General features: G+C 45.3%; 3 protein-coding genes across 8 annotated transcripts; 2 read left to right on the forward strand and 1 right to left on the reverse strand.

Annotated features, from left to right (window-relative positions):
• The first annotated feature begins 5,899 nt into the window (after nt 1-5,899).
• WASF2 (WASP family member 2) lies at nt 5,900-102,091 on the forward strand. Of its 4 annotated transcripts, XM_066269962.1 has the most exons (10): nt 5,900-6,088; nt 38,980-39,097; nt 77,240-77,412; nt 87,282-87,416; nt 87,934-88,087; nt 90,550-90,667; nt 91,684-91,814; nt 93,888-94,040; nt 96,609-97,120; nt 98,109-102,091. In XM_066269962.1, exons 3-10 carry the CDS (start codon nt 77,283-77,285, stop codon nt 98,264-98,266), a joined length of 1,491 nt encoding a protein of 496 aa, XP_066126059.1. In that variant the 5' UTR covers nt 5,900-6,088; nt 38,980-39,097; nt 77,240-77,282; the 3' UTR covers nt 98,267-102,091. The 4 variants fall into 4 exon arrangements, with proteins under 4 accessions (XP_066126059.1, XP_066126057.1, XP_066126061.1 ...); XM_066269960.1 differs by lacking the exon at nt 38,980-39,097; XM_066269964.1 differs by lacking the exons at nt 5,900-6,088; nt 38,980-39,097 and adding an exon at nt 13,696-13,802.
• A 9,182-nt stretch (nt 102,092-111,273) lies between these two features.
• On the reverse strand, nt 111,274-112,263 carry GPR3 (G protein-coupled receptor 3). Its single transcript, XM_066265115.1, has one exon. The coding sequence runs from the start codon at nt 112,261-112,263 to the stop codon at nt 111,274-111,276; it is 990 nt and encodes a 329-aa protein (XP_066121212.1).
• A 7,928-nt stretch (nt 112,264-120,191) lies between these two features.
• On the forward strand, nt 120,192-124,214 carry CD164L2 (CD164 molecule like 2). Of its 3 annotated transcripts, none has more exons than XM_066265117.1 (6): nt 120,192-120,336; nt 120,782-120,949; nt 121,046-121,117; nt 121,655-121,699; nt 123,197-123,341; nt 123,891-124,214. In XM_066265117.1, exons 1-6 carry the CDS (start codon nt 120,249-120,251, stop codon nt 123,895-123,897), a joined length of 525 nt encoding a protein of 174 aa, XP_066121214.1. In that variant the 5' UTR covers nt 120,192-120,248; the 3' UTR covers nt 123,898-124,214. The 3 variants fall into 3 exon arrangements, with proteins under 3 accessions (XP_066121214.1, XP_066121213.1, XP_066121215.1); XM_066265116.1 differs by lacking the exon at nt 123,891-124,214 and adding an exon at nt 123,618-123,692; XM_066265118.1 differs by lacking the exon at nt 123,891-124,214 and having other exon boundaries at nt 123,197-123,345.
• Nucleotides 124,215-127,414: the final 3,200 nt, after the last annotated feature.

The raw sequence follows: 127,414 nt of genomic DNA on the forward strand, positions 1-127,414 counted from the left end.
TTCAATTCAAGATTGTTTACTATGTGCCAATCACTGTGCTAAGTGCTTATGTTTATTATCTCATTTAATCTTTACAGCTTTGGGAAATAGAAACAATTATGATCTCTATTTTATAAATTAGTAAACTGAGGCTCAGATAGGTGAAGTCACTTGCCCAAGGTTATATGCTAGGAAGTGGTATAATTATGATTTAACCCCAGCTTGCCTGGCTTCAAAGTCTTCTGTGACAATTAAGGTCAGATGACAGCTTGCCCACTAGACTATGGCATTAGTTCTCTTCCAAATGTATGTATCTGCTGAATCTGTTGCCTCAGTCTCATGTTGGAAAGACCAAGCACCATTTTATGGAGTGCCCTCTATGTGCCAGAATGCCTTATATACATTTCCACATTGAATCCTCGCTCCCACCCTATATGACCCCCTATTTTTTTATTTTATTTTTTTATTTATTCATTTTAGAGAGGAGAGGGAGAGAAAGAGAGAGAGAGAGAAAGAGAGAGAGAGAGAGAGAGAGGAGAGACAGAGAGAGAGAAGGGGGGAGGAGCTGGAAGCATCAACTCCCATATGTGCCTTGACCAGGCAAGACCAGGGTTTCGAACTGGCGACCTCAGCATTTCCAGGTCGACGCTTTATCAGACCCCCTATTTTTTAAAAAAGATTTTATTTACTCATTTTAGAGAGAGGAAAGAGAGCCCTGGCCAGTTGGCTCAGCGGTAGAGCGTCGGCCTGGCGTGTGGGGGACCGGGGTTCGATTCCCGGCCAGGGCACATAGGAGAAGCGCCCATTTGCTTCTCCACCTCCCGCCTCCTTCCTCTCTGTCTCTCTCTTCCCCTCCCGCAGCCAAGGCTCCATTGGAGCAAAGATGGCCCGGGCGCTGGGGATGGCTCCTTGGCCTCTGCCCCAGCGATGCCCCGGAGGGGCAGAGCATCGCCCCCTGGTGGGCAGAGCGTAGCCCCTGGTGGGCGTGCCAGGTGGATCCGGGTCGGGCGCATGCGGGAGTCTGTCTGACTGTCTCTCCCCGTTTCCAGCTTCAGAAAAATACAAAGAGAGAGAGAGAGAGAGAGAGAGAGAGGAAAGAGAGAGAAAAATGTGGGGAGAAGAGTGGGAAGCATCAACTCATAGTTGTTTCCATTTCCTGTATGTGCCTAGACGAGACCAGACAAGCCCAGAGTTTCAAACTGGCGACCTCAGCATTCCAGGTCGATGCTTTCCTTATCCACTGCACCACCACAGGTCAGGCATGACCTCCTATCTTTATCCCCATTTTTCAGAAGCGTAGCTGAGGTACAGAGAGTTGTGGTGACTGCTCAAGGTTACATAGTTCAAGATAAGATGGCAGAGCCAAGATTTAAATCCAGATGGGTTGGCTTCAGAGCTCATATTCTTTCAGGCACTATCAGAAGTACAGAGACCCTTGGAGAATAGCCCCACTTTCAAAGCCAGCTTCCCTCTCTGTAACACCTAATTTATTTAGGCCCCAGTGAGCTTTGCCTTCCCTCCCCACTGCCACTATTTCTATTGGCCTAGAAACCTTCCACACCCTTGCCCTTGGCCTGGAACGCTTCTCTCAACTACCTACTGCCTAGTTAACCTCCACTCATCAACTCACCAGAGATATCACCTCATCAGGAAGCTTCCTCTGACCCCACCCCATCCCCTGACATTCAGTCTCATAAACACAGTGTACTTTGCCTTCTTGTTTCTTATCACAGTTTCTAACTGTATTTTGATTCATCTGATCATTTGTTTAACAACTTACTTCCTCACCAAACTCTAAGCTCCATGAGGGTCTGAGTCTGTTTTGCTCACCATTATAGCTGCGTCCTTGGAATGCTGCCTTACACATGGTCTGTGCTTAATAATTTATTTTTTATTTTTATTTTTTTCTGAAGTTGGAAACGGGGAGGCAGTCAGACAGACTCTCGCATACGCCCGACCGGGATCCACCCAGCATGCCCACCAGGGGGCGATGCTTTGCCCATCTGGGGCGTCGCTCTGTTGCAACCAGAGCCATTCTAGCGCCTGAAGCAGAGGCCATGGAACCATCCTCAGCGCCCGGGCCAACTTTGCTCCAATGGAGCCTTGGCTGCGGGAGGGCAAGAGAGAGGCAGAGAGGAAGGAGAGGGGGAGGGGTGGAGAAGCAGATGGGCGCTTCTCCTGTGTGCCCTGGCTGGGAATTGAACCCGGGACTCCTGCACACCAGGCCGACGCTCTACCACTTAGCCAACCAGCCAGGGCTGTGCTTAATAATTTTTTATTGAATAATTGAATTCATGAATGAATAGTTACTAGTCACTTTACACACGACTCATTAATTCCACTTCCACAATAAACTCAATGAATCCTCACAACTGTCCTGTTGTATCCATTTTATTTATTTTTACTTATTTATTTTTGTCCCTATTTTAGAGAAGACTTAGATGAGACTCAGAGAGCTAGAAAGTGGTGGAGCTTGGATTCAATCTCAGGTCAGTTTAACCCCAAAGCCACTGACCTCTTCATAGCACCCGCTGCCTCCAAGCACCCAATGGCCACAGACAGGATTTAAATAGTAATTGGTTGTCAGACCATATGTCCCAGTTTGAGCTGGGAGGTCATGACCCAGCCAGCACTGGGGCCATGGACACTACCTACTTGGTGTTTCCACCCTTATAAAATCTTAGGCTGGCCCTAGCCAAATAACTTGGTTCCTTAGAGCATCATCCTGAAGCGCAGGGGTTGCCAGTTCGATTCCTGGTCAGGGCACATACCGGAACAGCTCAAAGTTTCTCTCTCTCTCTCTCTCTCCTTCCTCTCTCTGAAATCAATAAATAAAAAATAAAATAGCCTGACCAGGCAGTGGCACAGTGGATAGAGTGTCGGACTGGGATGCGGAGGACCCAGGTTCGAGACCCCGAGGTCGCCAGCTTGAGCATGGGCTCATCTTTTTTTTTTTTTAAAGCTTAGTTTTTTTGTTGTTGCTTTTTGTTTTATTTATTTATTTATTCATTTTTTAGAGAGGAGAGGGAGAGACAGAGAGAGAGAAGGAGGGGAGGAGCTGGAAGCATCAACTCCCATATGTGCCTTGACCAGGCAAGCCCAGGGTTTCGAATCGGCGACCTCAGCATTTCCAGGTCGACGCTTTATCCACTGCACCACCACAGGTCAGGCCTGGGCTCATCTGGTTTGAGCAAAGCTCACCAGCTTGGACCCAAGGTCACTGGCTCAAGCAAGGGGTTACTCGGTCTGCTGAAGGCCCATGGTCAAGGCACATATGAGAGAGCAATCAATGAGCAACTAAGGTGTTGCAACGCGCAACAAAAAACTAATGATTGATGCTTCTCATCTCTCTCCGTTCCTGTCTGTCTGTCCCTATCTATCCGTCTCTCTGACTCTCTGTGTCTGTAAAAAAAAAAAAAAAGCTTTAGACTATTTCCCCTCCCATTCCCTCTTGACTTCCTTTTTATTCAGAGAAGGAAAACGACCGGAAATTACAGCCAAGGCAGCCCTTCTGGGAATAATCCTTCAGTGAAAAGAGCCCTGTTCTAAGCTCAGAGAGACCTGGATTTAAGTCCTGACATGGAAGTTGCCTTGCTGAGGGCCCACAATGGCGTTATTGCCCTTTTTGAAGCTTCTGTATCCTCCTTTGGGATTTTATCTGGTTGCTGACCCACCTGTCATCCCTTACTCACTTCCTGATTCTTAGGATACCAGAAACAGCTCAGGCATACACCCAGAGAGTAACTTTTCCCCTGAAACCTTAATGATTACAATAGCTGGAGGGTGGCCAGAGAGATGGGACCTGGCACCCTCAAGACCCTTCCTGGACTGCTAAGGGGTTTGGGGAGGGAAGTCTTTCTGAGGGGACACCAGGCCTGGAGGGGAGACATATAGGAATTGCAAGCCAAAAGATACAGGTTTGAGTCCCAGGGTTGTTTTAAATTCCCTGGGTGACCTAGGGTTAGTCATGAGGTTTTCAGTTTTCTCTTCCATAAAACAAGAACAGTATTTGCCTCGAACAGTATCTGCCTCACACGGTTGCTCTAGAGCAGTGGTCCCCAACCTTTATTGGGCCACGGACCGGTTTAGTGTCAGAAAATATTTTCACTGACTGGCCTTTAGGGTGGGACAGATAAATGTATCACGTGACCAAGACAAGCGTCAAGAGTGAGTCTTAGGCCCTGGCCGGTTGGCTCAGCGGTAGAGCGTCGGCCTGGCGCGCGGGGGACCCGGGTTTGATTCCCGGCCAGGGCACAGAGGAGAAGCGCCCATTTGCTTCTCCACCCCCCCCCTCTCCTTCCTCTCTGTCTCTCTCTTCCCCTCCCGCACCCAAGGCTTCATTGGAGCAAAGATGGCCCGGGCACTGGAGATGGCTCCTTGGCCTCTGCCCCAGGCGCTAGAGTGGCTCTGGTTGCGGCAGAGTGACGCCCAGGAGGGCAGAGCATCGCCCCCTGGTGGGCAGAGCATCGCCCCTGGTGGGCGTGCCGGTTGGATTCCGGTCGGGCGCATGCGGGAGTCTGTCTGACTGTCTCTCCCTGTTTCCAGCTTCAGAAAAAAAAAAAAAAAAAAAAAAAAAAAAAAAAAAGAGTGAGTCTTAGATGGATGTAACAGAGGGAATCTGGTCATTTTTTAAAAATAAAACATCGTTCAGCCTGACCAGGCGGTGGCGCAGTGGATAGAGTGTAGGACTGGGATGCGTTAGACCTAGGTTCGAGACCTTGAGTTCGCCAGCTTGAGCATGAGCTCATCTGGTTTGAGCAAAAGCTCACTGGCTTGGACCCAAGGCTGCTGGCTCGAGCAAGGGGTTACTCAGGTCTGCTGAAGGCCCGCGGTTAAGGCACAGTGAGAAAGCAATCAATGAACAACTAAGGTGTCGCAACGAAAAACTGATGATTGATGCTTCTCATCTCTCTCCGTTCCTGTCTGTCTGTCCCTGTCTATCCCTCTCTCTGACTCTCTCTCTGTCCCTGTAAAAAAATAAAATAAAATAAAAAATAAATAAAAAACTGTAAAAAAAATAAAATAAAACACCGTTCAGACTTAAATATAAAAAAACGGAAATAATGTAAGTTATTTATTCTTTCTCTGCGGACCAGTACCAAATGGCCCACGGACTGGTACTGGTCCATGACCCGGGGGTTGGGGACCACTGCTCTAGAGAACTAAATGAGGTATCTTTGCTAACTTGTGAATATTACATTGATAACCAGCTACATCCTTTTATAATCAACAAGATGCACATATACCCATTCATTCATGAATCTTCATCAAACACTCCAAGACTTGAGGAAGACAGGACTACTATTTAAGAAGGACAAACTAAGATCCAGATAAATTCAGGGAGTAGTCTTCAGTTGCACAATGAGGTGGGGCTGAACCAGGGTCCAGAACACCTGACCCTGGCCTTTCAGAACCACCTCCCATTCCCAGGACCCAGGCTTCGTTGCATATTGGATACTTTAGCAGCGGGTTCGAGCCCGTGACTCACTCTCTCCACCCTTTCGGCCGGGCGGAGACCCGGAGGGAAGGGACAAAAAAACTATTCGCAACTTTAGGGGTGCCCACGGAAAAGTTCATGAGTCTGGCCCTTCTCCTCCATCAAAAAAACTGGTTCTTTTAACTCTGAGAAAAAGAACTCGCTTTTCAATACACTTTGTATGAGTTTTTATACTTTTTTAGGTGAACTTTCCTACTTCGAATTTAGGAATTGATTTAGTTTAATTTCTACCCCTACTTCACTTGGTTTGACCCCCCGCTGTTTACTCCGATTGCGGAAGTAACTCGGGTGGAGCTCCGGGGACAGTACCCTTGAGTACGTTTTTTGCGTAGCTATTTAACTGGCATTCCACTCAGGCCAATGAAATGCCCGAAAGCCCGAGGCGGGTGGAGCAGAGAACCAATCAGGACCATTGGCGGGGTGTGGCTGCGTCCCAGGGCGGGGAATCGCGTAATGGCGGACACGGGCCGGTTGAGCGCGGCTGGGGGCGTAGCGCACTGAGTGGGGTCCGGCAGTGTGGCAGCCTGCGAGGTGGCACGCGTGGCCAGACTCCGGGCGGAGAAGGGCGGCCAGAGGGCCGGTCTGTCGCTGACGGCGATTGCGCGAGACCAGGTGAGCAACAAGTCCCCGCGGGCGGGCCCTGCGGTCAGGCGCTGGGCCGGGCCGGGTCGGGCCGCCCCTCCTGAGCCGTGCAGGGTCCTGCGGGAGTGTGGGCCTCGCCTTCTCCCACGTACCGGCAGCAGCCTGGTGATCGGTCTGCTCGGGTTGGCGTCTTATTTTTCATTCCCTTGCTCAGGGAGTAGATGTCCTGGAGACCCCCTCGGAGACTGGGGGGCGGGGGGCACGAGTCTGTGAGGTTTCGAAAGTGCCCTAACTTGACCTAGCTGTGCCACCAGCTCGCTGTTTGACCTTGAGCAAATCATTTCCCTCTCTGGGCCTCACTTTCATCATTTGTAAAGCAGAGGCTTTGCAGGCAGTTAGACATATACAGGAGTTGTATCCCAGATGTTGTCTGAAGTCTTGGGCAAGTTTTCCCGCAGGCGGAGCCTCAGTTTCCATCTCTGGTTCATGAAGGAATTGATTTGTTCTTTGAGACCCCTGGTCTGCTAAGTGCCAAGTGGAGGTTGGGACTGTGTATATGCGTGTGTACCTCCATGTGCATACCTATGTGTACAAGACACTACTGCAGTAAGGAGGAGGTATATCTATGTGTTCGCGATGGTACTGCAGAATAAGGAAAGTTGGCTAAAGGGGCTCTTCCACGAAGGCTTTGGATGAACCCCAGACTATGATGGAGTGATGTCTTGGACCTCCAGAATCCTAGAGCCTCTGACATGGGAAAGTTTTATATAGTTCTCTGTAAAATCAGAAGAGGAAGGAGTCTTTGGAATCTCTTGGGGCTATGATTGAAATTGAGGCCCAGAAGAATTCAGGAGAATTAGGAGGAGGAAGGAGAACATTTTTGGCGCGCCTACTATGCACCAGACCTCGTTTAGGCATATGTTATTTAATTTTTACAGCTGTCCTTGAGAATTTGCACACAAAGAAACTAAGTTAAGGAGTTAGGTAAATTAGCTCAAGGTCACCCAATAAGGTGCAGGTGTAGAGCTTACCAAGGGTAAGGTGTTTTCCTTTGATACTCACTGGGCAAGGGGGGGAAGTCTCTGTCCACTTAAAAGAACTTTGCTTTGTTACAAATCAGGGGAGAGGTCCGGTCCCAGACGCTCTGGTAAGGTAGGCTGGGTCTAGATCTCCCCAATGGTCAGTCTGTGAGTTGGAAAGGACTATTTCTAAGTTGTAAAAGTCCCTTTCAAGTGTGTTAGAACTTGAGAGCTCGGTTTAAATCCTGACTGGTTGGTCTGTAGAAGAAAGTTCACCAACTATTGGTGCATAGACTTGACACTTGGTTCAGAGTGCTGCCAGCCCAGTATTTTTTTCTCCTTTCTATGAAGGCCAAATTTTCTTGGGATGGAAGAAATTTCTCATTTGTTAGTTCAAATTTCTTTGGATTCCAAGAGTAAAAAGTTCAATAGCCTGCCTTTGATTAAGCATCTTTCTTTCTTTGTGCTCCCTGTTACCTAACATCTAGCTGAGTCAAAATTGTGGACCTGGATTGGTAGGTAGTTGGGTAATTATAAATTGCAGCCCTTAATTTTTCCAAACCTCAGACTTTTGGTTAATCAAAGTGGTAGGACTGTCTGTGTATTGTTCTCATATGTCAATGGTAGGGAAGAAAATTAGAAGAGGAAGTTGCTGAGAAAGAGGGCGTTTCTTAGCAGTGAAGCCAATATATATTTCTTTGTTTGAAATTCTAAAACCAGAAAGCAGCAACTGAAGGAGGAAGGAAGGAAAGAACTGTGAAACTCTTCTTTCCGTTCAGATATATTTAAGAGCTGTCCCTGTTGCTGATCCTGTCCCAGGCTCTGCTTTCACAGAAAAAGTCAGTTGTGATTTGTTCAATGTTCAGAAATTATAATCTGGAATAAAATAAAACAATTTTAAGTCTTAAACCGTCTGAGATAAAGCTTTAAGGAAATTAGGACATTTTACTGGGTGTGTTACTAATCAGTGGATGATTCTTTTTTTCAACATAATTAATTGCAGTCTTTGAGTCTGTTTTATTTTTTTGGGTTTTATTTTTTAAGTTTATTGATTTAAGAGAGAGAGAGAAGAGAAAGAAACATTGATTTGTTGTTCCACTTATTTATGCATGCATTGGTTGATTTTTGTATGTGCCCTGACCAGGGATCAAACCTGCAACCAGGCCCTGGCCGGTTAGCTCAGTGGTAGAGCGTCGGCCTGGTGTGCAGGAGTCCCAGGTTCGATTCTTGGCCAGGGCACACAGGAGAAGCACCCATCTGCTTCTCCACCCCTCCCCCTCTCCTTCCTCTCTCTCTCTCTCTCTTCCCCTCCTGCAGCCAAGGCTCCATTGGAGCAAAGTTGGCCCGGGTGCTGAGGATGGCTCCATGGCCTCTGCCTCAGGCACTAGAATGGCTCTGGTTGCAACAGAGTGATGCCCCAGATGGGCAGAGGATCGCCCCTGGTAGGCGTGCCGGCTGGATCCTGGTCGGGCACATGCAGGAGTTTGTCTGACTGCCTCCCCATTTCCAACTTCAGAAAAAAAAAACACAAAACCCCTGCAACCTTGGCATATGGAAACAGTGATTTAATCACCTGAGCTCCTGGTTGGGGCTTAAATTAGCACATTTTAACCTAAGAGGAATTGATCTAGGTATTGGATGATGCAAATGTCACCATCACTTGAAAAACAAGTGTTATGTTTTTGACATTTGTTAAGTCTTTTTAATACCTTATTTTATAGGATTGTGTGTTGTGAATAGTTGTTAAGACATTGATTTATTGCATGTGAAGATCTACTTTTATTCTCAGTATTGGTTATATTTTCTGTATGAGATTTATGGTAGTTTTAATTAATATACCAATTTACAGTACTTTGTGGCCAGAAAAAAAGTTGTTCTTGGAGCTTCAGGTTTTTCTGAATTTTGAATTTTTTGGATTTTAGATACAGAATATGGTACATGTACTCTGATTATGTAACATTCCAGAGAGGTCTGGGGCAGTACCTTGTAATCAAACACATTACTGTAGTAAAATGTCAAAATATTCATACCAACTGGGATAAATAAATACTATAAATAGCCTTGTATCATTTCATGTTGGATTTTGCTACCAAATGAATAATGAAAAACTTGTTTATTGCAGCCTTTTGGATTTTGGAGTTGAAGTTAAGGGATTGTGGACCTCTGTGGATAAAACTTACATGATGACAAGAACAGTTACAAGGAAAAACTTTGTAAACCAAGCCAATTTTAAAGTCATGCATCATAAAAACAATATTACATAGAATTATTCATGCATCATAAAAACAATATTACATGTACTTATTTTGTTGTTTCTTTCAGAAAATCATCTTACTCTAATTAATATGTGCCAGTGTGCATTTTACCTTAAGTACCAAATTTACCTTTTAATGTCCTCATTGGTCCCTGTTTTATTTTTTATTTATTTTAATTTTATTTATTGAGTTAGAGAGATGAAAACAGGAGAGAAACATCAATTTGTTCTACTTACTTATGTATACATTGGATGATTGTTTTTGTTTTATTTTACTTTTTACTTTTCCGTTGATTTGAGAGAGAGGCAGAGGAAGGGAGAAAGAGAGGTGGGGGAAGGACGAGAGAGAAGCATCAACTCAACTTGTTATTCTACTTAGTTTCATTTAATTGTGCATTTATTGGCTGCTTCTCTGGAACCCACAACCTTGGCATGCAGGGACAATGCTCTATGTCCACTGAGCAACCTGGCCAAGGCCATTGGTTGGTTCTTTTTCCTTTTTCTTTTATTGATTTGTGAGAGAGAGAAAGAAACAGTGATCTGTTCCTGTATGTGCCCTGACTGGTGCTTGAACCTGCAACCTTTACCTGTTCGGACGACCCTCTAAACAACTAAGCTATCTGGCTAGGGCCATTGATAGCTTCTTGTATGTGCCCCAGTCCGGGATCAGACCTGCAACCTTGGCAATCAGGATAGCACTCTCTCCAACTGAACTGCCAGGTTAGGGCATTGTTCACTGTTTTAGATGTTTGACTGATACCCTATACCCCTCTTTTTTTTTAAATTTTATTTTTATTTTATTTATTCATTTTAGAAAGTAGAGAGAGAGAGAGAGAGAGAGAGAAGAGAGGGAGAGACAGAGAGAAGGGGGAGGAGCAGGAAGCATCAACTCCCATATGTGCCTTGACCAGGCAAGCCCAGGGTTTTGAACTGGCAACCTCAGCATTTCCAGGTCAACGCTTTATCCACTGTGCCACCACAGGTCAGGCTATACCCCTTTTTTATAAAAAGTAATTTATAGTGTCTTGCTCTCCTCTCTGTATAGCAGTTAAGAGACTTGTACCTTTTTCTGTATAATTCAGAGAAAGACTTAATCAGGTGAGGATCTGTAGATTCATATATGCAGAATTTAAAGCCTAGATTCCCTTCAGGGTAGTGTTTAGTATAATTTATTGCTGCTAGATGAGATTTATGTCAAAAACTTTTTATTTTTAATGTATGAAGGCCTGACCTGTGGTGGCGCAGTGGATAAAGCGTCGACCTGGAAATGCTGAGGTCGCCGGTTCGAAACCCTGGGCTTGCCTGGTCAAGGCACATATGGGAGCTGGTGCTTCCTGCTCCTCCCCCCTTCTCTCTCTCTGTCTCTCTTCTCTCTCTCTCCCTCTGTCTCTCCTTCTCCTCTCTAAAATGAATAAAAAAAAAAAAAATGTATGAAGCCTCCACAATTTGCAACTCTTGGAAAGGAGTTTACTAAAACATGTTTAATTTAGAGTATTTTTATCTTGAGCATATGCTCTATGAGAAACTTGAGTTTATTAGCTTTATGAATTCGGGTAGTTTCTTTAAATGACCAAGGACCTCTAAGAGAAAATTTTCAAAAACTCAGTCTATTCTTTACTTTTCTTGAACATCATAGACTGAGGTGACTGATATTGTTGGAGGTTAAAGAATTATTTCTAAGATTTTAAAAATTTTATTCATTTTAGAGAGGAGAGAGAGGGAGAGAGAAAGAGAAGGGGAGAGGAGCAGGAAACATCAACTCCTATATGTGCCTTGACCAGTCAAGCTCAGGGTTTCGAACTGGTGACCTCAGTGTTCCAGGTCGATGCTTTATCCACATGTGCCACCACATGTCAGGGTGAATTATTTCTTTCTAAGAGAAGCTCCATGACAGCATGAATTTGAGAGATTCTGGACTTCAGGATACCACATAGCCACATGATTTGAGGACCTCAATTTACTCTTCTACTTGAGGTGTCTCCACAGTTCCTGGGAACAGTACTGTCACTGTCTAGAAGAGAAGGGTATTGGAAAAGTGTAGGTAGAATCAGTGTATGATTACTAGACTAGGGAATAGGAGCAATTCTTACCCAAATTACTTCAGTTTCTTCTGTTTCATTGTTTAAAATTGTTTATTTATTATTTTTATTTATTTTTTTTGTGTGTGACAGAGTCAGAGAGAGGGACAGATAGGGACAGACAGGAAGGGAGGGAGTTGAGAAACATCAATTCTTCGTTGCAGCCTCTTAGTTGTTCATTGATTACTTTCTCGTATGTGCCTTGATGGGGGGGGAGCTACAGCAGACCGAGTGATCCCTTGCTTGAGCCAGCGACCTTGGGCTCAAGCTGGTGAGCTCGCTCAAACCAGATGAGCCTGCGCTCAAGCTAGCGACCTTGGGGTCTTGAACCTGGGTCTTCCGCATCCTAGTCCGACGCTCTAGCTACTGTGCCACCACTTGGTCAGGCTATTTATTTATTTATTTATTTATTTTTAGTAAAGATTTTATTTATTCATTATAGAGAGGGAGGAGAGAGAGAGAGAGAAGGGGGGAGGAGCAGAAACCATCAACTCCCATATGTGCCTTGACCAGGCAAGCCCAGGGTTTTGAACCGGTAACCTCAGCGTTTCCAGGTTGACACTTTATCCACTGCGCCACCACAGGTCAGGTCAGGCTATTTATTTTTTTAAGTGAGAGGGAAGATAGTTAAGACAGACTCCTGCATGCGCCCTGACTGGGATCCCCCCAGCAACCCTAGTCTGGAGCTAATGCTGTAATCAACTGAGCCATCCTCAGTGCCCAGGGCCAACATTCGAGTCAGTGGAGCCATTGGCTGTGAGAGGAGAAGAGAGGGAAAAGAGAGAATCAGGGGAGAGTGAAGGGAAGAGAAGCAGATGGTCGCTTCTCATGTGTGCCCTGACCCGGGATCGAACCTGAGATGTCTGCACACCAGGCTGATGCTCTGTCCACTGAGCAAACTTGCCATGGTCAGTTTCTTCTATTTCATAAGCACAGATAATATTGTAAAAGGGTTACACATTAGTGGACTAACATTCTATTCCAGATCTGTTGTGATTGTGGATAAGTTCTTCAAGACAGGAACTGTGGCCTGATCAGGCGGTGGCACAGTGGATAGAGTGTTGGGCTGGGATGTGGAGGACCTGAGTTCGAAACCCCGAGGTCGCCAGCTTGAGCATGGGTTCATCTGGTTTGAGCAAAAGTTCACCAGCTTGGACCCAAGGTCGCTGGCTTGAGCAAGGGATTACTCAGTGTGCTGAAGGCCTGCGGTCAAGGCACATATGAGAAAGCAATCAGTGAACAACTAAGGTGTCACAACGAAAAACTAATGACTGATGCTTCTCATCTCTCTCTGTTCCTGTCTGTCTGTCCCTGTCTATCCTTCTTTCTGACTCTTCCTCTCTGTAAAAAAAAAAAAAAAAAAAGACAGGAACTGTGCCTTATACTTTATTTGTATTCTGTAATGCCTAAAGGCCAGGGCACCAAACTTTTCTTGCATCAGAATTTACCATTTAAAGCCTGTCCTGTAGTGGCACAATGGATAAAGCATTGACATGGAATGCTGAGGTTGCAGGTTTGAAACCCTGGGCTTGCCTGGTCTAGGCACATTGGGAGTTGATGCTTCCTGCTCCTTCCTCCCTTCTCTTTCTCCTCTAAAATGAATAAAAAAAAAGAAAAAGAATTTACCATTTAAAAATATTCAGCCGGCCTGACTTATGGTGGCACAGTGGATCAAGCGTCGACCTGGAACTCTGAGGTTGCCAGTTCGAAACCCTACGCTGCCTGGTCAAGGCATATATGGGAGTTGATGCTTCCTGCCCCCCCCTTTCTCTCTTTTCTAAAATGAATAAGTAAATAAAAAATAATTAAAAAAAATAAAAATATTCAGCCATCGCTGGGTAGTTCAGTTGGTTAGAACATTGGCCAGTGTGCCAAGGTTACATGTTTGATCCCCTGTCGGGGCACATACAAGAATCAACCAAAGAATGCATAGATAAGTAGAACGACAAATTGATGTCTCTCTCGTTCTCTCTCTCAAATCAATTAAAAATTTTTTCTTCTAAAAAAAATAAAAATAATCATATCTGGCCTGGGAGCTCTTTTTTCTTTTTTAAACTCATTTTAGAGAGGAGAGAGAGAGAGAGAGAGAAAAGGGGGGGACCAGGAAGCATCAGCTCCCACATGTGCCTTGACCAGGCAAGGCCAGGGTTTCAAACCAGTGACTTCAGAATTCCAGGTTGATGATTTTTTTTTTTTTTAAGGAGATGGTTTTTTTTTTTTAATTTTTTATTTATTTATTCATCTTACAGAGGAGAGGGAGAGACAGAGAGAGAGAAGCGGGGAGGAGCTGGAAGCATCAACTCCCATATGTGCCTTGACCAGGCAAGCCCAGGGTTTCGAACCGGCGACCTCAGCATTTCCAGGTCGACGCTTTATCCACTGCACCACCACAGGTCAGGCCAGGTTGATGATTTATTCGCTGCACCACCACAGGTCAGGCTGGCTTGAGAGCTTTGATGTCAGTGTACAATCAGGGTTGAGGACCACTGACCTAAGAATATTGTGGGTGCTCAATAAATACATATTGATTAATTTACTGTTGGTCCTGGCATCAATTGGATAGGATAGAAGAAGCCCCAGATTTTTTCTTAAAGTAAAATAGCTTTCCAAGATATCAACACATCAAACAGTTGGCAGGTATTAACTCATAGTTCATTGCTAGCTACTTGGCTAGCATTACCATGCTAATTTTGTGACCTAGCAAGATAAATTAGTCTATGTCAACAGGCAACTCAGAGTTTTGTTGCCTTTTGGTTTTGTTGGCCTTACTAACATCTATTAGGGTGACAATTGCTAAATTGGGAATATTATAATTTGACTGGGTCTTCAATACATAACACAGTGCTTGGAATATAATTGATATTCCATAGCTTTTTGTTTACTGAAGAAATGAATGGCTCTTTGTTTGGAAAGAGGCTTGTAAGTTATGAAATAAGATTCCTCCTACTCATCCTTCAGAACTGAACTAAGATATCATCTATTCCATGAAGCATATTGGGGAAAAGTTGAGTGGCTACCTTGTATTTTTTTCTCCTTCCTTAATGCATGTATCAGATTATTAAATGTGATAGCAGACAAATTACAAAACTCTTTCCCCTACCTGGCTGTGAGCTCTTTAAGGGCCAAACTGTATTGGTTTATTTTGATTTTTAATTAATTTATTTATTCATTTTAGAGAGGAGAGGGAGGGAGAGAGAGAGAGAGGAGACACAGAGAGAGAGAAAGGGGGGAGGAGCTGGAAGCATCAACTCCCATATGTGCCTTGACCAGGCAAGACCAGAGTTTCGAACCGGCTACCTCAGCATTTCGACGCTTTACTCACTATGCCACCACAGGTCAGGCTGTATTGGTTTATTTTGTATGATTGGTGTTCAGCCTACAACTTAAATGATGTAATAGATGCTAACTTAAGGCCTCTCTCTTCGCTTTTCTTCTTTTTTTTTAAATTTATTTTTTTTAATTTTTAAATTTTTTTTACAGAGACAGAGTCAGAGAGAGGGATAGATAGGGACAGACAAGAACTGAGAGAGATGAGAAGCATCAATCATCAGTTTTTCCTTGCGACACCTCAGTTGTTCATTGATTGCTTTCTCATATGTGCTTTGACCGTGGGCGTTCAGCAGACCGAGTAACCCCTTGCTCAAGCCAACGACCTTGAGTCCAAGCTGCTGAGCTTTGCTCAAACCAGATGAGCCCGCGTTCAAGCTGGCAACCTCAGGGTCTCGAACCTGGGTCCTCCGCATCACAGTTCAATGCTCTATCCACTGCACTACAGCCTGGTCATGCTTCGCTTTTCTTCTTTGTTGGTTTTTTTTTTTTTGGTATTTTTCTGAAGTTGGAAACGGGGAGGCAGTCAGACTGACTCCCGCATGCGCCCGACCGGGATCCACTCGCCATGCCCACCAGGGGGCGATGCTCTGCCTATCCGGGGCGTTGCTCTGTTGCAACGAGCCATTCTAGCGCCTGAGGCAGAGGCCATGGAGCCATCCTCAGCACCTGGGCCAACTTTGCTCCAATGGAGCCCTGGCTGTGGGAGGGGAAGAGAGAGACAGAGAGGAAGGAGAGGGGAGGGGTGGAGAAGCAGATGGGCGCTTCTCCTGTGTGCTCTGGCCGGGAATCGAACCCAGGACTCCTGCATGCCAGGCTGACACTCTACCACTGAGCCAACCGGCCAGGGCTTTCGCTTTTCTTCTTGTAGGCTTCTCTTCCGATCATGGTCTTTGCAGTTCAGATCAGCAAACATTTATTACTGTGAGTGATAGGTCTTTCTTGGACCTTGAGGAATTACTGACATATTGGACCGGATGATTCTGTAATTATGGAAGACTTTTCTGTACACTGTAGCATGTTTAGCAGTATTCCTGAATCGACCCACTACCTGTAACAACCAAAAATGTCTCCAGATATTGTCAAATGTCCCCTGGAAGGCAAAATTACTCCCTCTTTAGGACTACCGAATCAAGGGCTGGGGGTGGTCTATAGTCGTAGAAGGAAGTGAGTATAAATATCCTCTAGTGTACATGCCTCATATTCCTTCTTTGTGGTTATGTAGTCTCTTGTCTCTGACTTTGGATAAAAATAAAAATGAAGGAAATCAGGAAGTGACAACCTTAAAATAGCCCCATTATTTTTATTCTGTTCATATTTTATTTTGTTTAAATACATTAGAGTAGTACAGATAGCTGAATTATTTATGCAGCCAGATTTCTTTGTGTAACAAGTTTCTACCACTGATTAGATGGAATAAAGAATTACTAGAATATTACTACCTTGCATAAAAGATTTTTCCAGAAAAGCTCATAGCTGAAAAGTTTAATATTTAAAGAAGAACCAGCATTGGTTTTATAGAGAACTTGCCAGCACTTGTCAATATTCTTTGCTAAAATTTGAATTTCCTGGCTAAAATATATCTTTTGATGTCCCTGAACAGACACTTTGTACTGTAAAGAACACGTTTTTTTATTTAAAAATTTTTTTTTTCCAGAGACAGAGAGAGGGATAGACAGGGACAGACAGACAGGAACGGAGAGAGATGAGAAGCATCAATCATTAGTTTTTCATTGCGCATTGCAACACCTTAATTGTTCACTGATTGCCTTCTCATATGTGCCTTGACCGCGGGCCTTCAGCAGACCGAGTAACCCCTTGCTCGAGCCAGCAACCTTGGGTCCAAGCTGGTGAGCCTGCTCAAACCAGATGAGCCCGTGCTCAAGCTGGCGACCTTGGGGTCTCAAACCTGGGTCTTCCGGAGAACAATGTTTTTATAAGTTCAGTATTTTTTGTGATAGGTAGATTGGTCGAGGCAGCCATCCTTTGTCCCTTTGGACATTCACAAAGTGATGACAAGTTAGTAGTAATGTTTGGGGACTTTACTCTCCTTTGGCCAACCCTCCACAAATAACATAATCATTCATGTCTTGGTAACCATTAAAGTGAAGTTGAATGAGTGTTCTCCCCCATTCATAACCCTTAGAAGTTATGAATGGTACTCTAGAGAATTCAAATGTATAGTTATGAATGGTAACTCAGAATAGTTACCATGTATGCAAATGAAACATTCTTCTGAAATTAGAAACCAAACAGAATTGAATTAGAAAGGAGAAGAATAGAAACAAGAATTATTGAATGCTTGCAGAGGAAATAACGTTCAGATATAGAAGTATCTCAGAAAAATTTGCTCTTCGTCATGATTTTCACACACTAATAAAAAGTTTGAAATCAATAAGAGTAGCTATTCAACTTTGCCTGTGATGTACAGTGTGTCCGTAAAGTCGTGGTGCACTTTTGACCGGTCACAGGAAAGCAACAAAAGACGATAGAAATGTGAAATCTGCACCAAATAAAAGGAAAACCCTCCCAGTTTCTGTGGGATGATGTGGCAGCATGTGCGCATGCGCAGATGATGTAACACCGTGTATACAGCAGAGCAGCCCACGGCCATGCCAGTCGAGATGTGGATGGTACAGAGGAAAGTTTAGTGTGTTCTGTGGCTCGCTAAATTCGAATCCGTGACCAAAGTGCAATGTGAATATCGGCACATTTATAATGAAGCGCCACCACATAGGAATAACTTTACTCGGTGGGATAAGCAGTTGAAGGAAACCGGCAGTTTGGTGGAGAAACCCCATTCTGGTAGGCCATCGGTCAGTGACAAGTCTGTAGAGGCTATAGGCAGGGGTCCCCAAACTACGGGCCCGCGGGCCACATGCGGCCCCCTGAGGCTATTTATCCGGTCCCTGCTGCACTTCCGGAAGGGGCACCTCTTTCATTGGTGGTCAATGAAAGGAGCACATTGACCATCTCATTAGCCAAAAGCAGGCCCATAGCTCCCATTGAAATACTGGTCAGTTTCTTGATTTAAATTTACTTGTTTTTTATTTTAAATATTGTATTAGTTCCCGTTTTGTTTTTTTACTTTAAAATAAGATATGTGCAGTGTGCATAGGGATTTGTTCATAGTTTTTTTTATAGTCCGGCCCTCCAACGGTCTGAGGGACAGTGAACTGGCCCCCTGTGTAAAAAGTTTGGGGACCCCTGCTATACGGGATAGCTACCTAAGGAGCCCTAAAAAATCTGTGCGTGCTCCCACATCGAACTGCACTGAATAGGTATGAAACTGGGAGAGTTTTCCTTTTATTTGGTGCAGATTTCACATTTCTATTGTCTTTTGTTGCTTTCCTGTGACTGGTCAAAAGTGCACCATGACTTTAAGGACACACTGTATTTTTCAAGCTGTTTTCTTTTTTGGTAAAATATAGATAAGTCTGAGACATATACTCTTAGTTGTAAGATTAATTCCAGTTAAACAGAATTACCGGTAAGTTTCTTAGTTTTAGAGTATAGAAGGCGTTTTAGAAATAAGCAGTGGTTCATTCTAGTTCAAATTTGAGTGTATATGCACACATATATAGCTTACACACATATAAATCACAGTGACATTTAAACTTTATAATTGACATAGTAAAGTTACAAGAGCAATTCTTTTACTCTCAAGCATTTAGAATTGAAACCTTTTTCACCCCTGATAATGCCATTATTCTAGCAAGTACTCAATCTAAAAACTTTCTCTCAAATTGTATGTGTAAAAGAAGGTCTTATGTCATACCCATTGATGTTCTCTATTTACAGTTGAGAACTGTAAGTAAATTTCCCTTTGTAAGGATGTTGATAGTTTTTTTTAAAGATTTTTAGAAAGATTTTTCCATTGATTTGAGAAAGAGAGAGAGAGAAAGGCCATTTAGTTGTTCCATTTAGTTGTATACCCATTGATTGCTTCTTTTTTTTTTTTTGTATTTTTCTGAAGCTGGAAACGGGGAGAGACAGTTAGACAGACTCCCGCATGCGCCCGACCGGGATCCACCCGGCACGCCCACCAGGGGGCGAAGCTCTGCCTACCAGGGGGCGATGCTCTGCCCCTCTGGGGCGTTGCTCCTCTGTGACCAGAGCCACTCCAGCGCCTGGGGCAGAGGCCAAGGAGCCATCCCCAGTGCCCAGGCCATCTCTGCTCCAATGGAACCTCGCTGCGGGAGGGGAAGAGAGAGACAGAGAGGAAGAAGAGGGGGAGGGGTGGAGAAGCAGATGGGTTCTTCTCCTGTGTGCCCTGGCCGGGAATCGAACCCGAGACTTCTGCATGCCAGACTGACGCTCTACCACTGAGCCAACCGGCCAGGGCCTGATTGCTTCTTATATATGCTCTGATCAGGGATCAGACCCACTTCTGGGTCAATGCTTTATCCACTTAGCCACCCAGCCAGGGCAGAATACTGGTAGTTTTTAAGGAATAGTATTTCTAATGCCAAAGGTATCTGTCAAATTATGAGAAATATAAGACCAACTTTGCTCCCTTCTTTATTTTTAAAGCTTCTTCAGTACTCATTGGGTGATAATTTGCAAAGCACAGTGCTCCCACTTTGATCTGTACCATTACAGTCAGTCCTCAGTACTTGAGATAAATTTTATTATGTCAGTGGCTATGTTTTATAGATAAACAAGCTTAGAGAGGTTAAATAACTTCTTTAAAGTCACTCAACTAATAATGGATTTGAGATTGAAACCTGTCTTTTTTTTTTTTTTTTTAAGAGAGATATAGGAAGGGAGAAAGATGAGAAGTATCAACATGTAGTTGCATCACTTTAGTTGTTCACTGATTGCTTCTTATATGTGCCTTGATGGGGCGAGGGTGGGGGAATGGCGCTCAAGCTGAGCCAGTGACCCCTTGTTCAAGCCAGACCTTGGGCTCAAGCCAGCGACCTTGGGATCATTTCCGTGATCCCACGCTCAAGTCAGCATCCTCATGCTCAAGCTGATGAGTCTGCATTCTAGCCAGTTGAGCCCATGCTCAAGCCAAAAACCTCAGGGTTTTGAACCTGGGACCTCAGCGTCCCAGGTCTATGCTTTATTTACTGCTCCACCACCTGGTCAGGCTTTGCCTTTTCTAATAACATCCTAGGTTTATTTGTTTTGTTTGTTTGTATTTTTTTTAAGATTTTATTTATTGATTTGAGAGAGAGCAGAGAGAGAGAGAGAAAAAGGAGGTAGGGGAGGAACAGGAAGCATCAACTCATAGATAGTTTTTTTCTTATATGAGTCTTGACCCAGCAAGCTTAGGGTTTCAAACTGACAACCTCAGCGTTCTAAGTCGACGCTTTACCCACTGCACCACCACAGGTCAGGCCTAGATTTATGTGTTTTTAAAATCTCTTTGGAATTACAAAAGTAATGTACGTTCACTATAACAATTACCCAACCAGAAGTGAATAAAGAATGAAAGTTTCCTCGGATTTATTTTTATCTTTATCTTTTTACAATTACAAAAATAATGCCTGACCTTGGTGGCGCAGTGGAAAAAGTGTCAACCTGGGATGCTGGCGTCCCTGGTTTAAAACCCCGGCCTAGTCAAGACAAATATGAGAGTTGATGCTTGCTGCTCCTCCCCTGCCTTCTCTCTTTCTCTCTCCAAAATAAAAATAATGAGTGGTTTTTTGGTTTGTTTTTTTTTGTATTTTTCTGAAGTTGGAAACGGGGAGGTAGTCAGACTCCCGCATGCGCCTGACCAGGATCCACCTGGCATGCCCACCAGGGGGCGATGCTCTGCCCATCTGGGACATTGCTCTGTTGCAACCAGAGCCATTCTAGCACCTGAGGCAGAGGCCACAGAGCCATTCTCAGCGCCCTGGCCAACTTTGCTCCAATGGAGCCTTGGCTGCGGGAGGGGAAGAGAGAGACAGAGAGGAAGGAGAGGGGGAGGGGTGGAGAAGCAGATAGGTGCCTCTCCTGTGTGCCCTGGCCGGGAATTGAACCCGGGACTCCTGCACGCCAGGCTAACGCTCTACTACTGAGCCAGCCGGCCAGGGCTGGTCTTTGTTTTTTTAAAATTTATTTTTATTTTATTTATTCATTTTAGAAAGGAGAGAGAGGAGAGAGAGACAGAGAGAGAGAAGGGGGGGGGAGGAGCAGGAAGCATCAACTCCCATATGTGCCTTGACCAGGCAAGCCCAGGGTTTCGAACCAGCGACCTCAGCATTTCCAGGTCGACACTTTATCCACTGCGCCACCACAGGTCAGGCCTGGTCTTTGTTTTTTAAAACAATTGCCATAGTAAAAAATATAAAGCAGCCCTGGCCAATAGTTCAGTCGGTTAGAGCAGTGGTCCCCAACCCCTGGCCCACGGACCGGTACTGGTCCGTGGGTCATTTGGTACCGGTCCACAGAGAAAGAATAAATAACTTACATTATTTCCGTTTTATTTATATTTAAGTCTGAACGATGTTTTTTGTTTTTTTGTTTTTGTTTATTTTTTTTTTCATTTTTCTGAAGCTGGAAACAGGGAGAGACAGTCAGACAGACTCCCGCATGCGCCCGACCGGGATCCACCCGGCACGCCCACCAGGGGCGGTGCTCTGCCCCCCAGGGGGCGATGCTCTGCCCATCCTGGGCGTCGCCATGTTGCGACCAGAGCCACTCTAGCGCCTGAGGCAGAGGCCACAGAGCCATGCCCAGCGCCCGGGCCATCTCTGCTCCAATGGAGCCTTGGCTGCGGGAGGGGAAGAGAGAGACAGAGAGGAAAGCGCGGCGGAGGGGTGGAGAAGCAAATGGGCGCTTCTCCTGTGTGCCCTGGCCGGGAATCGAACCCGGGTCCTCCGCACGCTAGGCCGACGCTCTACCGCTGAGCCAACCGGCCAGGGCACGATGTTTTATTTTGAAAGAATGACCAGATTCCCTCTGTTACATCCGTCTAAGACTCACTCTTGACGCTTGTCTCTGTCATGTGATACATTTATCCGTCCTACCCTAAAAGCCGGTCCGTGAAAATATTTTCTGACATTAAACCAGTCTGTGACCCAGAAAAGGTTGGGGACCACTGGGTTAGAGTATCTTTCCAGTACAGCTAGTGCTCGACTTACGATTGGTTCCGAGAGATTAGTCATAACACGATTTGGTCGTAAGTTGAATAGGCTATATGTACAGTACTGTGAAATGATGTTATAAAAATCTTTAAGTCATATTTTATCATAATTTTCTTTCATTATTGTTATATATCATAATTTTTTGTTCATTTTATGCCATTTGTATCATCTCTACACCATTTTGTTTCTTATTTTTACATTCGTCCGGTTTAAGTAAAACACTGCATTACCAGTACAACTGGTTTAATATTTGCAAAGACAATTTCCTTTTGGTAGACATCTTGGGAGGGTTTTGATGAAAAATATACAAGACACAAAACACAAAATGCTGTACCAAGTCTGGGATAACAGTTGAAATGGTGCACGCGGAGATGGTAGTGCTGCCGGAACCTAGTCGTGTGCACTGTCGTACGCCCAGCTGGGCAATGCTTGCACTGCCAGACGCGGAGCAGTTGTGGCTAGCGATTATGGTCATAAAGTCGAATGGTCGTAAGTTGCGTAGGTTATAAGTCGATCAATATTTGTACACCAAGATTGCAGATTTGATCCGCAGTCAAGGCATGTACAAGAATCAACCAAAGAATACATAAATATCGATAAGTGGAACAACAAATTGATGTTCCTGTGTCTCTCCCTCTTTCTAAAAGCAACTAAAATTAAAATAAACAACAACAACAACAAAGCAGCAAATAAGAACCACCCATAATCCCACCAGTTAGCATTTTGATATATTTTCCTTTCTCTGAACTTCACCACAGTTGAAACCATAGCTTAGGGATTTTAAGGCTTCCTTTCTTATATTAGGTTTGTCACATCCTCATTAACCAGTTTTTGTTATTTCAATGTTCATGCTTGTGGCCACCATAAATCTGAGTGACTGGCAGTGACCTTGGTTGGGTTGGACTCGTCAGGCAACATTTTTGAATACTCAGCTGTGCACTTCTTCATTACTGACCTCATTCTTGTATATGCAGTACCCAGTATTTCTTCCAGAGTAGGAGGCAGTATGGTTCTGAGGTTATGAGTGGAGGGATTCTGAAGTTCCTCCTCTGTCTGGGTTCAAATGTTGGCTTCTCTCCTCACCAGCTTAGTATATACCCTTAGGCAATGACTCTTAACCTTTGCATTCTCATCTGTAAAATGGGGACTTGCCTCAATTTTACTATAAAATATAGAGCATATCTCAAAGGGTATTGGAAGGATTAAATAGCATCATTATTTGTCCAGTGCTCAATAAAACTTAGCAATTGTCGTTATAAATTAAGAAAAGGCATATTTAATCCCATAAAATTTTGGTCTGTCTGGCTCAGAATTTTACTGCTTTGGGGGAAAGGGATAAGATTGTCAAGGTCAAAATTTAGGGCCATGTTGCCCAAAATTTATAATTTGTTTTAGGAATTTCTTATGGAATTGTTACTCTTGGATTTATCTAGATATCATTGAATTATTTTTTTTAATATTCTGTACTCCCTATATTATGAGTAATAAGTTTTAGTACTTTATTGGATTGGGTAGTATGTTATTACTTTTTAAAAATATATTTATTTTATTTTTAATTAAAAAATTTTAAAAAGATTTTATTTATTTATTTTTTACAGAGTCAGAGAGAGGGACAGATAGGGACAGAGACAGGAACGGAGAGATATGAGAAGCATCAATCATCAGTTTTTTGTTGTGACACCTTAGTTGTTCATTGATTGCTTTCTCATGTGTGCCTTGACTGTGGGCTTTCAGCAGACCCCCTTGCTCAAGCCAGTGACCTTGGGGCCTCGAACCTGGGTCCTTTCGCATCTCAGTCTGACGCTCTATCCACTGCGTCACCGCCTGGGCAGGCTAAAAAAACTTTTTTTAAGTGAGAGGAGGGGAGATAGTGAGATAGACTTCTGTGTGCCCACCAGCCGGGATCCCCCAGGGCCAATGCTCAAATCAACCGAGCTATTTTTACTGAGGCTGATGTGCTCGGACCAACTGAGCCATCCTCAGTGCCCAGCCGACACTTGAACTAGTCAAGCCACTGGCTGCGGGAGGGAGAGAGAAGCAGATTGTCTCTTCTCTTGTGTACCCTGACTGGGAATCGAACCTGGCATGTCTATGCACCCGACTGACTGAGTGAACAGCCTAGGGCCAATTTTTTAAAATTATTAATTAATTAATTTATTTATTTCAGAGACAGAGTGAGTCAGAGAGAGGGATAGACAGACAGGAACGGAGAGAGATGAGAAGCATCAATCATTAGTTTTTCATTGCGCGTTGCAACACCTTAGTTGTTCATTGATTGCTTTCTCATATGTGCCTTGACCACGGGCCTTCAGCAGACCGAGCAACCCCTTGCTGGAGCCAGCAACCTTGGGTTCAAGCTGGTGGGCTTTTGCTCAAACCAGATGAGCCTGCACTCAAGCTGGCGACCTCGGGGTCTCGAACCTGGGTCCTCTGCATCCTAGTCTGACGCTCTATCCACTGCGCCACCGCCTGGTTAGGCAGCCTAGGGCCAATTTTTAATTTAATTTATTTTATTTTTTTTAGAGAGTGAGAGAGTGACAGGAAGAGTAAGACGCATCAGCTCATAGTTGTCTTCACTTTAGTTGTGCATTGATTGCTTCTCATACATACCTTGACTAGGGCTGAGCCAGCATCCCCTTGTTCAAACCAGTGACCTTTGGGCTCAAACTGACAAGCTTTTGGGATCATGTGGATGATTCCCCCACTAAAGCCAGTGACCCCGCACCGATGAACTTGATCTCAGAGCTGGAGACCCTATTGTTCTGGGTCAGTGCTTTATCCACTGCACGACCACTGGTCAGGCGTTTATTTACACACACACACACACACACACACACGTATATGTATGTATATGTGTGTATATGTGTATTTATATATTTTAAATTTATTTAGAGAGGAAGGGGAGAGGGAGAGACAGAAACATCTGTCTTTTTTTTTTTTAATAAGATTTTACTTATTGATTTTAGAGAGAGAAGAGAGAGAGAAAAGCAGGGGGTGGAAAGGAATGGGAAGCATCAACTCGTAGTTACTACTTTTTTTTCCCTTTTTTTAAGAAATAGTATCTTTTTAAAAATTATTTTTATTTATTTATTCATTTTAGAGGAGAGAGAGAGATTGAGAGAGAGAGAGAGAGAAGGGGGAGGAGCAGGAAGCTTCAACTCCCATATGTGCCTTGACCAGGCAAGCCCAGGGTTTTGAACCAACAACCTCAGCATTCCAGGTCAACGCTTTATCCACTGCGCCACCACAGGTCAGGCTCGTAGTTACTTCTTATACGTGCCTTGACTGGGCAAGCCTAGGGTTTTGTACCTGCAGCCTCAGCATTCTAGGTCTACGCTTTATCCATCGTGCCACCACAGGTCAGGCTGGACGTGCCCTGACCGGAGATTGAATTGACAACCTTTGTATATTGGGGCCATGTTAAGCTCTCTGGCCACAGTTAAACTGTTACTTTTTTTATTTTTTTTATTTTACAGAGACAGAGAGTGAGTCAGAGAGAGGGATAGACAGGGACAGACAGACAGGAATGGAGAGAGATGAGAAGCATCAATCGTTAGTTTTTCGTTGCGCGTTGCAACACCTTAGTTGTTCATTGATTGCTTTCTCATATGTGCCTTGACCATGGGCCTTCAGCAGACCGAATAGTGGGCTTTCACTCAAACCAGATGAACCTGTGCTCAAGTTGGTGACCTCAGGGTCTTGAACCTGGGTCCTCTGCATCCCAGTCCGACACTCTATCCACTGCGCCACCGCCTGGTCAGGCTAAACTATTACTTTTTATTGGTTCTAATAAAAGTAATAGCTGCTAGGTAGTAAGAATATACTATGTGCCAAGCAGTGTGTGTATCTCCATCCTAATACCAATCCTTCAGATGAGTCAGATGAGAATAGTGAGGCTCAAGGAAAGTCAGTAATGTGCCCATGGTCACACAGTTAAGCCTACTGGGACTAGAATTCAAAACCAAGCTCCCTCCCTTCTTTTTTTCTTTTTTTTAAAAAATTTAATTTCTTTAAAATTTATTGACTGATTTTTTTTTTTTTTTTTTTTTTTTTACAGAGACAGAGAGAGGGATAGATAGGGACAGACAGACAGGAACAGAGAGAGATGAGAAGCATCAATTATCAGTTTTTGGTTTTGTTTTTTTTTTATTAATTTTAATTTATTGTGTTTTCATAGGTTCTAGTGTCCCACTTTTTTATTATTATTTATTTTACAGAGACAGAGAGAGTCAGAGAGAGGGATAGACAGGGACAGACAGGAACGAAGAGAGATGAGAAGCATCAATCATCAGTTTTTCGTTGTGCTTTGCGACACCTTAGTTGTTCATTGATTGCTTTCTCATATGTGCCTTGACCATGGGCCTTCAGCAGACTGAGTAACCCCTTGCTGGAGCCAGCAACCTTGGGTCCAATCTGGTGAGCTTTTTTGTTCAAACCAGATGATCCCGCGCTCAAGCTGGTGACCTCGGGATCTCGAACCTGGGTCCTTCCGCATCCCAGTCCGACGCTCTATCCACTGTGCCACCGCCTGGTCAGGCAATTATCAGTTTTTCATTGTGGCTCCTTAATTGTTCATTGATTGCTTTCTCTTATGTGCCTTGACCGCGGGCCTTCAGCAGACCGAGTAACCCCTTGCTCGAGCCAGCAACCTTGGGTCCAAGCTGGTGAGCCTTACTCAAACCAGATGAGCCCGTGCTCAAGCTGGCGACCTCGGAGTCTCAAACCTGGGTCCTCGGCATCCCAGTCTGACTCTCTATCCACTGTGCCACCTCCTGGTCAGGCGACTGATTTTTTTTTTTTCTGTATTCTTCTGAAGCTGGAAAAGGGGAGAGACAGTCAGACAGACTCCCGCATGCGCCCGACCGTGATCCACCAGGCACGCCCACCAGGGGGCGACGCTCTGCCCACCAGGGGGCATCTCTCTGTTGCCACCAGAGCCACTCTAGCGCCTGGAGCAGAGGTCAAGGAGCCATCCCCAGCACCCGGGCCATCTTTGCTCCAGTGGAGCCTCGGCTGCGGGAGGGGAAGAGAGAGACAGAGAGGAAGGAGAGGGGGAGGGGTGGAGAAGCAGATGGGCGCCTCTCCTGTGTGCCCTGGCCGGGAATCGAACCCGGGACTTCTGCACGCCAGGCCGACACTCTACCACTGAGCCAACCGGCCAGGGCCTGACTGATTTTTTTTTAAAGAGAGGCAGAGAGAGGAAGGGAGAGAGAGGGAGAGAAAGAAAAGCATTTATTTGTTGTTCCATTTATGTAGTTGTCCATTCATTGGTTGTTTCCTGTGTGTGCCCTGACTGGGAATTGAACTCACAACCTTGGTGTTGGGAGTTGACGTTTTTAACTGAGTAACCAACCAGGGCTTTTCTTTCTTTTTTCTTTTTTTTCTCTTCTCTTTCTTTCTCTCTCTCTCTCTCTCTCTCTCTTTCTCTTTTTCTTCTCTTTCTCTCCCTCCCTCCCTCCCTCCCTTTTCTTTCTTTGATGTAAAACTCCTATCTTTCTGTTAAAAAATTTTAAAATATACTTTGTTTCTTTAGACTTCCGGTTTATAAATCCTAATATTTGTTACGGTCTATGTTTACTATTTCACACTCTTTTCGTTTCATATTAAAGTGTCCTTTATATATCTATATCTCTATTTAAAAAACTGTATGCCTGCAGAAACTTCTGTCCTTTGGATCTTTTTGGATACCTTTCTAGGTCTTCTCTATTTTACCTTTCTTTTGTACTAGGATGACCACCACTGCACATTCTATTCTAGGTACAGGTACACTTTGGTTTGTACAAGGGCAGGATAATGTGTTCTGTGTTTCCAAAGCTTTCATAATAATAGCCAGCATTTTGTTGCCTTTTTGTAGCTGTATTCAGGGTAAGTCCAGGGACGCGGAAACCCTTTTCTTATATTGAAACAGGTAGCTTTAGAACTCATCATCTGATAATTATAGTTTGGACTATTTTTTCCATTGGCATTACCTTATTTTTGTCCACATGGAAGCTATTTTTCACATTTCTCAACATGCAACTTTGTACCATCATACTTCTAGCTATAGCTGTAGAGTTATCTGCAAACAGATTTCATTGGATATTGTTTTTCTAGATAATTTCTAAAAATGTTCCTTGTGATGGGTTTCATTCAGCATCAATCCCTGGGGGACCCCTTTGTTTATACATCTTGATCCAGAGAAGGGACTGTATCAGAACTCTCTTGTTACTGTTTCTAAATGAAATCTCTGGGGGTAACATTAGTCTTCTTAAGTCATATTTATTTGCTGTTTTATTTTTGTTTGTTTTTTGTATTTTTCTGAAGCTGGAAACCGGGAAGCAGTCAGACAGACTCCGGCATGCGCCTGATTGGGATCCACCCGGCACGCCCACCAGGGGGCGATGCTCTGCCGCGACCAGAGCCACTCTAGCGCCTGGGGCAGAGGCCAAGGTGCCATCCCCAGCGCCCGGGCCATCTTTTTGCTCCAATGGACCCTCGGTTGCAGGAGGGGAAGAGAGAGACAGAGAGGAAGGAGAGGGAGAGGGGTGGAGAAGCAGATGGGCGCTTCTCCTGTGTGCCCTGGCCGGGAATCGAACCCGAGACTCCTGCACACCAGGCCGACGCTCTACCACTGAGCCAACCGGCCAGGGCCTATTTGCTGTTTTTAGCAATAAAACAGCAAATAGCCTTTGGAAGAGATTTTTATTGTTGTTTGGTTTTTTTCTGTTTAATTCACATTATATCATTTATCCTTCACTTCAGGTGTGCATATGTTTTACCTGAAGACTCGTAAACAGTAGGTTCTCTGTAAGGCTTTGTCATACTAAATGATCCATAATGGGGTAATGCCCAGTATTGAATTTTTAGTTTAACATTCAACAAATTTATTGAGTACCTGCTATGTGCCAAATACAAGGAATAGAACTCAGTGACTATGAGAAAGCAGGGTGCCTGTTCTCATGTACTTTATATGGTGGGTTATGAAGAGAATAAAATTGTGTGCTATAATAAAGAGTAATGGAAGAACTTAGATTAAGATAGTCAGGAAGGGCTTCTTGGAGAAAGTGACAAACCGAAACTGAAGAATGAATATGAACCAGCCAAAGAAAGAGATGAGGAAAGAAACTTCCAAAGTTTAAGGAATTCTTAAGGGCAGAGGTATTCAGAGCTTTGTGATACTGATAGGAGTTCTTTTTTAAGTAAATAGGAAGTTTTAAAAAGTTTTTTTTTAATTGATATGTTTGGAGTTACTTATTTTTTTTAAAATTTGTTTTAGAGAGAGAGACAGGCAGGCAAGGAGGGGTGGAGGGAGAGATGAGAATCATCATCTTGTAGTTATGGCACTTTAGTTGTTCGTTGATTGCTTTTCATATGTGCCTTGATGGGGGTGGGGTGGGGGCTCCAGCTGAGCCAGTGACCCCATGCTCAAGCCATTGACCTTTGGGTTCAAGTCAGCAACCATGAGATCGTGTCCATGGTTCTTCGCTCAAGCCGGTAACCCAGTGGGCAAGCTGGTGAGCTTGTGCTCAAGCCTGATGAACTTGTGCTCAAGCTGGATGAGCCCACACTGAAGCCAGTGACCTCCGGGTTTTGAATCTGGGACCTCATTGTCCCAGGACGTTCTATTCACTGTGCTATCACCGGTCAGGCTGTGCTTGGAGTTTTTTAAAAAAATCTTTTTTTTGCCTGACCACGCGGTGGCGCAGTGGATAGAGCATCGGGCTGGGATGCGGAGGACCCAGGTTCAAGACCCTGAGGTCGCCAGCTTGAGCATGGGCTCATCTGGTTTGAGCAAAAGCTTACCAGCTTGGACCCAAGGGCACTGGCTTGAGCAAGGGGTTACTTGGTCTGCTGAAGGCCTGCAGTCAAGACATATATATGAGAAAGCAATCAGTGAACAACTAAGGTGTCAAAATGGAAAACTGATAATTGATGCTTCTCATCTCTCTCCGTTCCTATCTGTCTCTATCTATCCCTCTCTCTGACTCTCTGTCCCTGTATAAAAAAAAACCCCAAAAAACCCAAACTTTTTTATTTTTTAATTTTAAAAATTTTTTATACTTTTCTTAAGTGAGAAGCAGAGAGGCAGAGAGACTCCTGCATGTGCCCTACCGGGATCCACCCAGTGTGCTCACTTTGGGGCGATGCTCTGCCCATTTGGGCCATTGCTTCATTGCAACTAGAGCCATTCTCAGTGTCCGGGCCAACTTGGCTCCAATGGAGCCTTGGCTGCGGCAGGAGGTGGGGGGGGGGGGGGAGGAGATAGAGAGAAAGGAGAGGGAGAAGGGTGGAGGAACAGATGGGTGCTTCTCCTGTGTGCCCTGACCGGGAATCGATTCTGGGACATCCACATGCTGGGCCAACACTCTACCACTGAGCCAACCGGCCAGGGCCTAAAAAAAATTGTAAATCCACTATTTCAAGCAAATATAAAAGTAAAGAAAAATGGTATAATGAATCCCGATTTATTTATATTCTAACTTCAACAATTATTAACTCATGGCCAGTCTTTTTTCTCCTAGTACCCTTTTATCATCCCCTATTATTTTTTCAATAGTTAATGTAATTTTTATTTATTTCTATATTTTCCAGCTTTTCAAGATATACTTGACAAAAATCTTATATATATAAGATGTACTGCATGATAGTTTGACACACACACACTGTAACATGATTACCACAATCAAGAGAATTAACACATTCATCACCTCAGGTAGTTCCATTAATAATGTAACTTTTATTTAAAATCATCTGACCTGTAGCCCTGGCCAGATAGCTCAGTTGCTTGAGTATCCTTCCAATGTGCAAACATTTTGGGTTCAATCCTCAGTCAGGGCACATATTGGAACTAAGATCAATGTTTTTGTTTCTCTCTTCCTTCCTCTCTTTCTAAAATAAACAAATTTTAAAAATTATCTGACTTATAGAACTCTAGCTCTTTAAGTACTTCAACTAACAGTGCTTTTACCTTATTTTTACAGCAGTTTTATTGAGAAATTGATATATAATAAAACACATATTTAAAATGTAAACTTTAGTAAGTTTTGATATACCCATATACCAGTAAAACCACCACCATAGTCAAGATAATGAATGTATCCATCACCCCTAAATGTTTTCTTCTGCCCCTTTGTAATCACTATTCCTTCTCCACTGCCTGCCTCCCCAGTCCATAGGCAACTACTGATCTGCCTTCTATTATGATAAATTAGTTTGTATCTTCTAGAATTTTATATAAATGGAATCATACAGTATGTACTCATTGAGGACATACTGGTGTATTTTATTCAGGATAATTATTTTGAGATTATCCATGCTGTTGCAGGTCTCAATCGTTGCCAAGTAATAATCCATTATAGGAATATACTGATTTGTTTATCCATTCACCTGTTGGTGTTCCTTTGGATTGTTTTCAGTTTGGAGCTACTATAAATAAAGCTACTGTGAACATTTGTGTACAAGTCTTTGTATGGGCATTTCTTTTTTATTTTTATTTTTTTTATTTTTTTTGTATTTTTCTGAAGCTGGAAACGGGGAGGCAGTCAGACAGACTCCCACATGCACCCGACTGGGATCCACCCGGCACGCCCACCAAGGGGCGATGCTCTGCCCATCCAGGGCGTCACTCTGTCGCGACTAGAGCCACTCTAGCGCCTGGGGCAGAGGCCAAGGAGCCATCCCCAGCACCCGGGCCATCTTTGCTCCAATGGAGCCTTGGCTGCCGGAGGGGAAGAGAGAGACAGAGAGGAAGGAGAGGGGGAGGGGTGGAGAAGCAGATGGGCACTTCTCCTGTGTGCCCTGGCCAGGAATGGAACCCAGGACCTCTGCACGCCAGGCCGACGCTTTACCGCTGAGCCAACCGGCCAGGGCCTCTTTTTTATTTTTAAAATTGACATATAATTGATAGGCCAAGTAAATTCACCCATTTAAAATGTGTAGTTCAGTGTTTTCTAGTATATTTGCAAGGTTGTGCAACAACCATCATTACTGTTTAATTCCAGAACATTTATATCATCCCAGAAAGAAACCCCATACCTATTAGTAGTCACTTCCCATTCCCTGCTCCCTCCTGGCCCTAGATAACCATTCATCTACTCTCTGTGTCTGTGGATTTGCATATGACATTTCATAAAAATTCAGTCATATCATATGTGGTCTGTTGTGATTGGCTTCTTTTACTTAGCATAGCATTTTCAAAGTTTATCTATATTGAAGCATGTGTCACTACTCCATTCCTTTTTATGGCTAAATACTATTCCAATGTATGTATGGATGTACTACATGTATTTCATCAGTTGGTGGACATTTGGGTTGTTGTGACTTTTTGGCTTGATGAATAACTGCTATAAATATATATATATATATATATATATATATATATATTTTTTTTTTTTTTTTCCTGAAGCTGGAAACGGGGAGAGACAGTCAGACGGACTCCCGCATGCTCCCGACCGGGATCCACCCGGCACGCCCACCAGAGGCCACGCTCTGCCCACCAAGGGGCGATGCTCTGCCCCTCCAGGGGGTCGCTCTGCCGAGACCAGAGCCACTCTAGCGCCTGGGGCAGAGGCCAAGGAGCCATCCTCAGCGCCCGGGCCATCTTTGCTCCAATGGAGCCTCAGCTGCGGGAGGGGAAGAGAGAGACAGAGAGGAAGGAGGGGTGGGGGTGGAGAAGCAAATGGGCGCTTCTCCTATGTGCCCTGGCCGGGAATCGAACCCGGGTCCCCCGCACGCCAGGCCGACGCTCTACCGCTGAGCCAACCGGCCAGGGCCTATAAATATTCATGTATACATTTTTAGTGTGGACATATGTTTTCAGTTCTCATGAATATATACCTATGAGTGGATTTGCTAATTCCTATAGCACTGTGTTTGAGGAACTGCCTGTTTTCCAAAGTGGCTGCATCATTTTACATTTCTACCAGCAGTATATAATCCAGTTTTTCCACATTCTCACCAGTATGTCTTATCTTTTTAATCTAGTTGTCCTGGTGGGTTTGAAGTGATATCTTATGTTTTGATTTGTGTTTCTCTAATGACTAATGATGTTGAGCATCTTTTCATGTGTTTGTTAACTATTTATGTATCTTCTTTGGAGACTATTACAATGCTTTAGCTATTCTTAAATTGTGTTATTTGTCCTTTTATTATGAAGTTGTAATAATTCTTTACATATTCTGGATATATTATTGAATATGGTATGCAAATATTTTGTCCCATTTCTGTGGGTTGTCTTTCTACTTTCGTGATTGTGCCCTTTAAAAGACAAGTTTTTAATTTTGATAAAGTACAATTTATCTTTTTTTCTTTGGTTGATTATACTTTTAAGTATCATATCTAAAAAACTATTGCCTAATCTACTATTGTAAAGATTTACACTTAGTTTTGTACAATATTTTTAGACCTTTGATCTACTTTGAGTTAATTTTTGTGTGTTTTATTAGGTAGAGGTCCAACTTTCATTTGCATGTGGGTATCCAGATTTCCCAACACCATTTCTTGAAAACACAATTCATTCCACATTAAATTTTCTTGACATCTTTAAGATCAGTTGACCATAAATGTATGGGTTTGTTTCTAGATTCTTCATTCTATTCCATTGATCTAAATGTCTATTGTTATGCCAGTACCACACAGTCTTTTTTTTTTTTTTTTTTACTAATTTTTAGAGAGGAAAGAGAGTAAGAGAGAGAGAGAGAGAGAGAGAGAGAGAGAGAAGGGGGAGGGAGGAGCAGGAAGCATCAACTCCCATATGTGCCTTGACCAGGCAAGCCCAGGGTTTTGAACCAGCGACCTCAGCATTCCAGGTCGATGCTTTATCCACTGCGCCACCACAGGTCAGGTCCACACAGTCTTGATTACTGTAGCTGTGTTGTAAAATTTGAAACAAAAAAGGGTGAGTCCTTTGACTTTGTTCCTTTTCAGTATTGTTTTGATTGTGCGGAGTTCCTTGTACTTCCAAATGAAATTAGGCTCTGCTTGTCAATTTCTGCAAAAAATCCGCTTTAGCTGGGATTTTTTTTTTTTTACAGAGACAGAGAGAGAGAGTCAGAGAGAGGGATAGACAGGGACAGACAGACAGGAATGGAGAGAGATGAGAAGCATCAATCATTAGTTTTTCGTTGCGACACCTTAATTTTATTGATTGCTTTCTCATATGTGCCTTACCCATGGGGCTACAGCAACCCGAGTAACCCCTTGCTCTAGCCAGTGACCTTGGGTCCAAGCTGGTGAGCTTAGCTCAAACCAGATAAGCCCACGCTCAAGCTGGGGACCTTGGGGTCTCGAACTTGGGTCCTCTGCATCCCAGTCCGATGCTCTATCCACTGCGCCACTGCCTGGTCAGGCCTAGCTGGGATTTTGATAGGGATTTCATTGAAGATGTACATTAATTTGGAAAGTATTGCCATATTAACAATATTGAGTCTTTTAATATATTAATATGAGATATCTTTTCATTTAGTTAAGTCTTCAAATTTTTCTGTTTTGTGGTTTTTAGTGCACAAGTCTTTATGTTAAATTTATTCCTAAGTATTTTTTGATGTGATAGTAAATGAAATTATTTTCTTAACTTTATTTTTGAATTGTTACTTGCTCTTTTATAGAAATACAATTGCTTTTTGTATATTGATTTTGTATTCTGTTACTTTGATTCTAACAATTTTTTTGTGTGGATTTATTAGCATTTTTTCTTTTAAACTTTGTCTATTGATTTTAGAGAGAGAGAGAGACAGACAGACAGAAACATTGATCTGTTCATGTATGTGCCCTGAATGGGGATCAAACCTGCAACCTTCACGTTTCAGGACCAGGCCGAGCTATCTGGCCAGGGCTACTCTTTCATCTCTTTAACGACAACCTCTCTCTCTCTCTCTCTCTCTCTCTCTCTCTCTCTCTATATATATATATATATATATATATATATATATATATATATATATTTCCACCTCTGAACCCAGTCCCAAAATTAAAAAAATAAGATAATTTAAAACTTATTTATTACAGTTGACATACGTAGTCCCAGAATTCTTATGGATTTCACCACCTAGATACCCTTTTTGCATCTCCAGCTTTGCATGGACTGTTGCTTTTGGGAACTAATAGTCAGATTGATACAGCTTGTCTCCTCCTTGCTTGGAAGACATGTTAGCAGGTTTTATGGATGGATTTTATACCTTTTATACAGGTTTTAATGATGGAACCTTTGCTTTTCTAAGAAACATGCTTAGCATACTTGGGCAGCATTTTTCTCACCTTGGCTTCCTTATAGGTTAAAATGTGAAAGTTGCCTGACCTGTGCAGTGGATAAACCTGGAACACTGCGGTCACTGGTTCAAAACCCTGGGATTGCCTGGTCAAGCACATACGTGAAGTAACTAATACGAGTTGTTGCTTCCTGCTCCTTTCCTTTCTTTCTCTCTCTCTCTAAAATAAATCAGTAGATAAAATCTTTTTTTAAAAAATGTGAAGGTTAAGCTTATCTTTTGCCCACCCCCCTCTTCCATGACTTGCTACCCTTTATGATGACTCACATATTTGTATTTATTCATTCCTTAGTCAGGATTGGAATAGGACTGTCAACATACCAATCATTGGTCCCACTAGTTTCCCAGTGTATTCAGATGTAAGGCTTTAGTTTCTGTTGACTTCCCTGAATACCTACCTGCTCTGTTCATATGAAGCCACTCTCAGGTCCCTCCTTGTCTTTTTCTCCTAGTACTCCAGTTTAGATCCTTTGTTATCTTTTGCCTTGACGGTTGTCCTTACTTCCAGTCTCCTTTTCCAGCTCCATTCTGTTCTTTGCTTAAGTAAGGTGTATAGTATCTTCCTAAATATTCTATAATTTATGGCTCTACTTGTGTGAATTTTTTCATTTAATGACTAAAGAACAGCTCAGCCTGATCTTTAAGATTCTGTGATCTGGCCCTACTTGTCTTTCCAGCCCTGCTTCCCACTTCTTTTGCAATACTATACTCATCTTTGTTCCCCAGAAGATCTCATTATGTTTTCTGCTTACACTGTGAGTACAACTATGAGTTGGTGCTTCTCATTCTCTCTCCTCCCTTGGAAGCAATCAGTGCACTACTAAAGTGAAAGCAACTATGAGTTGATGCTTCTTACTCTCTCTCTCCCTTCCTGTCTCACTCTCTCTCTCAAAAAACAAATCCCAGATGCCATATCATTTACATTGTAACTAATTTATATAGCTCTAAAAGTTAAGTAGCCTTTAAATAAATAAACATGAAGAGTAGTACTTCATCAAATATCCAGGTAATGTTCAAATTTCCACAGTTGCTTTCTCTTTCTCCCTGTCTCCCTTGTCTTTGTCTCCATTTACTGTATTTCCCCATGTATAAGATGCACCCTTTTTTGAAAAATTTGGGATCTAAAAACTGGGTGCATCTTATATAGTGGTTGTAGATGTTTTTCACTTGCATTTCCCATTTTTTTCGTGCAGATGAGGAATTGTATGAATTTTATGATGAATAAAACTTGAGTTCAATAACTTTATGGAATACTTGTTTTTTCTTCAAATTTCTGGCTCCAAAGTTAAGGTGCATCTTATACATGGGCAAATATGGTATCTTTTAACATTTCATTTATTCAAATCAGGTTCCAAAAAAGGTCCATACATTGATTTGGCTCCAAATTGTCTTTTAGTCTCTAGGTTTTCTCGCCTCTTTCCCCCCCTGTATTTTGTTGTTGTTGAAGAAAGCAAGTTCTATATTTTTCTCATTCTGGATTTTGCTAATTGAATTTCTGTGATTCATTTATGTACATCTATACCTTGTATTCCCTGTAAACTGGTTGTTAGAAATAAAGCAGCATTGTCTAATAGAAATTTTCAAGCCTCAAATGAAATTAAAATTTTCTGGTAGGCACATTAAAAGGTAAGAAGAAACAGGTGAAATTCATTTCAATAATATTTTTATTAACCTAATAGTTGCAAACTTATTTCAACATATAATTGATATAAAATTATTTAAATCATTTTTTAAAAAGAAGCAGACCTTTTTATTTTTATTTTTTAATTTTAATTTTTTTGTGACAGAGAGAGGGACAGATAGGGACAGACAGACAGGAAGGAAGAGAGATGAGAAGAAGCATCAGTTCTTCATTGTGACACCTTAGTCGTTCATTGATTGCTTTCTCATATGTGCCTTGACGGGGGGTGGGGGGTGGCTACCGCAGAGCGGGTGACCCTTTGCTCAAGCCGGTGACCCTGCGCTCAAGCTGACTGAGCCCACGCTCAAGCTGGTGACCTCAGGGTTTCTAACCTGGGTCCTCTGCGTCCCAGTCCGACGCTCTATCCACCATGCCACTGCCTGGTCATGCAAATTATTTAAATCTTAAAAAAAAGGTTATTTATTGCCTGGCCAGATAGCTTGGTTGGTTTGCCCCTAAGTGCAGAGGTTGCTGGTTTGATCCCCAGTCAGGGCACATACAAGATTAGATTGATGTTCCTATCTCTCCCTCTCTCTTCCTTCCTCTCTCAAAAAAATCAATAAAAGTAATAAAAAGAAATAAATTAAAAACCCTACTATTTATTTTTATATTTCTGTGCATGTAATACTTAAACATTTTTTTTTAATTTTTTTTTCATTTTTCTGAAGCTTGGAAACAGGGAGAGACAGTCAGACAGACTCCCGCATGCGCCCGACCGGGATCCACCCGGCACGCCCACCAGGGGCGATGCTCTGCCCACCAGGGGGCGATGCTCTGCCCATCCTGGGCGTCGCCATGTTGCGACCAGAGCCACTCTAGCGCCTGAGGCAGAGGCCACAGAGCCATCCCCAGCGCCCGGGCCATCTTTGCTCCAATGGAGCCCTGGCTGCAGGAGGGGAAGAGAGAGACAGAGAGGAAAGCGCGGCGGAGGGGTGGAGAAGCAAATGGGTTCTTCTCCTGTGTGCCCTGGCCGGGAATCGAACCCGGGTCCTCCGCACGCTAGGTACTTAAACATTTTTAAATACAACCATAAACAATCTTGGATGATGCAGAAGATGATGGGCCTGTTGGAGAGAATGGGACTGGTGTTAAGAGTCAGGGTTTTATTCTGCTGCTGGAGTCAGTTCCTTGAGGTAGACATCAAGGGAGGTTTGTACAGAGCTTTTCCTTTTCTCATCATAAATGGCCCTGTAGCATCTCAGGCCTTCGGTAACTGCATGGTAAACTTTGGTGAAGCTCTCTGTATCAAGATCTTGCTTCTTTAACTTTGCATTTCTGCTTCAATGAAAGGAGAAATATCATCTCACTCTTCTGTAGAAAACTTTTCTGGTACTGGAGTTTCTAGATTCCTGTTTTCATCTGCTACTCTAGTTCCATGAGATCTTCATTGAATAGTTCTTTGCTGTAGGAGTTGAATAACTCTATGATGTCATTTTCACTGATATCCAACTGCAGTTGATTACTAGTAGGCTTCATGGTGCTCCGTTCCTAAGTACGAGTTGTACATTAAGTCTAATGTTTGTAAGTCGGGGACTTACTGTGCATATCAATTCAGATGAACCACATTTCAGCGATTCAATACATGTTGGACAGCACAACTCTAGAGGCTTGACCTGAATAGGTTCCAGCTTTGGCAATACTACTTTAGAAGCAGTGGTTTAATTCTTCCATCAGGAGGCTTATAATGTCCAGGTGTCTCTTTTTGTGTGTGAGTGCTCATGGATAACGATTATCTAGATTTTTTATTTCATTAGCTGTTTGCAAAATGATGATATTCTAAATCTATCATTCTTTCTTCATTTATTAGCTGACATCAAAAAAAGAAAAACTTTCCAATAACTGTTTGGTTACCTTGAGGTTTTATTTGTGTAGGAAAGGCAGGATAAATACTTGATTTTTCCCTTTTTCCTTTATTTACAAATTTTCATTTTATTTTATTTTAGTAGAGAGAGAGAAAGAGAGAGAGAGAGAAAGAGAGGGGATAAGTGGGACACATCTACTCCTAGTAGTTGCTTTCTGTATGTGCCTTGACTGGGCAAGGCCAGGGTTTTGAACTGGTGACTTCAGCATTCCAGGTTGACGCTTTATTCACTGTGCCACCACAGTTCAGGCACAGATTTATTTTTTCTTTTTTCCTTCCTTCCTTCCTTCCTTCCTTCCTTCCTTCCTTCCTTCCTTCCTTCCTTCCTTCCATTCTTTCATTCTTTCATTCTTTCATTCTTTCATTCTTTCATTTTAGAGAAGAGAGAAAGACAGAGAAGGGAAAGAGATGGGTGGAGGAGCAGGAAGCATCAACTCCCATATGTGCCTTGACCAGACAAGCCCAGGGATTTGAACCAGCGACCTCAGTGTTTCAGGTCAGTGCTTTATCCACTGCTCCACCACAGGCCAGGAAAATTATTTTTATTTATTTATTTATTCATTTTAGAGGAGAGAGAGACAGAGAGAGAGAGAGAAGGTGGGGAGGAGCAGGAAGCACCAACTCCTGTATGTACCTTGACCGGGCAAGCCCAGGGTTTTGAACCGGCGACCTCAGCATTCCAGGTCAAGGTTTGATCCACTGTGCCATCACAGGTCAGGCTACAGATTTTCAAAATAAGTTGTTTCTGACAAACTCCAAAGGTTTTTATTTTAAAGCATTATTGTGAATTTATGGGTTTTAACATATTTATTATGTTTTAATCCAATGAAGTTATTCTTAATGATGTTCAGTTTATTCCATCTTGGACCAATGGGAGCCTCTTCAGGTTGGCTCCTGATTCCTTTTGACATAGCTGTAGTGGCCTTTGATAGTGTTTCTTTTTTTTTTTTTAAATGTTTCTTGCTTTCTATTATAAGATGTTCCAGATTCTTCTTGTACCTTTCCTTCCCTTTAGCCAAAAATTTATGGATTCTTTTAGTGAGATACCGTATTTAGAGACCACATTGTTATTGGCTTTTTCATTTGATAAATGAGGAAACTGGAGGCTAGAGAAGTAGAATGATTTTTTAAAAAAATTTATTGATTGATTTGAGAGAGATATGGTGGGGAGAGGAGCAGGAAGCATCAACTCATAGGTAGTTGCTTCTTGCATGTGCCTTGACTGGGCTAGCCCAGGGTTTCAAACTGGTGACCTCAGCATTGCATTCCAGGCCAGTGCTTTATCCACTGTGCCACCACAGGCCAGGCAGAAGTAGAGTGATTTAACCAAGGTCACACAGGTTTAGCAGCATAATATGGCCTAGAACCATAGCCGGGCTGTTAGCTCTGTGCCATTGCTATTTTGTCTTGACACCTTTACCTAGCTTCTAGGAGAGGTTGTTAACTGCATTAGTGCTTCGACTCTAGGCCATCAGAAGATAGGTTTTGTGGGTCATCATTGGAGGTACAATCAGACCTCATTAATTTGGGCTAATTGGGGTAAATCCTAGTGAGAGTGTTGTATGTTGTTTTTCTTTAGGTGCAGCTGTTACTTTGAGTCATACAGTAGCTGAAACTAGGCTAATAGTGTTATCAGGTTATTTTGTTAGGTAGAGGTCCTTGTACCTGGTTTAATGAATAGCTGAGAATGATGTGCAATTTAACTTTAATTGTATGTAAATTAGACTCCTGAAATGCTTAAAAACAACTCATTAAACATTTCTCCAGGCAATCTTATTTACAGTGTTTTCTTGGCTAGTCTTTATTAGAGTACAGAGGTAAATTTTAGCTGAGGTCTGTATTTATCTCAAGTTTCAAATGTGTGGAGTTTGTATTAATACACTTGATCTTAGCCAAGAGGCCAAGAAGCGATGGAGTTTGTATTAAGAAAGTGTTGCCATGAAGTTCAGAGTATTTTAGAGAGAATGTCTGAGGAAGTACAGGTCAGGCAACTCTTTCCATTTAAAAGTAAGCTGAGAATCCTGAGTGGCATTAGCTTTCAAAAATTTTGTTCTTTATCTCAAAAGTAGTTTCACACCTGGCCTGTGGTGGCACAGTGGATAAAGCGTGACCTGGAATGCTGAGGTTGCCAGTTCAAAATCCTGGCTTGCCTGGGTCAAGGCACAACAAGCAACAAGCAAGCAATGAACAACTAAAGTGAAGCAACTATGAGTTGATACTTCGTACTCCCAACCCCCTTTCCCACTCCCCACCCCCTTTCCTCTCTGTAAAATCAATAAATAAAATCTTTAAAAAAATGTTTCATCTTAGGGCCTCACTCAGAGATAACTGTGTATTGAGGAACACAGGTTCCAGGATGTGAGGGTTGACTGTGTCTATTGGCTCTGTGGCCCAAAGTAAGTCACTTCACCTCCCTGAGCCTCGATTTATTCATCTATAATAAGGTAATTAAAATTGGGAGCGGTAGCCTTACCCGGCAGTGGCGCAGTGGCTAGAGCGTCAGACTGGGATGCCGAGGACCCAGGTTCAAAACCCCAAGCACGGGCTCATCTGGTTTCAGCAAAAGCTCACCAGTTTGGACCCAAAGGTCGCTGGCTCAAGCAAGGGGTTACTCAGTCTGCTGAAGGCCTACGGTCAAGACACATATGAGAAAGCAATCAATGAACAACTAAGGTGTCGCAACGAAAAACTAATGATTGATGCTTCTCATCTCTCTCCATTCCTGTCTGTCCCTATCTATCCCTCTCTGACTCTCTCTGTCTCTGTTAAAAAAAAAAAAAAAAATCGGGAGCGGTAATACATGTTCCTTTTACCTCATAGACTTCTGTGAGATTCACATCAGCTTATTAATCAAATGATATAGTAGATACTTATTAAATTAATGAGAGATGACATGAAAGTGCTTTTTTAACTAGAAGCTTTGTATGACCCTAAGCATTATTAGAATAATATAGTTTAGTGCACTAATACATACTAATGATCAGAAGCATGAAGGCAGAAGGAGGAGATCTAAGATGTCTGTCCAGAACTTCAGAGCCATTTTACTGCAGAGGCATCTGGTCCTCACACCTCAGGAGCCTCTGACAGCATTGCGATGTTAGAACACTGTACAACTGCTGATGTGAAGACCCTGAGTTACCAGGAAAAGGTTAAATTATGATTAGTAGATGCACAATATATTTTACAGATATTTTTATAAAATGGATTTAAAAAGTATAGTATCTGAAGAGTTATTTCCATTATCTGATAATTCTACCTTATATAGAGTCTGTCATTCCCTAAAAGCAGCTAACACCTGCACTAAATGCCAGCAAATTCTCTCTATATATTTACTTCTCTATTTCTCACAATATCCCATGAGGTACGTACTGTTATTAATCTCCATTTTACAGATGGGGAAACTGATACACAAAGATTAAGAAACCGCACAATTCTGGATTGAGATTCTGGATTGAGGGGGGAAATATTCTATAAAGCAGTGGTCCCCAGCCCACGGACCGGTCCGTGGGCCATTTGATACCGGTCCACAGAGAAAGAATAAATAACTTACATTATTTCCGTTTTATTTATATTTAAGTCTGAACGATGTTTTATTTTTAAAAAATGACCAGATTCCCTCTGTTACATCCGTCTAAGACTCACTCTTGACACTTGTCTCGGTCATGTGATACATTTATCCATCCCACCCTAAAGGCTGGTCCATGAAAATATTTTCTGACATTAAACCGGTCTGTGGCCCAAAAATGTTTGGGGACCACTGCTATAAACAGTGTTATCAGGAGGATGGTAGAATTTAGATAAGGACTTTGTTAGATTATATTGTTATATTGTTTCATTGTTAAAATTATTTTTTTTTTAAATTATTTTTATTTATTCATTTTAGAGAAGAGAGAGAGAGAGAGAAGGGGGGGGAGAAGCAGGAAGCATTGACTCCATATGTGCCTTGGCTGGGCAAGCCCAGGGCCTTGAACTGGTGACCTCAGCGTTCCAGGTCAATGCTTGATCCAGTGTGCCACCACAGGTCAGGCCATTGTTAAAATTCTTAATGTGATAATTATACCATAGTTTGTTCATAAGAGTTAACTTTGACTCCTTGAATTATTTATAGATGGGACACCATGTCAGCAACCATATCAAATGGTTAAAAAATTAGAAGTGTGTGTGTATAAAGCAGCGGTTCTCAACCTGTGGGTCACGACCCACAGGTTGAGAACCGCTGGTATAAAGTAAGTAAATGTGGTGAAATGTTCATTGGTGAACCTAGGTGAAGAGCATAGGGGAGTTCTCTACTATTCTTACAACTTTTCTCCACGTTTAGAATTATTTCAAAATAAAAAGTAACAATAAAATATTTCCTGAGGTCACACTGCTAAAAAGTTTATATAGCAGGGCTGAGATTTGAACTCAGGCCATTTGGTTCCAGAAGCCATGTTCTTAATTACAGAGCTATTCTGTTGTTTCTAGATATGATGCTAGAGAAATGAGGTAAACCTATATTGAATGTTAAATAATTGGAACTATGAGTGGATTCTGAACATTGAGCTGTTTTAGCAGCTCTGCCTTTTAGTTCTTCAAGGATAAGGTGTTCATATAATTTATTGTGTAAACCAGTTCACTTTTAAGAGTAATAATTACTCTGGGACAGTTGTAAACCAGGACAGATGGACATTCTAAAAGCATACTTCTTGGTAGAGCTCAGTTTTAACAAATATGATAAGACATGATAATTGCTTTATTATAATTTAATTTTGTATATCATGGATTCTTGTTTACACAATACAGACACTTTTTTTCTCCTGCCAACAGCAAACCTTCACCTGATGCATTTTTATATTTTCTTCTCTCGATTTTGTTAATTCTTTTGCTTCCTTCCAGACCACTTGGGAAATACTCTTTGTCAAACTCCATTTCCTCCAAGTTTGAAATACACCAACAGGAATTTCTATAACACTTGTCCAGTTTTAAAAAATATTGTATTTAAAACCATAAATCGCCTGACCTGTGGTGGCGCAGTGGATAAAGCATTGACCTAGAATGCTGAGGTCACTGGTTCGAAACCTTGGGCTTGCCTGGTCAAGGCACATACGGGAGTTGATGCTTCCTGCTCCTCCCCCTTTCTCTCTCTCCTCTCTTAAAAATGAATTAAAAAAAAAACACACCAAAAATCCCCAAGTGTCTTTATTTTTATTTATTTTTTTGTATTTTTCTGAAGCTGGAAACGGGGAGAGACGGTCAGACAGACTCCCGCATGTGCCTGACTGGGATCCACCGGGCACGCCCACCGGGGGCGATGCTCTGCCCACGAAGGGGCGATGCTCTGCCCCTCTGGGGCATCGCTCTTTTGCGACCAGAGCCACTCTAGTGCCTGGGGCAGAGGCCAAGGAGCCATCCCCAGCGCCCAGGCCATCTTTGCTCCAATGGAGCCTTGGCTGCGGGAGGGGAAGAGAGAGACAGAGAGGAAGGGGGGGATGGGGAAGCAAATGGGTGCTTCTCCTATGTGCCCTGGCCGGGAATCGAACCCGGGTCCCCCGCACACCAGGCCGACGCTCTACCGCTGAGCCAACCAGCCAGGGCCTTTTTTTTTTTAATTTTTTTAAAAGTTTTATTTGTTCACTTTAGAGAGGAGAGAGAAAGGGAGAGAGAGAGGAGAGAGAGAGGAGAGAGAGAAGGTGGGGAGGAGCTGGAAGCATCAACTCCCATATGTGCCTTGACCAGGCAAGCCCAGCCCAAATGTCTTTATTAACATGATTTCTACAAGCAGATCTGGTAAAATGCATCTATTACCAGATTGGCAGAAAAGTATTCCTATTGTTAACTTCCTACAAACATTTAGGAAAACCTTATTGTATGTTAGCTGGAGGCTGTTGATGTTAGTTAAAAATGGTTATACCAGTTTAGACTGAAAGGCGGGTGTGCTGTCTCACTGATCTATTGCCCAGGCAGTGTCCATTGCCATTCTTCTAATTGTACTTATTTATAATAATACTCTCCTGGAGCTGTGTCCAGTTAAAAATGTTGACCTTCACTGATAGAGGAAAAGTATTTTTTGGTCAGTCTTTAAAAAAGCTTTCAAAATTATTCTAGTACAGTTTGCTCTGGATTTTTTTTTTTTTTTTTTTTTAGAGAGGAATGAGAGAGACAGAGAGAGAGAAGGGAGGAGGAGCTGGAAGCATCAACTCCCATATGTGCCTTGACCAGGCAAGCCCAGGATTTCGAACCGGCGACCTCAGCATTTCCAGGTCGACGCTTTATCCTGTGCGCCACCACAGGTCAGGTGCTCTGGATTTTTAAAGATCAGACTACCCCTTTGCTTCTTCCTCATACAGAATGTATTTAACCAAGTACACAATCCACTAGGACAGGAGTGGAAGGTACAGGGCAAGGACACTGGAATTTAAATCAGAGTTTTCCTTCCAGTTAGCCACTATGGTATCAAGGTTTGGGGAGGGAATGGCATAACTTGTTATTGTTTTTTTTTTAATCATTAAAATGACTTTTTTTTTTTTTAATTTAAGCGAGAGAGATAGACAGGAAGGGAGAGAAATGTGAAGCATCAACTCACAGGTGCTGCACCTTAGTTGATCATTGATTGCTTTCTCATAAGTGCCTTGACAGGGGGGTGGGCTCCAACCGAGCCACTGATCCCTTTCTCAAGCCAGCAACCTTGGGCTGAAGCCAAAGACCTTGGGCTTAACCCAGCAACCATGGGGTAATGTCTGTGATCTCATGCTCAAGTTGGTGACCCCACAGTCAAGCTGGTGAGTCTGTGCTCAAGCTGGATGAGCCTGCGCTCAAGTCGGCGACCTCGGGGTTTCAAACCTGGGTCCTCTTCGTCCCAGGCCAACGCTATCTCCACTCTACCACTTGGTCAGGCTAAAATGACTTCTTTTCCCTTTAAACCATGAAATAATGCTTTTATAATAACAATAGTCTTAATAATAATTACAATAATTGCTATAGCCAAATATATTTTTTATACCTAATTTGATGAAGGGAGTGGTCTCTGAAACTAATATTTACTTATTCTTTTTTTTTTTAAGGGAGAGATTGAGAGAGAGATGAGAAGCATCAACTTGTAGTTGCGGCACTTTAGTTGTTAATTGATTGCTTCTCATACGTGCTTTGACATGGGCAGGGGAGGGGGATTCCAGCTGAGCCAGTGACCCCTCGCTCTAGCCAGTGACCATGGGATCATGTCGATAACTCCACACTCAAGCCAGTGATCCCACACTCAAGCCAATGACCTTAGGGTTTCAAACTTGGGAACTCAGAGTCCCAGGTTGATGCTCCATCCATCGCGCTACCACCAGTCAGACTATTTACTTAATTTTAGAAAGCATTTATTTATTTATTTTTATTTTTTTTTACAGAGACAGAGAGAGTCAGAGAGGGATAGACCGGGGAGAGAGATGAGAAGCATCAATCATCAGGTTTTTGTTTGTTTGTTTGTTTGTGTGTTTTGTATTTTTCTGAAGTTGGAAACGGGGAGGCAGTCAGACAGACTCCTGCATGCGCCCGACCGTCCACCCAGCACGCCCACCAGGGGGTGATGCTCTGCCCATCTGGGGCGTTGCTCTGTTGCAACCAGAGCCGTTCTAGCGCCTGAAACAGAGGCCAAGGAGCCATCCCCAGCGCCCGGGCCATCTTTGCTCCAATGGAGCCTTGGCTGCGGGAGGGGAAGAGAGAGACAGAGAGGAAGGAGAGGGGGAGGGGTGGAGAAGCAGATGGGCGCTTCTCCTGTGTGCCCTGGCCAGGAATCGAACCCGGGACTCTCGCACGCCAGGCCGACACTCTACCACTGAGCCAACTGGCCAGGGCCAATCATCAGTTTTTGTTGCAACACTTTAGTTGTTCATTGATTGTTTTCTCATATGTGCCTTGACCATGGGCCTTCAGCAGACTGAGCAGGGGTCCCCAAACTACGGCCCATGGGCCACATGCGGTCCCCTGAGGCCATTTATCCGGCCCCTGTTGCTCTTCCGGAAGGGGCACCTCTTTCATTGGTGGTCAGTGAGAGTAGCATAGTTCCCATTGAAATACTGGTCAGTTTGTTGATTTAAATTTACTTGTTCTTTATTTTAAATATTGTATTTGTTCCCGTTTTGTTTTTTTACTTTAAAATAAGATGTGCAATGTGCATAGGGATTTGTTCATAGTTTTGTTTTTTTTTACAGGGACAGAGAGAGAGTCAGAGAAAGGGATAGGGACAGACAGGAACGGAGAGAGATGAGAAGCATCAATCATTAGTTTCTCTTTGCGACACCTTAGTTGTTCATTGATTACTTTCTCATATGTGCCTTGACCATGGGCCTTCAGCAGCTGGAGAGCTTTTTGCTCAAGCCAGATGAGCCTGCGCTCAAGCTGGTGACCTTGGAGTCTCGAACCTGGGTCCTTCTGCATCCCAGTCCGACGCTCTATCCACTGCGCCACTGCCTGGTCAGGCCATAGTTTTTTTTATAGTCCAGCCCTCCAACGGTCTGAGGGACAGTGAACTGGCCCCCTGTGTAAAAAGTTTGGGGACCCCTGAGACCGAACAACCCCTTGCTTGATCCGCGACCTTTAGTCCAAGCTGGTGAGCTTTGTTCAAACCAGATGAGCCCGTGCTCAAGCTGGCGACCTCGGGATCTTAAACCTGGGTCCTCTGCATCCCAGTCCAACGCTCTATTCACTGCACCACCGCCTAGTCAGGCTATTTTTTATTTTTATTTATTGATTTCAGAGAGAGAGGAAGGGAGAGAGACAGGAACGTTGGGTTCCTGTATGTGCCCTGATCCAGGATCAAACTGGCAATTTGTGCACCCCGGGACAAGGTTTCAATCAACTGAGCTATCTAGCCAAGGTTAGAAATTTTTATTTTAGGCCCTGGCCAGTTATTTCAGTTGGTTAAGAGCATTGTCCCGAATTGACAAGGTTAGGGGTTCCATCCCTAGTGAAGGCACACATAGGAAGCAAGCAGTGAATGCAGGACTGAGTGCAACAACAAATGAATGTTTTCTCTTTCCTCTCCTCTCTCTCTCCCTTCCTTTCTCTGTCTAAAAATTTGTCAGTCAATTAAAAAAAAAAAATTAAGCCCTGGCCAGATACCTCGGATGGTTGGAATGTCATCCTGGAAATCAACAAATACTTTTAAGAACACATTATATACAACAATTATGCTAGACATGATCCCCTGTAAAGGAGCTTCTATTCTAGGAAAACAAAGACACATGAAAATGTTGCAATATTTTCTTTATGTCTTAGATTCTTTTCTCTGCCATTATTTCATTCTTCTAACCATTTTGTTTTAATAACAATATTTTTTGCTAATCAATTTAAGGAGTACTATGATTACTATATCAATTAATTTTAAAATTTAGATAAAATGGACAAAGTCGAAGCAAAAGATAATTTACCAAGAGATGCAAGAAAAAATGGAAACTTAAATAAATTGAAGTTGTAGTAAAGCAATTTGTCCTACAGAAAACACCACACCAAAATAATTTCCAGTTGAATTTCAAGATACAGCCTAAGGTTTTAGAATCAGTTATAAATTCCACTTTTTTATGCTATTGTCCCCCATTAACAAAGTGACCGTGTGGTTTACATTTTCACTTCCAGCCCTTCCTGACATGCTTCTCTGTAAAGGGGACCTAATTGTCCCATTTTATTTTTCCTCAACTCCCACTCCTTTTCTCTTCTTGCTTTTTCTCTGATTTTTTTCTTCATAGTAAGAATGAGAAAGAACCTTTCCACTATTTAGAGATTTTTTTTCCTCAGCAAATTCTGTTCATCTTTATATCCACTTATCCAATATTTTATGAAGGATTGATGGGTAGCAGAAGTGCTGCTTAACACCTCAGGATTTAAAAGACAGTACCTTCCCTCAAAGAGCTCACAGTCTATCCCCATTACAACTGTAATATGGGATGGATGCTATAATAGAGTGCTTTTGAAGTGGAGGAGGGCTTGATTAATTCTTTCTGGGGAACAGGGTCAGGATGACTTTGTGGAAGCAATTATATTTGGACTGAGCAGGGAAGGATTAATAAAATTTCAAGAAGCAAGAGCAGGGGGAAACCCAAAAAAGGTGGGTATTCCACTCCAGGAAGCAAAAAATGTCTTGAATGAAACCACAGAAGTACAAGTGCAGGAGGTGAACATGGCTGAAGTGTAGAGCATTGGAAAGGTAGGGACAGAAAGGAGTCTAAAGAAATATGTCAATGTCACATAGGGAAAGGCTTTAAATACCACATATTTGCCCTGATCATTCATTTCCTCTCTGATTTTTCTGTCTCAATCTCAGTCCTAAAATCTCTCTCACCTTCAATTCTCAGATGAAAAATTTTAAGTTTGCCTGTGTCACATGTCAGTATGCCAGAGATTTGGTCATATAGTTTTACCTTAGTACTAAAAGAGACCAGTCTTCATCTGATAAATTATTGGGAGATAGCATTCTGAATGAACTCTAGCCATTCTATGCTTTTACAGAAGGGATTTGATTTCAGTGTTTTAGAAAAATAAAAAGTTTCTTTCTACAAAAAAGGGTTGAGGATGCTCGTTAGCAATCAGGGAAATGTAAATGAAAACTATAGGCATATACTGTTTTATGTATATCAAATTGGCAAAAATTAAAGTTTGAGATAAAGTATTGGCAAGGATGTGAAGCAATCAGAAACTGCAAGCAGAAGTGTAAATGGATATAACCATTTTGCTATACAATTTGACATCATCATCGTCTCATGATTGATGGGTATACCCCATGACCTAGCAGTCTCACTACTAGGTATCTACCCTAAAGAATTCTTGCTCATGTACACCAAGAGTCATATCCAAAAATGTCTATAGCAACACTGTTTGTAATAGCAAAAACAAACAAAAAATCAAAACTGGGGAAAATCCCAATATCTATCTACTTTATTTTTTAAAAATTTTTATTTATTGATTTGAGAGAGAGAGAGGAACAGTGATTTTTTTGTTCCACTTGTTTATTCATTCATTGTAAGTGCCCTGACTTGAGCATTGGAACCCTCAACCTTGGTATATTGGGACAGTACGCTAATAAATGAACTACCTGGCCAGAGTGAATATCTATATCAACTCTAAATTGGATAAATAATGGTATGGCCAATACTATATGATAGTGGAACTCATTAAATTGCAGCTATAGAAACCTGAATGAATCTCAACAAATTGTAGAGTGAAAAGTTGCAGAAGTATATGCATTATGACTAGATTCATACAAAGTTCAGAAACAGTGAAACTAAACAATATAATGTTTAGAAATACAAATGTGATAAAACTATAAAGAAAACAAAGGTAATAGTAAATTTTGGGGGAGAGACATGCAGGGTACTTCAAAGCAAATGGTAATATTCTTATGCTCACTTTGGCAGCACATGTACTAATGGTAATATTCTTAACCTAGGTCCATGATGGCGAACCTGTGACACGCGTGTCAGCACTGACATGTGTAGCCATTTTCGATGACACGCGGCCGCATACCAGAGAAGTATGGGGTCGCATGCCGAGAAGGACGTTTCATTCTCGGCTCCTGCACGGCCAGGTGCAGTAGCCAAGGATAAAACATTTGCTGTAGTGTAGACACTCTGTGCCAGAGGTCTGTAGCCCAAAACAACAGAACTCCAGCACAGAGCGTCTAGTTCTGGGACTTCGGTTAGACCGTTAGGGGTTCTTTGACCTCACTTCCTGCTGGAGAAGCTAGGAGGAGCAGAATGCCGCTGGGGATGCATCTCTGGGGGCCCTGTTTTGCCATTACCAGCAACCACATAACCACAGCAACCATCATCCAATCTACTGTTCTGGGGTGTCGTGGATTTCTAATTGACCATCATTACTGAGATAAGTGAGGGGGGAGGCAGGGAGAGGCGAGGGCCTGTGCTATGAGTTTCATTTCCCACTATTAGAAATAGAGTCAGCCATCTTAATTTACATAAAATGCAACTTGCAGAATTTCAAGACAGCATCTGGGCTCAGATGTTTGTTGACTTGAGGTCAAAGCTTGAGAATCTGGAAAGGTGCCGCTTGGAGAATCAAGAGGAGTGCCACTACAAACAGGAAATTTGGAGTGCCTGGAACCGATTACCAGACACTTTTAGCACCCTGAAAAATATAACAATGGCTTTACTCACAATTTTTCCCTCTACGTACCTTTGTGAGACCTTATTCTCAGCGTTAAATAATATCAAAACCAACAAAAGAAACAGATTAACAGATGAAGTTAGCATTTGCTTGGGCTTGAAGTGTACAAAATACCAACCTTCAATTGAAGATTTAGCCAATGAAATTCAGCAACAAAAAAGTCACTAATAGGCAGGTTAGTTAAAGAATTCCCCCTCCCCCTCACTTATCTTAGTTCACAGCACCCCACACAAGTTAAATAATATCAAGACCAACAAAAGAAACCGACAGATGAACAAATAAGTCACTAAATAGATAAGTTAAATAATTAGTTTTTGGTTTATTAAATACAGTTATATATTACAATTATACATTTTTGTTATTTAAACTATAAATATCGCAAAATTATGTTTTTTTTCCTTGAAGTGACACACCACCTGAGTTATACTTGGTTTTTTGGCGAATTTTGACATGCCAAGCTCAAAAGATTGCTCATCACTGACCTAGGTGGTAGGTACACTTAATATTTGCTGTATTACTGTTCTTTATGCCTTGCATATACTTAAAATTTTTCTACATCTATATAAAATTTAAAACATTAAGAAAAGGTTGTTAGTACCTGATCTAGTGTCCTTCTAGCTCTGTTTTCATACATAAACACATTTTTCAGAATGTAAAAACTGAGACCCAAAAAGATTAATTGTTCAAGAGAAAGCTTATCAGTGACCACCAGGTCTAAAACTCAGCATAGAGCACTTTCTGTCATTTTAGGTTGCAACCTTACCATTATGTAGATTCTATCGATCAGTTAGAAGTGCTTCCACTTGGATAACTACCCCAGTCTTTCACCCCTTCGTGTAGTACGTTCTCTGCACTGCTGCCAGAGAGCTTTCTAAATGCAAATCCATCATGTCACTCTCTGGCCTCAATCGTAAATAGTTACCAATAGTCTTCAGCACACTCCAAGTGCTATAGTGTGGCATCCAAGGCTCTCTGTGCCTCTCGGCTTATGTCTCCCTTATTAGCTTCATCACTCATGACTTCCTGCACTTCAGCCACACCAGGCTATTTGCTGTTCCACGAATACTGCCTCTGCACAGTGCTCCCTCCATCTACAACTTCTCTTAACTAACCTTTTTTGTTCTTTAAAATATCTTTTCTCAGTTGACCCCCTCAGCCCCTAGCCTAAACTGAAAGCCTTCATAACAACTTGAACTTATATTTGGAGTCACACTTATCACCAAGTATTGTTCACTTTTTTTTGTCATCTTCAATAGCTTTTTTTTTCTTTTCACCTTCAGTAGTTTTTGAGCTTTGTGAGGGCAGGGACATTGTTGAGTTATAGCCCCAGTGTGTGGCACAGTGCCAGGTACATAAGGGTCATTGAATGAATGAACGAACGAATGAACAAACAAATGAACTGACAAAATAATTGGATATCATTTTATACAAATCCCACATATATATAGTTCGAAGTTTTCATTTGTTTGCTAGATTCTTACTAACTCTATCCCTATTTATAAAGGCAGGAAGGAAAGAAAAGAAAGGGAAAGAGAAAGGCTGGCTGTTTGTGGGGGAAAGTATTGAGGGAAGGGAAGCAGGAAGCTGATGTGGGAGGGAAAGGAAAGGTTCAGAGCCTTTTATCATTTAGGCCAAGGGCCTGGTGATTTTATTTTATTTTTTTATTTTTTTTATTTTTTTGTATTTTTCTGAAGCTGGAAACGGGGAGAGACAGTCAGACAGACTCCTGCATGCGCCCGACCAGGATCCACCTGGCACGCCCACCAGGGGGCGACGCTCTGCCCACCAGGGGGCGATGCTCTGCCCCTCCGGGGCGTCGCTCTGCTGCGACCAGAGCCACTCTAGCGCCTGGGGCAGAGGCCGAGGAGCCATCCCCAGTGCCCGGGCCATCCTTGCTCCAATGGAGCCTCGGCTGCGGGAGGGGAAGAGAGAGACAGAGAGGAAGGAGAGGGGGAGGGGTGGAGAAGCAGATGGGCGCTTCTCCTTTGTGCCCTGGCCGGGAATCGAACCCGGGACTTCTGCACGCCAGGCCGACGCTCTACCACTGAGCCAACTGGCCAGGGCCAAGGGCCTGGTGATTTTAAATTTATTTATTTATTTATTTATTTATTTTTTACAGAGACAGTGAGTCAGATTGAGGGATAGACAGGGACAGACAGACAGGAACAGAGAGATGAGAAGCATCAATCATTAGTTTTTCATTGCGCGTTGCAACACCTTAGATGTTCATTGATTGCTTTCTCATATGTTCCTTGACCGCGGGCCTTCAGCAGACTGAGTAACCCCTTGCTTGAGCCAGTGACCTTGGGTCCAAGCTGGTGAGCTTTGCTCAAACCGGATGAGTCTGCACTCAAGCTGGCGACCTCTGGGTCTCGAACCTGGGTCCTTCCGCATCCCAGTCCGATGCTCTATCCACTGCGCCACCTCCTGGTCAGGCAAGGGCCTGGTGATTTTAATGACACCCTTTCAAGTTTTGGTTATGTGCTGATTTTGATGACTTACCCTATTTTGACCTTCCTTAGCCTTTTTGATAATTTTTTCTCCTTTGGCTGATATGTTTATAATATTTCTCTCTTTACATTAGAGAATAAGAGCTTTGAGGTGCCTGAGTAAAGGAGGTGGGAATAGCTTATGTTGGTCAGGGTAGCCTTGGTTTTTAGTTTTTGACATCTCATTCTTCTCTGTACCAGATTAGACCCCTGATCATTTTCTAGGGCTTAGAGAGTGTTTGTAGATCCTGAGCTACTAGGAATTTTAATTCTAAAACAGGTTAAACTTGGGCTATTCTGATCGGGTTCTCTTCTCTCAGGCAGTGCTTTAAGACCAGAGGTCCAGCCCTGGCCGGTTGGCTCAGTGGTAGAACGTCGGCCTAGCGTGCGGAGGACCCGGGTTCGATTCCCGGCCAGGGCACACAGGAGAAGCGCCCATTTGCTTCTCCACCCCTCCGCCGCGCTTTCCTCTCTGTCTCTCTCTTCCCCTCCCGCAGCCAAGGCTCCATTGGAGCAAAGATGGCCCGGGCGCTGGGGATGGCTCTGTGGCCTCTTCCTCAGGCGCTAGAGTGGCTCTGGTCGTGACATGGCGACGCCCCGGAGGGGCAGAGCATCGCCCCTGGTGGGCGTGCCGGGTGGATCCCGGTTGGGCGCATGCGGGAGTCTGTCTGACTGTATCTCCCTGTTTCCAGCTTCAGAAAGATGGAAAAAAAAAAAAAAGACCAGAGGTCCAGACACCCTCCCTAGCCTCACCTTCTTAAGGGCCAAAACACAAGAGCCACTAACTGGTTTCATTCGATAGATGTTTACTGAGCATTCTCTCTGCACCTAGCATGGTGGTAGGCACTAGGATTAGAGAAGACTGATCACCACCTTTAAAGAAGTCACAGTCTAGTGGGAGAGAGAGTAAGTAATAAAATCAGTAATTTTGATGCAATGTGATGGGCTAGGCATTCACAGATGTTACGGAAATTTAAAGAGTGTACAGAGGGGGGAGAACCAACTTTGGTGCAAGGCATGTCAAGAGATATTTTACTTGAGATCAATCTTGGAAGACCATAGAAGGTGATGGGGATTGTGGTGGGTGGTCAGACTTGAGCAAAAGAACAAAGAAAAGAGAACGTGATGCAATGGGGAGCAATGGGAAGGTCTGTAGGACTTTAGGGAAGAATATGTATGTATGAAAACATGATAGAAGATGACACTGGAGGCATATAAAGGGACCATATTGTGAATGACTTTTTCTACTTTACTAAATAAAAGGGAACGTCAAGTAGAAATGTTTCCATTCATCCAATGTTAGGTGTGTAGTGTTTCTCTTAAATATTGTCTCTTGAGCAACTGAGTTTTATCATGTTTTATTTTTTTGATTTGTTCTTTTATGATACCTGAATTGGAGTCCTTTCTTTTTATGGTTTAAATGACTCCACTTTGAGTACCATCTAGTCAAACCCTACACTCAGGCATTGTGGAGTGGATGATGCATAGCTTTTAAGGCAGCGTGGAAGGAGGAGGATTTAAATGACCTTCAAAGACTAATGTCAGGCCCCTATGTCAATGTCACTGCAATTCATGCATGCATGGAGAGTGGGAAAGGGAACTTAATTATGGAGGAGGGGAATTGTAACCCTGCTTGAATGGTAGTTGAAAGTTCTGGACCTGCCCCTCAGTCTCAAAAAAGGACTTCTTACATTTGCTGCCAAAGAGGTCATAGGGAGAGCTCACATAAATACCATCCTCCCTCTTGGGTGTTATGAGCCGGTCTTTCTTTTGCTTCCACAGGTGCAGAATAGGTTCACCAAATAGTATTCTGATCTCCATTGAACAGAATTTGGCTGTTATTGTCCTCCAGAAAATCAACCCCTTTAAAGCATGGAACATGGCAATTTTAGGTCAGCAGGTGTTTAAAGACACCATTTTAACTTTCGAGGGCTGGCCTAATAAGATATATTTTGTACAAAAATACCAGTTTATTAAGATGAGACTTGAGTCATTTAAATCTTAGTTTTAGCTGCTGGTGCAATTGGTGCATCTTTTACCTGTGAAATTCTTGTCTTTTAATGGTGCTGTCCTTCAGGAACTTTGTGATCAGATATTAGGCTCCATTTCTTCTGCTAACCTTTGGTATAGTGTCTGGGATGAGGGAACCCACAGTGACCGTCATGTCACTATCTTTTCTGACCATAAAATAGTTTTCCATAGTTAGCCTGGATAACAGTAGAAGCCAGCCTTATGCAGTCAGTAACTGCTCCAACATGGCTACAGTCTGAATGACCAGAGGAGTTAGTCACAGTCAGCCGCCTCCATTTCATTAGTTTGTTTTGGGAAATGGTATCAGTGAGGCAGAGCTGTACCTTTGGCTCATTAATACAGGGTCTGAACAGGAGAATCTATTTCAGTGAAATTCTTGAGAGTTGCTGAAAACACATGATGCTTCTTAGTACTTTAAATAGAACTATTTTACTTTGGAGGGAAAGTGCTATCAAACATGACCCCAGCGTTGCCTGTACAACATATATATATTCATACAGTTCTTGCTATTTATAAAGCTTGGGGAAAAGTTTTGTGTTAATCTAAATAAAAATTTAATTTTTAAAATACATATTCATGTCTTAACACTCATTATTAGATTTTCTGAGGAGGTAGAAAAACAAAGTTTAGTCTTAATTTCTCTGTGTAATCCTTTTCTCTCCATTTTTAAAAAATATATATTTTATGGTTTATTGATTGACTATAAAGAGACAGAGAGAGGGGAAAGCATTCATTTGTTGTTTTATGTTGTGCATTCATTGGTCACATCCCGTATATGCCCTGACTGGGGATCGAACCTACAACCTTGGTGTTTCTGGATGACTCTCTGACTGACTGAGCTAAGCAACCAAGGCTTCCTTCCATTTTAGTAGAAGTTCTTTAGTGCCTAGTCCATGGCAGAGCCTATTTTCTTTTCTTTCAAGACTTTATTTATTCAATTTTCAGAGGAGGGGGGTGGAGGGGGAGAGAGAGAGAGGAGGAACAGGAAGCATCAACACCCATATGTGCCTTGACCAGGCAAGCCTAGGGTTTCGAACTGGCGACCTCAGTGTTCCAGGTTGACGCTTTATTCCACTGTACCACCACAGATCAGGTTCTTTTTTTCCCTCCTTTTTGAGGAGGGGAGATAGTGAGACAGACTTCTTTCTACATGTGCCCTGACCTGGATCCACCCGCAACCCCCATCTGGGGCTGATGCTCGAATCAGCTGAGCTATTTTAGCTCCTGAGGCTGACACACTCGGACCAACCAAGATCTCCTCTGTGCCCCAGCCAGCACTGAAACCTGTTGGAACCTGTTGAGCCACGGGCTGCGGGAAGGGAAGAAGGAGGGAAGGGGGAAAAGAGTGGGGAGAGAAGCAGATGGTTGCTTCTCTTGTGTGCCCTGACTGGGAATCGAATCCGGGATGTCCACACACCGGCCTGACACACTATCCATTGAGCCAACCAGCCAGGGTCCATTTCCTTTTCTTTAGTAAATTTATTTATTGACATTTAGAGAAAGAGAGAGAGAAAGAGAAACATCAGTTTGTTCCACTTATTTATTCATTGATTAGTTGATTCTTGTATGTGCCCTAACTGGGGATCAAACCTGAAACCTTGGTGTATTGAGACAGAGCTGTAACCGACTGAGCTACCTGGCTAAGGCAGAGCTCATTTTCAAAGCAGTTCATAGAGATTTAGCTGTGCAATTTATTTACCCATGATCATCAAGAAAATAAAAACAAAGGAAGCAGATGGCTGCTGAGGAGAAATGTAACAGCAAACTTGAGGGGCTAGAGAACAGAGAGCAAGAAGAATGCTTGGGGGTGGTCTCAAGGAGCTGTGATTGGTAGTAACAGAATGGAAATTAGGTAATGGAAAATTTAGGCTACTACACCAAAGATGTGCTTCTAACAAATTTTGGCTTGAAATTGTCTTTCTAAGTAAAGCGTTTGTGATGATTGGAATGCCACAGAATTCATCTACTGGTTTTTTATCCCATGAAGGCATTAGAATTTAAAACAGATCCTTTAACATGATTTATGGCAGACAAGAAATACCAGTTCAGTAAGGGCAGGTGGTATTTATATATCCCTTTCTGTGGGGTTGGGGCTGTTCCCACCAAAATTGTTTGTGGGTAAAATCACAACAAAGATCCACAAAGTACAGCCACATATATATACATACATACATATATATATACACACACATATATATATGTATATATATTAAAAGAGATATCAGTTTCTTGCATTTTATTAATGCCAAAGGTTAATTTAAAATATTAATGCTGAACAGATTAATTTCAGATATTAAATCTAGGCAAGAGTACATGTACATATTGTAATTATTTCCTTTTTACCATTAAAGTAATTGGATTATAGTTAATGAGCTATTTACATTTAATAACTAAAAAAGACTTATCTTTTCAGTATTCCCCATATGCAGAAAGAGATGGGGAAAACTTTTTTTTTTTTACAGAGACAGAGAGTCAAAAAGAGGGATAGATAGGGACAGACAGACAGGAACAGAGAGAGATGAGAAGCATCAATCATCAGTTTTTCGTTGTGACACCTTAGTTGTTCATTGATTGCTTTCTCATATGTGCCTTGACCGTAGGGCTACAGCAGACTGAGTAACCCCTTGCTCAAGCCAGCGACCTTGGGTCCAAGCTGGTGAGCTTTGTTCAAACCAGATGAGCCCGCGCTCAAGCTGACCTCGGGGTCTCGAACCTGGGTCCTCTGCATCCCAGTCCGACACTTCTGATATACTGTAATTATCTTTACTTGGGCTGGAAAGGGAAAACAACTGTGGTTTTTAGAAGAATGGTCAAAAGAATATTATTTTAAAATATACATATACAGTATAGGAATTACCAATAGGAAGGTATTTTGGTTTATTGTAAAAGAAAATGAAAGATTAGCTACTTAAAAATAAAAAAGTCCCCAATGACAAGATTCGATGAGCTTAAGAGTGCAGAGAGAGTAAAGCTAGAAGTGATTCTCAGGGATCCTGTAGATAAAATTAACCCGTCAGAAATGACAACCCCAAATGCTTAGCTGTTTGAAAACAGGAATTTGTTTTAAAAGCAATAGCATCTGAACATGTTATCTGAGGCTGGTACTTTAAATGAGCCAGTGTTTATGTTGTTTAAAGTTAAAGATGTGAAGCCACTGAGCATCTGGCTAAAATTGGGTAGAGAGAGAGAGAGCAGGGTGTTATCCTCATTAACACCATTTCAGTTCTAAGGTAAGTATGTCAGGAAGGCTTTCTTGTGTTAGCCTGTAGTTCTTTTTCAAGGGGGTAGAAACTAGTCTTGGGTTTGGTGGCATTTGTATATGAAAATGAGAAATATGGGCATATAAATATCTAACTTCTTGATTTGGTTGTTTTGTGAATGAAGCGGTGTGCTGTCATGGAAAACATGAACTTTGGCTACAGATCAGCCTGGATTTAGAAGCGGACTATGTGACTTTGTCAAAATCAAACAGGTTTTTACAGAACTCCTCTTAGTTTTCTCATTGGTAAAATCAGAATGCTACTATTTAACCATGAAGAAGTGTTTTGAGGATTAAAGATATAAAAAAAAGTGTGAATAAATGCCTGGCATTTTAGGAATTCAATAAAAATTTATTGAGCAGACACAATATAGGATACGAAGAAGTTTTAAAAATTTCATCTTGCCTGACCAGGCGGTGGCGCAGTGGATAGAGCGTCCGACTGGGATGCGGAGAACCCAGGTTCAAGACCCCGAGGTCGCCAGCTTGAGCGTGGGCTCATCTGGTTTGAGCAAAAGCTCACCAGCTTGGACCCAAGGTCACTGGCTTGAGCAAGAGGTTACTTGGTCTGCTGTGGCCCCACGGGCCAGGCACATATGAGAAAGCAATCAATGAACAACTAAGGTGTCGCAACAAAAAACTAATGATTGATGCTTCTCAAGTCTCTCCATTCCTGTCTGTCTCTCCCTATCTCTCTCTCTCTCTGTCTCTGTAAAAAAAAAAAAGAATTCTATCTTTACCCTGGCCAGATAACTTTGTTGGTTAGAGCAGTGGTAGTCAACCTGGTCCCTACCACCCACTAGTGGGCATTCCAGCTTTCATGGTGGGCAGTAGCGGAGCAACCAAAGTATAAATAAAAAGATAGATTTAACTATAGTAAGTTGTTTTATAAAGATTTATTCTGCCAAACTTAGCGAAAATTTGACATACAGTACTTGGTAAGTAATTATTATATGCTTTAACTTGTTGTAACTCTGCTTTATAAATTTTATAAAGTTACTTCCCTACTTTATAAATCACCATTACTGTGGAACCGGTGGGCGGTTAGAAAATTTTACTACTAACAGATACAAAAGTGGGCGGTAGGTATAAAAAGGTTGACTATCCCTGCCCATCCTCCTAAAGTGCTGAGGTTGCTGGTTTGACCCCTCTCAGGGCACATACAGGAACAGGTTAATGTCCCCCCCTTGCTAAAAATCAGTCAATTAAAAAAACAACAAGAATCCCACCCTTGGCATCAGATAGCTTTTCGGTTCCTGTACTCAAAGAGCTCAAAGAGTTGTATACTCCAAAAACCTTGCTACAAAATAGAATGTAGTGACTGTAATTAAAAAAGGTTCAGCATACCTCTTTGGAACTTTTGGAGAGAGAGAATTAACTTCAGACTAGAAGCGTCAAGGAAGGTTTTGTAGAAATGGTGACAGTTGCCTTGGGGCTTTAAGATGAAAGGATTTTTTTAAAAAGAAATGCCACAATCCAGGTAATAGTCCCTTTGAGACTGTTTTGCTTTCAAAGTACCTAAAGTGAAAATACTGAATTGACTCGGCTATGATTTGGAAGACTGATACCCTTTGTCTTAATCCTTAAAATTGGCATAAGCAGAGGCCATCCATGTTTTTTCTCAGCATTTGTCTTCACACTCCTGGAGAGCCTGTCTCAGAAGGTAAGAGGCCCACCTACTACTAGGCCTCCACTGAGACCAAAGAAAAGAGGACCAATTAGGAGAGCCCTTTGTGTAATACTCAATGCTGTTTAATTTGACCTGCTCTCCTTAGTTATTTCGTTACCACTAGGAGGTGAGTCCAAACAAACTCAGCATTCCTTTGAATTAGTAATAATGAGAGCTGTCAGTTACTAAGTACCTACTTGGTGCTAGACACCCCTCTAGAAAGCATACATATGTTATTTTATCCTTACAGCCATCCTATGAGGTAGGTTTCATTTTTCCCATTTTACAGGTGAGACTCAGAGATTAAGCAGCCTGAAAGTCATATAAGTAGTGTCTCAGGGCATCCTTGATTCTCTTGACTGAACAGGTCTCTGGGTTCACCATTAATTTTTTAAAAATTGATTTTAGGGAGAGAGAGAGAAACATCGATTTGTTGTTCTACTATTTATGCATTTATTGATTGATTCTTGTTTGTGCTCTTACCAGGGATTGAACCTGCAACCTTGGCATAACAGGACAACGCTCGAATCAACTGAGCTACCCTGCCAGGGCACCATTGATTTTTAAATGTGGTTAGCACATATATGAGTATTAACTTTTAAAAAGAAAAAACCATTTTCCTTCATAGTTCTCAATTGCAGTCATTCAAAAAGATTAAATGTCATTCAAGTATGTTATATACTTATGTGATGATATCCTTTCTGTTTGCTGTGCTTTCCTTTGATTTCAGAACACCTACTTTTTCCTATTATTTTAAAAGTATTCATGACATACACGTATTGAAGATAAATTGAAATTAATCTGATTTAAAGAATTTTACAGTACCTCTTTACAATTGGGGGCCTTGTAAAACTATAGTGGAAATCAGTCCTGACTTGAATAGGAAGCATGGGGTTGTTATCTCCTGTAGAAGGAAAATAAAGGAGGGGAGGAGAGAGCCCCACGATTCACCTGGTTTATTGTCTAAATGTACGTTCAAACCATGGAGCAGGGTAGGGATCTCAAACAGAGCTCTTTAGTCTTGATGAACTGAAAAGACGGAGTTTTGGTTCAGGGAGGCTGGGGCATCTGGAACTGTGGGGTGGAGTTATAGAAAGGTGGGTTCTATGCTGAAAAAAAACCCTACTCTAGGAATATCCTCAGGATCCCCTTGAGTCTTTGCTAACCTCACACATGCCTGGTGTCCAATTCTAGGAGGTTGGAAAAAGATGACCAGGAAGCCATGAGCTAACTGATTGCCAGAGCAGGGAGGTGTTTGAGTTCCTACTAGCTGTAGTGAAGAGCCCATTGTAGCTCACTGGGAGTGTCCAGTAGAGATGTTAGAAGGACCACATTTTTGTACTGGGTTTAAAATAGTCATAGAGAAAAGGTTACTCTATACCCGCCCAACAAAGCTTAAAAACATGCCCTCAGAGGTACCAAACTGAAAAGTAACTGCCTACCAGAACAAAGCTTTAAACTCTTGAAATGAAGGCAACAATGCTAGACACTCTACATTGTAAAATCACAAGGTCCAACGTTCAATCAGAAGTTACCAGACTTGCCTGACCTGTGTGGTGGTGCAGTGGATAAAGCACTGACCTGGAACACTGAGGTTGCCAGTTCGAAACCCCAGGCTTCCCTGATCAAGACACATATCAGAAGCAACTACTATGAGTTGATGGCTTCTTGCTCCTCTCCCCTTCTCTCTCTCTTTCTCTCCCTCCCCACCCCCCCTTCCCTCTCTCTCAAACAATCATAAATACCTGACCTGTGATGGCGTGGTAGATAAAACATGGACCTGAACACTGAGGTCACCAGTTTGAAACCCTGGACTTGCCCGGTCAAGGTTCATACGGGAAACAACTACTAAGGGTTAATGCTTTCCATTTCTCTCCTTCTTTCTCTCACTCTCTCTAAAAAATAATAATAAAAAAATTAATAAATAAAATATTAAAAAATTAAGTTACCAGACTTGGCCAGGAAAATATGGCCCATAACCAGGAGAAAAATCAGTCAGTAGAAACACTCAGAAATGACAGAGATGATGGAATTAGCAGACAAGGATATTAAAGTAGCTGTTACATCTATAAAGGAAAACATGAACATACTAGTTAGGAGATAGATATTTTAGTCTTGCAAGTAAATACTGGAGTATCATTTATGTCTATTTCTGTTATTTTTGTTCTTCCTTTGGTGTTAAACTTTGCATATTGTAAGTCAGAGTTACAGAATCAGCATTTTAGGGTTGGAGAAAACTTTTAAAGATTATCTTGTCTACCCTCTCATATTTTAGGAAAAGAAATACTATATTTTATAGATTTTGAGATGTACATTTTCTCCACATTTTAACGTCTCTTGAGTCATGATGCAACTTAACAATCAGTGTCATCTTAGATTTGATGAAATCCAGTAAAAGTTTGTTAAAATTGTGACTTTTCCACAAATTCTTAGCAGTAGAGTTCAAGGCTTCTGCTTATATTACCCTCACCCAGAAAACCTTTCCCTTTTTATTTTTTATGTCCAAATCCTGCCGAGATCGGAACTTTATTCTCGGAAATATTCTCAGTCTCTTTAGTTCACAGCAATCTTTTCATCTTTCCTGTTGTCATTAGTGACCACTTCAGTTATTTGTTAATCGAACTTCTATTTACTTGCTATATTGTTGCTTTGGTTTTATCTGTCTCCTCAATTATAAGCTCTTGGAGTCCAGAGAGGGATTTTATACTTCTTTGTAGTCTTCTGGTATCTATTTGATAAATTCGTTGACTGATAAGAATACTATAATTAATAGTCTAATATAATCATCAATACAACCTGGAGCTTATTAATGTTGTTTAATAGTTAAGAGAACCACATATAAAACATTTAGAACAATGCCTAGCTCATAGTTAAATGCTGGATAGGTGTAGAACTAGTACTTCCACCATCACTGTCACCACCACAACTACAATAATGTGTTCTTTGCTAGGCACCATGTTAAGCTGTTTCTTTTCTTTTAAGTGAGAGGGTGAGAGGTAGGGAGGCACAGAGACAGACTCCCACATGCGTCCCAACTGACTGGGATCCACCTGGCAAGCCCCCTACCCAGTGATGCTTTGCCCATCTGGGGCTGCTCTGTTGCTTGGCAACCAAGCTATTTTAATGCCTGAGGTGAGGCCATGGATCCATCAGTGCCCAGGGCCAACTTGCTCAAATCATTTGAGCCATGGCTGCAGGAGGAGAAGACAGGGATGGAGGAGCAGGATGGAAAAGCAGATGCTCACTTCTCTTGTGTGCCCTGACCAGGAATTGAACGCAGCACATCCACACGCTGGGCCGATGCTCTACTGCTGAGCCAACCAGCCAGGCCTCCATGTTAAGATTTTTGTACATGCATTATTTCATTTTTCTTCACAACTTTACAAACTAGGAATTGTTATACTAACAGACCATGAGAATTGATTGCTTGCCAAGGTCCCAAAGCTGACACCTCTGTCTCTTCATGTCCATGTTCTTGCTGCTCTGTACCACTGCTTATTAGGTTATGAGGGTTTTGGTAACAGCCTAATAAATGGAGGTTAGGAAGAAAAGAATATGGGTACTTGCTTTTTTTCTCTGCTTCAAGGACTTTCCCTTATAAATCCCATGTATTGAGTGGTGAATAGACCTTGTGAGAGGAAGTAGATGTACAGCTGCCATTTGCTGCTGACTCTTAGTTGCTGGCAGCTTGGCCGTTAGTGACAGATGAGTTTGTGACACTTTTTCAGGAATGAATTCTTGTTACAGCTGGCAGAATAGAATAGTTGATATGGAATTGCATGTCAGTTTGCTCCATAATTCCATTCACTAGTGTTCAGATGTAGTTGTGATGGCTAGATCTCTCTCCTCGCTTAAGTTGGTGTATTAACAGTTACATCTAGGACTGTTGCTTCTGCCTACTCCATAACCACACGGTGTGTTTGTATATTGCCCTGAACTGTCAGCAAAACATTTTGCTGAATTTCCTTTTTTGTTGTTGCTGTGCAACCTTTTTTTCCCTGGCCTTTCTCAGTTGTGTAAAGTCAGTTTCTTTTTTGGCCTTTCTATCCCAGAGAGGGAGCAGTTACTGCAGAGAAGCTTGAAATATGAAGTGAGGCATCATAGAGATGAAAATGAATGGTTAGACAGCTGGCAGGATGAAATGAGACTTACTTGGTGCCTGGTGTGCGATTTGGTTCTGATTACCTCCTTCCTCCTTCATTTTCAAACCTGCCCCTGTATCTATTCCACCGGTGGGTGCTCCAGTACCTTGTCCATAGGGAGTTTAACATAGTACAGTACTCATTACTCCTTGAAGGAAACAGGAAAGCAAGGTGACAGCCTAGCCCCATCTTCTCCATCTCTGAGTAAGGTAGTAAAGTGGAATTAGACACTCTGGCATAAAAACCAACTGTGTTTTTCCCATGTGGTAGCACATGCCCAGGTTTGGCTTCCTCCCAGGATACTGAAGCCCAAGTACTTGGAGAAGAATGCATTTTTGTATCCTTTTATCTCAACTTTTTGAACACCACTAGCTGAAGAGATCACTCTCTTCTGTCATTGGCTATAAATAAAAAAAACTTAAAAATGAAAACTACTTTATTAGGGTCTATTATTGTTACTATTGTAAGTTATGACATATTTCTAGTAATATTGTGAAATGATTTGTTGAGATTTGGTACTTTTGTTTGTGAGTATTTGTTTTTCAGAGCGGCTTAGTTGTTTTTAATGTTAAACTCCTCTGTGAATATACTGCCCAATTGATGATTAGAACTGAAAGAATTCCAATACTTGAATACCCATAAGGGTTAGGACTAAGATTTCTCTACTCCTGAGTAAAATCAATCATAATTTATATTTATCTAATCAGAGTAAAAGTAAGCCCATTTAGATGGGTAGTTTGGAATATTTCAAGCCATTCTATTTTGATGAGTTGGGTATTGCTAGAAATTGGCATTAAACTGGGAAAGTAAAATGAAGTTGGAGTCTTTGACCGAAAATCATCAATGATAACTTTGTAGAACCTGGGTAATTTAAGTGGATCCATGACAAGTAACTTGGGCCAAGATACAGATACAAGAAATATTTTATATGAATAAATCTTTTCTTTGGAGTTCAGAGTACTTTGCAAACAAACCTGTTTCATACAGCATCTTTTAAGCATTTTTTTAGTGTAGCTTACAGCTGGACTAGAAGGATGAATTGAAATCCCCCCCCCCCAATTGCCTGGAATTGGGGAGGGGGAATTCAGGTTTCCATTTAAACTGGAATCACAGTTTAAATGTATTTTCTTTTGGACAAGCAGATGGATCCTACTAAAAGGAAAGCCTGACTTAGGCCATTTAAGAGACAGTTTTCTATGAAATAGTTGATACTAGAAGAAACCAATTCTGAAGGGAAAAGTGATCCACCAATTTTAGCTTTAAGAGCAAAGCTGTGATTAGAGCGTGAAGAGTAATAAAGGTAAGAACACAAGGTAGTATTGCCCCCAAAAGGTAATAGAAAGTTACAGAATTATCAGGTGTGAATTGTCCTTGATAGATTGATAGTGTGCTCAAGAAGTAAGATATGAGGGTTTAGAAGTCCTGTTTCCTGGGTGACTTTCCTAAAACCAAATCAGGGCAAGAAGGAGCCTTCCATTTATTGAATACAGATTCATAGCTGATAGTATTCCTTTATGAAATTAGAAATTTCTCCTTGTTTTACATCACAAGTAAACTCTCTTTCTTGGTTCTCCCAATCAGATACTTTCTCCACCCTAGAAGGTCCATTTCTGCCTTACTAGCTCCTTTGGACATTATTGTAGTGACCTAAACTAATTTGTCAATAACACCTTATGTTTGGAGAGAGTCTGGTTGTATTGAAGGTTCAGCTCTACACTGTATTTCAACAGGAAGTGGGTGGGTGCTTAAGTCTATAATGAGGCATTTTTCCTTCTAGTTGTTTCATGGTAGTAAGGATGACTATATGCAACAGTAAATTCTTACTTCTTTAAACATTTAATAGACAAACTTAGATTATAGGAAGCCTGTGTGTCAGCTCTCTTTTTGAAGTTAAATGATTATTTCACCTTTCAATTGAAATTCTTGAACCCCCTTGGAATGCATCTTTTTCTTTATAATGTTTTTATTTTTTATTTATTGACTTTAGAGAGAAAGGAAGGGAAAGAGAGAAACAGACAGAGACAGAATCTTCGCTCTGTTCCTGTGTGTGTCCTGACCGGGGATCAAACCCTCAACCTTGGCATCTCGGGATGATGCTCTAACCAACTGAGCTGTCTGGCCAGGGTGAAATGCATATTCTTTAACATAAAGAAATTTATTTCTTGAAAGAGAAAACTGGTCTTCAGAGTAAAGCTCTTCTCATATGTCCCCATCCAAAATGCTGTTAACTATAGAACAGTGGGAAATGCTGAAGTGAAAGCAGAAGTCCTTATTGCCACACATACAGCATCCCTACATGTGTCATCCCCTGCTACTGCTGACCAGCTTTTTAGGGGTATGTTTCAAAGAGAAACTGCCTTGAGAAAGAAGCATTTCTGTTGTTATGGTTATTGCTATAGCTCAAAATATACTTGCTTTTGGATGTGACTGTAGAAATCTGCAGATGTTATTAGTGACCTTGACTCTAAATGAAGTGTTGTTTATAATAAGCAGCTAGTAATACATATCGTCAGAATGAGCAGTCGTCTATCTTCTGTCCTGTTGACAGGAATTCAGAGTGTGGAGTACTAATGCATCCTCCCTCTCTCATTCAGCCTTCCTTTGTTACCTTCTTCTACCCTCCCAATCCCTACTTCTCACCTCACCCCACTCTTGCCCCTAACTGTTGGGATCAGAGTTGTGAGAGTTCAGAGTGTCAGGCAGATGGCAAAGTCTTCTTTTGACTTTACACTGACCAAATGTGATATACTATAAATATTCCATATAACTTCAAATATACAAACTTAGCCTGACCAGTGGATAAAGGGTCAACCTGGAAACACTGAGGTCACCAGTTCAAAACCCTGAGCTTGCCTGGTCAAGGCACATATGGGAGTTGATACTTCTGGCTCCTCCCCCTTCTCTTTCTCTCTTTCTCTTTCTCTCTCTCTCTCTCTCCTGTCTCTGAAATGAATAAATAAAGTCTTTAAAAATATATATACAAACTTACAGAATCTTAGTATTTGAAGGGATCTGAAAGAACACTTCATTTAGTTTCCAGTTCAAAGCATGAATCCTGCCATGGTACTGACAGTCTAGTGGTAGTCAACCTGGTCCCTACCGCCCACTAGTGGGTGTTCCAGCTTCATGGTGGGTGGTAGCAGAGCAACCAAAGTATAAATAAAAAGATAGATTTAACTATAGTAAGTTGTTTTATAAAGATTTATTCTGCCAAACTTAGCAAAAATTCAACATAAAGTACTTGGTAAGTAATTATTATTATTATATGCTTTAACTTGCTGTAACTCTGCTTTATAAATTTTATAAAGTTACTTCCCTACTTTATAAATCACCATGTGGAACCGGTGGGCGGTTAGAAAATTTTACTACTAACAGAGATACAAAAGTGGGCTATAGATATAAAAAGGTTGACTACCCCTGGTCTAGAGCAACAATTTTCAACTAATGTGCTGCAAGAATTTTTAAAACATACAATACCTGACTATTTAGTCAGGGGCACTGACTTCTTTTCCCTTATATTGTCAAATAAAATGACATCAGACAACACAACAGTAGTCATCCATTTGAATGAATCAAAATTATACCTATTTTTTTTGTCAAATTGGCAAAAAATGTATTTTTTGGTGTGCCACAGAATGTTAGTAATTAGTTTATGTGTGCCATGAGATGAGAATGTTTGAAAATTGCTGGTCTAGACTAATCGCTATATTGCTAGGCCATGTGTCTAGGAAGGGAAGCCTGAAGTCTTTTATTTGTTCTCATTTTCAAGTCCCTTAGGCTGAAAATACAGAGTTGAAGATGGGGGTTGCTTCTGAGTCTGGGTGGATGTCTGGAATTAGTCCAAGGCTCTTTTGTTTTTCTTTGGTTAGCCAACTCCCAGATCAGTCTGGGAGCGTCCAGTGGCGTAAATAACTTCACCTTTGGACCATTCTGGATCCTGCCGGTCCTGATAACTAGATGAATCTAGACCTGAAGAAGGGCTTGATTCATGGCCATGGTTCACCTAGACCTGTCTCTGGCCTTGTGTTCAGATTGCAAATGGATGTTAGCCAAGTCAGGAGGTTATGGCAGTTTAGGTTGAAACAAGTCCAGGAATTGTAGAGCTTCTTAAAGATCAGCTAGCTTAGTCCCTTTATTTTCCAGATGAGGAAACTATAGCCCAGAGTGAGAATTATTTCATCTTTGATTTAGAAGGCATTGTAGAAGTCTGACCTGCCTACCTCAACATTTTCAAGTCTATGAATGGCCTGACCTGTGGTGTCGCAGTGGATAAAGCATTGACCTGGAATGCTGAGGTCGCAGGTTTGAAATTCTGGGCTTGCCCTGTCAGGGTGCATTCGAGAAGCAGCTATAAGTTGATGCTTCCTGCTCCTCCCCACCCCACCTCTCTCTCTCTCTCTCTCTCTCTCTCTCTCTCTTTTCTCTCTCTCTTTCCTCACCCTCCTCTCTCTAAAATCAATAAATAAAATTATTTTTTAAAATGTCTAGGAATGTCTCCCCCCAACATTACTGATAGCTGGTCACCCAGAGGATAGTACTAGGGAACTCATAATTTGTAAAGAGACAACAGTGCTAATTAAAAGGAACTAACTGAATTGAAGTCTATTTTCCTGAAACTTTTATCTTCTCAGTGGTTTAATTTAATTTCTTTCCTATGTAAAATCCCCCAAGGTAAAACCTTCTCAAGGCCCTGGCCGGTTGGCTCAGTGGTAGAGCGTTGGCCTAGCGTGCGGAGGACCCGGGTTCGATTCCCGGCCAGGGCACACAGGAGAAGCGCCCATTTGCTTCTCCACCCCTCCGCCGTGCCTTCCTCTCTGTCTCTCTCTTCCCCTCCCGCAGCCAAGGCTCCATTGGAGCAAAGATGGCCCGGGCGCTGGGGATGGCTCTGTGGCCTCTGCCTCAGGTGCTAGAGTGGCTCTGGTTGCGACATGGTGACGCCCAGGATGGGCAGAGCATCGCTCCCTGGTGGGCAGAGCATCGCCCCATAGTGGGCGTGCCGGTGGATCCCGGTCGGGCGCATGTGGGAGTCTGTCTGACTGTCTCTCCCTATTTCCAGCTTCAGAAAAATGCAAAAGTAAAAAATAAAATAAAAAAAACAAAAAAAAACAAACCTTCTCAAATCCCCAAATTAGCTAATATCACTATAGCATATACTTCTCTCTTTTTTAAAAAATTTATTTAATTTATTTTTTATTATTAAGTGAGAGGCAGAGAGGCAGACAGACAGACTCCCACATGTGCCTCAACCTGGATACACCCTGCGAGTCCCCTACCAGGCGATACTCTGTCCATGTGGAGCCACTGCTCTGTTGCTCGGCAACCGAGCTATTTTAGCCCCTGAGGTGAGGTCATGGAACCATCCTCAGTGCCCAAGGCAAACTTGCTCCAACTGAGCCATGGCTGTGGGAGGGGAAGAGAGAGATAGAGAGGAAGGAGAGGGGGAAGGGTGGAGAAGCAGATGGTCACTTCTCCTGTGTGCTCTGACCGGGAATCGAACCCGGGACATCTACACTCACGGCCGATGCTCTACCTCTAATCCAACTGGCCAGGGCCACATATGCTTTTCTTAATCAAACTAAAGTATAACTGAAAAAAGAACTTTGTTGATTCTTCTGTTCTATGTATTCAAAACTTCTTTTCTCAGCTAAGAATTGCTGCTTTCTTGGTTTTCTTCACTTACTCTTCATTTCTGTAATTGACATTAGCATTTAGCTCTATCCATGCAACTTTTAATAAAGAGACCTACATTTTATCACTTTGTGGGCATAACTGTCCCAAACTATAAGGATTTTTAAAAATTGATTTTAGGGAGGAAGAAAGAGAGACAGACAAACATTAACCTGTTCCTGTATGTGCCCTGACTGGGGATCGAACCTTCAACCTTTGTGTTTCAGGGCAACGCTCTAACCATTCAAGCTATCTGGCTTGGGCGAAGGGTCAGGAGTTTTTTTTTGTTTTTGTTTATTTTTATACAGAAACAGAGAGTCAGAGAGAGGGATAGATAAGGACAGACAGACAGGAACGGAGAGAGATGAGAAGCATCAATCATTAGTTTTTCGTTGCGACACCTTAGTTGTTCATTGATTGCTTTCTCATATGTGCCTTGACTGTGGGCCTTCAGCAGATGGAGTAACCCTTTGCTCGAGCCAGTGACCTTGGGCTCAAGCTGGTGAGCCTTGCTCAAACCAGATGAGCCCGCGCTCAAGCTGGTGACCTTGGGGTCTCAAACCTGGGTCCTCTGCATCCCAGTCCGACACTCTATCCACTGCACCACTGCCTGGTCAGGCCGTGTCAGGAGTTTTGATGGCAGAAAACTGTCTTTGGTTTCTCAGTTTATATTTGTTTACTTACTGTGGTGGGCTTCTCCATTTCTGTTGTCTCCTTAGCCTATGAAGTTTCCCAACTGGTCTTACCTCCAGCCTTTTCCTGCCCAAATATAAATTCTTTGCTTCTGTTAGAATGATTTGTCTAAAATGTAAATTTGGCCTGACCAGGCGGTGGCACAGTGGATAGAGCGTTGGACTGGGATGCGGAAGGACCCAGGTTCAAGACCCCGGAGTTGCCAGCTTGAGTGTGGGCTCATCTGGCTTGAGCAAAAAGCTCACTAGCATGGACCCAAGGTCACTGGCTCGAGCAGGGGGTTGCTCAGTCTGCTGAAGGCCCACGGTCATGGCACATATGAGAAAGCAATCAATGAACAACTACGGTGTCGCAACGAAAAACTGATGATTGATGCTTCTCATCTCTCTCCGTTCCTGTCTGTCTCTCCCTATCTATCCCTCTATCTGACTCTCTCTCTGTCCCTGTAAATAAATAAATAAATAAATAAATAAATAAAACCTTTAAAATGTAAATTTGACTGTGTTAACTTCCTTAATTCAGGGGTTCCTCAAACCTAGTGCTCCACAAATTTTCCACTTAATGACTTCTGATGATAGAGGAGCTTTAAGTGGATTTCCGTGAGAGAATTAAACTCTGATGCCACTGGGCATCTTTGTATGTAAATATATTAACTTTTATCCAGTGCATCTGGAATGATGCTAGCTATGTACAGTCTTGAGGAGAATTGAGAAGATAGTCATTCAAATAATTTTCTTTATTTGAATTCTGTGGTTCTGTGGTTCAGATGAGAAACCTGGTATGAAAGAGTGGAGGAGCCCTGGCCGGTTGGCTCAGCGGTAGAGCGTCGGCCTAGCGTGCGGAGGACCCGGGTTCGATTCCCGGCCAGGGCACATGGGAGAAGCGCCCATTTGCTTCTCCACCCCTCCGCCGCGCCTTCCTCTCTGTCTCTCTCTTCCCCTCCCGCAGCCAAGGCTCCATTGGAGCAAAGATGGCCCGGGCGCTGGGGATGGCTCTGTGGCCTCTGCCCCAGGCGCTAGAGTGTCTCTGGTCGCAACATGGCGACACCCAGGAGGGTCGCAACATGGCGACGCCCAGGATGGGCAGAGCATCGCCCCCTGGTGGGCAGAGCGTCGCCCCTGGTGGGCGTGCCGGGTGGATCCCGGTCGGGTGCATGCGGGAGTCTGTCTGACTGTCTCTCCCTGTTTCCAGCTTCAGAAAAAAAAATGCAAAAAAAAAAAAAAAAAGAGTGGAGGAGAGAGAATGAATGCACAGGGGGGTCCTTGGGTTATAACATAGTTCCATTCCTGTGACAGTGACGTAACCCAAGTTTTGTGTAAGTCAAAACAAAACCTAGCCTAAGTCACTTACCTATCCTAACACAGTTGTAAAATCATAATCTAGAATATAAAAACACAACTAAGCCACAGAGAAAGGAAAAGGACATAAATATACTGTACTGTAGTAACAGAAAAAATGACAAAAAATGAATGAAAAAAAATTACTTACCTTTATTCCTGTGGTTGGCTTGCACACTGGAAGGGGCATTGCCATCGTAAACTCGAAACGTCGTATGTCAAGACTGTCGTAACCAGAGGACTCTCTGTATATTCTTTACTATGTCCAGAAGCATGACTCAGAGCAACCTCCAGAAAGAAGTTTGGGGTTTCATCTTTTATTTTAGAGAGACAAGAAGGGAGAGAGATGAGAAGCATCAACTTGTAGTTGCAGCACTTTAGTTGTTTATTGATTGCTTCTCATACATGCCTTGACTGGGGGCTCCAGTTGAGCCAGCAACCTCTTGCTCAAGCCAGTGACCTTGGGCTTCAAGCCAGAGACCACTGGGCTCAAGCCAGCTACCATGGGATCATGTCTATGATCCCACACTGAAGCTGGCAACCCCACACTTAAGCTGGAGAGCCCATGCTCAAGCTAGTGACCTTGGGGTTTCAATATCCTCAGTGTTCCAGGTTGATGCTCTGTCTGCGTACCACCACTGGGTAGCCTGGGGTTTCATCTTTAAAATATGTGACTTGCATTCTACTACATAATAAGTCCAGGGTTAAAAGTGTTTCAAAATATTTACTAATGAATAAAATGGATTTTCCAGGAAGATTTGCCTAGGGTTCATGGAACTACAAATAACTACTTTTTATTTTGTTTTAGCCCTGTAGTGGACAAGAGATATGTTATATTATTTAGTATATCTAGGAAAATTGCCCGAAATGACATACCTAGTCCGGTGTCAGTCAGTGTACTAACCCAATATGTCTCAACTCTACAATTTGAAGTTGAATTGAGAGAGTCAAGAGCCTAGAAGTCTGCCCATTTCTAAATTTATCTTCACCAGAAGGTAGGATTTTTTTTCTAGGCTAAGTTACTACTGTGGTTCAGATCATGCATAATTTCATTCTTTTTATGCCAAATATAACTATTAACTATCCAAAACAAAAATGAGCATTGAGCCTGACCTGTGGGGGCGCAGTAGATAAAGCATCAACTTGGAATGCTGAGGTTGCTGGTTCAAAAACCCTGGGCTTGCCTGGTCAAGGCACTTATGAGAAGAAACTACTATGAGTTGATGCTTCCAGCTCTTACCTCCCTTCTTTGTATCTCTAAAATCAATAAACAAAATCTTAAAAAAAATAGTGATACCCGTAATTCCATATAATAGGGAATTTCGTCTTTCTTTGGTGGCTCTGAAGCATATTAAACGACCTTTTTTTTCTAGCAGATACACTTTTCTAATTGTCTTGTTTTGTTTTGTTTTTTGTATTTTTCAAAGCTGGAAACAGGGAAGCAGTCAGACAGACTCTCGCATGCACCCGACCGGGATCCACCCGGCATGCCCACTTTAGCATTTATGCTCTGCCCATCTTGGGGCGTCGCTCTGCCACAATCAGAGCCATTCTAGCGCCTGAGGCAGAGGCCACAGAGCCATCCTCAGCGCCCGGGCAAACTTTGCTCCAGTGGAGCCTTGGCTGCTTGATGGGAAGAGACAGAGGAAGGAGAAGGGGAGGGGTGGAGAAGCAGATGGGCACTTCTCCTGTGTGCCCTGGCCAGTAATCGAACGCGGGACTTCTGCATGCCAGACCGACGCTCTACCACTGAGCCAACCGGCCAGGGCCTCTTGTTTTGTTTTTAATGTTTATTGTGGCCCTGCCAGTTAGCTCAGTCAGTTAAGAGTATCGGCTCAGCCTGACCAGGCGGTGGCACAGTGGATAGAGCATCGGACCGGGATGCAGAGGACCCAGGTTCGAGACCCCGTGGTCACCAGCTTGGGCGCGGGCTCGTCTGGTTTGAGCAAAAGCCCACCAGCTTGAACCCAGGGTCACTGGCTCCAGCAAGGGGTTACTCGGTCTGCTGAAGGCCCACGGTCAAGGCATATATGGGAGAGCAATCAATGAACAACTAAGGTGTTGCAACGCGCGGTGAAAGACTAATGATTGATGCTTCTCATCTCTTTCCGTTCCTGTCTGTCTGTCCCTGTCTCTGTCTGTCCCTCTCTCTGACTCACTCTCTGCCTCTGTTAAAAAAAAAAAAAAAAAAAAAAAGAGTATCGGCTCAAAGCAGCAAGGTTGCAGGTTCGATCTCGATCCCCAGTCAGTGCACACATGTGAAGCAACCAAAAAGCACACAGCTGAGTAGAACAACAAATGCTTTCCTTTCCCTTCTCCCCCACTTCCTCTCTTTGTGCCTTTCTGCAATAAACATACATACATACATTTATTTATTTATTTATCTATATATTTATTTATTTTTGAGAGGCGTGGGGGGGAGGAGAGAAAGAGAAAGAGAAAGGCAGGGAGAGAGAGAGAGAGACAGGAACATCAGGCTGCTTCTGTATGTGCCCTGACTAGGGACTCAAACCAACAACCTCTGTGCTTTGGGACAGTGCTCTTACCAAATTAAACTACCTGGCCAAGGCTAATTGTTTTGTCTTTTTTTTTTTTTTTTTTGTATAGTGAGAGAGACCCACGGACAGACAGAAAGAGAGAAAGATGAGAAGCATTAACTCATAGTTGCGGTACTTTAGTTGTTCATTGATTGCTTTCTCATTCATGCCTTGACCAGGGGTCTCTAGCTGAGGCAGTGACCCTTTGTTCAAGCCAGTGACCTTGGGCTTGAAGCCAACAACCTTTGGGCTCAAACCAGTGACCACGAGGTCTATGATCTCATGCTCAAACAAGCAACCCTGCGCTCAAGCCAGCAACCTTGGGGTTTTGAACCTGGGTTCTCAGCATCCCGGGTCGATGCTCTAGTCTAGCCACTGTACCACCTCCCGGTCAAGCTAATTGTTTTGTCTTGATGGTTATTGACATTGTCATTCTTTCAGTCCTCCTTACCTGGCTTTTTCTGGCAAGAGGAAGCCATCTTGCTATTGAAAATTTGATTTTAGGTAACTCCCACCCAGATGACATAGAGTTGACTCCATTTGTATCTGCTTACACTTGGGAAAGCATAAATGCTAAAGTACCAAGGCCTTAGAAGTTGCCCCTCCTACCCGTCTCCCCAGTCTGGCATTTACCTAGCCATCTGGAATCCAGTTTCTATTAGGTGTTCAGAGAGAACTTCTGGAATGCCCTGTCAGTAGCCTCATTCAACATAGAATTTCAAGGAGATCTGGCTCCTTTAGCACCTTTGAGAAGCTGGAACAAGACTGAAATTATTGCTAATGGAGGAACGAACCACTGTGGCTGTTTTCAATCATCTCTGACTGTACCTTTGAATTTCTGGTTCTCTCAGAAAGCTTGAAATATGGGAGTCTAAGGGCATCCTGAAGATGGTGTACAGAGCCCTGTGAGGTTCTTTTATTAGGTAAATAATAAAATAGGCAAGGTAACCTCTTGCCTCCTTTGCTGTTCTAAACTCTCTTTTCACCATGAGCTACTAAAGATTGCATCTTAGTACCTGATACCCTTTACATTAAGTAACAAAAGAAGAGCTTGATTGGACGGGAAAGTCCAGAGTTTAGGTTAGAAAACCTGTTGAGTCAAAGAGGAACTGGGCAGAGGAATGGAATGGAAATTATTTCCTTAGACAGTAGAAAAGTATTCAGGAAACACCTCTGCACCCCAAAGATAGGCACAGCTGCCACATAGTGCCTATTAAAGGGAGGTTCAAAGTTATGAGCAAACAGCTGATTCTCTGGTTCTTGGGCTGTTGCTGTTGGTGACAGGAAATCTTGTTCCCCAAGCTGCTGGCTTCCTGTTTTATTTTTACTCTTAGCAGATCAGAATGTCCATAACAAGGAGCAGTCTGTTCCAAAGGGTTGTACTCCCCGTTTGAGTCTGAAGGGTTTTTTTTACTTTTGGTCGGCAATATATTGGTTTGCTTTCAAGATCTTTGATATTTAGCTTGGTTTAAGTATTTTATATTCACAATCAGCTTTTTTTTGGTGATGAACTGGTGTTATAAGATCTGATGTAAGTAAACTTCTGTTTTGCTTGTTGTTTAAGAAGACTTTGCAAGATTGGGGACTTGCATATGTTAGCTTTATGTTTCACCTGTTTATTTGAGGTGAATCTGCCATTTTCCCTAGCATGGAAATCATTAGACTGTTTTGGATATCTTCAGTTTCACAAGATGGAAACAGGACCACAGCCCAGTGTGCCTTGGCTGTAGTCATATCCATTTTGTTGAGACTAAAACCTGCTTCTATCCTTGTAAAGCTAGAAATTTGGTAATCTAACTCTAAAACAATAGCTCAGCATGAACCTAAAGTGCTGGGGGATTTCCTAGGGAAAGGGGCTCAGCCGACAGGATAAGAAACAGTAATTGGAAGGTTTCCGGATCTGCTCCAGACACTTCCTGCTGTCTCAAGAGCCTTTGGCCCAGGTGTGTTGAACCAGATGGGAACGAGAAAGGGAGCTGTTGGGTAGAAGAGAAAGGACTAGGGAATCTTAAAGCACAGTTTGCTTGGCATTATGTTGACATACTGAACATGTAAAATTTTTCTTGATATTCTTTCTGTCACTTTACAGACTAAACTTTAGTAGTATAATAGATACTGGCAGCTAGTGTTTAGTTGTACATTAGCAGTCATCCATCAGGGAGAAGTTATGTCTTGATGTAGATCAATAGAATCACTATTGGCAACTTAATTTCATTATGGAGATTATCAGATGATAGAAGCTCTTTTTTGCTCCTTATAATTGATCATCTGGATTCTGATCTGCCCTGCTTATGGACACCACAGGATAGGAGGGTCTGTACCATCTAGGATCTGCTGAATGGGCTGTTTTTCGACCATGCCTTCATGCCTCTGGAGATTTCTTGTTGGTTGGAGCATAGTTGTTATTTTAAGGTTTTTAATTTTTTTTATACTGCCTGTGGTACCTTAGCCAACAGTCACTAGTTCAGAATTTCTAAACTTATCCAGCAAGTCTTCTATTAACAAACCTTAAAAGGGGGAGGGGATAGAGGGAAGTCTTAAAAAAAAGATAGGGAGAGAGAAGATTTTTGAAAGCTGTTTTAGATCAGAGCAAGACAAAAGAAAAAAAGATTCACACAGCCCTAGTGTGCCTGGAATTTGTGGTTGAGTAATACTTTCCTGTTATTTCTTTTTTAGGTTGTTTTTCATCATTCAGAACATTGCCTGAAGCAGGTCCACCATGCCGTTAGTAACGAGGAACATCGAGCCAAGGCACCTGTGCCGTCAGACGTTGCCTAGCGTTACAAGCGAGCTGGAATGCGTGACCAACATCACCCTGGCAAATGTCATCCGACAGCTGGGCAGCCTGAGTGAGTGCCGCAGAGAGCCTGTGCTTTGCCCTCAGGGGTTGTTGGTGCTCTTTATTTAGTTTCCTCTCCTTCCGTGTTCCTATTTCTCCCCCATCTGCCTTCCCTAGGTAATGCAAAAATGCATCCCACCCCCCTCTCCCCAAAGAGAGGCTCCTTTTTGGTACAGATTCTTCCCCTCAACCCTTTCTTCATCTACCACCACCCTCTAGGCTCCCTCCACCTCCCTCTCCACCTGCTTCAAAAGAAATCTGTGGGAAGGGTGGCAGGAAGGGCTGCAGCAGAAACTGCAGATGGAATGACAGAGCAGAATTCTGTGTGTGTAAAGTGGGAGGTTCACAGAACAGTATCTTGGGTTGGGGAATGTGCCTGTAATTGCACGAGCTGTTCAATGTAGCCTGACTTTGTTGAAGCCTTAAATGTGCCAATAGTCTTTATCTACCCAACAACTCCCCAACCCCCCGCCTTTTTTCTCAAAGAGGGGTAAAGCAAACATGCACTCAGAGAGATTCTGGCTGACTTGTCTACCCTGGTACACATTTTATTGTGCTGCAAGCCCCTAGGTCCAAGTTCAGGGTACAAATTACTTCTGCAGTCTCGTGAGTATTGGGAGTTTTGCAAGCTGCATGAACACACAGTGACACAAATTGTAGCTGGAGCCATTCTTCTCTAGAAGGAAGATGGGGGGTGTAGCCCAGTCTGTTTTGGAGCTAAGGGAAAGCTAGCTCAACTGTAATTTTTTTTTTAATTGGCAAGAATGAATGAGACTGCCTTGGGTGGGGTACATGCATGTGCTTTGGATTTCATCCTGAATCAAGCTGACTTTGTTTGCTTGAAGCCGAGGTATGGTAAGGGCAGATGCTTGGATAGACTGTGCATTTGTCTAGTGTCACTCCAGCTCCCCGTAAGAACCTCTGTCAAAGTGCCATTTTAGTGATCTTCCTTAGCAAAGGCATCTTGATGTGAATTATTTCAGACATTCTGGAATATTCTGAAATATTCTGGCACTAGATGGAGATGATGATTGCATAACATTGTCAATGTACTAAATACCCCTAAACTGTATACTTGCAAATGGCCGAAATGGTGAACTTTGTTATGTGAATTTTATTTCAAAAATGTTTTTTAAATAAAACACAGTACAGGTGCTATGACTCTGACATGTGCATTTCTTTATCATAAGAGAAGAAAGCAGTAAATGACAGCATCAGGGACAGGGGATGATCGGTGACATCGTAAGACAGGGGGAGCTGGGCCTCTGGAGTCCTGGAGACACAGAGAGTGAGAAGATCTCTTATCATATCACTGTCCTTAGTTAAGGCAGTGGAATATCAAGAAAGCCTGCATTCCCCCAGCTAGTAATCGACCTTGCCTTTAAAATAGGGGCCTGAGGAGACAGAGCTCAGTGACCAGATGATGTATAGGGTCTGAGATTCCTGAGCCTTCACCTCTCTCGGAGGCCATCACAGTTGATCCAGGGCTTAGGGAAACCTGGATGGGTGTCATGAAGAAATGAAACCCTGTCAAAGCCTGTCTTACACAAAGGAACATTGACAGCAGTGCAGCAGCAGTGCGGCTGACGAGGAAGCATATGAAGGTGCAGGGAGTCTCACTGCTTCTTAAAAGCATCATTTCTGCTTCTGTCACCCTGAGAAGGCCAAATCGGTGGAAGTCAATCACACACTGGTTTCTTCTTCATATAGGACAAAGGACATCTAGCTAATGATGCTTCTTATTCTCACTCAGCAGGAGTTATGTTCTCTCTCAGGTGTTTCTGCTGGGTAGTGTTGATGGATGCCATTGCTCACTCTCCCACTTGTGATCAGACCACTTCTATCTTAAGGAAGCTGATCTGAGGGCCAGGGTCAGCGTGTACCTACAGAAACAAAATGTCCTTACATCATGGAGCTAACCAGCCAACCCTTTATTCATCCTATAAACATGTATTGAACATATTTTATGTGCCAGATGCTGGGGGGATACAGTGATAATAAGAAATGGTCTCTGCCTTCCCAGAACTTAGAATCTACTAGAGGAGACAGAGATAAATAATTCTCAAGGGGAGAATGGGAAGAGAGTGAGAAGGGAGCTCAACATTTATTGATTGCCTACTTTATGCCAGGTTTATTTTGAAAGTTTTAAATATTTTTAAAAAAATTTATTGATTGATTTCAGAGAGAGAGAGAAACATCGATTCGTTCCACTGACTTATACCTTCATTGGTTGATTCTTTTCTCCTTTTTTAAAAGATTTTATTTATTAGCCATGACCAGTTATCTTGGTTGGAGCATCATCCCGAAACAACAAGGTTGCGGGTTATATCTCCAGTCAGGGCACACACGGGAAGTGACCAGTGAATGCACCGCTGAGTGGAACAACAAATAAATGCTTCCCTTCCCCCTCCCCTCTCTCTCCCTTCCTCTCTTTTCCTTCTCCTTCTCTCTGAAAATCAATTAATAAAACCTGATCTGTGGTAGCGCAGGGGATAAAGAACTGACCTAGGGCCCTGGCCTATTGGCTCAGTGGTAGAGTGTCAGCCCGGCATATGGATATCCCAGTTCAATTCCTAGTCAGGGCACACAGGAGAAGCGACCACCTGCTTTTCTACCCCTTGCCCTCTCCTCTCTCTCTCTCTCTGACACTCTCTTCCCCTCCTGCAACCATGGCTGGGTTGGAGTAAGTTGGCCCCAGGCAGTAAGGATGGCTCCATGGCCTTGCCTCAGGCATTAAAATGGCTTGGTTGCTGAGCAACAGAGTAATGGCCCCAGATGGGCAGAGCATTGCCTGGTAGGGGGCTTGCTGGGTGGATCCCAGTTGAGGTGCATGTGGGAGTCTGTCACTCTGCCTTCCTACTTCTCACTTAGTAAAAAAGAAAAAAAATCAACCTGGAATGCTGAGGTCGCCAGTTTGAAGTGCCTGGCTTGCACAGTCAAGAGACATACGAGAAATAACTACGAGTTGATGCTTCTTGCTCTTCCCCCCTGCCCCCATCCCATCTTTCTATTTTTAAAATCAATAAGTAAAATTCAAGTAAATTAAAAATAGCCTAGCCCTGGCCAGTTGGCTCAGTGGTAGAGCATCGGCCTGGCGTGCAGGAGTCCCGGGTTTGATTCCCGGCCAGGGCACACAGGAGAAGTGCCCATCTGCTTTTCCACCCCTCCCCCTTCTCCTTCTTCTCTGTCTCTCTCTTCCCCTCCCACAGCAAGGCTCCACTGGAGCAAAGTTGGCCCGGGCGCTGGGGATGGCTCTATGGCCTCTGCCTCAGGTGCTAGAATGGCTCTGGTTGCAACAGAGCAACACCCCAGATGGGCAGAGCATCGCCCCCTGGTGGGCATGCCGGGTGGATCCCGGTCGGGCACATGCAGGAGTCTGTCTGACTGCCTCCCCGTTTCCAACTTCAGAAAAATACAAAAAAATATATATATATAGCCTAACCAAGTGATGGCATAGTAGATAGAGCGTCGGGTTGGGACTCTGAGGACCCAGGTTCAAAACCCTGAGGTCACCTGCTTGAGCACAGGGTCGCCAGCTTGAGCATGAGATTGTAGACATGACCCCATGGTTACTGGCTTGATCCTAAAGGTCACTGGCTTGAACCCAAGGTCATTGGCTTGAGCCAAGGGATCACTGGCTCAGTTGTAGCCCCCTGGTCAAAGCACATATGTGAAAGCAATCAATGAACAACTAAAGTGCCTCAACTACGAGTTGATGCTTCTCATCTCTCTCCCTTCCTATCTGTCTGTTCCTCTCCTTATGTTACTCACTCTCTTTTGCTAGAATGAATGAATGAATGAAAACCAATCAAAAAATAAAAAGCCCTGGCTGGATGGCTCAGTTGGTTGGAGTGTTGTCTCAAAGTGCAGAAGATACAGGTTCAGTCCCCAGTCAGGGCACATATAAGAACAGCTCAATATTGCTGTCTCTCTCCAAAAAAGTTTTTTTTTTATTGATTTTGCAGAGCTGGTGGGGAAGGAGTATCAACTCAGTTGCTTTACTTTTGTCATAAGTGCCTTGATAAGGCAAGCCCAGGGTTTTGAACCAGCAACCTCAGTGTTCCAGGCCATTGATTCTTTTTTTTTTTTTTTTTAATCTTTTCTGAAGCTGGAAACGGGGAGAGACAGTCAGACAGACTCCTGCATGCACCCAACTGGGATCCACCTGGCACGCCCACCAGGGGTGAATCTCCGCCCACCAGGGGGTGACGCTCTGCCCCTCTGGGGCATCGTTCGGCTGCGACCAGAGCCACTCCAGCGCCCAGGGCAGAGGCCAAGGAGCCATCCCCAGCGCCCGGGCCATCCCCGCTCCAATGGAGCCTCGGCCGCGGGAGGGGAAGAGAGAGACAGAGAGGAAGGGGGGTGGCGGAGAAGCAAATGGGCACCTCTCCCAAGTGCCCTGGCCGGGAACCGAACCCGGGTCCCCCGCATGCCAGGCCGACGCTCCACCGCCGAGCCAACCGGCCAGGGTCTCCAGGCCATTGATTCTTGCATGTGCCTTGACCAGGGATCGAACCCGCAACCTTGGTGTACTGGGACAATGTTTTAACCAGCTGAGCTACTAGGCCAGGGCCTATGCCAGATTTTAATAGGATCTTGACATAGATGATCTCATTTAATCCTCTCAATAATCTTGTACTGGTAGATAGTTGTATTCCCATTTTTCAGATGAGGAAATGAAGGTTCAGAAATTAACGTAGCTTGCCTTGAGAGACAACATCCAATAAAAGCAGGTCAGACTTCCTAAGGGTTTCTCATCTCAGTCCCCTACTCCTGTCTCTGCCAGTAGGGTCCTGTTTCAGACCATTGTTGACTCTCACCAAAACTGTTACCCTATCCTCGCACTAGCCTCCCTTTGTTTTCCCTGTCATCGATCTTAAATTCCTTGTCCTGGCATTCAAGACTCTTCAAGACCTGCCTTCCTTCCCAGCCTCATTTTCTGCAATCCATCTTCTCTTTATATTATAGTCTTTTAAAAAGATTATTTTAAACTGAAAAAAGGAGCCCTGGCTGAATAGTTCGGTTGGTTGGAGTGTCATACTGATACGCCAAGGTTGAGGGTTTGATTCCCAGTCAGAGCACATACAAGAAGCAACCAATGAACGCACAACTAACTGGAACAACAAATTGATGTTTCTCTTTCTCCGTTCCTCTTTCTCTCTCTAAAATCAATAAAATTTATCCTTTAAAAAAGAAAAAAGGGAGGAAGAAAGAATGAGTTATCAACTACTTGTAGTTCCTCTTAGGCAGAGCATACTCATAACTCCATGCAGTGCCCTTCCTGTTTCCACTGCCTGGAGAGCCCTTGCCATCCTTACAGCTGATCTTTAAGACCCAGCTCAGAAATTTCCTCCTCCAAATTAGACTAAATGCTCCTCTTGAGTTCCTACTACATGCTTGTATTATTACCTACCACATTATATTGAAAATTATCTTTTAAGTTAAAAGTTTTTTGAAGGCAGAAATCGTGTGGTGTTTGTCCTTGAACCCCAGCGACTATCTTATATAGTACCTGGCACCCAGTAGAAGCTCAGTAAATGTTTGTTAAATGATTCATGCCTGTATTCTCTTCACCATTTCATGATGTTGGTTCAGACAGAATACAGGAAAGGAAGGAATGAATACTGTCTACGGTTAATGGGAGCATAGGTGGGGTTAGGGGAAGGTCAAGGAAGGCTGCATAAAAGAGGTAACATTTGAACCAGGCCTTGAAAGATGCGAGCATTTTATATAGCAGACAGCCACACTGGAATGGGCTTACATGTGCTTCAAGCTCATGATCTTGGCCTCGTGTATTGTACTGTATGTAGCCCGAAGTGCTCAGTCTAGAAGGGAAAGTGTGATTATGGAATGGATAAAGCACAAAACTAAAAATTCCACAGCTGTGGGTTGCTTCGTGATATTATATCCAGAATTATTCTTTTCCCTTAGTGCAATGAGACCAGTATTTCACATATTAGGTTGCCGTATCTCAGGAAATAAAGGCATAGCTAGCCAGCACTTTTGACCACCCAGGAAAGTAGAACCTCCATTTGGGTCATTAAGAAATCATACTATGATACTGAGTTTTCCAACTAAGTGTTGTGGGGTCATGCCATTGGGAGGGCTCCAAGACTCCCACTCAGAATTCAACATGAGTAGCTTCACTTTTTTTTTTTAGTAGCTTCACATTTTAAAAAATCAGTTTTACCTGTTCCAATTTCACATGAGAGTTTGTTTGATGAGTTGTACTGGAAAGGGGAAAAAAATTGATGACTGCTTTTGGAATCTCTTGCAAAATGTGATATCTATTATGATGTGGTGGTCCCGATGTGAGAGTTGGTCTGACTTGGTAATCTGAATGAGGGGAATTTAACTCTGATCAGGCACTTGGGTTTCTCCTAAGGTGGGAGTAATTTTTTAGTATTTGAAGAATCGGGACTATCAAATTACTGACTGGAATTATATTTAAACTTTCCTCTAAGTACACAACTTATGATATTTAGATAGTCACACTCTTAAAAATCATCTGATAAGGTTGAGCAATATAAGGAAGAATCTCATTTTAGTGATTTACATTTTTAGCTCATTTAATGACAACTTGGTGAGGTAGATATAGTTATCCCTGTTTTACTGATGAGGAAACTGAAGCTGAGAGATTGTGATTTGCTTAAAAGTATACAGGTGTAAATAGAAAAAACTGAGACTTAAATTCCTATTTTCTGATTTGAAGTTCACTGCTTCTTCCACGTATCATCTTGTACTTTTGTGCGTTTTTTTTTTTTAATTTTGAGAGAGAGGAGAGAGTTCCATGTATCATCTCATAGTTCTTTTTAAAATTTTTTATTTCTTGATATTGAGAAAGAAAGAGAAGAGAGAGAGTGAAGAGCATCAACTCATAGCTGTTTCACTTTACTTGTTCACTGATTACTTCTCATATGTGCCTTGACCAGGCAAACCCGGGGGTTTTGAACAGGCGACCACAGCTTTCCTGGGGTTGATGCTTTCTCCACTGCGCCACCACAGATCAGGCTCATCTTGTAGTTCTAAGTATGCCTATGGCCTGACATAATGTGACAATGGGAAGCCTCCATACTACCTTGCTTTCTCTTCAAATAGCATGTCCAGTGTTAAATTTTATTTATTTTTTTGCAAGAGAGAAAGAGACAAGGGGAGAGAGGGATAAGAAGCACCAATTTGTAGTTGCGTCACTTTTAGTTGTTCATTGATTGCTTCTCATACGTACCTTAACTGGGGTGCTACAGCTGAGCCAATGACTCCTTGCTCAAGCCAGCAACCTTTGGGCTCAAGCCAGTGGCTAGGGAATCATGTCAATGGTCTCACATTCAAGCCAGATGATCCTACATTCAAGCTGATAACATCAGAGTTTTGAAACTGGGACCTCAGCACCCCAGGTTGACGCTCTATCCACTATACCAACATCAGTCAGGCTAATGTTACCATTTTTTAAAATTATATATTTTACAGAGGGAGGAAAGGAAAGAGAGGGAGAGAAAGATAACAGCAAGTTGTTGGCCCTGGCCAGGTAGCTTAGTTGGTTAAAGCATCGTCCTCACATACCAAGGTTGTAGGTTTGATCCGCCATTAGGGAGCACACAAGAATCGACCAATGGATGCATAAATAAGTAGAACAACAAAAATTAATCAAGAGCCTGACCTGTGGTGGCGCAGTGGATAAAGCATTGACCTGGAAATGCTGAGGTCGCCGGTTCGAAACCCTGGGCTTGCCTGGTCAAGGCACATATGGGAATATGGGAGTTGATGCTTCCAGCTCCTCCCCCGTCTCTCTCTCTCTCTCTCTCTCTCTCTCTTTCCCCCTCTCCCTCTCTCTCTCCTCTCTAAAATGAATAAATTAAAAAAAAATTAAAAAAAAATTAATCAAGAAAAATTACAAGAAAAAAGAGAGAAACATCAGTTTGTCACTCTACTCATTTATGCATTCTTTGGTTGATTCTTGTATGTGCCATGACTCTGGATCAAACCTGCAATCTTGGCGTATCGGCATGATGCTCCAACCAACTGACCTACCCAGGCAGGGCCCATTGTCACCATTTTTATATGTTAGGTTTTTTATCTTGAAAACCACTGTGCCACAGTAAGCCTCTACACCCACGATCACTGCTCCCTTCACTGAGGAGTAGGAAATCCTGGGTACTCTCTTGGAGACCTAAAGGTAAGTTAACTTAGGACTTTCTTTTCCTCCAGAACAGCTGGATGGCAACAGATAATTCTGAGCCTGGTTTATTTTCCAAAGATAATGTTGTGTGTTTCTCTGCTTTAACCTTAAACTCATAATTTTCTGTTACCTGGACAAGCGTGACACGGTATGGTTTTTACAGGAGCTTAGCTATATTATGGACAGGGATCAGATAGGGTCCTTGGCCTGCAGAGGAGAAATGCAGCTCATTAGCCAATTTGCCTCCTTTGAGCCCAGAAGCTTCCCATGGCTCTTTAGATCACAGAACCATTCGGTATGCAAAGACTTGCTCCTTTCCTTGATTAGGAACTCCTTATTGACTAAATTTATCAGCAATTCAAAATATGCAGTTGATTGGTCTTATTCTTACTCTCTAGGTTACACTGGGAAGGTGAGCTGCAGTTCACCCTGAAGGTGTAGTTTTGGCCTTTTGGACTAAGTTTTTCTCCTTAAGCATGGACTAAGTGTAAATGAAGTTTAGAAACTAAAAATCAGAGCCCACTTTAAATAGTTCTCAAAGCAGTTATCTTTTGGTTGAGCACAGTCACTTATGCCTGCCTTCACTGTGCAAGTGAGAAACTCGATGTATTTGTTTCTGTGCACCACTTTTTATTCCTGGCAAGAATGTGCTTTGTGGCTTGGAATGACAATATGAAAGTAGCGTCAAATTGCTGTTATGTTTCTTTGGCTGCAAATACTCCTTGCATTCCAGGGTTGAAAGTACGGAAATCGACAGAACTCTTTTTCTAAAACACAAGACATTGTGGAAAGAGACCACTGGTATGTTGTTTTTCAGGGAGGGCTTGAAAGTTTCAGCTTTTCACTTTTTTCCTGAGATGTAGATTTGAAGAATTATAACCTGGAGCAAAGACTTTCAAAGATGTAGGTTATGAAACATAAAATAAGCTTTTCTCTCCTTAGAAGAAGTCGTAAGTCTCTGCTGTGAGTTGCTGATAAGTTCAAGGCTCCATGAAGATACCACTACTCATCATGGTTATTGAATATACACTGAGGATATAATTTCTTTTCTTCTTTTAAAAAAAAATTCCATTGATTTGAGAGAGAATAAGGGGCAGGGAGGAAGAGAGAGGGGAAGGAAGAGAGAGACAGAGAAGCATAAACTTGTTCCACTTAGTTGTTCCATTTAGCTGTACACTCATTGATTGCCTCTTGTGCATGCCCTGACTAGGGATCAAACCCATGGCAATGCTGGGGCAATGCAATATTCACGCAGCCACCCAGCCAGGGTCTAATTTCTTATATTTCATGTTAATTGTAGACACCTAGAAGGTTCTTCTTACTTCAGTCTGTTTTCTGGAACCATTTTACAAGGTGCTTTTACAAGGGGCTAAGGGCTATAGGCAAATATGTAGACATATTGTCTGCCCTTCCAGGATTCATTTTTTTGTATTATACCTTTCGATTTTATTCAGACTGCTTTGAGTTTTGTGACTCTTCAGAGTTTGCAAAAAAGACTCTTAGTTATAGAACATATGTAGATTCCCCAAGCTATGGAGGATATGTCTCTATTTCCAGGAGCAAGCATCTACATAAAACCCAAACCATTTTAAGGGAGAGAAGGGCTATTTGGGAGGCGGGGTGTACAATCTTTAGTAACCATTTTTTCTGACCCTGTGTGTCACTTTTTATGCATTAATGACTTGGCCTCTTTGTTCTTTCAGGTAAATTTGCAGAGGACATTTTTGGAGAGCTCTTTACTCAGGCAAAAACCTTTGCCTCTCGGGTAAGCTCCCTTGCTGAGAGGGTTGACCGCCTACAAGTTAAAGTCACTCAGCTGGATCCCAAGGAAGAAGAAGGTAAGGAAGCTGAGCTCAGCATTTGCAGGCTCTGCTGAGCAGTTTCTTAGAATTTTTTTCCTGATTTATAAAAAAAGTGTGGGGAGAAATCACAGAGACCTATGGAGTTGTGCTTTGAAATGACACAAGCCTGGGTGGCGTAGAGAAACCTTTTTAGCGCTACTGCCCTCCCACACACGCCCTCTCTCCCATTCCCCCAATTCCCTCTTTCTCAAACCCCCCTCCCCCCATCTTTTTTTGCTACCATAAAAGTACTTGGAAGATTCATTCCTCCTCAGGAGAGGCCTGCTAGCTCTGGCCACATAGTAAACCTTTGTGTTGCCTCATTTTGTTCAGTGGTGAAATGGCCAGGCTGCTGACAGCCTCGTGGGGCTTCCCCAGAGGGGGAGAAAAAACCTCGCTGCCGACAGCGCGGCCAAGAAATGGAGCAGCTGAGGCTTCTCTGACTGGCGTGACTTGGAGTTTGCTCACATAGCCTGTCGTCCATTTTCTAATAATGCCTTCCATCTTCTCTCAGTGTCACTACAAGGAATCAACACCCGAAAGGCCTTCCGAAGCTCTACCATTCAAGACCAGAAGCTTTTTGACAGAAACTCTCTCCCGGTACCTGTCTTGGAGACATACAACACCTGTGACACTCCTCCGCCTCTCAACAATCTTACCCCTTACAGGTGACCTGGCTGGCGCCTCCTTCTTCTGGCCTGTGGTCAACAATATTAGATTGTCTTTTTATTTAAAGATGTTGTTTAGGTCAGAGAATTGCATTAAAAAACAACCTATGCCAGAGTTGCTTGTGGCAGCAGAAGCTAACTAACATTTACCACATAATCAGTTGTCACTATTATTATCATTTGATTTCTGAAATTCATAGAAATTATAATGTATATTGGAAGTTTCTATATTGCGTGCTGCAGAGTTTAATTTGGTGTAGCCAGGTCCGTCTTGGACTCCATCCAAGGAATTTAGTGTTACAGAACCAAAAGACTTTGTTACAAGGCAGTCCTAGAGCAAGCATCCCAGGGGTAACATTCTAGCAAGGCTCCCACTTACTTGGAAACCACTAGATTACCAGATGTTTGGGCGTGTTAGTGGGGCCAGCCTTGTGGACTGGCTGCTCTGGGCCCTGAGGGTCCTCCCAAAGCTTAAGGAGTGACTGGCATTCTTCCAAATGAGTATTGTTCACTTTTTGAACATCCTTTCAGCATTCCCCTCTGAAAGTAGCAACCCTGCTGCGGCTGGACTTTAACAAAAGAGGGTAGCCTTGTAGATACTTTCAAGCCCTTCCCCTCTAATGGTCTGATAGTCTTACCATCCTGCAAATAACCACAGAGCAAGGGCAGAAAGCAAATATTTATCTTGCTTGCATCCATAAGTATCTTTGGAACAGGTAAAAAGTTAATTACAGATAGCTAGAGGCAGGCATCTTCTGTGAGATATGGGTATACTGCAAAGGAGAGTATATGGGGGTTGGAATTCAAGGGCACCGCCTCATCCAGGTAGCCTGGAACAAGAGCATGGGAGCTTCTCACAGATATCAAGAAAGTACATGACATCTATCCTATATCTTAATTGTGAGAAATTGTGCTTGTCTCTTGGCTTTCAAAGGGGCCAGCTAGCATTGTAGGACAGAGATTTGACTGCAGCTTCTGTCATTTAGTTGTGTTTGGGCAGAGGAGCTATGGGGCGAAGGGAGTGCATGCCTGCCAGTATCAAAGGGAGTATGATTTAAGATAAACAGATGATGTAAAACGTTTATTTTTTAGGTAATGGTATTTTCCGCTTTAACATTCCTCCTCTTAATTATCTGAATTTGGCCTAACAGAAGTGAGTGGAGGTGTACCTAACTCAACAAAATTTAATATAAAAATCATTAGTGTTTGATTTGGAAATGCTTTCTGTGTGTTGTGATGGAATTGGAAACCAGGGCACAGAATTGTCTTTCCAATTCTTTTTAGTTCAGAATAGCGTTAAAATAAATGTCCACCCCTAAGCACATGCTTTCTGGAAAGTAAGAGAAGTTTATGCCAAAGTGCAGGATTCCAACGAGGATCATTGAGTCTGGCAGATAACTCTTACCTTAACACTCAATAACTCTCTGTTCATCACAGCCACTAAGAGATGGTCATTAAATCTTGTGGTCATAAAACAACTGGCCATCTGTTCTCGATGGGGCCCCCTTGTGGTTGGGGGCGGGTGCTTAGCTATTCTAGAAGGGAGCAGGAAGGTGGAGTGCTATGGTTATCTGTTTTCACAGAGGAATAACAGCTGCACACATATACACAGTGGTGTGTATATATTTATACATTTGTGCACATGTGAACATATGCATGTGTGCACAGGTTTCAGGCGGGTGGGAAGCTACTAATGCTTCCTAGAGGGTCCAGAGCAATTGGTTTGGAGAGAGAGAACCAGTGAAATCCCCTCTGATGTGCCAGTGTATCAGGATATCCTCAAGGAGATGTCTGTGGCCCTGCAGATAATTAGAAATAATCAGGATCCCTGCTGCTAGAGCCTTTTCTTTGCCCTGTCCAGGCAAATTCCTCTTTCGGGAATTGAAAGTAAGGCTAAGGTTCTTTAAAAACTAGATAAGCCTGACCAGGCAGTGGTGCAGTGGATAGAGCATCAGACTGGGATGCAGAGGACCGGTTCGAGACCCTGAGATCGCCAGCTTGAGTGCGGGCTCATTTGGCTTGAGCAAAAAGCCCACCAGCTTGGACCCAAGGTCCCTGGCTCGAGCAAGGGGTTACTCAGTCTGCGAAGGCCCGTGGTCAAGGCACATATGAGAAAGCAGTCAATGAACAACTAAGGTGTCGCAGCGAAAAACTAATGATTGATGCTTCTCATCTCTCTCCGTTCCTGTCTGTCCCTATCTATCCCTCTCTCTGACTCTCTCTCTGTCCCTGTAAAAATAAATAAATAAACAAACAAATAAATAAATAAAAGCTAGATAAATAAAGAGGTGGCATTCAAGGGGCATTGGAACACTGGTGTGGGAGAGGAAGGATGCAATCAATTTGAATGACTTCTTGATTCCTGAGTGTAAAAACTGCTAACTGGTAGGTATTTGGAATATTGGATTTGGTTAGGAGCTGATCTGTCTACTGACAGCTACTTGTCTTCATTTCTATCCCAGGGACGATGGGAAAGAGGCACTCAAATTCTACACAGACCCTTCGTACTTCTTTGATCTTTGGAAGGAGAAGATGCTGCAGGACACCAAGGATATCATGAAAGAGAAGAGAAAGCATAGGGTGAGGGGAAAGGGGCCTCTGTTCTACACATCAGTAGGCACGATTGTGGAGGGGGGATAAAAAGGAAGCCAGTCTTATGTGAAGTAATCATTCTGAGTGGCTGCTTGCTTGGATGCCAGGTGAAACTCTTAAAAAAATGTGTCCACTCCAAGCACAACCAAGATGAAAGTATAAATCACACCAAAAATGTGTTTGTTCCCCCCAGTGCTATTAACAATTGAGTATATTCAGGCTGAGTTTTAGAAATTGACTTTTCTATTCACCATTTATTTCTCTTGCAATTTGCACCTGACTCTGCTGGACACTCAAGCTAGGCTAGTCCCTTCCCTGCCAGTTTTGCAGCTCATTTCTCAGAGATCAGCACAAGGCTCTACAGTGTTTGATTTGCAACAGTAGCAATTTAACACCTTCGCTACTGGTGGGCAGGGCAGGGCAGGGGGAGAAGGAATGGACCTAGTTTCAGGAGAGGCTCCTCTCCCCTTGGACTCCCAGTGATGTGTGTAAGCATGTATGACCTACCAGTTGCAACCTCACAATCCCATTAGCATGGCTGCTAGGAGGCCCAAGAGAGTGCCAGGGGCTAGTGCAGCTGCACAGGCTGAAGAATCCTTCACTGGTTGTTTTAACTATTTCCCTATATCTGCCCCAGATATCTACAGCTGTCATTACTTCTCATCTCTTTTGACTGACCTTTGTGGCAGAACAAGTAACAAATACTATTTACTAACTTTCTGACAATCAGAGTTGTTCAAAAACATGAATGAGTTAACCAAAGAGGTAGTGGGTTTCTTATCACTAGAGGTGTTTGAATTTGGAATTGAGAGAATGGGCTTGGACCTGAAGATGGTTGGGATTCAGTGACTTCTGTCACTCCAAACTCAGTAATTCTGTAAATTCTCTAGTTACTATATGTTGCCTTGGAAAAGCATCTCTTGGGTGTGCATCCTTGAAGGTGGATGGAATTCTAGAGAACTTTGGAAAATGTTTTATAAAGGAAATGTTTCTTTTCATTATAGAAAGAAAAGAAAGATAATCCAAATCGAGGAAATGTAAACCCACGTAAAATCAAGACACGTAAGGAAGAATGGGAGAAAATGAAGATGGGACAAGAATTTGTGGAATCCAAGGAAAAGCTGGGGCCTTCTGGGTAAGTGATGCTTTTGTACCATTGGTAGCATTCTTTGAAGGGGCTGAGGACATCTGAAGTCTGCTGTATGGCTGAGATCAATACTGCTGTTAATCAGCTACTTTAAAGTACATCCATCTGTTGATTAAAATTTGCTAAATAATCAAGACTCAGCAGTTTAAATCAGGTGACCGAAGTAGTCTGTAAAAGGAAGCCCATGGCTGCGAGTGCCCTTACTCTGCCTGACACTGTTATGTCTAAGAGCCTCAAAGGAAAGACTGGGAAGGGAAGAAAAGTGGTCTTGGGAGCCCTTTGCCTTCAGAGCATTGATTGAAGGTAGTGACTAAGATCTGGGCCTTTCACAAGAGTGGGGAGGGCCAGGCAGAGAGTTTGTGCACATCACCAAAGCAACTTTTCAGTCAGCCTTTGTCAGTCTCCGGAGAGAGGCTGGCCAAGCGACTGAAAGCAGACCTCAGAGACAGTGTGGGAAAGGTCGCTCAGCCAGTGTTGAGGCTATATATCTCCATGGAGAAATCGTAGATGTCAGTCTGACCCCATTTCCCAATACCAAATCACACTAGAGGTTTAAATGGGGGGAAATGGTTTTAAAGCTTGGTTTGATGCTTATCCTGGTGTCCAACCTATGTGACATTCAAAGTTAAGTCACTACAACTGCTTGGTGTGAATGTTGCCCTGGTTTTTCTCCCAAAATACATTGCATCCTGACTGTCAGAGCCATGCCAGCCCATGTCGGGTGTCTAGGAATGATAAAAGGAAAGAGTTGAGTTGTTCTTGCTTTTAGAAATAACTCTACCATGAAAATCTTGACTTTTAAAAATCTTGACACTTCTGACACTTGTTCTTCCTGGATTAAGAGATTTGTTTTAAAGAGTGATGAAGATGGTGAGAGGAAAAAGGAAGCTTTCTCTCTATAGAGAAATCAGCCCCGAGGGTACCGCCATTACCTTCACCTCCCAGTAAAAGGGCCATTTTATTCTGTGGTGTCCTTTCCTGTTCAGACAGGCCCTGTCATCAGTAGAGTAACTCTAAGGCCAGAAGCTTGCATGTTCAGAATATGCTATTTTGTGGGAGTTTTTGTTGTTTTGTTTTATATTATTTGTGGAATGAGGTTGGTGAAAATAAGGACTTTGCCTTACATTTTCTGTTGTCCAAGATATTTGGAATTGGGCTGCATGGCTGGTCTACCTGACCATGCTTGTTGGTGAACCTGTGAAGAGATGTGCCAGGCCTATAGGGCTCCAGGCCTTGGGGATTTGGGGCATCAGAGCATCATTTGATTTAGTTAGTTTTCTCCGACTCTGTCTCCTTGGGGTCTATTTTAGATGCTTTCTTTAGAACCCAACAATGGTGGAAAGAAGGGGAGGGCAGGACAGGCTACATTTTGCTAGCTGCTGCTTGGTGTTTTTGTGCTTGTTTGGAGGTTTGTTGTTCACCCAGAGCAAATTCGCCCAAGGATCAGCGCTCTGCGGGGCAGGTTTTCACGAGGCAGGTCCTAGCACCCTACTTGAATGGGCAGCTCATTTTGTTATTGATAAGAGTCCTGGCGGAGAGGCCACATGTAACTACCACATAGCACCTTGCACTGGTCTTTAGTTTGATTTAGCAATCAAATGCTCCTTGGCCTTTGAGCCCTCCATAGGCTTGCTGACCTCAGAACCAGGCTGTATGCCAGTCACGTGTTCACAGCTCACTAGCCTTGGGGTGTGGCTTTGCCTTGTGCCACAAGACAGACTTTGGGATTTGGGACTAAGCTGCTCCTAACACTTGGGAGAGAATTTAAAATAACTGCTGGGTTTGACAAAGCCAGCACTGAGAAAAGAACAGCATGGTTTTGATAATCTGTGTTGAATCCCATTCCTACAAACAATCCAGCAGAAATACCTGGGAGGTGGCAACAATAAGATATTTAGTCCTAAAATAAAATTTCTGTAAAACGAAACTATATGGGGAATATACTTATTTTATTTCTCCATAATAACTTTTATATCAAATTCATTTTTGTGGAGTCTTTTAAGAAAACAAGAGTATCCCTGAGACTTTAAATGACAGTTTTCTCATTGGGTTCACTGTCAGGTACCCGCCCACATTGGTGTACCAGAATGGCAGCATTGGCTCTGTTGAAAATATGGATGCAAGCAGCTACCCACCACCACCACAGTCAGACTCCGCTTCTCCACCGTCTTCCTTCTCTGAAGACAGCTTGCCTCCGCCACCAGCAGAATTCAGGTAAATGGTGGTATCTTTTTATCTACTTTGGGTGGTTAAAAACTCAAGAACAATGCCTGACCGGTGGTGGCGCAGTGAAGAAAGCTTCAACCTGGAATGCTGAGGTCGCTGGTTCAAAATCTTGGGCTTGCTTGGTCAAGGCACTATGAGAAGAAGCAACAATTATGAGTTGATGCTTCCTGTTCCTTACCACCCTCCTTTCTCTCTCCCCTCTCTCTAAAATCAATAAATAAAATCTTGTGTTTCAAAGCTAGGCCAGGACCCCTAAAATAACTTCAGGCAAATCAGTCTAAATCATAGAAATAATTAAGATTTATCAAGTGTTTGTAAGGTGCCAAATATTATACCAAACAGTATATATGTTACTGAATCCCCAGAGTCCTCTTGAGATAGGTAGCCATTTTACAGGTGAATAAATGGCAAGGCACAGAGAGGTCGATGAACTTACCTATGGTCACTGAGCCAGGAAGAGGCAGAGTCCATCCTGATTGAAGAGCAGAGCAGTCTGACCTCAGAACCTGTGTTCTTTGCTACCAGCTATCCCTGGTAGTAAAGTCACCAAACTTACCTCTTTTATTTTACTTGGCTTTTTTTTTTTTACAGAGACAGAGAGAGAGATAGACAGGCAGGAACGGAGAGAAATGAGAAGCATCAATCATCAGTTTTTCGTTGCGACACCTTAGTTGTTCATTGATTGCTTTCTCATATGTGCCTTGACCGCAGGCCTTCAGCAGACCGAGTAACCCCTTGCTCGAGCCAGCAACCTTGGGTCCAAGCTGGTGAGCTTTGTTCAAACCAGATGAGCCCATGCTCAAGCTGGCGACCTCGGGGTCTCGAACCCGGGTCCTCCGCATCTCAGTCCAACGCTCTATCCACTGTGCCACCACCTACCTGGTCAGGCTATTTTACTTAGCTTTAACTCAGCATGAACTGAAGTGGTATAATTTACTGTCTAAAATATTTATGACACTTTGTCTAGTTATCTAGGAACCTAGCCAACAGTCACCTTTTTCTCCTGTTGCTTCTGGTTCATTTCACTATTGGATAGACCTTTCAGAAGAATAAAACAAAGGGAAAAAAGAGATGAGGCTTAGAATCATTTTGGTATCTGTCCGTGTTCCTGGCAGAGGTATATAGGGGAAGAGTTAGCAAGGAATGGCTGACAAGGGCCCTGAGAAGAGTTCAGGTTTTTTTTGTTGTTGTTTTCGTTTTTACAGAGACAGAGATAGACAGGGACAGGCAAACAGGAACGGAGAGAGATGAGAAGCATCAATCATCAGTTTCTCGTTGCGTGTTGCGCCTTCTTAGTTGTTCATTGATTGCTTTCTCACATGTGCCTTGACCGCGGGCCTTCAGCAGATCGAGTAACCCCCTGCTGGAGCCAGCGACCTTGGGTCCAAGCTGGTGAGCTCTTTGCTCAAGCCAGATGAGCCCGCGCTCAAGCTGGCGACCTCGGGGTCTCGAACCTGGGTCCTTCCGCATCCCAGTCCGATGCTCTATCCACTGCGCCACCACCTGGTCAGGCAAGAAGAGTTCAGTTTTCTCAGTTACTTCTCCCTTTCTGGTGCCTGGTAAACTTTTCTGTCTGGACACTATTCAGTCAGAGTTTGAAAATGTTGAGGACCCCCTCAGATGGAAACCTAAAGCAAGGCTCTAGGCATCACCCTCACCCCTATCCCAAGCCCCATTCTTCTTGGCTCTTGAAAACACTAATCCCACATCTCCTTCTGCCTCCCAGATCACTCCCTGCTGGTTGTCCTGTCAGATGCAGCTAAGGCTTGAAGTCTGTGGGAACTTGCAAGATGGATGCTTTTCTAAGGAGTAGCTATTAGTGCAGGGCACTTTCACAAAGGTGGAAGAAGAAGCCCTCAGCCTCATACATGGTCTGAGACCTTGCAGCTGAGCATACCTGATTCAGGAGAGGTGCGCCTTAGTCCTCTCCAATCCGGGTCAAGTCTGGTGGCACATTCATTTCCCGACTGACCCTCAGGCCTCCATTCTTTCTCAGGTTTTCACACATAACTCTGAAAATACCTTTGCTCAAATCGGTACCCCGTTCAGCTTCGGTTACTTGGCTAGGGTTTCCTGCCCTCGCAAGATCTAGTGAATGTTAATAGCCTGCAGAACAGAGGGTGGGTAGGTGATGTTAGAATTTTTATTCCAGTTCTTTCTTGCATGCCTTTGTAGTTTTGGCTTCACGACTAAAATGGCCGTTTCTGTTAGAGGAGGGTTTAGGAGAGTGCCTTTCCTGGGAGAGACGAAAGGTTTTAAGAGAACCTAGGCGGTGATCCTGGCCAGCCTTTAACTAGACAGGAATCCCAAGTCCAGTTCTTTTGGTTAGTTTTTTTCAATTTCTGCTTCAGCTCCTCTGCTGATAGAAAGCTCATTACCTTCAAAGGCTGCCCATTTCATCATATCTGACCATTTCCAGGTTTTTCTTTCTATTTGAGCCAAAATGAAATTATATGGTCAACCAAAATGAACCTAGGCTTATAGATTAGCTTAACTGTAGGTGAATATTTGCATCCTGAAAGTGATGGTGGTCTTTTCTTTTTTTCGTCCTTTTAGCTATCCAGCTGACAACAACCAGAGGGGGTCTGGCTTGGCTGGACCCAAAAGATCCAGTGTGGTCAGCCCAAGCCATCCACCCCCAGCTCCTCCTCTGGGCTCCCCACCAGGCCCCAAACCAGGCTTTGCGCCACCCTCTGCCCCTCCGCCTCCGCCGCCAATGATAAACGTCCCACCCCCACCCCCACCTGGAGGGTTTGGATCCCCAGGGACCCCTCCACCACCTTCACCACCCTCTTTCCCACCTCACCCCGATTTTGCTGCCCCTCCACCTCCTCCCCCACCACCAGCAGCTGACTACCCGACTCTGCCACCCTTATCCCAACCAACAGGAGGGGCACCTCCTCCCCCCCCGCCGCCCCCTCCTCCTGGGCCGCCCCCTCTCTTTTACGGCGGTGCAGATGGCCAGCCCGCTGCACCACCACCACCACCTTCTGATACGCCCAAGTCCAAGTCCTCCTTGCCTCCTGTGAGCGATGCCCGCAGCGACTTGCTTTCAGCCATCCGTCAAGGTAAACCCCAGTATGGGGTCCAGAACCATGAAGTGTTGTCTTTCTGCAGCTGGATTGACTGATGGGGGGATGGCTGAGGGGTTCTGTGCCCTTCCCAGTGAGTGACTTTTGTTGTTTGGGGGGAGAGATTGGGACCTCAGGCCTCAGGTCAGCTTGAAGAAAGACTTGACCCTAAAAATATGGGGATTTATTTAGATTTCTTTCCACCTTGATTTAAAGTAGAGCATTATTATCCTGGGATCTTTGAACTCCTTGAAAATTTGTGCTTTTTGTGTGTTTGTGTCTATTTTGTGCCCCAGAGAAAAAAAAGAATCACTCTCTTAGAAGGTTCTTTGGCTGAACTCTTTGTCCTTAACTTTTTTGCCTTTCATATCCTTCCTCCCTACTCTTGTTCCCTCTTTCTCATCCATTTCCTTCTCTTCTTATTCTCCCGTCCCTGTCCTTCTGTCTCCTTCTCTTCCCTCCTTCCTCCCCTCCCTCATCATCATCTCACCCTCGTGGAGCATTCTCTTTCTGTCAGAGGCCAGGTCTGGGCCAAGGGGCTTGAGTAGTTTCTTCTGTTTGTCATCCCCAAGGAACTCAATGATTGTCTACAGAAGACAGCCTAAGGCAGCTGGGCTCAGTGGTAATCGGAGAGTTGGGCAGACTGTGTGTCTAATGGATGGAGTGTGGTGGCTGGTCCCCACTCAGAGCTTCATGAGAAGTACCATCCTCACCAGCCTGAGAGCTAGCAACGGGGAAGAATGGCCGGCTTCCTTTCAGACACACCTGTAGCACCAGGACCAACATTTTTCATGACACACCTGTAGCATCAGGACCAACATTTCATAAACCTTATTCTGTATTTTTTCTTGCTTCCTCCTTTCCCAGAGGATCCCTGTCTGCTGTCCTTTCCTATATTCCACCAGCCAAGGGCCATTCCCTCTCCATCAGTTCTGGTGGAGTCTGAGACGACTCACCTCCTTACCTCCTCTCTTTCCCCCACCAGGCTTCCAGCTGCGCAGGGTTGAGGAGCAGCAGGAACAAGAGAAGCGGGATGTCGTAGGCAACGACGTGGCCACCATCTTGTCACGTCGCATTGCGGTTGAGTACAGCGACTCAGAAGATGACTCCTCCGAGTTTGATGAGGACGACTGGTCGGATTAACTCTTTCTGCTTGCTGCCACCTTTTTTCTTGCCTTCCTACCTGCCTTCTTTGATGCCTATCCCAAAAGTCCCATGAGGAAAAAGAATTTCAAGGGGCCAGTGCCTTCCCTGAAGCTACCAAAGATATATCTAAGTGCTTCCTCCAAATTCACATGTATTTCCCACCTCCTACCTTCCTCCAAATCACATGTATTTCCCACCTCTCGCAGGCCCTGCCTATCAGTAGCTGAGACCCCTCTTCCCATCAAGTGTCTTGCATATTGAAGAGAAGGGAGAACCCCAAAGCTGATTCCTTTGAGTGGGTTTAAATTGCAGTTGATGCCTTTCCCTAGGTGTCATTTTCAACTGTGGTTTTCTCCCAAAGTCCTTGCCTTCAGCTACATTGAATAATGCCAGCCACCTCCTGGTCCTAAAGCCTGCACGGACGGAGGTGGCACCGGCCCCATGACTGAGAGGTCAGAGCAGGCCGTGTGTGCCAGCAGCCAGGCCGTTGCACCCTTCTGCCTGGGTCAGCAGGGCGAGGCTGCCTTTTACTAAGCTCTTTCTGTATCCGGATCCCTTTTGTTCTAGGAGCCATCAAGCCCCTCTGCCTAGAAATGATGCCTTTCTGAAGACTGGGTTGCCTTCCTGCCAGGCTCCCTCTCTTGACTATAGTGTTCAGGTGTCCTTTAAATGCCCCTCCCTTGCCACCAGGTGCCTCTGGGCACCATAGCCCAGTTCGGACCTCTAATACTCATGACCAAACTGGCCCTGACACACAGGGATCTGGGCCTCTGCTGGATGTCAGGAGCTGAGCTTAGAGACTGGGAATAGGACTAGAAGAGTGACAGGACTCCTTGGGTCCTAACCTCTTGATGCTGAAGTCTGGAGATGGGAAGTGACCTGCTCAAAGTCACACAGTTGGATTGTGATAGGGCTAGAGCTCAAGGTTTCTGATTCCAAGTCACCTGTGCTTTCTGGGACCAAATAGTGGGCACCTGCTGGAGCCTGGGCGGAGCAGCCTTGGCTCTGTGCTGCTCCAGACCTCGCCATAGGTAGGGATCTCAGCAGGGGGTGTGGGGCCTAAGCCGAGCCTGTCAGTGCTGCTCAGACCTGGATAGCCTTGTAATTGTTTGCTTCCCCTTTGCTGTCACTAGCCAACCACGTGGCCTCGAGAGCTGCCCTTCTGGGGGACTAGAGGTAGTGAGAGAAGGAAGGGGTGGGCAGCTTTGACAGGTGCTGTTTTCGATTCCTCTTCAACTCCTCCCCCTTTTATTTCCCCAATTTAGGCATGGGTTCTGCCAACTGTAGAAATTTCAGTCCCTGAGGCTGGCAGCTGCCGCGGGTAGCTGCCTGGGGGGCCTCGCAGCCGTGAGGAGGGCTGAAAAGCAGAGGGACTCTGGGTCTTCTTTCCAGCTCCGCTCCTCACTATACACAGTGATGTTCCCTCCCTTTTCCCCATTTTCCCCAGAGCTAATACACAGGTGCTATTATTCAGAAAAAAACTGGTCAGCTTTGGCCAGCAATGAGGTTTCTTCTCTTCTGCCCTATTGTGTAACCTCTTATGCTGAAACAGGCTTCTCCTGGCTTCTCCTTCTTTCAGAGCCCTGAAACAAAGAGAAACAGGATCTGTCTCTACCCAGCACAGCAAATGGTTGTAGTAATTGCCAAAGCCCTCATAAACCCCTCCAGCTTGAGGAGTGTGTAATAATGGGTACCGCCGCTGTGCCCTGGCTGAATGCTCCCCCTCTGTCTGCTTTCCTTGAACCAGGGCCAGGACTGAGCCTGCGGGGCCAGCGTGCCCTCCTGCTGGGGCTGCTCATAGTGTGCCCTCCTCCCTGGTCAGGCCTCTGGCACAAGCCAGCTCCTGGCTGTAGTGCTGCGCATACCTGGTTGTGTGTACCCTGCCTGGCTTCCCACCTTGCACTTTGGAAGCTGAAGGTACATTCTTCAGAACCCTGAAATGGCCGATGAAGGTGCCCCTGGCTGCAGCCCAGGAGTGGCTGGAGAGGCAGGCAGAGGGCAGTGGTTCTCCCAAATAGGAGTCCTGGGGCCTGGCCAGGCCAGGGTTTGGGCCTAATGGCTTTGACTAAATTACCCTCATCCCCCTCCTTGCTGGAAAAAGGGGGAGCCAGTGCCACTCTATCATTCTGCTCTGACCTTGAAGGGGGTGGTGTTGGCCTGACTTCTGGAATGGACAGAGTCCACGGTGGGAAGGTCTGGGGGCAGGAGGAGGTGGGGGGGCACTGCCTGCAGAAGGTAGGATTAGATCATTAGCTCAGTGACCTCCTAGGGTTTCGATGTGCTGTGTTCTCATCCTACAGCTGGTTTGGTAATGATCTGCAAGTCCCGGAGAGCAACAGCACAGCTCTGCCTGACGCTCTCATTAAAATCTATGCAGCCAAGCTCGGCGCTTTGTAGCAGCCGGCCTTGCGAAGCCTCCTCAGCTAGGAGTGGGGGTTGGGGGTGGGCTAGGACCCAGTCAGCTGAGAGGCCCTTTGGGCTCTATTTATGCATATATGCGCCCCAAAAATGCTTCTTTAAACCCAGAGCCCTTTAAGATGATAAAGGACCTTATGCAGGTAATCATGTGTCTTTGGAATCCTTTAATTGTAGCATGCAAAGTTTAGCGATTATTTAAATTGGCCGAGGCTGGTAAGCCTGTGGAACAGTGGCTCGTAAGGACTCTTAAGTTCTGAAGCCAATGAGCCACCTCCCTTCCTGGTCTGCTCAGCCCAAGGGATTTATCCCCATTCCTGTGGCCTAGGGGCCCAGCTTCTGACCAGCAGGCAGTGTCAGAAGGGACTGGCGGCTTTGCCCAGGTTGTGAGATGTGTACATTCCAAAGGAGCAGCCTCAGGGAGAGGGCAGGCTCTTGATCCCTTGGAAGCTCAGAGCAGCAGACCCAAGCTCCAGCTTGCCTCCGGAAGCTCGAGCGCCCTCAGAAATGACCCTGGTCAATGTCACCGCAGAGCCCAGGCGGTGTTGTCAGGGCTAATGTGAAATCTCTTCCTGTGGCGCCGATCCTCCAGCTCTGCAGCGCCGGCTTGGACAGATTGAGGTCTCTGTGGCTTTGGTGACCCTCCTTAAGCATTCCCACTGTGTCCTAGCTCTGCTCTGCGTGCCTCTGACTGCAGCCCCCCTCACCCGACTTCAGGGCCTGGGGATGGGGCAGGTCCCCAAGGCCAGGGGCTTTTGCTCAGGAGACATGTCAGGCTTCCTAAGAGCATCAGGCTTTGTGCTTGACTGGGGTCCAGCTGACCTGGGGACCAGGTGTTGCCCAGAAACATGCCTCTTTCTGTGCCTCAGTGAGTACTAGGGAACAATGTTATTGTATGAACTATACTCAGTTAACTCACTCAAGAAACTAACCAATTTGTACTTTCTGTCTAGAATGATGTACATGTAGGAGAGTGAGCTGTAATGCTCCCGAAGTGCCTTCTTTTCTGATATAAGCATATTTATAAGGACCTATTCCAGTGGATTCTTGGGTGTGTTTGCCTCATCAGGATTGAAGGGAGTGAGCACATACGTAGTGGGGATACGTTCTGAAGATGAGACCCTTCCCCCCGAGGATGGGAAAGGAGCGTCAGATCTGAGCAGCAGGGTTAAGCTGAACCCCTTAAGTGGCCCTTTCCCTTTGCCCTGCTACTCTCAGCTCCTAGAAGGATGTCCAGCTTGTTAAAGCCCTGTGGCTCCAAGCCTGGTCTTGTCCTTCCCTGACAGGCTCACGTATGTACCACATTAGCTCCCCCGTGACCTTAAGATTCCATGTAACTATACACTCGAATACATAAATGCCAATATTTTAAGTAATTTGATAAAAATCTTTGTAGCTGTTCAGCCACCTCTGGTGTGTATGCGTGTGTGTTTAATGGGAGAAGGGATTAGAAGGGGGCAACGATGAGCCACAGGTGGTGGCTTCAGCTCCAGAGGGAGGTCCATTGTGGGTGGGCTTGGAGGGTAGGAGGCTGCAGGGTGTGGGTGGTGCACCGTTTGGGAGGTGGGGGTAAAGACCGGAAACCATTTTGATTTAGGAAGAAACCCAAATTGTGGAACCTAGAGGCCCAGGAGCCCCCCTCAGCTAGCTGAGGGGAGTGTGCTGAGACCAGGGGAGACTAGCTGCTGGGAACTCCTTACATTGGGCAGGAGAGGAGCACAGGCTGAATGCTGATGCTGCCTCCCAACATCTGGCCGGCATCTTGTGTGCCTCTCAGACCCAAGCAACTTACCTTAAATAGAACAATTTACAATGGAATCCAGGAAAAGGTTTAGGCTGCTGCATGCCCCTCTCCCAGGCGTGGGGGCTGGGTTTATATTCTGACCCAAAAAAATTACCTACCCAGGAAGCAACGGCTGTGGTTGTTCTGAGCACAGCTGCTGTGGGTAACTGTCCCTGGGGGTAATTTATGAACAGACACCCAGTTCCGGACCCAGCAGAAGCAGTGGGGTGGCCAGGAGAGGGGCGGGAGCGGGGTTGGTGACTCTGCTGGTCACGCCTGCTGTTCAAGAGAGAGTCACCCACTGGCGTCCCAGGAGAGGGGGCAGAAGTTTTGAATTGTCAGCAACTGCTGCGCCAGCCGCTCTGAGCTCATCGCCGGAGGTGGGGGTGCAGGGGAGGGGGCGCAGGGGCTGGCTCGTCCCTGTGGAGCCCCTCGCTCCACCCGCCTGCTCAGGCCTGTGTTTAGTCAGCACTTGGCTTCCCAAGGCCAGTGACTGACAGGCAGCCAGACGCCCGCCCTGAGAGAAGACAAAATGGTGTCGGGAGCCGCCCTTGCTGGGGAATTGGAGGGAAGGAATGTAGATCTGGGAAGCCAGAGGCTCAAGCTTAAATTCTGGCTTCACTTGCAGCTGTGACCCTGTGCAAGTCGCTTCACCGCCTGGGCTAAGCCTTAGAAGAAAGCATTTACTGAGTGCCCACTACCTGCCCCACACTGCCCTTGATTTCAGCCTTCACGAGGCAAGTGTGCCTTATTTTACACATGGGAAAGACAGGTTCAAAGAGGTAAGGTGAGTTTGCCTAAGATCACGTAACTTGCCAGGAGCAGAGCCACAGTTGGAACGTGGGTTTTCAGCCAGAGCTGGTGCTCTGTTCACTGTGCAACCTAACTTTCAGAATCTCTTCTAGAATCATAGTAGTGCCGTACGGGGTCTGTTAAAGGTTTTCTTTCTTGCCTACCCACTTCCTGGTGCCCAGTTTTACAGGTAACGGTTAATTTTGTTTTTGCTTTGAAATCAAGTGAGCTGTACTGAGGACCCAGCTATTGTAGACCTTCAGAGTTGAAAGTACCCTGCACTCAGCTTTCCCTAGGTATGGGCTGGGGCTTCCCACAGACTCCCTGCTTAGTCCGTGCATACACATCTGTTCCAATGCACGCATTCAGGCACACTCAGCCATATACACACAGTAGACACCTATGCATGTCAGCGGGCACACTTGAGAACCCAGGCTCCAGGGCGCTTACACACACTGCACACAGAGCCCTGCTCTTGTGCAAACAAGGACACATCCACGCAGTTACAGGAATACACACAGTCACAGGCAAACCGCACACAGAGTGCCCGGGAGCCACCCCTCCCTTTGCACTGCCAGTTTCTCACTGCCCCCTCCTGGCCGCCCAGTGGCCAGGGCACTCTGGCTCTATTTTCTCTAAGTTCTGGGGTTGGTTGTCAGGTAGTTTTTCTCCTGGATCACGAGGAGTCAGAGCGTTTTCAGGTGCTCACCATGAACCAGGAGATGAGGTTGTCTAGAGGGGATTCCAAATAAAGCTGGAGGACAAAGAAAGCCGTTCACACTAAAAGAAATCTTGTGACTCAACCGTCAGTATTGTGGTAGCAGGAGTCCTGCATAGCACTCTTCCATCACAGCAGTCAGTACCTTCACCCTTACCTTGGCAACTGTGTGCCCGTGCTCACACATAAAGAGGAACAGGCTTACTGGCTGAGATTGAAGGTCAGGTCTTGAGGCTCCCGCCTGCTGCTCCCTCTCTGGGCCTCAGCTTCCTCACCTCAGTGAGGAGCAGGCCATGATCATGTAGGCAGGCCCTTCCACTCCTGCATCTCACTCTCTTGGGAACAAACATCTCCCCAAGTGTATGGCTGAGTAAAGCACATCCATAAGCATAACCCCATGGACTCAGACCAGTCCTGGGAGGATTACCAACACAAAGCTTTTTATTTCTATTTTATAGTTGAGGGAATGAGGCACAGAGAGGCACAGCAACTTGGCTGAAATCACACAGCAAATTGGTATCAGGCATGTAAATAGAAACCCTCTTCTTTCCAATGCCAGGCTGCTTACAAGAAAGTAGAACACCCTGTGGGTTTGGTCCCAGAGCCAAGGAGACAGGAACTACAGAGGCTAAAGCCAGAAGCTCTGCCCTTCTGTCTGGGAGCCCTGAAGGTTGAAGGGAACTCAGAGGAGTTCCCAGGCCTAGGCATTAACAGGAAGGTGGGAAAAAGCAGTTTGAAACCTGGGTAGGTTCCACCACTCCCCCCTACCCTAGTACACTGCACCAACCGTAAGCATCCTTTCCCACTGCAAAACCAGAGGCAGACTACAGGGGTTTCTCCCTGTGCTGTGGTCACCTAGTAACCTGTTCATCCAAGTATTCACATACATGTACGTAGGGTGCACATGTGTGCCTGGACTCCACAGTGTGCACTCACACATGTAGGTATATGGTTGTGCATGCCTGCAAGTATACTTAGGATTACATTCATGGGATGTACAACATGTAAGTATGTGCTTGCAAGCCTGTACGTGTGACTGCATTTGTGCATTTTGATGTGTTTGGATGTATATATATAACTGGTCTCGGCATATTGGGCAGGGGCATTTATGTACATGTAAGATTTTCCTTGCATGCCTATTGGGTTTGTTCATGAGTGTACTTGGATATATGCAAATGATCACATTCATTTGTGTGGAGTGGGGCATGTCCATGTACACGACTGGTGGGTGTGCATGAAGGGATGGCCGCATGGACCTGCATACACGTGAGTCAGAGGAGTGCCCTCCCAAGAAAATGTCAGTGTTCCCCCAGTTCTGGTATGGAGGGTGCCCTGCCTGGCTGCAGCCAGGCGCTGGGCTTCCAGCATCCCCACCCTGCCCCTGCACTCTATTCCCCAGACCCATCCTGCTTAGCCAATTTGCAGCCTCTCGCTCCCAGCTCCCGAGAAGGCCTGCAGCAAAGTCAAGGGGCTGGTGGCCAATTAGCGAGGGGGTTAATCAGGGATCTGGGGACCCCTGGGGGGCGGGAAGCCAGAAGGCAGGCATTGGGGTTGGCAGCAGTTCCAGCTGCCTGTCATGAGTATGGGGGAGGGGAGAGGCAGGGAGAGGAGGCTGAACCAGCTCGATGGTGCTAGAAACCAAGGCTCTGTCTGAATTCGTGATTGCTGAGCATTGACAGCAGTGGGGAGCCTGTGCGACGGTGTACACTGTGTACAAAGGGGCATGTACACGCCTCCTTCAAGTCATTAAATGTGGTCCTGTATGCAAAAGTATGTACGTGCCTATAGATACCATCTGTATACATGTACAGATTTGTGTTTATACTGTATATGTGTGTGTGCAATGGTGTGCAACTGGGTCAGGGTCTGTGAGCATGTCTGGTCCCGTGTGCACACATGTATACAAGGATAAGTGTGTCTGTATGTATATACATGTGTGCAAGGGCAAGTGATTGTCCCTGCATACATGTGCACATGAAGCTGACATGGTCTGTATACATTGTGCAATGATGTATTTATGTACAAATGTGTATACCAGTGTGCAGATATGTCTGGTTATAATGTGTGTTTTGGTAAGTATGCATGTGTGTGTTCTCTGAACAGCCATGGGGCTGGCCCCCATATGTGTCCCTATGTGCATGTGCTGTGTGCGCACAGGTCTCAGCACATAGGGAGCTGGGGGATGCAGGGCTGGAGGGGCTCCAGGCTCTGGGAGAGGATCTGATAGACGAGGCTTGCCGCAGCCCCCGGCCCCAGGAGCCTGTTTTCCAGCCTGCAGAAACTGTGAGCCCGTGAACTCATCTTATATTAATAGCTGCTGTCTCCTCACTTATTGCAGGGAGAGGCGGTCATGGCCCCAGCAGGGTTCAGCAATCAGAGCTGCCCCCACTTCCCCACACAGGACCTGGAAAGAAGGGGAGGCGAAATGGGCCCCACCTCTACCCCAGGGCCTACCCCAGCAGGAAGGCAGGGTAGTGGGCCCTAGCCCTTGCTCCCCTAGGCCAAAGAGTCCAGCTCACCCTCCTGGGCCTCCAGCTGGATGGGATCGGGCATGGGGTTGGAAAACGCAGTGATAGAGAAGCTGGAAGGCTTGGCTATCCATCCCCAAAATGCAGGCGCGCGCGGACACACACACACACACACACACACACACACACGAAGTTTAAGCAGCCCCAGGCTGAGCACCAGATGAATCTGAGGCTAAAAGAGACATAGAAGGCTTCATTCAGTTTGAAGGGGCAGGCATGTCCCTTGTCTCAGGGACTCTCAGTTGGAGGGGGGGACACACAACCTTGCCATTCGCACAAGGAAGACAAGAATTTTCTATAAATGTTTACTCAGGAGAAATGTAACAAGGTGTGTTGCATAAAACACAGCTTCATAGTTACAGGAGGACTTAGCCAAGGAGGCTTCCTGAAGGTGGGTGTGCAGGGAGATCCTGAGATGTATCTGAGCAACCTGGGAGCAAGAAGAAGCCATCGCATAGGCCCACAGGGTTCAACCTGGAGGCAGGTTCAGACACCCCTCAGCGTGGGCCCAGGGCCCAAGGCAGAGACTCCAGATGCAGGCCCCCAGAAATTCCTCTTATCTTTCTACATAACCACACGTAGACAGACAGCGGGGGATCCACAGCCCCCAGACAGGAGGCTGGTCAGCATTAATCCTGCTGACCCCAGGAGCCAGAAGGTGGGGTGGGGAAACCACGGGTCAAACCCGCCAGGGTAGGAAGGGCAATGGCCTCTGTCCTCTGGGCCACGGCGGGGGCTCCTGGGAGCATGGGGAGGCAGTAAGGAGGCCCTTCCTGGCACCACTCTTCTCAAAGGCTCGGGTGTATCCTGGAGACCCCTAACTTCCCCAGCCCAGGAGAGAAACAGCATGCTGTTTCTGAGCTGTTCCTGAAACCCACTCCCTCACCCAGGAAAGAAACAGATTTGGAGTCAAATGGATCAGGTTCAAATTCCAGCTCAACTTCTTATGAACTGTGTAACTGGAGGCAAATCAGATGTCACCTTCAGTAAGGCCCTTTTTGGGCACCCTCATTTAAACAAGGGGCACACGCTTCCTGTGTCCCTTCCCTACTTTGTTTTTCTCAGAGGATTGCTCACTGATATTACCACGTTCTTAGTTTTTATTTCTTTTTTTTTTTTTTACTTAGCTCTTTTTTTAATTTTTTTAGTGACAGAGACAGACAGACAGGAAGGGAGAGGATGAGAAGCATCAACTTGTAGCTGCGGCTCCTTAGTTCATTGATTGCTTTCTCATATGTGCCTTGTCAGGGGGTGGGGGCTCAAGCCGAGCAGTGACCCCATGCTCAAGCCAGAGACCCTGCACTCCAGCTGGTGAGCCTGCGCTCAAGCTGGCGATCTCGGGGTTTCGAAACCGGGACCTCAGCATTCCAGGTCATGCTCTACCCACTGTGCCACCGCCAGTCAGGTTAGCCTGTTTTGTTTTGTTTTGTTTTTTTAATTTTATTTATTGATTTTAGAGAAAGAGGAAGGGAGAGAGACAGAAACATCTATCTGTTTCTTGTACATGCCGTGGCTGGGAATCAAGGCCGCAACCCTGGTGTATCGGGATGACACCAACCGAGCTATGTGGCCGGGGCTAACTTAGCTTTACCTTACTATTTCCCCTGGCTAGAATTTAAGCTATCCACAAGGACAGTGATACATGATTGAACACCCATTACTCTCAGAACCTCAACTTATTCTTCTGTGAAATGGGGAGAACAATAATACCATTCAGTGGGTCCTATGACATTGTATGAAATATTTGGCTCAAAGCTTGTCATGGGGGAGATGCTTGCTGAGCAGGGGTCATTTCCCAGGTACATTTCAGGAAGGTAGGGAGAGAAAATAAGGCTCAACCTGAGCTGATAAGGCCTCCTCACTGTGTGCTGGGCTGGAGCGGTGTGTAGCTCAGCCAGGCCTGTTTTCCACCAGCTCTGATCCAGCCCTGCTGCTGTCTGGCATGTCCACGCCCCTAGATTCCTGTGGCCACTAAAGGGGAGGAGTCTTGAACACCAGGCAAAAGAGCTCTGCCTAGGGAAATACAGAAAGCTTGGCACAGCTGTGTGAGTTTGAGCAAATGGCTGCTGCTCTTTGGGCCTCAGTCTCTAGCTGTGCAATGGTGGGGTGGGCCAGAATGCTCTGACAGCTGTACGTCCAGGCTTTGGCCCCGAAGGCAGAGAGGGGCTAGTCAGCATTTCCTCTTCAGCCGCACTTCAAACTTGCTCTTGCCCTTTGCCCAGTGAACATATCGTTTCTATTTCCAAAACCCCTAAATTCAGGGTCCTGCACACTTACGTCTTCCAATTCACTCAAGGGCATATGCACATACTTACCCTCACTCGCCTTTGCATAAAGAAAAAAAAAGCTATTCTAGCTCCAGAACAACCAGACCTCATCCAACCAGCTCCCAAATGTTGCCGCTGGTTCTGAGGATGAACCCCAGCATAAATCAGGGTCTAGAATGTTGTAGGCCCTAGGCCTTGAGGAAAGGAGGTGAGAGGCACCTGACTAGGAGGTAGCCAGTGGATAGAGCACTGGCCTGGGATGCTGAGGACCCAGAAACACTGAGGTCTTTGGCTTGAGTGCGGGCTCACCAGCCGGCTTGAACACAGGATTATAGACATGACCCCATGGTTGCTAGCTTGAAGCCTAAGGTTGGTGACTTGAGCAAGGGGTCACTGGCTTGGCTGGAGCCCCCCGGGTCAAGGCACATAAGAGAAAGCAGTCAATGAACAACTGAAGTGCCACAGCTGAGTTGATGCTTCTCATCTCTCCCCCTTCCTGTCTATCCATCTGTAACCCTCTCTCTCACTTAAAAAAAAAGAAAGGAGGCCCTGCTGGTTGGCTCAGTGGTAGAGCGTCAGCCTGGCGTGCAGGAGTCCCAGGTTTGATTCCTAGCCAGGACACACAGGAGAAGCGCCCATCTGCTTCTCCACCCTCCCCCTCTCCTTCCTCTCTGTCTCTCTCTTCCCCTCCTGCAGCCAAGGCTCCATTGGAGCAAAGTTGACCCAGGCACTGAGGATGGCTCTATGGCCTCTGCCTCAGGCGCTAGAATGGCTCTGATTGCAACAGAGCAACACCCCAGATGGGAGAGCATCGCCCCCTGGTGGGCATGCCGGGTGGATCCCGGTCGGGCGCATGCAGGAGTCTGTCTGCCTGCCTCCTGGTTTTCAACTTCAGAAAAATACAAAAAAAAAAAGAGGAGGTGAGAGGCAATTGACCAGTTCACAGAGCCCAGGTTCTGGAAACATGGGCCAGTCACCAATCCTCCCTCGGCCTGTTTTCTCATCTGTAAAATGGAGCCTATACTACCTGTGCCCTGGGATGCTCAATAGGCATAGCTGAGGTAGCACGTGTACCACACTTAGCACAGTACTTAGCTCACAGTGCATGTCCACGGTTTGAAGGGGCTGTTAAGCAAATTAACATGCTTTGAGTATATACATACTTCATGCCAAAGCCCCAAACTACAGCTAATAATGTTGGCAGGATGTGGGCATCATCAACCCAAGAAGGGTCCAACATCCTGGTTCCTGTCCCCCAGAAGGAGGTGGGGTCTTTGTCGGTGGAGCCTGGGTCTGAGTAGAGGGGCCCATCAGACTGGCATCCTGGGGTGGGAGGATCACCTGTGTCACCTGCTAGCCACACTCCATCCTGGATCTCCAGCTTTTCATGTCCCCTAACGGGCACCAGGCTGTGTATTAATCCCCCCATTCCATGCTTTCCCATGAGGCCCACTTGACTACCTCCACACACACACACAAATATTTATTACAAAATCATTTTTTATTAAGGATTGGGTCAGGGACAGGAATAGGGAATGCACTGGGGCCATACCCAGATTGGCAGAGGGGTCAGGTGTTGGCTCGCATCCTGCCCCCCTAGGGCACCTCATGGTGAGGCCTGGCTCCCAGGCCATAGCTGTGGCGCTGGACGCCAGGCTGGAGTGGAGTTGGGGTTGCCACCTTTGGTCCTGGCTGCTTGGCCAGACTGGTTTCCCCCAAACCACCACCAGAGGGCAGCAGGCCCCCAGCACAGAGGAATTCTTGGTTGCTCAGGTGATGGCTTCTTAAAAAAATAAAAAACCAGAGGCTGGTGTGCTCCCCTCACAAACCCCAGAGAGGTAGGTCAGGGGAGAAGGCTCTGGTCTCTGTGATCTCTTCAATAAAAAATAAGCAAAAATAATAACAAAATACATCGTTTCTCTTTCTCCCTTTCCCCCCTCTAGGAACTGAGGTCAGAAATGGGGGTGTGGGGACTGGTGGTACCCTGGTATGGCCTGGATTTCAAGGTGTTATTCTCTTCCCCCCCTTATATCCATAAATAAATTCATAAATAAAGTATAAATAGATATTCTTTGTATGTGCACATATATATATATAAATAAATCTTTTTCTCCTATCTAGGCAACTGAGTGACTAATATCTCTGACTCTAGCTCAGAAATCCAAAAGTAAAGTGACATGGTCAAGGTCAAGAAAGGGGAAGCCCAGGGACTTGAAATGGCACTGTAAAACACCCAGCAGCATCCTGGGACTCTGAGCCAGGTGGACTGTGGGACATTTCTGAGTGGAACCCTGACCTTCTGAACATTCTGGAACCATGGAGCCATCTGGGCCCTGCCGGGATCTGAACAGAATCCTGTGAAACACCCAATGTCCTAAAACTCCAGAACCAGCTGGGTCTTGGGGGTGTGGAGCTGGGGGGGTTGGAACAAAGCCCTGGAGGACCTAACTAACATTCTGGAAATATGTAGTGATCAGGATTGAATGGTCACCAATAAGCGACTAGACATCACTGGGGGAACGGGATCGGAAGGGGATCTTGGAAGAGGAACAGCAGCAGACGGCCCACAGCACCTTCTGAACGTCCTGGTTGCGGAAGGCATAGATGATGGGGTTGATCATGGAGTTGTAGGTGGCAGGGAGAAGGGTGAGATAGGTGTAGAGGGATGGGGAGTGGGCATCGCCCAACAGGCAGTAGACAGTGAAGGGCAGCCAGCAGGCAGCAAAGGCGCCAAGCACCACAGCCAGGGTGGCAATGCCCTTGCGGGTGGCCACATAGTGGGAGGCGGGCAGCAGGTGTCGCTGGAGGGCAATCTGCTGGGCATGGTGGCAGACGATGCGGCAAATCTGGGCATAGAGCTGCAGCATGATGCCAAACACCATGAAGAAGGCAACAGCCAGGACTACCAGATGGTTCTTGGAGAGTGGATATACCACGCCACACGTGGTCCGGGTGTCCAAACAGTTCCAAGCCAGCACAGGCAGCAGCCCCAGGCCCAATGCGCCTCCCCACACTAGGGCCAGCATCACATAGGTCCGTGTCACCGTTGTCTCTGAGTAGTAGGTGAGGGCATTGTACAGAGAAAGATAGCGATCTACGGTGATGGCCAGTAGGCTGCCAATGCTGGCGGTAAAGGACATTGCCAAGATGCCAACCAACACCAGGGTCATCTCCGCCGAGCCAATGCAGAAGACAGCAGCAAAGTGCAGGACCAGGCCCAGGCCTGCCAATAGGTCTGCAACAGCCAGGCTGCCCACTAGCAGGAACATGGGGGCACGAAATGCAGGAGTGCCCACAATGATGGCCACCACCAGCGCGTTTTCGCAGGACACCAGGGTACCTGAGATGCAGAGCACCACATCCCAAGCCCTAGGTGAGGGCAGTGGTGCGTCTGGGCCTGTGGGCCCCTCTGCTGAACCCACGCTGCTCACGTTCACGTTGCCTGGGCCAGCGGAGAGCCAGGCCAGGGGGCTGCTTGCACCCCACATCATGGTACCTGTAGGAGAAAGGCCCTGTGAGAAGTTGGCAGGGTTAGGTGCTGGGTAGAGGAGTCTGCAACAGCTGAGGTGCCTCTCTAGATCCTTGGTGGGACTCTCTCCTCAGGATACCTAGCTGGGTCCCAATGTCTTGTCCCCTACTCATGCCCTGGGGCTCCTTCCAGGATACTTTTGTCCTTTTCCATGCCCATAGGCCAGTACAGGTCTTTTTTCCCCGGGGATCCTGTCCTAGGTCTCTTCATCTCCCTTCCAACTCCCTGGGTCCTGTAGGCCTCTTCCTCCCACGTGTATGACCAGAGAACCAGATAAAAGGACTATCATAAGTGGGTGGGGACTACTTGTAAGACCCAGGAGGTGCTGGGAAAGGCCAGGACTGGGAGAGGGAAACACATTTCAAGAATGAGGACAGCTCTGCTCCCTCTCCATCAGAGAGGATGACGCTCAGTTTCTGAGGCTCACCAGACACTTCACGATTCTCAGAACTGCCAGCCCCAGACCCCGCCCCCAGGGAATTCGGGGGAAGCTCCCTCCAGTCCCCACCCTGCACTCCTGGGGTAACATCTGGGAACTAAGCCTTCCCAACACATACCTGCTCAGACTTCTGCCCAGGCCAGACCCCTCTTTCTGCTTACAACTCTGGGTCTTTGGAACAGACACCCCCTGCTGGATGCATGAGTCAGACCCCTCCTGCCGGGACACCTGGATCTTGGGCCTGACTCCTTCTGCCAGGATGTCTGGGTGTCTGGATCCCTAAGTCAGACTGCTCCTCCTTTAGGACACCTAGGTCCCTGTCCCAGCCACCTTCTGCCGGTCCAACCTTAGATGACCATTAGTTCCTCCAGGGCCTTGCGTCCCTGTAGGAGTGACTGCTCAGCCCCGCTGGATCACCCCGCTGATGGCGCTCAGCACCCGGACACTGGGTTCCACCTGCTAGCCCAGAATCTGGGTTCCAGGTCTTGACCTCTGACCCTGGCCCACCCCTGGGAACCTGACTGCCGGCTCAGTGGCCCAGCATCCTGAGTGCCCTCCCAGACGCCTGGTGACCGCGGTGGGGACCGCTACTTACCTCTAGGGACTAGTCACGGCCGGGCCGCCCGAGAAGGTTCCACTCGGGTCTGGATAGCGCAGGGTGTGAGCAGACCCCGACAAGCCCCCGCTGCCGCGGGAGAGCGGCGTGAGTCACCCCTCCCCGCCCCGCCCCACCCCACCCCCAGCCACCGGTTAGGTGACGTCAGTGGTTCAGCTAACCAATGGGAGCGTCGCGCTGGAGCGCAAAGCGCGTTGCGCGGCATAGTAATAAGGTCTCGTACCGCCTGCTCCCCCATTCATAAAAAGCAACCGCGGCTGCGGCCCCGCCCCTCACGATTCGGCCTGCGCTGTCCTTGACGCGGCGCCCTCTACGGGCAGCAGATTTTGGGGGCGCAGGTGGGAGAGCCTTAGAAAAGTCTCAGAGAGGCTGCGGAAGATGTGGGGGAGTGCAGAGGCAAGGGGACCCGGATAGGCTGTGGGATAATGAGACCCTCGGGTGACAGAGACAGGCTGACGAAATTCAGGTGACGGAGACCAAGTGATGGGGCTGAATGGGCGTCCCCGGTGAGGATGACGGGGTCCCTGAGATGACGGTGACAGGAGCACAAGCAAGCAGGAAGGTGGGTGGCAGTGACAGTATGAGAATGGTGACAGGATCTTAGGGGATGGTGGCTGAGGAACGCTGACATAGAGAGGGAAGCCCCCAGGGCAACCATAAGAGTGTGAGGGAGACTCTGGCCCGATGGAGTTCAGAGATCCCAGGGTGACAGAGGCAGTGGCAAGGGAAGATGGGAATGTGCAGGTTTTACTTCGGGTCACTATGACCCCTGTCACAAGTACTGAGGTGACAAAGTTACTTAAGTGATGAGGGTTGTGGGGTCCTGGAATAAAGCACCCAGGTGACTGTGGTGAGTGGGCCCAGGGTAAGTGGGGCAGGGTAGAGGGTCTTTATTGGCAGCGATCAGGCAGGTAAGCTGTGGCCAGGACAGGTCTCCGTGATGCGGAGGCTGGGATGAGAAGCCTGGCGAGCTCACTCGTGTGTAAGCCTGATAGCACCCTCAAAGCATGGAGGGTTGGGCCTGGTGAGATTTCAAAACATGAATTATTTATTCAAGGGGTCTGGAAAGCCAGCAGTGTGCTGTGTCTGTGGGGGGTGGAGGGCACTTCCTCGAAGCAGCTGGAGAGGGGAAGCCAGGAAGAACTTGGAAGCAGAAAACCTGGCAGCTCAGTTACAGAGCAGGCCCCTCTCAACCTTCCATCTCAGGCATCCTGGCAGATAGGGCATGGAGAAGGAGCTCCATCTTCCCAACTCTGTCTGTCCTTAGTCCCAGATGTCTCCATATGGGACAGACATGGCCAGTCCTGGGGGAGAGGAGCTGGCTGCTCTTCTTCCCTCTCTCTAGCCTTGAACTTCATTAGAATTATCTAGGTCCTGAGGAATAGGGGAGAGGGTAGGGATCAGGTTTGAAGAAACCAGGGCGGCCCAGATCCCAGGCCTCACCCACCTTCTCCCCAGCACATCACCACTGCCGTTCTCACAGTGAGTGTAGGGAAGGAGGAAGGTGGTGCCAGGCCAGTGGCAGGGTACCTGGGAGGAGTAGAGGGCTGGGCTGCAGAAGAGAATGCACTTCAGGTTGGATACAGTAAGTTAAGGGTGCTTCGCAGGTGGAAGTGGTCAAGAGTGTAGACTGGATTCAAACCCCAGTTCCTCTATTTCCTAGCTATGTGACTTTGGGTGAGTTTCTTAGACTCTTTTTGCCTGTTTTCTCATCAATAAGATAGGGATAATGTTAGTATCTGCCTCATAGGATCATTGGGAGGGACCTGGCATGTTGTCAGCACTGGCTGTCTGGGCTTCCAGTAGTATATCTGGCAGGAGGGGACACCCAGGAGGAATAGGTATGCAGGTAGTAACTGAAGTTCTAGGGGTAGATGACATCACCTAGGGGAGGGAGCAGAGAGAGAGAGGAGCCTCAGGGAATCCCACCATTAAAGGTACAGACTGGATGACAGTGTTCCTGTTCCTGGTCTGCACTGGCTGTTCCCTCTGCCTAGAACCCTTCACTTCTTAAGGTCTCTGCACCCAACTCATCTCTTCTCAAGCAGACTTTCCTGGCTTCCATCCTATTTTAGCACTCTCCTACAGTGCCTGGCCTGTCATAGGTGTTCAACAAATATTTTTTGACTGGCTAATTAAACTAAAAGGCAACATCTAGAGAAAGAGAAGGAAAACAGAGAGTAGTAATAACCATGGTGTCAAGGAAGGTGGGGGTGTCAAAGAGAGAGACTAAAGAGCATCATTGCCTTAGGACTCAGGTATTCATTTTCTCTCCCATCAGAGCTGGGTCCCAACAGCTGTCCAGATAGCTTCAGACAGGGGTGAAAGCTACTGGGATGTTGGCAGGAAAGGGATATACAATAGACTGTATTCTGCTATTCTGAGTGGCAGTGCTAATTTTTTTTATAGTTTACTAATTATCTTTGGAAACACTGCACAATTATCACAGATGAAGTTATTGCAGAATCTTTACTCCCTCTGTTTGCACCAGTATTGGCCTTTCTCATAGCTGTGACCTTCTATACTCTGGCATTTCATTCACTGTCTTCTTACGGTCTTTTTCTTCTCCTGAAGACCATCCCTTGCAAGCTTGTGTTTGGGTTCACTATTTTCCTTTTTAAAAAAATTTATTGACTGAGTTTAGAGAGAGAGAAGAAGGGAGATAAATATCAATATGTTCCTGTATGTGCCCTGACTGGAATCAAACCGACAAACTTTGTGTATCAGGATGACACTCCAACCAACTGAGCTATCTGGCCAGGGTGGGTTTATTTTTCTTTACATAATTCAAGGAATCACATATGATGTCAAAGCCAGTTGTTTTACCATCACCAAAATGTGTTTTGACTCCAATATAGAGATGACATATGGTGTGGTCTTGTACATTCTGGCTAGTTTGTCCCAGGGGGAAGGACATTGATGACCATGTTTCCATTGAAGTAGTTAGTTGACCTGAACTTCCTGATCCAGCCAGTTACTGAGTCATTCATGGTGGAGGTTGAGCCTCAGGCAGCCAGGGAGGAAAAGAGTGCAGTGATATTTCTAACCCTGAGAAATCATGAGATCCAAGAGATTCCAGTGAGCCTATGGATTTTCACGTGCACACTCTCATGCTCCCACCCCACCCCATGTCAACAGGACAATTAAGGCCATCACAGCCAACCAAAGATATGCTGTCAAGAGGAAGAAACAGCCTGACCTGTGGTGGCGCAGTGAGATAAAGCGTCAACCTGGAAATGCTGAGGTCGCCGGTTCGAAACCCTGGGCTTGCCTGGTCAAGGCACATATGGGAGTTGATGCTTCCAGCTCCTCCCCCTCCTTCTCTCTCTCTGTATCTCCTCTCTCTCTCCCTCTCCTCTCTAAAAAAAAAAAGAAAAGAAAAGAAAAAAAGAGGAAGAAACAGCCCTTCCTCCTCTCTCCTCTCATGCCCCCTGCCCTACCTCCTTACTTCTTTCCACTATCAACACCCTCTCCAATCTTTCCCATCTACCAGGTACCAAAACAGAGCCCAGTGTTTACAACAACCTTACATTCTAAGTTCATAGGTGAAGTCCAGAGAAGAAACTTTTGCCCTAAATCACAGTATATGACAGAGCTAAGATCTGAAGCCAGGGCTATCTGTGACTAAGTCCAGTGTGCCTTCCCATTCTAGCCTAGACTTCACCATCTTCCCCAGAAGTATCCTTTGACCAGAACTGACAATACCTGCAGTTCCCCAGGTGACCACCAGATGGCTGTGAGCACTCACTTCCAGGTAAGAGACTTCCTTCCTGTGGGCCTAAGGCTCTCAAGGAAGGTTTGTGTGTGTAAGACACAAAGATCCACACAAACTCCTTGTCTAAGCCCCAAGAATCTGGGCATTGTCAGTGCACACATTCTTAGCACAGACCCACTCATTCATTCAGCCAGTATTCACTGGCAGTTCCCTAGGCTTGGGTTTGATTGGCCATATCAACATTGGCATTTTCAACATTCAGAAAATATTTTTTGGGCATCTGCTATTTTCTAGGCATTATTCTAGGCATAGAGCAGACAGCAATGAACAAAAATCCCTGCTTTCTTCATGAAGCTTTCATTCTAAGTGGAAAAGATGGACACTCAACAAATAGATACTTAAACGCTGGCTGGGTAGCTCAGTTGGTTAGAGCATCTCAGTTGGTTAGAACAAATCTCTCTCTCTCTCAAATCTATCAATAAAAAATTTGTTTTAAAAGATTTTATTTATTGATTTTATGTGGGGGGTGGCGGAGCAAGAAGTATCAGCTCATAGCTGCTTTACTTTAGTTGTTCATTGGTTACTTCGCGTATGTGCCTTGACCAGGCAAGCCCAGGGTTTTGAACTGGTGATCTCAGCGTTCCGGGTCAATGCTTTATCCACTGCACGACCACAGGCCAGACAGTAAAAAAAATAATAATTAAATAGATACTTAATATGATATTGATTAGGGAGTGCTTGAGAGTCTCACAGACCAGTGCGTCAGACAGACAGTCACAGCATGGTACAGTATGGTTATATAATAAACACCTACTTAGCCCTATGTGTGCAGGGAATTAACTATGGAAGAAGACATATATTGTTCCTGCCTTCATGGAACTTACAGCCTAGGATACAAATGAGTAATTTGGCACATGTTCTGAAGGAAAAAGGAGGGGGCATGACATAGAATAAGCAGGAGACCTCTTTAAAGTAGGGAGGCCATGGAGTGAGTCATTTGAAGAAAGAACAGAAGAGTTTCAAGGAGAGGGCCGAGCAAGTGCAAAGTCTCTGAGGAAGGAAAGGGTTGATGTGTTTGAGGAATAGACAGGAGGCTAGTGTGTTTGGAGCTGAATGAACTGAGAGGTAGGAATTGAGCTCAGAGAAGTAGACGGGGGGGGGGGGGGAGCTCATGAAAGTCATGGAAAGCAGTGAGATGGGAACCATTGGTGGGATTCAGCAGGAGAATGATATGATTTGGCTTACATTTTCAAAGAATTGCTCTGACTGCTGAGTGGAAAACAGACTAGAGGGGAGAGCAGAAGGAGGAGCCTACCAGGAGGCGTGCATTTACCCAGGCAAGAGATGGTGAAGAGGCGAGGGCTCTGGTGTGGGAGAGCAGATGGGTTCAGATCCATCAGCTGGGACAAGTGTTGCAGCTGCTCAGCCTTGCTCTGAGACAGTGACAGAGGGCTTCCTGCAGGAGGTGACCCTTTTGTGGTGTCATGAAGGATTAGTTTGCAAGACAGATAGAGTCAGGGGAGAAAGAAAACACTCCAGAGGACAGAACAGCTATAGGATAAAGGCAGAGGTATAAAAGGCAAGGTGTGCTAGGGAGGGGCTGTCCAATCTTCTTGGAGGGTAGGAAGGCGTTGGGGTGATCCCAAGACATGCCGGAGAGACTTATAGAGCCAGGAGTCAAAGGGTTGTCGAGGCTAAGCCATTATTAACTGGAAGAAACATGGTCAGATCCGAGGTTTCAGTAGAGCCCTGCAGTGAGAGCCAATCTGAGGAATGGCCTGGAGGCTGACAGGAGTGAGACTAGCAAAGAGAGGAAGAGGGAGTAAGACCTAGGAGATATGTAGAGACAAAACAAGGGGATGAGGATTAGACCATGGTTTCCAACTGGGTGACTCAAAGAATGAGTGGGCCTCCATGGGTGGGGAAGAGGGACCAGGCAGTTTTAGGGGCCTGAGGCACACTCAGGTGGAGGTGCCTGGGAAACAGATGGACCCAAAGGAGGCAGAGAGGGAGAGCAGACTCGGGCCTCATGGAAGCTTGGCAACACCCTGATCCCCCCATTGTAATTATGTGCCCCTGGGCAGGTGATGTTACTTCTGGAACCTGCAATTTGGGGATAACAAAACATTAAATGAGAAGTTAAAATTAAAAGTTCTTAGTAGAATGTACATTCAGCTAATAGGAAGGGGTCAATAATTGTTAACTATGTATTATTAGTTACAGGTGTGGCAGCTGGGGAGGGAGCACTGGGCTGGAGAATCGAGATACGCGTATTGTCTTTCAAATAAGAACTGGTGGCAGAGGAATGCCGGAGCTGACCCCAAGAGAGGTAGAATCGGGCTCTGGACCGAACTAGGCGACTAGCGATGAAAATGGGGAAAGAGGGAAAGGAGGAGCAGAGAGGGAAGAAAGAGAGGGGAAGAGGAAAGGGGGAAGGGGAAAAGGACCTTGAGAAGTGGCTGTAGTGGGAGAAGAACCAGAAGAGGTCGGTGCCAGGACAGGACTTAAGGCAGAAGGGAAAGCTGTGAAAAAGCTCGGTTGCCCCAGTAACAGTGAGACCAGTGACTTGGTCAGGGGTACAGTGGGTTGGAGGCAGACATGGTGGGCTGAGGGGCTGAAGAAAGCAGGGTTCAAAGATTAAAGCCAGGTGGGCAGCCATAGCCTAGGAGCGAACTGAAGCTGGTCAGCAGTCGAGGGACCTGGATGGAGTGTACACTTGACAAGGCCCCGCCTGTGCCGAGCTAGGGAGGCAAGAAAGTGACCTTGCATCAAACCCAGATGATGCCATTAACTCTGTGACCTCTAAACTAGTCACTCACCTTTTTTGAGCTTCAGTTTCCTCACCTGTGAAGTAGGGATAACGCGCTCGCTACTCAGCAGTTCCCGTGAAGCTGCTGCTGGGGCACTAGGGACCAGAGCAGGTCCCCTGCTAGTCCTGGACCCCGCCCCCTTTTGTTCTAGCCGCGCCCCAGACCACCGAACCCTGCCCAGCTGACCGCGCCTACTAGCCACGCCCTATACGGCCCCACCCGGCCATCAAGCCACGCCCCTCCTGGATGCCGCGCTGGCCCCGCCCCTGTCGCCCCGGTTTTGTTCCCCACACCCTGGCGGAGACGAGTCCAGAAGGGACGCACCACGCCAACTCTCCGCCGTCCCCCAGCCCCTGCCCCAGCGCCCATGGCCTTGCCGGGACCCCGAGCCTTAAGGGCTGCGCTGTGTGGTGGCTGTTGCTGTCTCCTCCTGTGTGCCCAGCTCGCTGTGGCTGGTAACGCGGGCCGGGGTCTGGTTAGGAGTAGGGGCAGATAGAGCGAGACCTTCAACCAGCCGCCTTGCTCAGGAGCACTCAGGGCTGGGAGGGGATGGGGGTGGAAGGGAACTTTCCAGACGTGTGCAGCGATCCAGGGGTGGGCAAAGGCGGCTCTAGTCGTGTGTGGAGCCTCATATATGTGTATAAGCAGGGAGCTTCAGGTGTGTCTGGGGGAGGCAGCTTCAAATGTATCTGGGAACCCCAGGTATTGCAAAGGGAGAGGTCTCTGGGTGAACGTCAGGGAGGTTCTAGGTGTGTGTTAGCATGTGTTTGCGGAAGCTCCAGGTGTGTAGTGAGGAATAGGGAGTCCAAGTGAGTGTATATGTGCAGAAGGTGAGAGCCACAGTGTTGAGGAAGGGGGCTGCAGCTCGGATTCTAGGAGTTGTTTCCACCCTACTCCCAGGTAAAGGAGCTCGAGGCTTTGGGCGGGGAGCCCTGCTCCGTATGAACATCTGGCCAGCTGTCCGGGGGACCTGCAAAGAGCTGAAGCTCTGTGAGCATTGTGTGGAGGGGGACAGAGCACACAACCTCTCTGGCTGCGTGTGGGAGCAATGTTGGCCCGAGAAGCCAGGTATGGAGTTTGGCCCTCCCCAAGGTGCATGCCCCAATTCTGAACCCCAGGGCCTCAGCCCCTCTTCCCAAACCTCTCCCTTGCACTTTTCCCCAGGACACTGTGTGGACCAAGCTGAGGGGGTCAAGGAAGGTTGCTCTGTCTACAACCACTCAGAGTCATGTTCAGGTAAAGGGGCTCCCACTGGTCTAAGCCAAATTGGGGAAGGGGACTTAGGTGTCCCCAGCCAGAGCTTGCCCTCCAGGAGGAATTTGTCTCTCTCCGGGAGCAGACCATGCCTACGAACACCTGGGTGCAGTTTCAGTTCTGCCTTTAGCTCACCGGAACTCCCTTTCCCTCTCTGGCCTGTTTCCTCATCTGTAAGTTGGTACAGATGGAAGATACAGGACAGGTGTGTGGAGGGGGTAGGGGAGTTAGCTCTTCAAATTTAAAGCATAGTGAGGACTTTGGAGGTTCAGAAGGGAACCGGGGAGGGCATTCTGGAGGAGGTGGCATCAGAGATGACCCTGAAAAGCTGAGATGGAGAGAGGGCACGTCTGGTGGAAGGAGCTACATGAACTAAGGCCTGAAAGTATGTTGGGTGGACCTGGACCTGGGACAGAGGGCCTGATCTGACTCAGAAGTCCAGCGATGGCCCAGGCTGGGGTCTTGATGGGAGTGAGAGGGTGTGAGAGCTGGTTTCTTATGGATTCCCTATCTCTTCAGCTGCCCACCACCACCCCACCTATGAACCAAAGACAATCACAACAGGTAGGTACTACCTTGGGGTACTGGGCAGTGGGAGGACTAGAGGTGCAGGGAAAGGCAGAGCTGGGCTCAGGCACTGACATGCTCTGTGACCTCAGACCTGTGACTTCTCTCTCTGAGCCTGTTTCCACGTCTATAAAATGGATTGAACACCACCTCACATTGTTGCCGTGAGGATTTTATGAAAGGGTATATAGCACCTAGCTAGCTAGTTCAGTGTCTGATACAAGGAAGGTGATCAAGAAGTGATGGTTCCGATCCCTTCTCCCCAATACCACTTCTGCAAACTCAGGACGACTCCTTCAAGGACCTACGCTTGGTCCTGAGCATGTATGGCTCAGATTGCCAATGAGATGTCCACTGTGACCATCTCTTGGTCCAGAGCGGGTCACAAAGCAGATTCCTGGCAGAACAGAGGCAAGAATCCCACCCCTTGGCCCCTACTGCACCTCAGGGCCTGGAGTTCAGCAGGCTTGGCAGGGATGGCTGAAGAGGCTCTTGGTTAATTAAAGCCAGAAACGTGATCTTGGAGGCTGAATTATTGATGGTTCAGCTCGCTCCAGCTCAAGCCCCAGATCCGTCTTGTGCAGCTCATTTCTTCCCTTTTCTGCTTCTCTTCCCTCAGAAAGGGCTCCTGAGCTGCAGTTGGAACCACTCTTTGCCCTTCATGTTCTCAAACCTCCATACACAAACTATACCCTCTGAGAGGTGGACCCAGCTCCCATCTGGGCCCCTGTCCACTGCCCCAGAATGATCTCCCACCACCAGTCCTGCCCTGCCCTGGGCACCTGTCCCAGGGCCTGAAATCGAATCCCTGGTGAGAGTTGATGGCTAATGTGGCACAGCTGGGAGCCACCCAGGCACAGTCTGGCATCCATGAGCCGTAAGGAGGGGCAAGGAAAGAGGTTAGGGAACACTGTGAGTTTGGCTGTCCTGTGAGGTGACTCCGGACAGGTCTGGCCCTCAGATACCAGCTTCTCGCTCTGACATACATCATCTAATCTCAATTTATCCACTCTGTAGGGGGGGTCTAGGGTGTGGGATTCACTTTTTCCTCTGCTCCTTCCTTTTCTAAGTCAGGTCTCTGACATGGGGCAGCTCTAGGGTCTCACGAGTCCTGAAAGGGGACCACATCATCTGTATCTGGGCTTTGAACCCAGAGACCCAAAGTCATAAGGGGTCTGGATGCCCAAGTTCTTGGTACATCTATTGGGCCAGTGTGAGAGAGGGAGTCTGGAAGAGAGCTCAGTTGCCATCTGGTCCATGTGGTCCGGATGCCCAGAGAGGGTATGAGAAGCATCAAGCCCCAGGGCAATTCAGGAGCAGAGCCAGGGCTGGAACCAAGGCCTTGCCCTCCCCAGCTTGGCCCTGTCCCTCTCATTGGGCACCTCCCAGATACCCACAGGATCTGGCCTGGGGCCTCCAGGTGATGTGTGTGGGTCACTAGGGTAGGCCTGGGATCCTGGTCCTCAGTGGCCTGCTATGACCTCCACCCTACAGAGAGCCCCTCTGTCCCCGAAGCCCACACCCCTGGCTTTGACGGGGCCAGCTTTATTGGAGGCGCTGTGCTGGTGCTGAGTCTGCAGGCAGTGGCCTTCTTCGTCTTGCGCTTCCTCAAGGCCAAGGACAGCACCTACCAGACACTGTGAGTACCGGGCCAGCCAGCAGAATCCCGCTCACTTCCCCCACCCCCTCCTGCCCCTTGGATCCCCTAAAGTGACAGTGTACTGTCTTCTCAGTGGGACAGCCTGAAGGGCATTGACTCCCTCTCAGTGTCCCCCATGTGAGCCACATCCCTCTCCCTCCTCCAGTTGTAGGGTTCTCTCTGCCAGGTATTGGCCGGGCCAGGACCCAGCCTCGGCCTGGTGTCTGAGAGCACAGCCTGAGCCCACTTGTCTTTGTTCCCTCATGCTGCCAGCAGGGAGGAGAACCAGTAGGTGACAGCCCAGGCGAGACTTTGGCCTGCAACTCTGTGGCCTTGGGCAGGACCTTGGCTGTGTGTGCAGTTTGGTTTTCCTCTGAGAAGGGGAGCTGCTCGGGGGCCCCCGTGTGCCGTGTGTGCTGTGGGGTGGGCCACTGCAGCCTCCATTAAAGTGTTTGCTCTTCCAGCTGCTGCCCGCTCTCTGGGGTGGGGGTCTTCGGCCGGCTGGGGCAGGGCCACCGCCTGAGCGCCCTCTTTGTCTGGCCTCTGCAGAATCTGACCCCCTTCAGGCCTGGATTCCACACTGGGGGGAAGGAGGATGAAGAGGCTGCCCTCTCGGCCCCCTTATGGGCACTAGGGATAGGAAAAACTTTGGCCACCAATTTCTGGCCCCTGAAGGCACCGAGCAGTCTCAGTGTCCAATACCTGACATCCTCTCCTGTCTGGGCCTGGTCCCTGCAGCTGAGAGCATCCTTCAACCACTTCCTGTCTCATCTGTCATCCTTGTGGGCCCCCTGCTGGCCCCCTGCTTGGCACTGGGTCTGTGTGCCTCTTCCCACCAACTGGGCCTGGGCACTGCCCCCAAATAAAAGAACTCTTCCCAGCACTGTGCTTTGTGTCCCATGTCTTGAGCATGTGGATTGGATGGGGTGGAGGTTTGGCCACTGTTTCTCCTTAAGGAGAATTTAGACTTGGACTGTTGCTATCACCTTTTAAAATATTTTCAGGCGAGACTTTGGCCTGCAGCTCTGTGGCCTTGGGCAGGACCCTCTCCCCTGCCCCTTTACAGCTGAGGGTACAGAGACACAGAGAGGTAAGTATATTTGCTCAAGATCACACAGTGGGGACCTGGCCGGTTGGCTCAGAGGTAGAGCGTCAGCCTGGTGTGCGGGAGACCTGGGTTCGATTCCCGGCCAGGGCACATAGGAGAAGCGCCCATTTGCTTCTCCACCCCCGCCCCCCCTCCTTCCTCTCTCTCTCTCTCTTCCCCTCCCGCAGCCGAGGCTCCATTGGAGCAAAGATGGCCCGGGCGCTGGGGATGGCTCCTTGGCCTCTGCCCCAGGCGCTAGAGTGGCTCTGGTCTCGGCAGAGCGACGCCCCGGAGGGGCAGAGCATTGCCCCCTGGTGGGCGTGCCGGGTGGATCCCGGTCGGGCGCATGCGGGAGTCTGTCTGTCTGTCTCTCCCTGTTTCCAGCTTCAGAAAAATACAAAAAAAAAAAAAAAAAAAAGATCACACAGTGGAATGGAGCAGGGCCTTTTTTTTTTTTTTTTAATGAGAGAGGAGACAGGGACGGGCAGACAGGAAGGTAGAGAGATGAGAAGCATCAACTCATAGTTGCAGCTGTTCATTGATTGCTTTCTCATATGTGCCTTGACCAGGTACTCCAGCCAAGCCAGTGACCCCTTGCTCAAGCCAGTGACCTTGAGCTTCAAGCCAGTGACCATGGGGTCATGTCTATGATCCTACACTCAAGCCGGCAACCTTGGGGTTTCAAACCTGGGTCCTCAGTGTCCCAGGCTGACACAACCCACTGTGCAACCACCTGGTCAGGCATGGCTGGGGTTTTAGTCCAAGTTTTTCTGGCTGCAGAGTGAGCAGAACCTCCGAACTCTTCTACACAGGCATCTTCCAGGCTCTCCAGCTCCTTAAGTTTTGTCTCTGCCCCCATAACTGCTAACAGCCATCTCTGCACTAGGGCCTTCCTCACCCAGGCCCTCCTGGGAAACCCCACACATGCCCTCCTCCCACCCTCCCCCATCCCTGAGCCCAGAAGTCTTCTCTGACTAATAAAATCTCCCACTGAGGGAGCACGTGCTGGAAACCAGGCCTGTGGCTCAGAGTCTGATATAGAATCAATCCCAGGACTGTCCTGGGAAGCTGAGAAGCAGTAAAGAGAGTAATGGCTGAGAGTTCAGTCTGTGCAACCTAACTGCTCTGTGTGAACTGAAGCAAGTTCTTTAATAGCTCTCGGCCTCAGTTTCCTCATCAGTAAGGTGAGGTAACAGCAGTATCCATCTCTGTGGGACACAGGGCAGGTTCAGAGCAAGCGCATGCTCCACCTGCTTCCTGCCAGGGCACCCATCAGCCCTCCAGCTGTGCAGCCTGCAGCTGAGCCTTCTGTATCTCTTCTACAGGCCTCGCCTCCCTGCAGGGTCCAGCCACTGCCGGGAAGTCCACGGGTAGTTCCGGCAACTCCTTGGCCTCATAGAGGTCTCACTTGCACACACATCATGCCATCACTGACAGCGCCAAAGAGTCCATCTCCCCACCCCCACTTCCATCAATGCGCACCGTCCTCCCAGACAGCACCCCCCTTGAGCCACCCCTCCAGCTACTTGGATCTACCTCTTGTTTCCCGGCTTGCCTTGTTCTCTCTCTGCTCCAAGCCTTTGCACAAGCAGTTTCTCTGCCTGGATCGCCCTCCCCTGGCTTCTGCAGCCAGCAGTTAAGAGCTGGCTTGTATAATGCCCATTCTCTCTGGGGCTAAGGGCAGAAATGCCCCCACCTCCTGCTAGCTTTCCCCTCAGTTAAAATTTCTTCACTGGATGTTTTCTTTTTCAAAAGTAGTAAATGGTGTGAGGAACAAAAGGACAAGATAGAAGTTTATAAAAAGAGTGAGAATCGCTATCTCACTGGTCTCACTCCCCAGAGGTAACTAGCAGGGGTCCCCAAACTTTTTACACAGGGGGCCAGTTCACTGTCCCTCAGACCGTTGGAGGGCCACCACATACAGTGCTCCTCTCACTGACCACCAATGAAAGAGTTGCCCCTTTCGGAAGTGCGGCAGGGGGCCGGATAAATAGCCTCAGGGGGCCGCATGTGGCCAGCAGGCCAGGCCGTAGTTTGGGGACGCCTGGTACAGTATGCTTCAGACCTTTTCCTGTGAATTTACAACATTTAGCTTTTTAAAAATACAAAACGGGACTGTACTATACATATTGTTCTGCAATTTTGCTGCTTTCATCATCCATCAGATTTCGCCTATGACTTGTCCACATGATGATAACTTATTTGCCTACATCCTATCAATGTCCAGTTGGGTCATTTCCACATTGATTATTATAAACAGCATCATGATAATTAGGTTTGTCTACAGATCTTGGCACACCTGTGGGAGAGTTTGGGAAGGACAGATTCCCACAACTGGAATTGCAGAGCCTCACTCAGAACATCCATCTCGTGGATTCATTCTGTCTGGCAAACTTGGCCTCCACCTTCCCTGATGCCCCATTGAACCTCAGCCCTCCCTACCCCCATAAGCTCTGGGCCTGGCATAGAGGAGGCCCTCAGGGAGGGTTTGATGAATGAAAGAAAGAAAGAGAGACAGAGAAGGAAGGAAGGAAGGAAGGAAGGAAGGAAGGAAGGAAGGAAGGAAGGAAGGAAGGAAGGAAGGAAGGAAGGATAAAACTCCCCTCTCCTCCTTTATCACCTGAGGCCCCTAACTCTGACCTCACTCCTCACATCTGGATCATGGCTGCTTCCTCCTTACTGCCCCACCAGCCTCCAGGCCTGCCTGTCTGGGCCACCCATGCAGTTGGCCTGTATTAGCTGTTTTCTAGTCCCTGCCAGGGAATCCCCAAGGAACTTGAGGGTGGGCATGAAGTCACTTTGCTAAGGATGACTCCTTGGTGGGGGGCATGAAGTTTGGGCAAAATCTCTGTGACTCTGGGCATATAAGTGCTGAAGAGAGCACAAATCATGTCCTATCTTTGGGCCTCTGTTTCTCCTTGGTTATTTCTTAATCTAACCAATATTTATTAAACACCTGTCTTGTACCAGGCCTATATCCCGGGGG

This window comes from Saccopteryx bilineata, chromosome 3, assembly GCF_036850765.1.
Source record: "Saccopteryx bilineata isolate mSacBil1 chromosome 3, mSacBil1_pri_phased_curated, whole genome shotgun sequence".
NCBI lineage: Eukaryota > Metazoa > Chordata > Mammalia > Chiroptera > Emballonuridae > Saccopteryx > Saccopteryx bilineata.

Bases quoted from the DNA above. Each gene is read 5' to 3' on its own strand.
- WASF2 (XM_066269962.1), top strand. From the start codon at position 77,283: ATGCCGTTAGTAACGAGGAACATCGAGCCAAGGCACCTGTGCCGTCAG. The intron at 77,413-87,281 runs GTGAGTGCCGCA...TTGTTCTTTCAG, and splicing joins CCGACAGCTGGGCAGCCTGA to GTAAATTTGCAGAGGACATT. The intron at 88,088-90,549 runs GTGACCTGGCTG...TTTCTATCCCAG, and splicing joins AACAATCTTACCCCTTACAG to GGACGATGGGAAAGAGGCAC.
- GPR3 (XM_066265115.1), bottom strand. From the start codon at position 112,263: ATGATGTGGGGTGCAAGCAGCCCCCTGGCCTGGCTCTCCGCTGGCCCA.
- CD164L2 (XM_066265116.1), top strand. From the start codon at position 120,249: ATGGCCTTGCCGGGACCCCGAGCCTTAAGGGCTGCGCTGTGTGGTGGC. The intron at 120,337-120,781 runs GTAACGCGGGCC...CCCTACTCCCAG, and splicing joins TGCCCAGCTCGCTGTGGCTG to GTAAAGGAGCTCGAGGCTTT. The intron at 120,950-121,045 runs GTATGGAGTTTG...ACTTTTCCCCAG, and splicing joins ATGTTGGCCCGAGAAGCCAG to GACACTGTGTGGACCAAGCT.